The sequence below is a fragment of the Rattus rattus genome, chromosome 17 (genome assembly GCF_011064425.1).
Source record: "Rattus rattus isolate New Zealand chromosome 17, Rrattus_CSIRO_v1, whole genome shotgun sequence".
In the NCBI taxonomy this organism is placed as follows: Eukaryota; Metazoa; Chordata; class Mammalia; order Rodentia; family Muridae; genus Rattus; species Rattus rattus.
In genome coordinates, this window is record NC_046170.1 from 13,798,449 (window position 1) to 13,942,627 (window position 144,179).

At 46.4% G+C, this 144,179-nt stretch overlaps 1 protein-coding gene across 3 annotated transcripts; it reads right to left on the minus strand.

Annotated features, from left to right (window-relative positions):
• Positions 1-38,126: 38,126 nt before the first annotated feature.
• On the minus strand, positions 38,127-109,487 carry Abcc12 (ATP binding cassette subfamily C member 12). 3 transcript variants are annotated; one of them, XM_032887643.1, is made up of 30 exons: positions 109,467-109,487; positions 101,470-101,638; positions 99,773-99,928; positions 97,029-97,176; positions 96,512-96,748; positions 94,536-94,709; positions 93,963-94,110; positions 89,595-89,743; positions 87,020-87,127; positions 84,630-84,908; positions 80,161-80,232; positions 77,766-77,890; positions 75,342-75,414; positions 72,232-72,435; positions 68,856-68,990; positions 68,684-68,759; positions 68,520-68,588; positions 65,097-65,186; positions 63,472-63,575; positions 61,165-61,362; positions 60,261-60,487; positions 57,812-57,949; positions 50,562-50,748; positions 45,701-45,790; positions 43,320-43,509; positions 42,712-42,871; positions 41,474-41,552; positions 40,457-40,570; positions 38,939-39,103; positions 38,127-38,829 (listed from the first exon to the last, which is right to left on the minus strand). In XM_032887643.1, the coding sequence occupies exons 2-30, from the start codon at positions 101,586-101,588 to the stop codon at positions 38,743-38,745; spliced, it is 4,101 nt and encodes a 1,366-aa protein (XP_032743534.1). In that variant the 5' UTR covers positions 101,589-101,638; positions 109,467-109,487; the 3' UTR covers positions 38,127-38,742. The 3 variants fall into 3 exon arrangements, with proteins under 3 accessions (XP_032743534.1, XP_032743536.1, XP_032743535.1); XM_032887645.1 differs by lacking the exon at positions 96,512-96,748; XM_032887644.1 differs by lacking the exon at positions 109,467-109,487 and having other exon boundaries at positions 50,562-50,718; positions 68,520-68,596; positions 68,683-68,759; ... (1 more) ...; positions 97,025-97,176; positions 101,470-101,588.
• Positions 109,488-144,179: the final 34,692 nt, after the last annotated feature.

Genomic DNA, 144,179 nt, shown 5'->3' on the forward strand with positions numbered 1-144,179 from the left:
TAACATAGGCCAGTGCCTCACTCAGCCATCACCAGAGAAGCTTCCTCTTGCAGTACTTGGGAATCAACACAGAGGTCTACAAATGGACACCGTGCAGGGAGTGAGAGACTTGGAGTGGTGATTTCACCAAAGCCTTTGTCCTCAGTATACCAAGTACAGCTGACATGAGAGCCAAGACGAGAGCAAACACTGGCCTGACAGGACACTCGGGATGACACACTGCTACCTGAAGCCAGACCCTCCCAGGAACAAGGCAGAGGAAAGAACTAACAACAAACAAACCAGATCAAGAATTCATGAACGGGGACTTGAGCCAGGAAGGAGGGAGAGCAGCTGCACAGCTGACGTTCAGAGCAGCTTTATCTCCCTCAGTCACAGGATGTGCTTGGCTCTTCAAGAAACATCCCACCATCCCTCACCCACTCCTCTCAGCCACCATGCCGGCCTGGCAGGACCAGCCCCACTTCACAGAAGACAGTGAGTTTGGACATGGTGGGTGTTCGTTCACATGGGGGCATTTTCTATGAGATGCTGCCTCTGGCGTATTCAAAAGACAAAGACTACAGACAAACCAGGGAAGCTTAGACATCCGTCGGTACTGAGTGAGCACTATCATCTTAAGTTACCTGGAACCCAGTCTCCTCGAGTTGCCTCTTGCCTTCTCTACTGTGGCAGTCTTAAGGCGAAATAAATGCTCACTTTTGCTACAGAGAAGTCACCAGGGAACGCAGCAAAGGGTCTTTTATTTCTAGACTTTGAATGTTGACAAAAATGCTTTGGGCAAGGGTGCCAAAGGTTGGTAACCCTTCATTGTGGCAATAACAGAGGTGACAGCAGCACACTCGAGAAGCAGAACAGCTCCACCCTCTTCTATCTTGCTTATACACGTCCATCTGTATATAGGTCAAAGGTGACTTCTGCAGCACGCAGTGGGAGCCCTGACTGGTGCTGCCTCTTACCTGGGGCCACGCAGCTACAGGTAAACTGATCCTGATTCCCAAATCACAGGGAAAAGCCCTGGGCCTCCAGGTGGACTCGTGGCTGCTCTTGCTTATGCCTACTTGTCTCCCTAAAATTCCAGGTGCTAATATTAAGAGATAGACCTCTAGGAGATAATTAGGCTGGAAGAACCCCAAACTCACAAATGCAAAGCTGCATGGACGTCCATTCCCTCAACTATGCAAGGACAAAGCTTCTATCTGCCTAGTGCTATTGTCTTGAGTTTGATGGCCTCCAGAAGTGTGAGAAATACAGTCCCATTCTTTATAAATCACCCAGGTCATGGTGTTTTGTTAAAGCAATAGGACAAGGTTAAGATAATGATGAAGCAGAAGGGTTCCCATACCTAGGGGCCCATGGTCTAAAGTCTATTAAACTGTGGTTGCCTGGGGGAAAAAAGCGTAAAACTGCAAAGGGAGTTCCAGACAACCTCTCCAGGTTGCCCATGGTGCCATCTTTTACCATCAAACATCCAGTCACCAACCATGTGTTTGGCACCCTGTTTGTTGTCTGCAGCAAAGTGATGCTTAAAAGAGCTTGTCTGGGCATCAAGGCCTCAGCTGACCTCTGTGTGGGCACAGAGCAGCCATCCCTGGACCGCCCCTCTCCTGGCAGAGCGCTCCTGGGAGCAGGCCTGGCACATGCAGCCTCTTAAATCACACCTCCAGCTCACTGCTTCTCAGCTTGCCTTCCGCTGAGAGTCTGACTCTCCCTGGGGATGAAGCAGGGCCACCTCCCTGGGCCGTGGGTTTTCTTTTTCTCTCAGTTTCCTCACTTGTTATGAGAGAAAAGAAACAGTTGCCTGGTGTGGAAGTTGGCGTTAAAGGACTGACAGAAAACAAAGGGTTTGTTCTGCTTTATTCAATCTGTCCTTTTAAGAAGAATTTCCTTGCCAAACAGAGCTGAGAAAGACACAGTGGACAGGCTCACTGGGGGAGAGCCGAGCAGAGCCTGTGTCAGCTCTGGTTGCTGCTGGGATGAACAACTATGGATGATGCTGGAGGAGGGGAGCACCAGGAGTTGGGGGCAGTGCCTGTCCTTCCTTTCACAGCATCAGATAAACCTCGGAATCTGAGGACTCTTGCTAATGTATGTCAATGGCCTCAAGGCACACCGAAGACTTCTGGGAAATGAAAGAAACTCTCCCCGCCATGACATCAGCTAGTTAGTTCAGAGTCAACCTTACAGCACAGACTCCTGGACTGTTACTTTCAAAGCATAGATGCAAACTCCCCCTAAATTAGTAATTTGTGAGATTTCTTAAGACATAGACAGTCTTCTTAAGCACCTGCTCTAAAAAAAAGTTCAAGAAATACATCCTGCGTGAGTCAGCACCCAGAGCTCTGACAACTCCGGTTAGCAGAAGACTAGAGGAAGACAAGACAAAGGGTCACGGGAGTCATGGCCTTTTGATAACTGTCTGCACCCGGGGCAGCGTGGAGGAATGTGGCAAGGACACAGAGCTGCATCTTCACCCACGGAGAGTAGACACACCATAAATTGTTGTATCGATGAATTAATGATTGTGTAGAGATTAGGGGCTTACTTCCCATAGCGTACTGCTTCAAATGCTCAGGAATGGCTATGACGCTGCCAAGTCTAGGGCTGGCCTTAGAGGAAGCTCTGTGAGAACAAAGGACAGTGCCTCTCTGCAATTATTTTCTTTGAGACAAAGGTTTGCTGCATAGGCCAGGCTGCCCTGCCCTGAAACTTTCACAATCCCCCTGCCTCAGGCTCTTAGTGCTCAGATTTTAGACCTGTGCTATCACACACACACACACACACACACACACACACACACACACACACAATTTTGATCATATGGAAGTCTAAGTAAAGGCAGATTTCAATTCATCTGATGCTTTAATCCAGTTTGTTTTGCTATAATAAAATACCACAGGCTGGATAATTTAAAAAAGTAAACGAATATATTTCTTACAGTTCCAGATAGCATAAAATCCAAGATTGAGAGGCTATATCTGGTAAGGATCTTCTAGCTACACTGAAAAGCAGTTGGAGCCATCACGTGGGCGAGAGAACATACAAAGTCAAATCCAGCCTCAAGCTCTTTTATGATCGGCATCAATCCATTCATAAGGGTAAGGTGTCGCCCTGTGACCTAACACCCCTCACTGGGCCTGTCTTCCAATACTGCTATATTGGGGACTAAGTTTCCCACTTGTGCTTTGGGGATAAGACTTTTAAGTCACAGCATGAGACCTGAAAAGTTGTGTTGTCCCTGGGCTACCAGTGGTACTCCCAGCTCATGGCACCTTTTGGGCAGGGTGTTTCGTGTGAAAATCCTCAGGAGTTTGGGGCTAGTAGTCACTCCCATCTAAGGGTTCGGAGTGCTGAGCCTTCTACAGAAAAAAACGAACAAAAAAAAAAAACAAAATGAAGAAATCTCACAGGGCGTGATTTCCAGACATACGAATTCATCTCGATATTTACATAAATCCAGAGATTTCTGTTCTGGGAGCTGTGATCAAAGGAAGAGGAAGTCCATGTCTGGTTTTATGCCAGAAGAGAAGCATCCCTGGTGACTGTGATGCTACTGAAACCGTCTGTGTGTGTGTGTGTGTGTGTGTGTGTGTGTGTGTGTGTGTGTGTGCGCGTGCACACACACACACGCATCTCAAGACAAAGTTGCTCAGTTTGATGCATTTAAATCTGTCAGATGCTTTTTAAGCAGAAAATACATAACTCATGCAGAATTCACAACACTTAAAACCCCCGCCATGATTCTCAGCTGAATTCAGTCTTCCGTCTGCCCACCCATTCTCTATTGAGCCTGCTTCCTGGGTTTTCCACTTCCGCAGTCACCCTGGTTGAATTCCTGGAGAGCCCAAAGAAAACGCATTCTGGCCTCAACAGAGCCAGTTATAAAACTTAAGGGTCGTAACTTGTACCCCAAGTCAGTTCTGGCCACTCATCCTCCATAAGCCAATTAAAAGAGCCAAATTAATAATGAAAATCGGAAAAAGAAGATTTATTCAATGTGGACACATTGGGCATGGGATCAAAGAGATCAGCAAACCCCTCAAGTCTGTCTGCTGGGATCCTGAGGTTAAAGTTTAAACAGAGGTCAAGGATCTGCACATCTAAGCAGTCCTGTCAAGATTCGGCTCCACCCACCACCCCACCCCCGACCCATCCTTGTCTGGGCTTCGATCTCATTTCATAATGTGGTCTGGCAAGTTTGTAGAACTTCATGGAATCTCTTTCTGGGACACAAGTTCTTCCAATCGCTAGCACCTTTTCTTTCCCCTGGTGTGAGATTCCAGGGGAAATGCCCATTTTAGGGGAGGGACCGTTGTTTCAATGGTCAGACAGTCAAGTTGAAGACATAAGTGTCTTTTAGAATAGCTTAATTTCCAGGTTAGAAGCTAGCCACACTCTATCCTTTCCTAACCTGGACCACAGCCCCAAGATAGGATACATCCCTGCCTTCCCAGAGACCACTGTCAACAACTCTGGATAGGGAGGATGTCTCTGTTTGTTCACAGGAATGAGGGGAGAGGGTACAGTATTAGCTAAGCATCTCATAAATGCCAAATATGGGTCCAGCCCCTTGCGTGTTGGTCCTGATGCTCAAAGGGTAGACCATGAGAAGCTTCCATATGCTTGGACATCAGAGAAAGCCTTCCCTAGACTGCTTATCCCTCAACAATCTGTCTTGAAAACCGAGAGATGGGGAATGATGGACAATACACAAGACTCCAAGGCAGGGGGACCACAGGATAAATGCCAAAGGCTTTCTGTTTGCACAAGGACCTAGGGACTGTGGTTCCAAGTTATTTTTCTTCTTCTGTAGAGTTTTCTGCTCCCAGAGTCGAACCAAAGATAGTGTGGACAAAAGTCCTGCCTAGATTTTGCCTCACAAAAATTACAGACCCACTGAAGGACCCTGAAGGGCTAAATTGTAGGTGGGCCCAAAGTCTACACTGAAGTCTATGGCACAAGGACCCTATGGTTAGTGCTGCTCCTTAGGGGTCCTTTTTCAACCAGCAAAAGTGGTTTGGTTTTGTTTTATTTTGTTTTGTTTTGTTTTTGTGTGTTTGTTTTTAGTTCTTGTCAGATTGAAAAGGTCTAACTTGATAAGCACGGCTGTGTGCCCTTTGTGATCAATTGCTCATCCTAAGTAAACTCTGCCCAAGATATGACAAGAAGAACACTGTGGCCTCTCAATAACATGGGAAATCCAACTTCAGCAGGGACCCATTTTCCACTTCCATGGCTTTAAACCACAGGGAATAAAGAAAGTCTTGCCTCTTGCCCTTCAATCCACTGTTACCCGCTTCCAGTTCCTATTTCCTGGTACATTAGATAGCCACAACGTACGAGCTTTCCTTACTTTCCTAGCTATTCTTAACCGTGCTTTCAAAACCCCTCAACTCTTCCCCAGTCCCCCATCCAAATCTCCATCCCGCTTTACCAAAGAAAGCTTACAGAGTACTGCCGAACTAGCATAACACTTCCTGCACTCACTAGGTACTAAACGAATGCTCAGATCGGTTAAGCAAGTCCTTTAATCTTAATTTTAGCCCAGTGGAGAACTACAGAATCAGAAACATACTGATCACGCCTAGCCCCCCACTCTCCATTGCTCTCTCCCATGCTTGTTACCCAAAAGTCACCCCTAAGGCTCAGTTTCCCATCTGCATCCTTGGAAGAGTCATCTCGAAGGAAGAATCTGCCCGAGTCTTGGTTTGGAGATGAAGCACAGAGAACAGCTTGTGTCAGCCACACACAGTTGCCTGTCCCACTGAGGAAGATTTCGTGATGGAGCCGCTGTGGCAGGGCTCTGTGGAAGAAGGGAGCCACAGACTGCCAAAGGAGGTCAGGGGTCAAGTACATTACCCAAATCCTAAATCACAAAATTAGTCATGAAATCACCTCTGCTTTGTCTTTCTCTCTTCGCCTCTTTGTAAACAGCTCTGCTTTAGACTCTATACCCTGACCACAGCAGCCCCTAGTGGCAGCAAGCTGGAGCACACAGGACAGCAAAGGACCCCAGGAGGAAGACTGGGCAGGGTCTGGGGTTAGCAAACATACCGAATACTGCAATGCTCATACCAACATTGTGAAAAGGGACAGCCCTAGGATTCCCCAGGATGGGGATGCTGAGCAAGGGGCTAGTAAAAGGAACACTCTTGGCCTCCCAGCCATTGGTCTGGATGCAGGAAACGGCTGCCAGGCCCTGAGTAGAGAATCTAGAGGAACGAGCCATCAGAGAGAGGAGGGTGGACCACCTGGCTTTACCCAAAGGCTTTGGCCTCTGAATTGTCACATGCCCTCACAAATAGTTGCCAGCTGCCGAAATAAGACAGACGTGACAGCATCCTTGACCAAGCAGAGAAATTTTCTCTTCCCGGGGAATGACTTAAAAAACCAGAGAAATTTTCTATTCCCAGGGAATGACTTAAAAAACCTCAGACTCATCGACTGGGTGACAGCTGAAGGAACTTTTTTTCCCAGAGAAGTCATAACCGCAAAAGCTCTTCGGAAACAACATTCTAGCAGAGTTCCTGGGTATTGATCTCAGCATTGAATGGAACCTGACTCACCGGGAGCCTGTCATAGTCAGTGTTAGCTGTCAGCTTGACACAACCCTGGAGTCACCTGGGGAGAGGGAATCTTAGCTGAACACTCGACTGTGGGCATGTCTGTGGAACACTGTCTTGATTGATGATGTGGGAGAGCCCACTGTGGGTGGTACCATCCCTAGGCAGGTTTGAAAGAAAGCTGAAAGCAAGCCTGGGAACAAGCCACTAAGCACCATTCCTCCATGTTTTCTGCTCATTTACTCCCTGCAAGCTCCTGCCTTGAGCTCATGTCCTGGCTTCCCTCAGTAATGGACTTTTAAAATGAAGCCTAAGTCTAAACAAATGAACCCTTTCCTTTCTAAGCCATTTTGGCCAATGTCTTATCACAGTAACAAAAAGCAAATGAGGGTGGAGTCCACTTTGACAAATCCCCCTCCCCCAGGCCCCAGGTCTCCTCTGACACCCAGGGAGCAGTCAGAAGTACCAATCTTCCCAGGGCTGGGCAGGAAATGGACTTGGGAACACCTGTGTGAGCGGAGGCCATTCTCGGGACTCCTCACTAACCCATTGCCGTAACAAAATACCTGAGAATAGGAAAATTTATAAAGGAAGTACTTTTTTTTCTTACAGTTCTTGAGACTGTAAACTCAAGGTTGAAGGCCTGGGCGGGGGTGCAGGCTGTGAGGTGAGGCACTTTCTCACTGCTTGGGAATCTGCAGAGTCCTGGGGCAGCTGACAGCGGTTACTCAGTATCCGGGTTAGATTCATACTGCCGTGGTAAAGGTCGCGACCACACACAACTGGTGAGGGAAAGAGCTGCTTACAACGAAGGGAAGAGAGAAAGACAAAGCAGAGATTATGTCAGGACTAATTTTGTGATTTAGGATTTGGGTAACGAACTTGACCCCTGACCTCCTTGGGCAGTCTGTGGCTCCCTTCTTCCACAGGAGCCCTGTTGCAGTGGCTCCATCACAGAGTCTCCCTAATTCCTGTCACAGCTATTGGCTGTCGGATCTTTATTACAACCAATCAGCAGCAAGACAACCTGTGATCCATCTCTAGAGTGCCTTTAGGCAGGTGAGAAAGGATAAATATTTACAAAATAGGAAATCTGGTGGCGGACTATAGAAATGACAAGACTGAGAGTCTGCCAGCACTGAGCTCTCTGCTGGTTCAGAATTAACAAATGAAATTATTGAGCCATATCTTCATACAAAGTAAAAATAAATAAATAATAAATAAAAAAATTTTAAAAAAGGTCATCCTCAACTTCAACTTCACAAAGACATTTTCCTCTCCCAAGACACACGCTGAAGCACACTTCAGCGGTTTCTACCCCCTTGCTTTTCGGCGCACCACATCTCGGCTTTTGGGAAGTTCGGCAATGTTGCCTAGACATCCAGATCCAAAACCCTCTCCTCAGGCCTCAGGCTGTAGCTGCCACTTTCTGAGAAACGTGCCCTTCTAGAATCCCTGTGTTCATCCAGGAGTCCCTCGACAACTTCTATCGATGTTTCTCTCTAGTCTTTAGAGCAAACGAGTACCCACATCCCCTGCCTTCATTCATTCCAGAAGCACTAAGAGAATGCCTAGCATTCGCCAGGCCTAGGGGCGTGGCATTATGGCGTCCGCTAGCACGCGGACTGCTTATTGTGCCAGTTAAAAAATTAGACAGGAAAGCAGCAAGACAAAAACAAAGCTTATTGGTAAACATCTCAGACTTCTCAGACCAGAAGGGGCTCCAGACTGGGGCGAACACCAACTCTACAGTGACTGGTGTTTTTACTTCCGTTTAGGGTCTCCTATCTGGTGATTGCCCCTTCCTCCCTTTTTCGTTGGTCTAGTGTTCTGCACCCCTTCGGTAGCAGGGCTTAGCTCTCTGTTTCTGTACTTGTTGATTGGCTGGGGTAAGAGTGGGCACCCCAAACTCCTCTGCTCTTTGTGGTGTAACAGGTAAAGAGACACACCCCATGGGGAAAGAACTGATCTACATTTAGGAGAAATTGAAAATTACTGCTGGGGGAATAAAGCCATCAGAAAGTCCTCGAACTGGGGTTTCTATGTTCCTTTTCTACCACCCGAGGGGCTCTAAGCCGATAAATGAGAGCCCTACTCTGAGGAATTTAACTGCTGGCACAGAGATTGGCGGCCGTTCTCTGTAAAGACCCAGATAGTAAATACTGTAGTCTGTATCAACCATATGGTCACTAGGACTATGGCTCTGCCGCTGTAACTCAAATAAGCCCAAAGCAGCAGCGTTACACAAGTGGACAGGATGGCGCGCGCGCGCGCGCGCGTGTGTGTGTGTGTGTGTGTGTGTGTGTGTGTGTGTGTGTGTGTGTACACATATAGGAAATATAATGTGGGAGGGAAAGTCTGGCCTACTGGAAAGATATGTACTTTTTCTGCTGTGACTTCTAAGTGAATAAAGTGAAGCTTGAGGCCACCAGGGCCACAGTGTGGGGGGATGCGGCCACAGGGGGATGTAGCTTCCTGTCATCCATAACACATTTCGAGGAGCTAGACTCAGCTGTATGACCACATGAGAGGCCACCCACCCTCATCTTATGGCTCTGGTTATCCCAATTTATAAACTTTCTTTTTTTCTCTCTCTTTTCGTGATAGTGTCTCACTGCCCAGCACTGGCTGGCCAGGAGCTTGATGTGTAGACCAGGCTGGCTTCAAACTCACAGAGATCTGCTTGCCCTACTTCCTGAGTGCTAAGACTAAAGTTGTGCCTCACCCTACCCAGCTTCTTTCTGCCTTTTAAAAAGCAGTTGCCTTGGTGTTCAGTCATGTGTAACCAGAGTTCTGTCGGATACACAACTTCCAACACAAACAGACTGAACCCATTCTTGAACTCGTTTGCTTTTATACCCTGGCAATTTCATACCCCTCCCAAAGTTTCTGCTGCACCCCCATGCAGGTCATTCCCCTCTCTTTTTCCCTTTTTTACTTTACATTTTAAATTTTATCCCTTTCACAGTTTCCCCTCCAGAAACCCATTATCCCGTTCCCCCTGCTTCTATGAGGGTGTTCCCCCACCCACCCACCAACTTCCACCTACCTCCCTACCCTGACATTCCCCTACACTGGGGCATCAAACCTTGACAGGACCAAGGGCCTCTCCTCCCATCGATGCCCAGCAAGGCCATCCTCTGCTACATATCCAGCGGGAGCCATAGGTTCAGCCCTGTGTACTCTTAGGATGGTAGTTTAGTCCCTGGGAGCTCTGGGGTGTCTGGTTGATCAATATTGTTCTTATGGGGTTGCAAACTCTTCAGCTCCTTCAGTCCTTTCTCTAACTCCTCCATTGGGGACCCTGTTCTCAATTCAATAGTTGGCTGCAAACATCGACCTAGATATTTGTCAGGCTCTGGCAGAGCCTCTCAGGAGACAGCTATATCAGGCTCCTGTCAGCATTCACTTCTTGGCATCAGCAATATAGTCTGGATTTGGTGGCTGTATATGGGAATGATCCACCATGTGGGGCAGTCTCTGGATGGCCTTTCGTTCAGTCTCTGCTCCAGACTTTGTCTCCATATTTCTTCCTGTGAGTATTTTTGTTCTTCCTTTGCCTTACAGAAGCTTTGCAATTTTATGAGGTCCCATTTGTCGATTCTTGATCTTAGAGTATAAGCCACTGGTGCTCTGTTCAGGAAATTTTCCCTAGTGTCCATGTGTTCGAGGATCTTCCCCACTTTTTCTCCTATTAGTATGAATGTATCTGGTTTTATGTGGAGGTCCTTGATCCACTTGGACTTGAGCTTTGTACAGGGCAATAAGAGTGGATTGATTTGCATTCTTCTACATGCTGACCTCCAGTTGAACCAGCATCATTTGTTGAAAATGCTATCTTTTTTCCACTGGATGGTTTTAGCTCCTTTGTCAAAGATCAAATGACCATTTGTGTGTGGGTTCATTTCCGTGTCTTCAATTCTATCCAATTGATCTACCTGTCTGTCTCTGTACAAATACCATGCAGTTTTTATCACTATTGCCCTGTAATACTGCTTGAGGTCAGAGATGGTGATTCCCCTAGAAGTTCTTTTATTGTTGAGAATAGTTTTCACTATCTTGGAATTTTGGTATTCCAAATGAATTTGCAAATTGCTCTTTCTAATTCTGTGAAGAATTGACGTGGTATTTTGATGGAGATTGCATTGAATCTGTAGATTGCTTTTGGTAAAATGGCCATTTTTACTTTACTAATCCTTCCAATCCATGAGCATGGGAGATCTTTCCATCTTCTGAGATCTCCTTCAATTTCTTTCTTCAGAAACTTGAAGTTCTTGTCATACAGATCTTTCACTTGCTTGATTAGAGTCACACCAAGGTATTTTATATTATTTGTGGCTATTGTGAAGGGTGTCATTTCCCTAATTTCTTTCTCAGCCTGTTTATCCTTTAAGTAGAGGAAGGCTACTGATGTGTTTGAGTTAATTTTATACCCAGCCACGTTGCTGAAGTTGTTTATCAGGCTTAGTAGTTCTCTGGTGGAATTTTTGGGGTCACTTAAGTATACTATCACATCACCGGCAAATAGTGATATGTTGACTTCTTCTTTTCCAATTTGTATCCCTCTGAGTTCTTTTTGTTGTCTGATTGCTCTGGCTAGGACTTCAAGTACTATATTGAATAGGTAGGGAGAGAGTGGACAGCCTTGTCTAGTCCTTAATTTTAGTGGGATTGCTTCAAGTTTCTCTCCATTTAGATTGATGTTGGCTACTGATTTGCTGTTACATTGCTTTTACTATGTTTAGGTATGGGCCTTGAATTCCCGATCTTTCCAAAACTTTTATCATGAATTTTGTCAAATGCTTTCTCAGCATCTAATGAAATAATCATGTGGGTTTTTTCTTTGAGTTTGTTTATATAGTAGATTACATTGATGGATTTCCATATATTGAATATCTCTGCATCCCTGGGATGAAGCCTACTTGATATGATGAATGATTTTTTTTTTATGTGTTCTTGGATTCAGTTTGTGAGAATCTTATTGCATATTTTGGCATTGATATTCATAAGGTAAATTGGTCTGAAGTTCTCTTTCTGTGTTGGGTCTTTGTATGGTTTAGGTATAAGTGTAATTGTGGCTTCATAGAAGGAATTGGGTAGTGTTCCTTCTGTTTCTATTTTGTAGAATAGTTTGGACAGTATTGGTATTAGGTCTTCTATGAAGGTCTGATAGAATTCTCCCCTAAACCCATCTGATCCTAGGTTTCATTAGGTTGGGAGACTTTTAATGATTGCCTCTATTTCTGTAGGGGTTGTGGGACTGTTTTGATGGTTTATCTGATCCTGTTTTAACTTTGGTACCTGATATCTGTCTAGAAAATTGTCTATTTATTTCAGATTTTTCAGTTTTGTTGAGTATAAGCTTTTGCAATAGGATCTGATGAGTTTTTTAATTTCCCCAGTCTCTGTTGTTACGTCTCCTTTTTCATTTCTGAATTTGTTGATTTGGATACTGTCTCTGTGCCCTCTGATTAGTCTGGTTAAGGGTTTATCTAGTTGATTTTTCTCAAAGAACCAGCTCCTGGTTTTGTTGATTCTTTGTATAGTCTCCTTTGTTTCTACTTGGTTGATTTCAGCTCTAAGTTTGGTTATTTCCTGCTGTCTACTCCTCTTGGGTGTATTTACTTCCTTTTGTTCTAGAGCTTTCAAGTGTGATGTCAAGTTGCTAGTGTATGCTCTCTCCAGTTTATTTTTGGAGGCACTCAGAGCTATGAGTTTTCCTCTTAGTACTGCTTTCATTGTGTCCCATAAGTTTGGGTATGTTGTGCCTTCATTTTCATTAAATTCTAAGAAGTCTTTAATTTCTTTCTTTATTCCTTCCTTGACCAAGTTATCATTGAGTAGAGTGTTGTTCAACTTCCATGTATATGTGGGCTTCTGTCGTTTTTGTTGTTATTGAAGACCAGCCATAGTCTGTGGTGATATGATAGGATGCATGGGGTTATTTCTATCTTCTTGTATCTATTGAGGCCTATTTTGTGACTGATTATATTTTGGAGAAGGTACCATGAGGTGCTGAGAAGAAAGTATATTCTTCTGTTTTAGGATGAAATGTTCTATAGATATCTGTTAAATCCATTTGATTAACTTCTGTTAGTTTCTCTGTGTCTCTGTTTAGTTTCTGTTTCTATGATCTGTCCATTGCTGACATTTGGGTATTGAAGTTTCCCACTATTATTGTGTGAGGTGCAATGTGTGCTTTGAGCTTTAGTGAAGTTTCTTTTATGAATGTGGGTGCCCTTGCATTTGGAGCATAGATGTTCAGAATTGAGAGTTTATTTTGGTGGGTTTTTCCTTTGACAAATAGTGTCCTGCCCTTTTTTTTTTTTTTTTTTTTTTTTTTTTTTTTTTTTTTTTTTTTTTTTTTTTTAATTTTTGGTTGAAGTCAATTTTATTTGATATTAGAATGGCTACTCCAGCTTGCTTCTTGGAACCATTTGCTTGGAAATTTTCTTCCAGCCTTTCACTCTGAGGAAGTGTCTATCTTTGCACTGAGATGTATTTCCTGTATGCAGAAAAATGCTGGGTCCTGTTTACATATCCATTCTGTTAGTCTATGTCTTTTTATTGGGGAATTGAGTCCATTGATGTTGAGAGATATAAGGAACCAATGATTGTTGTTTCCTATTACTTTTGTTGTTAGAGTTGGAATTTTGCTTGTGTGGGTATCTTCTTTTGGGTTAGTTGAAAGAAGATTACTTTCTTGCTTTTTCTATGGTGTAGTTTCCCTCCTTGTGTTGGAGTTTTCCATCTATTTTCCTTTATAAGGCTGGATTTGTGGAAATGTATTGTGTATATTTGGTTTTGTCATGGGATATCTTGGTTTCCCCAACTATGTTAATTGAGAGTTTTGCTGGATACAGTAACATGGGCTGGCATTGTTCTCTTAGGGTCTGTATGACATCTGTCCAGGATCTTCTAGTTTTCATAGTCTGTTGAGAAGTCTGGTGTAAGTCTGATAGATCTGCCTTTGTATGTTACTTGACCTTATTCCCTTACTGCTTTTAATATTCTTTCTTTGTTTTCTGCATTTGGTGTTTTGCCTATTATGTGACGGGAGGAATTTCTTTTCTGGTCCAATCTATTTGGAGTTCTGTAGGCTTCTTATATGTGTATGGGCATCTCTTTCTTTAGGTTAGGGAAGTTTTCTTCTATAATTTTGTTGAATATATTTACTGGCCCTTTAGGTTGGGAAACTTTGCTCTCTTCTATACCTATTATCCTTAGGTTGGATCTTCTCATTGTGTCCTAAATTTCCTGGATGTTTTTGGGTTAGGATCTTTCTGTGTTTTCCACTTTCTTTAACTGTTTTGTCAATGTTTTATATGGTATCTTCTGTCTCTGAGATTCTCTCTTCTATCTCTTGTATTCTAGTGGTGATGCTTTCATCTATGACTCCTGATCTCTTTCCTAGGTTTTCTATCTCCAGGGTTGTCTCCCTCTGTGGTTTCTTTTATTGTTTCTATTTCCATTTTTAGATCCTCAATCATTTTGTTCATTTCCTTCACCTCTTTGGTTGTGTTTTCCTGAAATCCTTTAAGGGATTTTTGTGTTCCTTTTGAAGGGCTTCTACATGCTTACCTGTGTTGTCCTGTATTTCTTTAAGAGAGTTATTCATGTCCTTCTTAAAGTCCTCTAACATCATCATGAGACATGATTTTAAATCAGAATCTTGCTTTTCTTGTATGTTGCAGTATCCAGGACTTGCTGTGGTGGTAGAACTGGGTTCTGAAGATACCAGGTGGCCTTGGTTTCTGTTGCTTAGTTTCTTGCCCTTGCCTCTCAACATCTGCTTATCTCTGGTGTTAGCTGTTCTTGCTGTCTCTGACAATGGCTTGACCCTCCTGTAATTCTGCGTGTCAGCACTCCTGGGAGACCAGCTCTCTCCCAGTGGGATCTGGGTACTGAGAGCTGTGGCACAGGGTCAGTTCTGGTCACAGATGGAAACCAGAGGGTGATTCTACTATCTTTATTTATTTATTTTGGAACCTATCCCTGTGCTGGACCCTGTTTCCTATTGATACTAGTTGATTATTATTATTATTATTATTATTATTATTATTATTATTATTATTATTCATTAGTAAGTGAATATTTGTGTTTGTGTGTGTATGTGTGTAATATATGTGTATATGTATGTGATGTCTGATGTGTGCATGTGAGTGCCAATGTGCACATGCCCCAGTACATATGTTCAGAAGTCAGAGGACAACTTTCAGAAGTCAGTTCTTTCCTTCAGCCATGAGATCCAGGAATTGAACTCCTGAAATCAGACTTGCATGGTAAGTGCCTTGACCCCATGACCCATCTGTCTAGCTCTGCGTGCTTGTTTATTTGTTTGTTTTGTTGGTTGGTTGATTATTCCTCAACCAACAGAGTATTGCTCTGTGTTCCAGGCTAGCCTGGAACTCACTGGGGATAGGTTCAGACTAACAGTAATCCTCCTGCCTTTGGGTCCAGTGTAGGTATTATGGATGTAAGCCACCATCCTGGCTTGCTGTTACATATTTCAAGGTGTTTTGTAAGCATAACATATCTAAAGCACAAGTTATACCTAACTTTCCACTCACTAAACATGCTCTATGCTTTGTATACTATACAAAGCTAGGCCCTTAGTAATTGATCTGATGTGAGGCTCAGACAGTTACAACATTTCAAATATTCCCAGTATTTCTAATATATAGTGATGCTGGGAACCAGTGGTTTAGCACCTCATAGTCAGTCAGCAAACGGTTGATATTTGGTTCATGGACTTGTGTCTCAGTGCAGATACAATGTTCATAGTTAAATGTTCCACTTTGTTATCCTGAAAAGATACCTAACCTGGCAGACTGAACACATATTTGTGTGTTACTGCAGATGATAATGTTGACGATGACGATGATGATGGTGATAGAAACCTGAAGCATGCCTGGGAGCTGGCTGAGTCAGTGAAGTGATTGCTGTGCAAGCATGAGGACCTGAGTTCAATCCACAGTACTCACGTGAAAGCCAGGCACAGTAGTGGTCAAGAACTGGCTGACCAGCCTGGCTAACCAGCATGGCTGAATTAGTGAGCTCCAGGTTCAGTGACCAATGCTCTATCCAAATTAAAAGGAGAAGTAATTAAGGATCAAGGATTGAGCATGCCCAATGTCAACCTCTCATCTACACATACACATGCACAGCCTTGCACAGACATATGTATCTACACATACACACAGGAACACATACATATATACATGCACACAAAGCCTTAAACAATTTCTGTATTATTTCTCTGAAATCCATGTAAGACTTAGCCAGTAAGAAATCAGGTCAATTCCAGTTTCATCATTGCATTTCTTTCTTTTCTTTCCTAATGGGGACCTTTGCTGTTGTAGCCAGCCACTCCATATAGGTTCATTTGTAAGACAGCAGGCTTCCTGCTTCAATGGAGCAGACTCACTGGGAATAGCCCAGTTCCTCCTCATCCCCAAGGCCACCGTTTATAAAAAGCTTAGTTAATTCGTCATTCTGAAGAACCTTTAGACACAACTAAGTTCTTTTCTTAGGTTTGGCTCCAGGGACTGGGTAGGGACATAGATCTTTAGTTTGTGTCCTAAAATGTTCTTGGAAGAGAGTTTACATCAATGGTTGTTACCTGTTGCTTAAAGATATTTAATAATGAGTCCTGGCCTTCCCTCTTCTTGGAGCAATGAATCATGTTCCTTTGATGAGTGGGCTACTCTTAATCTTGTGTGGCATCTTGCAAATGCCCTCAGGAAACTCACCCAGTAGGAAGAGGCTTGGAGGCTTGGAGATGACATCTTTATCCAGGGAAGTGTCCCCATAGTTGCAGCCTAGCATTATATTCTGCCATTTATAGCAGATATGACTTAGGACTTACCTTAGAAGTCAAAGAAGAAATGCAAAATGTGAGGATTTTTTTTCTATCCCAATTTCTCTTAAAGACAGAAGAAAACAGAAAAGATCTGAGAAGATTCAAAGTAGAGGGGCTTGGTCAACTTTGGGAACCAAGAAGAGAACAGGACAGGAGTCAGAGCAACACCATAGTCGGGGCGCATGTTCGAACCCTGTATGAACATTGACCTGTTGATAAGTCTCTGGGCTTTGGTTCCTGTGAAAATTCTTGACTGTTCCATATCAAGAAAGAGGTTAATTGTAGGATCTGTGGTACTGAGTGTCCTCTGTGGCTCTTTGCGATAACATTGACACTAATTTGGGGAAATCGGTTTTCCTATTAAGAAAGAAAGGGAATTTTTGGGTGTCCATTTTATAGGGCAGATTGTCATGTTAAATGGGACATAATCAGAAAAGATAAAAACTCTTCCAGATCTTCCAAACTGAAGCAGTTTAATTATCTGGAACTAGTGATCCAAGTAATGCGAGAGCCAAGAAGCCCAGCAGAGGATGGTGAAGAGACAGAAATCGGCAGCATCAGGAAGTCACTGTCACCAAGGGATGGAAAAAGGATGGAAGTCATGCTACAGCATCCACATGTAGCCAGGTCCCAGGTGGGAGCTGAAACATGGCAGGACTCCTGACAAGGAAGGACCGGGGACAAAGGAGGGAAGGGCTTTCCAATAGAAGCAGAAACCACGGATGGGACATCTCCTAGAGACACCACAGATACAGAAATGGGAAGAAATCCACCAGAGTCTCCTTTTTTCTCATCCCACCCTAGGAACAAGGGAGGGAGGGAAGTGTGGCTTCCTGTGAGACTGTGTGAGCTACACAATGCAGCTGTGTCCCATGTATCCTGGAAAAGTGTGAGCAAACATTTGTTTACCCTAGACAGGGCACCAAAAGAAACATTTCTACTCAAGTCCATTATAGAAACCAGTGAGTTTATTGAGGTTCCTTATAGGAGTGTTAGTGAGAAATTACTTACAGAAAAGTGGATGCCTCAAAGGCAATTACATCACCCAGAAGACCACCACAGCATGGTTATAACTCACAAAAGATGAAGTTCTTGGAGTTTGCTACTGGGAAATCAGCCAGCTGAAGTATCCTGTTCCTACCAATTGGCAGTACTTACAGAACTTTGGAAAGGGTCTTTCTGGATATTATAACTTTCAGGACCTTCCTGAGTCTTGTCAGTTTCTTTTATTTCCTGGGCTTTGTCTGTTTCTTCTACTTCCTGAGTCTTGTGAGCTTCCCACCTTCCTCCAGGAGGGAACATTTCAATTGGAGGGAAACAGCTATACAATGGATGGATCTGAGAAAAAGCTAAGTATCTGACAGCTAGCTCTTATCCCCTTCCCTAGGTCATGTATTTCCTCTAGAGTCAAGCTTAGCATTGTCTCTTTCAAAGAATACATTGTCCCCTGCCTCATATATATTGTGGTAGTTTGACTAGGTATGGCCCTCATAGGCTCATGTGTTTGAATGCTTGACTCATAGCGAGTGACAGACATAGTACTGGAGAGGTAGATGATACTCTAATAAGGGACCTCAGTAAACTCTCTGGTTTACCATATTAGGCTTGAGTAGAAATGTTTCTTTGGTGTATTGTTTCTGCCCTGTCTGAGGTGAGCAAATGTTTGTTCACACTTTTCCAGGATACACAGGATATTAGGCGGCGTGGCCTTGTTGGAGGAAATGTGTCATTGTGGGGGTGGGCTTTGAGGTCCCCTACGCTCAGGCTACTCCCAGTGTGGTACACACTCTCCTTTTGCTGCCTGTGGGTCAAGATGTAGAACTCTCAGCTCCCTCTCCAGCACTATGTCTGTCTGCACGATGCCATGCTTCCTGCCACGATGATAATGGACTAAACCTCTGAAACTGTAAGCCAGCCCCAATTAAATGTTTTCCTTTATAAGTGTTGCCATGGTCCTGGTGTCTCTTCCCACCAAATAAGTCGTAACTAAGATGTATGCCCGCAGGGTCTGGAATGAAGGGCTAATGATCTGAAAACGACAGGTGAGCTGAGAAACTCTGGACAGAAAAATGTGTCTCTGATAACAGCTTCTGCAGGTTATTAGGACTGGGAAGCTGGAGATAAGAAAATCAACATAATCAACCTCCGATCAGTATTTACAGCTCTGAGGCTGCAGAAGAACAGACCTGCTGATGGAATCTTCCACCCCGAAGGTCCCTCTCTTCCCTGTACAACCCCAAGCTCCCTGTGTCTGGGTCAGAGTTTCCACTCCCACAGAGAGACTGCTGCCCTTCCTTGTTCCAATTAAAGGACAACCTGCTTATGGAAAACAAATTAATAAAGGAATTTAGAAGAAGGAAGGGTGCAGTGTCAAAAGACAGAGGGTAAACGGAGGCTCGAGGTCCTAGAGCTGCACCGGAATAACCACAGTCATCTTCTCCAAGGTGAATCATTAGGCAAAGCCCTGCTGGTTCTACAGAATCAGATTTGCTTTTGTTTTATTTTCCTGGCGAGCGAATTGTGGTTTATTTTTGCTTTCTTCACACTCTTAAAACGCCATTAGAAGATTAAAGAGACCAAATCTACATGTTCCCGGGGGTTAATTCATTTCTCTGACTTTCTGAACAATGAAAACTTTGTTACTAGAAAGACCCAAATCAGCATGGCCAGCCTAAGGAGCTGTGTTCAGAAAGGCCGACATTCTGAGTTAAGATACTGAAGAGCACTTGTCTCCTTAGCACCGGGAGGCATAAACAGGTTTAGGGGGAGGCCATTTCTCTTGGGATTTCCCATGTGGTGGCTGAGGAAAAAAATACTCTTTTTTTGTTTGTTTGTTTCTCACTAACTTTTCCCCCAACTCCTTTGGGTTACCTCTAGGAAAAATTCAGATGGTTTTATTAATTGAATTTGTCGATTGACAATTTCATACTTGTATATAACGCATTCTGATTATTCTTACTTCCCTTATCTCTTTTGCCCAGGCTTCAACTCTCCTCCCCACTATGGCTCCCTTCCCATATTTATGTAGCCTTGTTTGGTTTAACCAGGATTATATCTCAACAGTAGTGGGTATGGAACTATCAAATGGGAGCTTGGCGAGCTCACCAGTAGTCATACACCGGAAGATAAGACTTCTCCTTTCCCAGAATTTTATCAATGGCCAGTTATTCACCAGGAAGGGGTAAACCCTTGTGATCCCCTCCCCTCTCAGGGACTGGCTGTTCATAGGTCTAGTCTTATACAAGCCAGTACAACCAACTGCAGAGGCTATGAGTTCATGGTTGCATTGGTCAGAACACAGCAGTTTGCCCCCTTCTTCCTATCTTCCGTCTCTTACGCTCCGTTCTATTCACTCTTTTATTTTTTAACATTCTCTAAGCCTTGGAGGAACTGCTACAGATGTGCTGTTTTGGATTGAGCACCCACCCATTCCTTATTCTCAGCACCCTGAGCATCCAGGAGTCCCTGCATTTATCACTGCACTTTGTAAAAAGAAGCTTTCCTGATTAACAGTGAAATTAGCATTTAACTATGGATTTAAATACTGCATATTTAGCTAAACAACAGTAGGAAATTCTCTTCCAGGGCCAACCACCTTCCCAACTATTTGAGTAGGTTTACAGTACCAGATATGAACTCTTTCCTGCAGAGGATTCAAATCCAGTCAGAAAGTGGCTTGGTACCACTATAACAGTCACGCCACTGTTGCAGAAGTGGACACACCTTGCCTAGTAGGCGGGTATGGTGGTTAATAGGGTTCACAGCTGAGAAGGACATATGATACCCTTTCTTCCCCAGCTGCCTGCATATACCTTCTGACATTATGAAAGCTAGCCAGATTGAAAGAAACTTTCAGTTTCAGCTTGACTTCTCCATATTTTGGAGAAAAAAAAATGCTGTGTGCTTTATCAACCATAGGGTCATGCCATCTAGTTCTGGTGAGCTGTCAGGAAGAATAGCAAGAGGATTTATTGTTTGGAAGACCTTTGGAGCCTCCCTGACCAACAGCTCATGAAAAGATATTACCCATCTCCACCAGATTTTTTTTTCTTAATAATCCGTAGTTTCCGGGAACACCACTATCTAGCGAAGCAGAATCTCTACCCTCTAATCTAATTTATTATCTTTAACTTGTATTATTTTAATTGACCTTCAAAACAAGAGGTTGACATTTATAGGAGTTTAGTTAGAATGGCTTTATACAGAAGAAAATGTTCCTTCTACGACATCACACAGTATGGGATATTGACGTTGCTCTTGTTCTCTCCCAGTGACTTGATGACGAGACCCTACTGCTGATGACATCACACGCTGTGGTCAGAGAGCTTGCAAACATCACACTGATGCTGACTAGGAAGCTTCCTTCCTGTTATTCAGCTTTCATAGTACTGGAAGGTACTATGCAGGCTGATGGTGGAGACAAGTCAATTGTGAACTTTTTGACCTATAGTAACGGCCCATTCAATGAACAGAGCAGCATTTCCTTTATCCAATGAACACATACACAATGGGGGAGCTCAGTTCTGTGATTGGGCATACAGAGAACATTTAGTCTGTGAGTGCCCATAAGTCTTCCACCTTTTATCCAAAATCCAGTAGCTGTGCTCTCCAACGGAAATGAAGTCAGGGTAGCCGTTTCATCAGGGAGCCAAGAGACACCGTCATCACTGGAAATGCCAGGAAAGCAAAACCGAAATGCCATGGCTGAACCCACTTCCTGCTGTCTACATTTGGAAACAGAAGCAAACTGAAGACTTTTTAACCGTCTGAGACTCACCTTCCTGCTCACTCAGTGAATTCCTGATCCAGCAAGCATGCCTGACAAGCACACTAAAAGGTCCCCTAGCCCACCCATTATGTATTTCTCCAGTGTCCCTTAGCCCACCCATTACATACCTTTTCAGTGTCCTGCAGCTCATACATTACAGACCTCTCCACTGTCTCCCAACTCACCCATTACAGACTTCACTGTCCCCAGCCCACCCATTACAGACCTTTCCGCTGTTGTCAGTCCCTCCATTACATGTCACTTTACTGACCCTATCCCACCCATTATAGACCTCTTCACTGTCCCCAATTCACCCATTACAGAGATCTTGAAGTCCAAGGCTCAGGATACTTACCTGTCTTCACAGACATTACCCCGTCTCTCACATAGGCCAGCTTCATTTTAATCTCTCCTGTCTAAAAATCCCCAGTTCTTCTTAGAACATATTCAACAGCTTTAAGTTCTGATCTGAACCAGGTCTATCCAAGATTTGTCACTGTCTTTTGAAACCTCAAGGTCTGCTCACAGTGACAATCCTCCTCCAACAAGGCCACATCTCCTAATCCTTCTCAAACAGTCCCACCAACTGGGGAGCAGATATTCAAATCTTTGAGCCTGAGGAAGTCATTCTTCTTCAAAGCACCACACTGTGCATGCATTAACGTTCTTTTGAAAAAGAATGTCCTGTGAACGAATAGGTTTTGAAAATGCCGGGCTTATAGTGTTGGTGGCTGCAGTCAGTGTCCATCCATACCCTGGCTTGGTGTGATTCTCAGCAGCTAAATTTCCTTAGTAGAAGCAAGCCAGGCAGACAAGAAGCCATCACTCCCCAAGAACAGCTCCTCATCAGAAGGGCAGTGACTGATGTTGAATTCCCAAGCTTTCTCTAACTGCCCCTTCTGGTGAGGTGTCTGTGAAGCACATATTTCCTCAGCAGGACTGAGTTTCTGCTCTGTAAGAAACCCAGACTGTCTGTTTTCCTTTCCTGCTACAATCCTCTCACCTGTCAGGAGATGGAAATTTCTGTCCTAGGCAATGTTCTTGGGCAACTCAAATTATTCAGACTCGGTCTGTTTCCACTGTCAAACTCTCCAAGGAAGTCAGTCCTTTTCCAAATGCATTTAACTGGGGAAGGCTGTTCTCACAGTCCATCTTGAGGGACCAAGGTGAATAATGTTCTTTTGTTATTATGTCTTACAGGGCTACGGATTGAACTCAGGACCATGCTAGGAAAGTGAGATACCACTGAGATGCACCTCTGGTCATCTGTTTCCTGTGGCCAGGTCTTACTATGTATCCTGGTCTCCTCCTTCAACCTCCTCAGCTGCCATTACAGGTTTGTACACTGGGCCCAGTCAGGCAGCATGGTTTGATGCCTGTCACAGAATTCCTAAGAGGAAAGAAGCCAAGAATGGAATCAGGATGTGAAGGTGGAAAGATATTTGCTGGTAAACACTGGGCTGTCTAGAAGTATTTGGCTTCGGGACTTTCCTCTCAAAGGTTCTGCCTGCTGAGACAGAGATGGTGTGAGCAGTTAACAAGTTTATTTGCTGTTGTGGTTTCTTCTTTGAATTCTAGTCCTCATACTTCAGTCGCATTGTGGAAATTAGACTAAGGCCTTGTGAATTCACACTCCGCACATAACTTGAGCTGCTGGGACAGAATTAACCCTTCTGCTTTGAGTCTGCCACGAGGAAGTGGTACTAACCCCCTCACACCGTGATACTGACAGGAAAATATACTTTAGACCTGAGTGATTATGTTGGTAGAGTCAACATCTGAGAGGAACGGAAGGTGGCAAGGGATCTTTCCTCAAGCGCTCAGTTAGAGAAAGACTGATTCCAGGCCTGGGAAGTATTCAAGCGATGTAGCAATGCCTACAATATTTCAAAATAGGATGGTTTTTGTAGTGGGAAAATTTGAAATGTGCCCTGCTGTCAAATCACAGGTAATTAATGAAGGTGGTTGAGGATATGAGAAATCAGCCATGAAACGCTGGGCCAAACCCACATTTGGATTCTAGTCACCGGCAGCATACAGCACCCTCTGAATTCCAATACAGTCTGGGAGTCTTTGCCTCTAGAAGGACACAGAAAGTGTTTCTGGAACACTGCACTGAGTTGTCCCAGAAAACCTCTGTGGTAGTTCATAGCAGGTTCAGAGAATTCTGTCTGGACACTCCATATGCATGCTTGGGTCTCCCTTTGTGCCACATCATTTTATATGAGATGGGACATGATGCTTCTAAGGAGAACCCTCCAAACCTCTTCTAGTGTTCTCCCCAGTACTGAGCGTCTACGCTGGGATGGCCCCTGCCCCTCCAAGGGCTCTTTAAAGTCAAAGCCCGGAGAAAAGGGGAGGCAAGGGAAATAAAGGAAGTCAGAGGGAAGAACTTAGGATGCTGGGGGAATCATTTCCCCCAAGGTGCTTCAAGGGCTAAGAAAAATTAAAGAGAGAAAAGGGGAATGTGCTGGAGTGACCGAGGTCTATGTTGGTGCTCTTTGTGTTTGAAAAAAAAAAAAAAAAAATATATATATATATATATATATACACATACACACATGAAGGACAGGCAAGGTGGCCTTCAAATGACTTTTGATGCTGGGCTGGATTCTCTTAGCCTCCATCTCACCTTAGGGCTGGGTTTTGAGGCTCAGAGCTTTAAAAGCTGCATAGACAAAGGTACATCCAGCTCTCAGTCTGTAACTCTACTCACCCACACCCAGTGTGGCTACTAGCCAACACAAATGGGCTGGCAACCTCCAGCAACAACCTGTTTCAGATCATCTTTGTGCCTTCCTTGCTCCTTACTGGCAAGTCAATGCCAGTATTTTCTGGCTTCTGCCCTTTTCAGTGGTCTTCCCCTACCCTCTGCCGCAAGGGCTCATCTATTATCTGTTGATTCCTGGACACAGGACGAGTTTTAGGTCTCAGGCTGGGGAAGCATCAATAAGAACTGTGATATTTGGAACTGACCATCAAGGAGATGAAATGTATTAACAGAAATTCCAGAAAGTCAGAGAGACTTTTAGATAAATTAGAAAAGAGTTTTCTGGTCAAAAGCCAACACACTGGGGATCTGACACAGTCAAAAAGCCTGTGGGACCTCCATGTCCTTACCACATGAACTGCTGTTCCTCCTGTATGAGTCAGTCCCTTCCTGGCTCAGTTGAGTTCTTTCAAATGGGCTGGATCCCTGGGCACTGCCTGGTAGCCCTTCCTTGCCTATACGTTATTTCTAGAGACTGAAGCCACAGAACACAGAATTCTTTCGGTCTGAGATTAAAATCTTCCATTGCTTTGAGTTGATCTGCTTCCTTTCTTAGCTATCTTTTCAGATGTTTTTTTAGTACCTGTTCTTGGAAAGTGATGCTGCTGGGCTCTGGAAACACAGTGACAAGATCTGTTCTGAAAAGGCCCCGGTATAGCAGGGAAGACAGGGAAAACAGAGAAAATGCTATTAGGACAGGCACTCAGGAGCTACCAGAGGCAGAAATGAAGAGAGGGGAGGTTGGGAGGGGTGGGGCTAAGGTAGTTGTCAGTGCTTTTTAGAAGGTGTTAGTGCAGGAGAGAAGCCCAGAGAAGATGCATTGCAATCCTTAAGTCTTGAATGTTTCCCAAGCCTTCTTTACTTACTAAATTGCTCCCCCAAAGCTAACTCAAAGGACACTATCTCCATGGGGCGTCTTCATGACCCCTATGCACCCTCAGGCTTCTGGAATGAAGCTCTCTGGCCCTTCTATACAAACATCTCACAAATTATTAGTATGTTTCTATAAATCTGCCTCCCAGTTGATGGGGGAAACTTCTGGATCTTGATCATCTCAGGGACCTAGTGATCCACAATACCCAGAACTTAGTATTCCCCAGTACCTCTTGGTTTTAAGTAATCAAATCTTGAGACAGCTTCCTGGTGTCATGATTGCTTTTCAGGTGTCAGCTTGGATAGTGGCTGGCACTTGCGAGGTAATGTATGACTTAGACTTTTCAGGCTATGCTTCTGAGACCAAGTCTCAACCCAAGGAAGATAACTCTTGGGGGTGTTGGGATTTTACCTCTCAAAAATGTGTTTCCTATCTACTCCTCTTGTCAGTCAGCAATAGAAGGAAGAGGAAGAGAGAATTCTTAGTATGCCTACTCAAAAGCTCTGAAGGTTGGGGCTCCACCACTTAAGATGTCATCCCTGGCCAGAGTAGAAGAGTCATCCAGAAGGGTTCAGAATGGTTCTTCCTCATGACCATCCATGTTGAATTGTCATTTACTTTAGTCTTACAAAATTGCAAAGAATTTGCAACCCCACCCCCAGCAGCCAGGGGCTGGGGTGGTGAGGGAGAAGTAGATGGAGTGACCTGTGGAGTCTACAGGTAGGAATATCAGTTTGTCTCTCATCTGGAAGCAGGGGGGTGAACAGAAGCCACCAACTGTACTGTCTGGCCGGGGATCAACTCATTGCTTTGGCTTCAGTGAAGCTACAGGAAACTATGAGTGAGGGCTGGAGTATATAGGAAGCTTTTGTGATTCACTCATTTCTCCGTAGAAATGTAGGGCCACCTGAACAGTCCTGCTTTCTTTCCCCGGTGTAGTACTGTTGCCATCGGTAACACAGGCACCACAGTGCTTCCCGCTCCTGAGGGTATCTGACCCTGGGGACTCTGTTGCAGCGATGAGCGGTAAGCATGATTACGTGGTGCCTGCCACATTCACTTCCTGTCCACATTTTCTTTTGTTCCCAGCCTTCTCTCTGGTGCCAAGTCTTTGAATTTCTGCCACGTTCTGTGTTTCCATTTAATCAGCTAGCTCATTGCTGAGATTGCTGTCACCAAGGGCTTCAAATGAAGAGCTTTGGATGGATAATCATTCTCAGTGTCTTCCCACCTCTCCCCAGCACCTCTTCCCACCCACCTATTATCGGAAGCGTCTTCTTTCTGCCCCTAGCTTGGACTCATATTTTTTTTTGAAAGTCAATTTAGTTTGCTTTCTGCTTGGGCCTACAAATGCAATGAATTTCAATGCTTCTGCCTTTATTAATTCTATGCGTGCTACATCCTGACTCAGGAGATGCCTGTCCACCCACATGGTTCACTTTTCAGAAAGGAGAGAACAGTGCCTGTCTTCTCGATGCTTCTGCTGAATTCCTTTCTCACTATCCACAGCATGTTGAGCTTTACTTACATAGTTTCTCTCTCTAACCCCTTCTTACCCATTCACCTTGGCTATGGTCTCTATGATTCACTTGCTAACAATAGGGGTAGTACACTACAGCTGCCTGTCTGTCTGACTAATGGAATACACCACTCAAGTCTCTCACAGAGTCTCCCAATCTATAAAGGGCAGGGCAAGACAGTAGCCCTCTGTTCTCTGATATAGAAACCCTTATTGCTCCCTGGAGATATTGATCTCTGGATCATGTTCTTGCCTCTCTCTCCTTGGCTTTCTGTTCCTTAAAATGTTAAGAAAACTTAAAAATCCTTTTGACATTCAGTGCGAGCTGTGTGTTATTTTCTTTTGGTCATTATAACCAAAATACATGGTAAAACTGCTCAAAATGGGAAGGACTTACTTTGGGTCACGGTTTCAGGAGATTCAGTCCAGGCAGTGGCAGGGCAGAGACACCCACAGCATGGTAGGCCAGGGAGCAGGCGGGAGGGGGCAGTTCTAGACTAGCTTTCTCTTTCCCTCTTATTCCATGTTCGCCCACAGGACATGGGGTACTGCTTCTCACGTTTAGAGTGAGCCTTCCCTCCTAAGTTAATCCTCTCTAGAAATGCCCTGGGAGACACACACAGAGATTCTTCTAGATGATTCTGGAGCCAGAAAAGTTAATAATGAAAATTAATTATTACAAACTGGCCTCTATCAGACGTGACTGTCGCTACTATGTAGCTACTCAGTAACTATGAATTCAAGGAAAGTTATTTTCAGGTGGGAAGTTGGGAGTGAGTGGAGATGGAGTGGAGAGAGAGAGAGACAGAGACAGAGACAGAGACAGAGACAGAGAGAATATGAATGAATTCAGATAAATACTGGCCAAAAATGTAGACTAGAGGTATGAGAAGATTAAGTCTCCAGACCCCAAGCTGCTCAACCTCCTTATATACAGATGTCTCTCTTCTGTTAGATGCCGTCTGTCATGGAGTTAACAGATGTCGTGGTGGGGTATGAATAGCCACATGCTTTCAATTCCGAGCTTTTGTTGCTTCATAAGTGAATGCTGCCATGGAGAAGTTTGGCTATGGGCAACTTATTTTATTTTTATTATTTATATTGTAAAACGCTGAGTGAAGGCCAATAATCCCAATTCAAGAAACTGTTGTGGTATGGGAGGAGAGTAAAGAAGCAAAAGCACTGAAAATATTCCGTGGTATTTTTTAAGGATATGTGCTCCTGTGCCGACATTTCTCTGTCCAGCCTGTAATGAAATAAATAATTCATGAGAAATAGAAATGTATTGTTCATGGGTCCAGAGACTGGATATTGAAGATCAAGACAAACCAGGTCTACTGTCTGATATGGATTCTTCTTCAAAGATGGTGCTGTCAACAAGCTATCACGTGGCTGGAGGGCAAATAAGCTTTCATACAAGGGTAATTGTGTGAGTTACTTTTGTATTGTAGTGATAAAAAAAAAGTGCCTGATATACATACCACAAGGACAGCTTGATTTCAGCTCATTGTTTCAGTCACTTCAGTTCATCATGGCAAACTCTACTGTATGTGGCCCATGTAAGCATCACAGAGTGAAAGATACGAAGAAGCAGAGTCAGTCCCAGTGTCCCAGGAAATAGAGAGAATGAGACCAGGGACTAGCTACAATCTTCAAGAGCACACCCCTTCCCCCAGGTATGCCCTACCTCCTGAATTTCCTACCACCACCCAAAATAGTGCCACCTACTGAGACACAAGTGCTCTTTGTGTGAGCCTGTACATTTTATACACAGGGCACAATTACTCGTCCTATAGGTGAGGGAGGACAGGGATCTTGAACATGACTTCAGAGAGCAACACAGCACCCTCACCCACCAGCAAAGCCCACACATTCAGTGCACTGCTCTGAGAATCAGTGAGGGAATCTGAATAAGATTCTTAAAACAGTGTCTGATGATACGAAGACTTTGGGGACACGCCAATAGCCTAAGCAATGCCCCATTGACCCTATTAGTTGGCCTGGGCATCCAATGAGGGTCCTTTTCCCCATTCAGAGTACAAAATAGCATTCTCTGACACAGTAATGGGATTTGGTACATGTGATTGGGACCAGCAAGCTCTGGGGGGGTCATCCTGAGTTAGCATCCTGGGGCAGACCAACAGCAGCAAATCTGTAGTCTGGATCTTGAGTATGTTCAAGGGGCCAGTATATAAAAGGATTGGTTCTTAGAGTTACAGTGTTGAGAGTCCAGCAACTGTCAAAGATGGAGGTCTTTAGGCCATTAAGGAGGTGCCCTCGAAGGAGACTGTGGGTCTGTGATTTCTCTCTGTCTACCTTTTTTAGTCATTGTTTCCAAACCATTAAGTGAACAATTTTGCTCTGTCTTACATCCCCAGCCATGACCTTCTGTTGCTGTGCCAGAAGCCCAAACAGAGCCAACCAGTCATGAACTGGAAGCTCTAAGGTTTGAAGCCAAAGCAAATATGTTCTCTTTGTTAATCGATTGTCTCTGGCATTTTGCTCTATTGAAAAGCTAACACATTTGCCAATAAGAAAGGTACACAATAACACGTTCTGGCTTTCCCCACTCTGCTTTCTTCTGCCTTGGCCTCATCTTTCAACAGGCTGTGTCCCTGTGACATTAAAAGAGGCATCTAAAAACTTAAAAATTCTAAAAGAGACTAATTTATCCACTATCCAAAAGGGATAATTCATCTCCCCTACTTAGTGCCAGCTGAGGTCTGTTTTTGACAGATAGCACAGCATGGACCATATGTCCAGCCCAAACTTTTCATGATGTCACAGAGATATGACATTATAATTGACCTGATTTAGACCCCAGGCCCACTCTGGATGGTAGTATCAAGAACCCAACTTCAAGCCTGGGGACGGGCAGTGATCATCTCCAAGGTCCTAGAAACTTGGAAATGGTGGGTGTGAGTTGGAGCTCAGATTTCTTTGACACCCCTCCTCCCAGGACAGGTCAGAGTTCCCAGAAATGCCTTTGATATGTATATGCTCATAATTTATCAAGGAGGTATTCTCAGGGAAAATATTTGGAAGGATCAGGGCACTGAAGGACTAGAAAGAGGAAGATGAAAATTCTAGGGAAAAAAAAAAGGTTCAGTGAAGTATTCCAGGGCTAATTAGTCTGAGCCCACAGAGGACTCTGAAGTGGAAATCACGCTTCACAATTATCCTCAAACTCGGGAGCCAAACCGGTCTGCCGGAGGTGCCCTGCAGGAATAGGAGTATTTAGGACTACTGCCTCCCCTTGGCTTTGAGCAATTTATCAGGCCCCTGGGAAGAACTGAATGTTACCAACTGTAGGGAGCGGGAGTGCACTGAAGCACACTACACTGGAGGAGTGAAACAGGGTCACTCGCAGAATTTGCTGGAATCATAAAGTCCATGCCTTCTGCTCCATGCCCTGCTTCCCAGGCTCCAGTTCATCGGTCTAGACAGAGATATGTCGTCTGCCCAGAACGAGGACACTTGGCTCTACTATCCCTCCATCAGAGAAAGCTGAGGAATTTAATGAGGATTGTAGTGCCATTATGACCACTTCAAATAATCCGTTTGGTTGCCAAGCCAAATGCACTCTCAGTGTAGAGTGGCCTGGTGTTTCCTCACGGATCCTGCTATGCAGATGATCTTTGATTTAGTCATTGCAGAATCAAAGCAGGAAACCTTTTAAATGGCTGCACGGCCCAGAGGGGATTTGGCTCTCCCCTACCACAAACCTGTCAAGAATGTCTTGCTCCACAGGGGTGGCATGCACCATTAAGGACTGGCAGGTGCAATTCTGATGTCTCTCTCCATCAGGCTCCCAGGACTTCTCCAATGTCTCTTTCAACTGGGAACAGACTTTTCCAGCCCTTGTCACTTACAAGGATGCTACTCCTTTCCACAAGTCTACCTGTGTCTTCTGGCCTTCACTGCTCTCTCTGATTATCTATTTAGAGTGCTAGGGATCAAACACAGGACCTTGCGCACCCTAGGCAAGCACTCTGCCGCTAAGCTACTTCTCTAGTCTCATACCTCCTAAAAATGAAGGCAAGAGGCAGGATCAGAAAAGCAAATGATCAAGCAAAATACTACATGAGTGAATAAATAATGAATGCTTGAAATAAATGAATCAATGAGCTCCCCATCCAGCTTTAACCATCCGCTGCCAATTTGCTATATGTGCTTTGACACCTGAAAGTCATTTATTTAATATGATAGGTTGCCTAGGGAGAAGAATTGTTTTGTTTTGTTTTCTCCCTTCTAGAAAGCAGCCTGAGACAGAGACATTTGTGGAAACAACAGTAAACTGGAAGCTAGGCTCCTCCTTCTCCCTGTCAGTCTTTGAATGAATGTAGGACAATTTCCAGGTTAGAGAACCATCTCCCAACTAAGAAAACTGGGAAATGGGTACGGCGTACCATATCTTCAAAGGAAGAGAAGAATCATCCGACCCTCCAGGCAGTTGTTGTTTTGTGTTGGTTAGTTGTTGGTTTGTTTGGACTTTCTCTTTTGGTTTTCCTTTCTGAGACAAGGTATTATTATTTTACATCCCAGGATAGCCCCTAACTCATGGTCCCCCTTCCTCAGCTTCCTGAATGCTGGGATTACAGGCTGCACCAGCATGCGTGGTACTTATGAGCTGGTTTAAAATCTTAATCATAGGCCTCACAGGTGCTTTGCCCACAGCTAATAATTACAGTTTGTATTTGAATTGACACCACGAGAATGCTCGTTTAAGAATGCTGCTTGCAATTTCTTTTTAAAAAGAAATGCAAAGTCAATAGACCTGGGGCGTTAGTGGGGGACACTGTGTAATGCTGCTAGTCATCAGGGAAACACAAGTCAAATCATGGCTTCACTGACCTCTGGTCAGGGTAGCATGGGAAAGAAAGGAAATCCACATGCAGGCACAGCAAAGTGAACCTTAAAGGCACTATGCTAACTGAAAGAAGCCGGGTGTAAAAGGACAAACCTTGTATGATTCTGCTTGTGTGGGCAACTAGACTTCAAGTTCATAGGAACAAGAAGTACAGAACACCCAAGGAATGGTATCTCTGTTTTCTGCAGTTATAACTAAATGCCAGAAAAGGAGCAATTTATTCAGTTCATAATTTGGTCGGAAAGGGGGCATACCTACTAGAGATTTCCTGGTTGATGGAGACATTGAGGTAATCTTATCAAAGAGCAGAGCCTTCCTAGCCTGCCTCTTGAAATGAAAGCATGGGATTCAATTTCAACATGACACCAGCCGGGTACCAGCTTTCAAAGTACAGCCTGTAGGGGACATTTAATAGGGGTCAGGGCTTCGGTACAATGAAAGGCTTTGAACATGTCTGCACAACAAAATAAACTCAGCATTGCTGAGCTGCATGCCTAAAACAATTGAAGTTCTACATATTTCGCAAGAACAACTTATAGACTAAGAATCCGTGAGCATGCTTCTAGCCAGATGAAGCAGGCTGAAAGATCTAGATGTTCGTGGAGCAGAGGGTCATGACCAATCTGTCCAAGTCTTGTGTTAAGATGGCAGGAGCTGGTTTGGCTCGGCCCCTTCATGCTGTTCCCACCACAGCTCTTCATCAAGAGCCACGAGCATGCACACGGTGACATCATGCGGGGCAGCTCTGTGGAGAGCAGCATTTATTTGAAGATCTTAGTGTTCCATTTAGCCTCACCCAGAGGTGACCTTCCACACAGAGCCAAAAGAAAAGTGATTTCTTTGATCGTCCATCTGACCCAAAGCTGACCTCTTGCATTTTTCAATTCGTTTTAAATCATGCTGTACTGGCCCATGTGATTCCAACTCCTAGCAAAGAATAACTCAGTTTTACTGATGATCTTGAGCCAACTTCAGAACTGTGTTCACTTGGACAGGAGAAAAATCTGAGCTCGGTCTCTCTGACCAGGGGCAGTGGATGGGGGGTGCGGGGGGTGGGCAGAGCAGGGAATAGGTAGCCCAAAGATTTGGGGTGAGCTATGAATTGATGTTAAAATGATGCCCCTTTAGGCCACATCTAAGTTGGAAGAAGCCAGATTTAACTACAGAGGAGCGATGGCTCTCTTTTCCTCTGGCCATGCTCAGCAAAGCCCAAAGAAGGGATCTCCAGAGTCCCTGCATTGTTTATGATCCTTGGAGCTGCATGAAGTCTAACCTGAGATGGCCTGAAGTATATTATAATACAAGACTGGAGGTAGGGTGACTGTGTGATTGATGATCAGTATGTCAGTGTCATAAACAAGATCCTGTCCCATTGTTCTACAGTCAGAAACGTCAGACCATGCAGCAGTTTTGGAAACCCCATGGACACTGGATGAGAGAGAGCTAGCCTTCCATGGCCCTCCCCCCTCATGTCTTCTCATATGCTCAAGCCAGGAGTCAATGAACTCACTTCAGAAAAAGCCAATGAGGTAAATTTTTGGCTTTGAAGTCCTACATTTGGTACAGGACCATATTCCGCCATTAGAACGTGAAAGCTGTTGGAAAGATTGCATCTAAAAACAAGTCTGGATGCTTTCCAACGAATCTTTATTTCTTTAAAGTGTGACCGGCTGTGATTGGCCTGTGGCTGTCACTTTGCATCCCTGTTGTATTCCAACTCTCCTCAAACATGGGATACAACTGACTACAAACTACATCGGGAGTAATTTGTTACTGATTTATGATGACAGTGTAAGTGGCTTCCTCCATTCTTTGTTGGCATCCATTGAGGAGATTCCAGAGGTTTTAATTCATAACCCATAGGCGGATGAAGCATTGTATGTATCAGCATTCTAAAGCTGAAACACCAAGATAAATGAGAATAAGATGTCACAGAACTTATTTCTTAATGAGCATCCAAGTGCATGCCAGGAGACTGCAAAGAACTTGGCTCAACTTTGTTCAATTTTATACATCACACATTTGAAGAAACCATGGATTGTGGGGTGGGGGGGACGATGAGCCCTCTGTCTAAATTCTGCTCATGTTCTAGAAATTGTCCTCATTTCTCCTAAGCTGAAAGCCAACCCCTTTTTCTTCAGCTCAGAGAATGGTATTGCACAGGTACAGTACACAGCAGAACCAAGACCCAAACCTAGGCTGAGGTAGGTTGTGGATACCATTTGGAATTTTTGCTGCTGCTCCAAAGAAGAGCACTGGTTGTACAACCTCCTGCAGGAGCAAAGTGAGCTTCCGTGACCCACGGTCCTGCAGGTGGAGCATGTGCCATACATTGGAGTGGCTCAGGAGTGGCCACGTGACTTAGGTTGCCCATGAGATATGGGCTAAAGTGCCACATCTTGTTCCTGATTACCACACCTACCTGTCCTCTGCCATAAAACTGACGATATTCCAGGCAGGGTCTGCTCTGTCAGCCTGACTATGAACAGTGAAGAAGATAAAGGACAAATATCTCTGACCTTTGGTACACATGTCACATGAACAAGAAATAAGCCATCAGGATATGGGGTCATTAGCAGCATAACCAAGACTGACCAATACGTGGGCTTTTCACCTCTGGACACTGGTTTTTGTCATCAGAAGGTCTCAAGTTGCTAGTAGATGGAATTTAACAGAACAGATGCCACAGGGTGGGTAAGTAATGTTCCCGATAGGCTCATGGTTTGAACAGTTGATCCTCTTGGATGGTCAAAGTATTTTGGAAGGTTCTAGGACCTCAGAAAGCAAGGGACAAAGCCACAGGAAGTAGGTCTCTAGGACTGGTCTTTGGGGATATATTATTCCTGGCTATTCACTTCCTTTCCTCTCTTGCTCTCTGCTCCCTAGCCTGCTGTGAGGTGACCTAAGATGTTTCACTGTGCCTTCCACACAATGATAGACTTTGACCTAAAATAAGCCTTTCAAACTCAAACTATTTCTGCCATGTATTTTGAAACAGTGATAAGAAAAGTAATTAATAAAACAGGTTTTAGGATCAGCCTGCTTGGTATTTAAATTCTAAAAGTGGGATAATCTTGGTGACTGTATCAGTTCCTCAGTTTCCCCATCAGTATTATAATACTAGTACTGCTTATGTTGTAATAGCAAAATATAATAGACTAGATAATTTATAAACAACAGAAATTGATTGCTAATTGTTCTGGAACTGAGTAGTAGTACCAGATGGGGCTTTCTACATCACGGTTGTTGACTCTAACATGTCTTCCATGGTTAAAATGGTGAGCCAACTCTGTCAAACCTTTCTTGTATAAATACCTAGTCCCACACATGAGGTCTCTGCCCTGATAAGCTAATCGCCCTATAAGTCAAGGCTCTTAATACCATTGTACTTCTGATTAGGTTTCAAGGGGCATTAATTTCAGACCATGGCAGGTGGATATCTCTCAAAGACATGGTAAGGATTCAACAAAGCACACCAACTTTGAAGACCACGGTCTAGTCAGCATAGTCTGACTTTGGATGACATTTCATGGAGAGTAAGTCATGAAGGTCAAGGGCTGTCCTGGAGACCATCCCCTGACCCTGTGTGATCCTGACAATTGTCACTGTCTCAGAGCAGGCCAGGAGAATGGACAAAGGGGTTTAGGAGCAAAGCCCCTGGAATCAGATTGGCCAGGGTTCAATTGCTACCTCCGTCCTCTCCTTCCTGTGTGCCTGGAGCTAAACTCCTCTCCTCAGGAAGCCTCATCTTGCATTTCAGGGGTGAGACGAGGATTAGGTGAAATGATTCATAAAAAACTGCTTGTCATGGTGTCTGGCACACTGCAGAGGCTCGGCAAACATCAGGATCAATATCAGTATTCTCTCCTGCTAGCACAACAGGAAGAGCATGGGCAGACAGGAGCCACAGGGCATGAGTCATTGCTTCCAATGACTAAAGGAGCCACTGCCCTGGACCTTGAAAAAAGTCTTCCTTGAAGTCATGGGCACATTGTCAGACTGACCTGGAGAGGAAAGTTGAGCATCCTTCATCCATATAACATGTCAGTTATGACTGGCATGGGTTCCCATGGCCACCAGGGACAGCCCAGTCAGACTGTTGTGTCAAAGAAGTTGCTGGGTATCCATCAAGAAGCTATGCAACTTGTCCAAAGTTCTGTGGCTATAAATTTGATGATCGGAGTGTCCCTTCGCAGGAGGGCCACAGTTGTCATAAAGTTGTCCATGAAAGGAATCACCTCACTGTGTCTTTTTCAGTCACATCCTCTTGAGGGTGTCCCATCTGCTGATAGCAGGATTCAATGGAAATGCCTGCCACGGGCTTTACCACACTTGACTAAGACCTTCACCTGGCTCCAACTGCACTGGGTTTCCCTCTGGTCTAGCCTGCGGCCTGTCCAGACATCAGACACAGAATGGCTGGGTGGAGGTAAACCACCAGCTTTTTGCCACAGTGGTTGTTGGATTGGGTATGACTTACTCTTCTCATTGTTGTGATCAAAATACCCAGAAGTAACTTAAGAAGACATATGGTATGTTAAGAGTGGGGAACACATGGAAACAGAAAGCAGAGTTAGAGATGCCAGAAAGCAGAGAGATAGTGAACTACAGCTCACAGCATGTTTCCTTTGTGTTTAGTTCTGGATCCCAACCTGTTAGTTGGTGCCCCTCCATTTAGGGTCTTTCTGTCTCAATTAACTCAATCTAGAAACTCCCTCACTGCCCAGAGGTTTGCCTCCTAGATGGTCCAGATACTGTCAAGCTGATGATATTCACCATCACAAATCTATCCTGTCAACTGATATTCCTTGATATCTGGCCCCAATAGGCTCACCATCATTTCATTATGCAGAGTGCATTCATTTCAACGTCAAACATCCCCATGACTTGTGACAATTACAACACTGCTTAAAAGTTCAAAGTCAATCTCTTCAGAGATTTAGGACCATCTCTTAACTCTGAACAGAACTCTTAACTATGAACCATACAATGGTTGTACTGATTAGTCTTTATTGTCAGTTCAACATGACTTAAAGTCACCTGGAAAGGGGGAACCTTAGTTATGGAATTTCCTTGGTCAGACTGGCGAGAGGTGGTGTCTGTGAGGACTCATAGTGATGATGAATGTGGGATGCTCCAACCCACTGTGGACAACACCTTCCCTAATGATATTGGCTGACTCTAGAAGAAAGCTACAGAAAGCAAGACAGAGAACATGTCAATGAGCAGTGTTCCTTCTTGGGTTTCCTCCCTGACTTCTATGATGGAAAACCCATACCAAGTGAAAACATTGCCAAGTTCTGCTGTCAGCTCAAGATGTAGCCTGGCCCTGTTGGGCCACAGTTGCTGTGGCTTCTGGGTGCCGATCCTAGAGAAACATTTCCCTAGGCAGCTGTTTTTGAGCAGGAAACCCCTTCAACATCATTTTCCATTCATGGGCTCTCCTTTCAAATGAATTTGGTTTCCACATCTGCCTGTCTGTCTGCCGTTTTTTTCTTTTCTGTTTTTTAGTGTCTCCATGCAGAGCACATATTTCTCTTTACTAGTTTTCCTTAATAATCACAGCTGCTCTCAGCTGCCTTGTCCCAAGTTTGAGCTCACTCCTTTAGCCTTTGGTAACCTGCATATTTTTCATGTATTTCTGCTCCATTTTTGTTGCTCTTTCTCACTGTAGACGTGGATAAGGGCATGAATAGTAACCATGTCACAGCCTAAATGCTGCCCTTTCTTAAAATTCCTTCCTTTAAACAAATTAGTCCATTACTTTCTGATCCAGCCTCACCTGAGTTCTCAGGGAACACATCAAATGCAGGGATATGATTTGTCTTTGCCTCTAGCCTAGTTCTCTCAACTTCCAATGCTGGGTCTCTACTGTGCTCCTTTCTTTGGCAGTCTGGTCGTCCACATTCCCACTGGGATGGCCCATCAAACTCTGCTTATTGCAGTCTAGGCTCGCTCTAGCCCCAGATTCCAAACTCTTCCATATCCCTCCCACAAACCAGTTCCGAAAACCTTCAAATGACATGGTCAGGCCTATTGCTGAAGCAGTACCACTTCTAGGTTCTATTCTCTTATTAGAACCTTTTCTCATTGCTGTCAACAGAGTACTTGACAAAGCAACTTAAAGAATCAAGAATTTACGTTTGGCTTATAGTTTAAGGGGATGCCATTCATCGTGGTGGGGAAAGCACAACAGCAAGATCAGGAGGCAGCTGGTCACACGGTGCCTTCAGTCAGGGAGTAGACACAGATGAAAACTGGTACTCAACTACCTCTCTCCTTTTTATTCAGCCCAGTATCCTTAGTACCTACCTAATGTAGTCTCCCTCACAAGCACCCCCAAGGTTTATTAGCTCCAAAATCCTGTCAAATTGACAACCATTAAAAACCATAACAGACTGATGGAAATTCCTAGATTAATCTTCTACCATGCAGGTAAACTAGGAAGGCAGACATAGCAGGCCTGCCATGTTTCTTAAATGTTCCTAAGTGCTAGATGCAGGGTAGTGTGTGGCCAAGGCTCGGAAAGAGCTTTGTTGACCACACTACTGCATGCCATACCTGAGGTGTGGTCTGGGACTGGAAAGAAGTAGAGGGAACCTCATGAAAACGTCACAAGAACCTGTCGTCCTCGCCAGAAATATAAAGAGGGCCTTCAACCCAAGGAGTAGCAAATGCCACTCTGAGCTAGCAGTAATCACCCTGGGGCTACCAGGTAGGTCTTTCCTCTGATCCTCATAGAAGACCTTGAGACTGGTGAACAACTGCATAAATTCATTACTGAGCCAAGGGAGATGGCAGTGGGAGGTTTGTGAGAAAGCATCGTTCAAAGAGAGACAACGTCAGTAAAATAATTGCAAGGCAAAATTTCAGGGTCATTTGGTTTCTCGTTGCATTTTAATGACTGATAAAGAAGATATTAAAATGTCATTTATTCAGAAACCCCAGTGTTTTGCTTTCTGCTTATTTTAACAGATCAACTGTAACATACAATATGATTTCTTTGGAAAAAAAAAATCTCATGCCAAACACTATCACCAGTCTTCCGTGCTATAGATCTGTGCGGTTACTGCTTGCTACATAGTTAGCTAAGAGTGGAATGAAATTAAACAGAAAGAAAACCCTTCTCTCTTGTCTGGTAACAAAATCGAGGAGCGCTGTCACCTCCAGCCTTGGGCATTTTCCATCTCATTCCCTTTTACTGCTTTTGGACAGAAAGTTAGAATGTTCCCATTGTCGAGCATTATGTAGTATTGGTGAGGACTATGAGGACCCTTGGGGTTTTCAGAAGTGAGAGGCAGCTTCCAACCCCCCATCTTTGTCTGGACTCTTCACTATCCAGAACTAACCCTGAGTCTGCCAAGGGAGGTGACCAGAAGAGCAAGGGACACATCTCAGCCCCAGCTCACCCTGTGCTCCATGGGTGGGAGGGGCTGTGGCCAGGGCTGCTTGACTCCACCTTCAGGCTTCTCCTCTCACACATCCATCGCCTCCTCTCAAACCAACAACGGGACCTTTACAGTCCAACTTCTGCAGCTAGTAACATCGCAAATGCAGAGTCAGGCTTCTCAGCAAGGACTTCAGGCTTGTCAAACTCAATCACCTGAAAATCAGAGAAGAACTGAAGTTTTCAGGGAAAGAAAATGTACACACCACATAGCCCCAACTGGGGAAGCCTTTGAGGAGGGGATGCCAACCAGAACTTCCTGCACCTTCCCATTTTCCATGACCAGGACAAGGTCACAGTTGAGGACAGTGTTTAGGCGATGAGCGATGGTCAGCACTGTGCAGCTTTTGAAGGCCTCTTTTATGGTGCTCTGAACAAGGGTGTCTGTCTTGGAATCCATGGAGGCAGTAGCTTCATCAAGGAGAATGATCTGTTAAGAAAGAAGCACTGTAAAAGCCAAAGCTGTGTAAAGAGGAAAATGTATAGCCTTGGAGCCAAGAACCTGGGAACCCTGCAATCCAACTGAGGGCTGCACCCCTTCTGCCTGCAAGCCGCCAGTATTCCCCACCCAGAGACCTTTCCTACTATCACATTTGCAGCTGTCTTTGACTCTATTGCTTGCTTCTTGTAAAGAAGACATGTGGGAATATGCTAGACACTAGACTCGCCAGATCCAAGACAATTCTCCTATCTCAAGATCTTTAATGTCCAAATACAAGTTTGGGGTACATGATAAGGATACCATTTTGGAGCTGAGAGGAGCATCATTCTGCTTGACAAAGTGCTGCTTGGATTTTATAGTTTGAAGGTTTAACCTCAACCCCTAGCTAGACTTAATCTGGTCAACTTACCTAATTTCCTCACATGTGAAGGGTTCACATCTTACACAAAAGCCACAGAACTACTTCATAGTGAGTAGTGTTACCACTGGCCTTAAATGGTTTCTCTTTCCTTCTGTGGACACCTCTTAAAACCCACACAGTGCATTCACCACTATAAATGCTCGGCTAATAGGTTTTCTTTCTTTATCTCAATTGTTATGTGTATATGTATGTGTCTTTGTGTGGCTACATTCATACATACATATAAATGCAGACAAAGTCCAGAAGAGAGTATCAGAGACCCTGGAGCTGGACTTACAGGCTGTTGTGAGCCACATGATGTAAATAAATACTGGGAATCGAACCAAGGTCCTCTGGAAGGGCAGCAAAATTCTTAGCCACTGAGCCCTGGCTCTAGCTCCCAGGAAATAGGATTTGTTAGAGAGAGAGAGAGAGAGAGAGAGAGAGAGAGAGAGAGAGAGAGAGAGAGAGAGAGAGAGCGCCTGGCATTTTTCCCCCTCAGGATCTGTAAGTAAGGCTGGTTAAGTCACTTGGGAAAGTATATATAAAAAAATTTCAAATCTTATATGCTAGCATTCTGGTGGCTTTCTTGGGTGTTCTAGGTACTGTGCCTGAGGATTCAGAATTATTCAGGGACAAAGGGAAAAAGTTGAGAGCATATTTTTCAAACTCAAGCCTCCTAGGAGTGGAGAGAATACGTAATCGAGAGACCTCCCAAGGCGAAGCCCGGATAAGGAAGGCGCTGCTCCAGAAAATGGCTGTTATTTTTCAATTTTTACCCCTCACAAGTTTGTCTTAAGAGAAAGTGATCGGTTTTTAAATTACTGCAGTGCTCTGTCTTTGCTGAAAGACAAACTTGTGTCTTTCTGCCTCCTGGATTGAGCAGCACTGCAGGGAATATCCAAAATTTGACCAATCCATTTTCCAAGCTGTTTCCTTACTTTTGAATTACGGAGAAGTGCCCGGGCCATACAAAGCAGCTGGCGTTCTCCTACTGAGAAGTTTTCCCCGTTTTCTGTGACTTCTGCCTGTAATTTCTCTGGGAGTTTCATTATCTATAAAACACAGAAAATGACACATTTATCCTGGTGATCTATAAAATCGTCCTACATCATCTTATTGATTGCCCCCCTCCTCTTGCATTCATCAGCTTGCTTTATTTTACAATGGGAAACAAAGTACAAAATGGCAATCATTTCAATACTGCAAACAAGCAGCAGGGAGGGCAAGGGAGATGTTAATAATGTAAAGCCACCATGACTCACCATAAAGGACAAATCACCCATATACTTCTAGGGAACATTTAAGCAAATGGAAATGGCCTGCAGGGTGACAACTCTTCATGAATAAAGCACAAAGGGGATGGGGGAGTTTTCCAGCAGGCCAAGACAAAGTCTATCTATCCATAACAGCAGACCAAAGTGGCTCTGGGAGATGTTTGCCCAGCACGTTGGGGCTACTGATCTCAGTGCTTAACTGGACAAAGTCTTCCGTCCTAGAACTCAAGCCAGCCACACTTGCAATCCCAGAACAAGCTGCACCCAATCCATCATTCTTTAGCTCATCTGTTCTGATAAAGCCAGTGAGGCCACAGACCAAATCATCAGGCCAGCCATCACTTTGGACCCGGGCAGACCTGGGTTCAAGTCTCCATCCTGCTACTCACTGGTGTGGACACATTGCTTCTTCAAGCCTTAATTTCTGTCATCTCAAAAATGAAGGAAGAAAGCACTAGCCGCCGAGGGCTGGGCTGAGGACCAAGGAAGATGACTCATGGAGAGCTGCAGACTGGATCAGCCAGGGAGCCAACAAATAGTACTGTAGCTGGTTTTGATAATCAGGAACAAGGAAGGACTGAACTTGGCTGAAGTATGTCACCCCCGGCAAATAAACCTGGCTAGGTGCTGGCCCCGGGGACAGGAGTCTGGGACTCGTGCTGGACAGCCCCAGAGACCTACTGTGTCTCTCATGAATGTTCTCTCCAAAACATGCCAGAGCATCTCGTCGGTGTGACTCCCCAAGGGATCCAAGTTGTACCTGCAGTGAATCAAAGGAAAGCAAGCTGGATCCTCAAGGATAACACAATGGAGAGAAGACAATGAGAGTACGGGAAGCAGACAGGAAATCTGGAAGCCCATAGTGGCTCTCTGATGCCGTAAAAGGTAAGGACACACTCTCTTCCCCATAGCATGTTGGCAGACAAGAAGAGGTGGGACGGAAAGAGCCTGTTCAGAGAGCCAGGCCCCAAGACCAAGGACCCACAACTCTGTGGGGGAGCAAAGACCTTGGCGACAAGACAGGCGGGAATGAGAAACCCTACCAGGAGGCAGAGCAAACACAACCATGCCATGGTCGACTGCATCAGTGTAGAGCAAAGCAGCTCTTGGCAAAGAAAGGACAAAAGAAAGAAACTTGGCCCAGCATCCCTTTAGCATCAGCATCGGGAAGCCCAGATTCCAGGCCCCGCTGAGGGATGGATTGCGTGTTTTGCGATGCATCACTCATGTGATCAGCTTTGAGTGGGTAGTCTCCCTACTTCATCCAGTGCCCAGCAAGAGGACTTTCCCATTTCCCTGGACCAGCTCAGATACTCAGACCCCCCTGTGCTTAGACACCACACCTTGAGCCTGTGTAAGTCACAACCTTCATCTTCTTATACTTGATCAGCTTCCATTCTGTGGGAATGGATTAATGCACTTGCCAAAAGCCTGCTGCACACACAGGCCAGGGAACAACTTAGTCAGTCTACTGTGCACCCTGGGGTGCTTTTGAGAGTGGTCATTGCTAAGCCTGGTGTAACGCTGGAACACAGGCATAAGATAGGGCTGTTGGGGCCAACTGTGCTACCCGCTCACTCTGTGTATAATAAAATCATGAATGATAGTATTACTAACATTATTAAAACAATTAATATCACTACTCATTATATGTTGGTGCTAATAATGTAATGATGTAATGATGATGTTATATTAATAATGATATAATGTTTTAATAATAGAGCTTCTGAAGTACCAGCCAAGGCTCAGGACACTGTTCCCCAGTTCCTTCCAAAGCTTTACTGAAAACCAGACACCAGCAGCCCAGTTCCCTGAGCTAAGACTGCCAAGAACAGCCATGGCCTAGCAATTTCTCAACTGCTGGTTGGCTCAGTGTCACCGTCTCCAAGCAGGAATGCACGATGGTTGAAAACAGCTACCTTACTGTACCTACAAACAGGACAGGATCCTGGGGGATCATGGTCAGCTTGGTTCGGAGTTCTTCCAGACCCACAGTGCAGATATCCACCTCGTCAATGAAGATGGTGCCAGAGGCTGGTTCCACCAGACGAAACAGGGCCATGCCCAGTGATGATTTACCTGGGGACAGCAAGAGCAGGGAGGATGAACCCAACACCAGCTTTTGCCTCTGTCATGTCCAAGCATTTAATTAAGGGGATTTTTTTGATGCAACGAAACTGGCTCCGTGTAGATGACTCTGCAAAGCATACATTGTTCACGCTGGGGGAACCAGGCTGCCCTAACGCCATTAACCTGTCGGTTCCAGCAGAGGCCTTTAGCGCACAATTCATCTTCTGGGCCCCATTTCTCCAGAATTATTCTCATTTAATTAATCCAAAAACTACTGTGTGTTTGCGTCCAACTCTCCACACCCGGTCAGCCTGAAACCCTAATTTACAGTAAAGAGATTTGAGGGAAGATAAAAATCCAGCATTCATGCACGTTGCTCTGATGTGGCTTCACAGGCACGTGGGGAGCAAATTCAAACAAACAACCCCAAGGAAACAAATGCAGAGTGTGTCCTCACCAGAGCCCGTTCTTCCCACAATCCCAACTGTCTGCCCGCTTTGGATGTTCAGGTTCAACCCATCGAGAACGAGAGGGGTGTTGTCTCTGTATCTCATCCGATAGTCCTTGAAAGTTATCTCCCCACGGCTCGGCCAGTCTTTGGGACAGGTCCCCACTTTGAAGGATTGAGTGTGTTCAGGGACACAGGTCTGAAAAAGCAGAATTAGAGCCATTGACCAACTTGATTGCCACTGGTTTCCCCTGACTTAACTCACTAAGTCCAGACCTATCAGTAACGGAGCCTGTGGTGGTCAATGAGACCCACTACCCTGTAAGCAACATGACTTCTGCTCAGTGTGGCGCTGAACACTTGTAATTATAACATTCGGGACATGACTTCTGCTTGGCATGCTGCTGAACACTCGTAACTGTAACATTCAGGACATTGGTGCAGGAGGATTGAGTTACAGGACAACGTGGGGTACCTGAGATATTCCTCACAAAAAAAAAGCAGGTCCCATTTCAATGGAAGCACATTAGGTAATACGAGAGAGTATTGTGGGCTGGGAGTGGTGGTTCACACCTTCAATCCCAGCAATTGGGAGGCAGAGATGATAGGGTCCCTGTGAGTTCAAGGTCAGCCAAGGTCTACAAAGTGAGCTCTAGGACAGCCAGAGCTACACAGAGAAACCCTGTCTCAAAAATCAAAACCAAAGCGGCAACAAGAACAAGAGTATCGTAACAAAGCACAGAAAGCGATTTCCATAGCAGGTAGCAGCAAGCAGAATGAAATTATTTAAGGGTTGAAGCAGGCATCTCTAAGGGGATGATACTAGAACTGAGGCCTGGAAGGCAGGAAGAATGACAGTGTAATTACAAGAATTTCTGTCCAGAACCTTCAGACAGGGGAAACAGGGAGTTGCAAAGCCCTGGCAGCCACAACCACCTTAAACAACTCCGGGAATAAAAAGAAAAGTCATGTAGACCTGGAGCCCAATAAAGGATGGATAATGTAGGGGGGAAAGCAAGAGACAGCTTGCCCTGGGCCTTATGGGCCTGGGCTAGTTTATCAGCACAATGACCATGAAGCTGTAGGGCAAATCCAGGGTGAACCTCGAGATGTGCAGAATTCAGTCTAATTTCGGTGTCTACAAAAGTCATCATGGTGCTAAGAACAGGAAGACAACCAAGAATGCAGAATGCCAAGTCCAAAGATCTTTAGACATCAGCAGAAAAAAATGAATTTCCTTCTCTTTGTAAGCATCCCTGAAACCCCACAATCTAATGAATACAAAGCAGGCTCTGTTAGGAGACCAGCCCTTCATCTCATGCTATGACGGCTCTCTCAGAAACGAGGAGTCCCCCATGCTCCATCAGGGCACCTGGCCAGCCCAAGTCTCTCGTCACTAAGTAACCTCCATTAGCTGAGAAAAGATTTGCCTTCTTAGGGGGTATTTTAACCCCTAGAAGATTTGGAATTATACACACACACATATACATACATATATATATATTTTTTTTTTAAAGAAACCACGTCTGCATGAGCCATGTATTTAAGTTTAAGGAATCTGCTTGTTTTATGCTCTAAGTGTTTGTAGTATTTGTGAATTTGTGCTTGAGATTTAATTTAAAATATATGCTTCAATAATTAGTTCAAATGTGATTTTAATTCAAACACTTTCCTGCTCATATAGGAAACAGTCATGGGGATTGCAAGTCCCTCTACATTCACAGAGAGACTTACACACACACGGCGAAGGTTTGTGCATTAAGCAGATCGTGGAGGCATTTTGAGAGGGGAACGGAGGTGCAGAACTCTAAATGTTTTAGGGAGCTGCATTAAGCTTGTGAGCAGGACCAACCACTGCCCAAAGGCCCCCAAAAGTGAATGCTGTGTTTAAATAGACTTCTTTTCTTAAAACTATATTCCTACACTGCACCAGAAAGCGCTCACGAGAGAGGTGAAGCGACCTTCTTCCGCTATTTTTAACTTTAACCAAATATTAATTTTTAGAAACCAGAGTGAGCTGCCAAATTTGGGCTTGGATTGTGGATACAGGTTTTAAGTTGGTGGGTGACAGATCAGAGTCCAGTTACTAAAAGGATCCCATCGCAAACTGGAAACAGAGGAAAGGAGCAAAATAGGGGGCTGGAGAGATAGCTCAGTGGTTAGGAGCATGCGCTGTTCTCCTAGAGGATCAGAGTTTGATTCCCAGCACACACACACACTCACAGACACCTCCAACTCCAGCTCCCAACATGTCTGCCCTCCACGGCCATGTATACACACACACACACACACACACACACACACACACACGCACGCACGCACAGAATTTAGGTCAATCTTTAGAGAAATATCAAAACATGCCGGTCTCCCAGTGTTCCCTCATTCCTTACCGAAATGTACTCCCTCATTAGCTCTGCAGAGGTGAACTTGGCTTGGGTCTCTGTTCCTGTTCGCACACACACTTGAAGCAGTCCACTGAGCTGTTGGGAAGAAACAGGTAGCTAGCTTCTGAGAGGGGGTGTCCCTTTCCCTCCCTTGGCCCCTGCTGTCTTCCACTTCAAATTACTGGGCTGAGCTCAGGCAACTTGCAAAAGAGGCTGGCACTCCCAGCCAGGCACACAGAAGGCCACGTTTCCTGTTGGGATGTTTTGGGTTTAAACACTTCCTTTGTATTTAAAAACAAATGGTATTTACATTTTCTCTCTCACTCCAGATGGTGAGAATCATCCCACCACCTTGATCGCTCCTGTGAGCCAGTCCCAACTGCCTAGAGAGGAGATGCCTACTGAGAGCCCAATTGCCAGGCCTTGGCTCCTTGCTGCCGCCTGGTGGGGCCCTGAACCCTGCTCCTGCACCTTAACTCACCAAATCAGGGACAGAAAGGCCACTGAAAACCTCCAGCAGAAGCCAGAGGACCATTGCAATACACCTGCTCTGGATGTAAAAAAAATTTGGGTACAGACCCAGGGAAACAGTTTGCCAAGGGAACCCCTCTTTAGGCCACAATCCCCTAGAATCTAACTCCAATATCTGAGTGCAAGTCATAAATGGGGCAGATGGCAGTATGCCTTCTCCCCCACTGCAAAGGATATGTCTCTTGAACCCAAGAATGTTAGCCCATTTGGATATGTAAGGGGGCACCTCCAGGACCTTGGAGAGCTCCTTTGCAGCCGTGATTAAGCACCCTGCGTACCTGGTTGGGTCCTACCAGAGACCTAATGAAAGACGGAGGGAAAGATCCCTAAAATAAGGGGGAAAGAAGACTGAAGCAGAAGTTAAGCCAGTGCTGCTCCAACCTCTAGAAATGCCCCCAACCTTTGAAAGCTGACCAAAACGTGATCGTTCCCTGGAGCCCTAAGGAGAAAAGCAACCTTGACAAACAAACACAGGGTAGGTAGGCTCTCGGCCTCCAACACCGTGAGAGAATACGTCCCTCTTGTTGTAAGCCACCAAGCTCATGGGGTTTGTTGCAGTACAGGAGCAGGTAGGAGAAAGGGGGAAGAGAAGGCTGTGGAGGTGTGCTCGTGAAAGTCTGGCATTGTAAAACCACTGAGACCGGTCACCATGCCAGGGTGAGGAGACTGGGATCTTCACAGTTGTCCCTTGGTATCTTGGGAAATGGGATCTGGGACGCCAGGCACCACCACCATCCTCCTCCCGATACCCAAATCTACATTTGCTTGAGACTTGAGTGTGAGGTGGCATCAGTGCTCACACAGAACCTAAGAAAGTCCTGGCAAGCAGCTGGGAGCAGTGCGGCCAGAACAGGGCTGGGAGGAATAAGGTGGGGGCGGGTCCTCCAGAACCTTGGACAGCTCTCAGTGGCCTCTTGCCACCTTCCCTGCTTAGTTAGCACTGGCCTGTGTCTTCCTATTTCTTTTGGAGCAATAGGCCTCAACGTGGATGATTTTGCCCCCATCCCCTCCCTAGGAACAAGATCTTCTTTGAGCTGTGTGCTTGAACCTAAGGCCTGGTGGGCAGAAAGCACCCAGATGGCAAAAAACACAGCCCCTGCCTGCCTCATGACTTCTGGTCAGAACGAGAATGTTCAGTGCTTCCGAGAAGGGCGCAGGTACATTCGGCTAAAGATGAGAAGGTCAGTTCCTAAGTGTCTAGCAGCCCACGTAGGTCTAGAACTCTCACCTTGGCTTAAATGCAGACCAGGTAAGCGCGGGCTCACCACTGCACTGAGATGTGCTGCTGATGGTGCACACCAATTTCTCATCCCTCTAGAGGGGGTTCCTCTGTCCTCACGGGAAGCTTTGCCACTTTGTTTCTGTGCTCTCTGGACGGAACTCATGTCAAAAGGGCCCACAGCCAGCCTGGGAGCAAGGGTTAACATACCTCAGGGCATGCAAATTCTCCTCCAGGCCTGCAGGGGTGTTTGGCAGCCCTCTCCTAGAAAGCTGAGAGGATTGCCCAAAAGTACATCCTTAGTTGAGGCAAGCCGATTTTAGACCAACTAAGGCAAACCTTTCATCTGCTTGATGTTTAAGAGACAACAACGAAGACATCCACTACCAATGGTGGAAACTGGTTACCCAAGGAACATTCGTTTTTTCCACCTCAGAGCACTGACAATGTCTGTCAGGTGCAAAGGAAGCTCCGGCTCCCCAAACCCCAGTCCAATTTTGCAGAAATGATCTCAACCTGGATGACAGGAGGTTTTCTGCTGGTTAGATAAAAGCCAGCGCTTCTCAGGAAATTGTGAAGCTCTTTGAATGTCTACCAAGAGGAGCCATTCCCCCTACCTCTAGCGAAGAGACCCATGGCGGTAGCTATTAGCATGCCAAAGCCCATGCTGGCATCCAGGCTCCCTCAGAATCATATGACCTGTTGCACATGTCAGAGTCAGCCCTAGCCTTCCAGTCCCTCTCACACCCTTCCCTCCCGTAAACTTCCTCTAGCTCATGTCTGTCATACCTGCAATAAAAACCTTCCCCTTAACCATACCGTGGGATGGTCATGTTGGTAGTTTATGCACTCTCTATAGCTTCACCCAAACACGCTGTTAAAATGATGCCACAGGTGTTTTCAACAAGGAGACCTTCCACATCCAGGACATGGGGGCGATCCCAAGTCATAAAAGCCACATATTTCTACCAGAGAGCATCAATGAGAGCCTTTGCTAAAATGGTAGCAAAAGCCCCCCTCCCCCGTCGTGAGAAAGGGGCCACAAAGGAGGCCGGTGGTCCACAAACAACTGCTTCTATGGACCCATCAATGCCTTTCCTCATCTTCCTTCCAATCTCAAATATACACGGTTCTCCTAAGTGCATGCACAGAGGATGTGTGCATGTATACACATCCTTCTGTAAAGAAATTGAGGAATATACACAGGGCTCTAAGAACATTACTCTAGGGGAAAACAAAGCCAAAACACTTCAGTCCTAATGTTTAGTGCCTATAGCCCCATTCCTGCTTTGGGAAAGGGAAGCGAGTGTATTAAAATAAAAATTAAAAAAGAAATTCTCACGTCCAGTACCTGCAGAGTTAGAGAATATTCCAGAAAGGGAGCCATGAAGCCACACCATGAAAAGCCAAACCATTCTCCTATCCTTAAATACAAATGAGCTGAGAGGTAAACCAGCCAAGGGCAGGAAAGAGCAAGAACCGGATAAACAAGAGGAAAAACTAACCCTGGAGAAAATAGCGAAATAAAGAAGACAAAAGGGTTTCGGTTTTGGTTGTGGTTTTGGGTTGGTTTTTTTTTTTTAAGAGGGGGTGAGTGCTGATAATCTGATATTTAGTGTCAATATGCCTAGGAAAACAAGAACAAACTTCAGCCATTTAAAAATCAGTCCTTAAGGAATGAGAGAGAGCATGTGAAAACTCAATACACAAGTACTCGGTTGCCACACTGAAAATTCAAGAGAACGCTGAATCGCAAAGCAGAAGAAACGTGTTCAAATGAGGAAACAAAAGGCTCAGCCTTTGAGAGTGCTGGCTGCTCTTCCAGAGGACCTGGGTTTGATCCCCAGAACCCACATGCTGGTCACAGCCACCTGTGAACTCTAATTCTGGAGCTCTACTGCCCTCTGCTGGCCGTTGCGGTACTGCACTGCATGAGGTCCACAACCATACATGCAAGCAAATACATGTGACATAAATATGAGTAAGGGAGGAAGAGCATTTTCTAAGTTGAGAAAAGATTTGACTTTCCTCAGAAAGGACCCAGAGTCTGGCACTGTGGGACATGGAGGAGCACGGTGGAACATGACTGTGATCCCAGCATGGGGAACCGGAAGCAGGAAGCACTCAAGCTTGGGACTCATAGCAAGACCTTTGCCACAAAAATAAAGTAAGTAAATAAATAAACCAGGGCTAGAGAGATGGCTCAGAGCTCAAGCACACTGGCTACTCTTCCAGAGGTCCTGAGTTCAAGTCCCAGCAACCACCGGGTGACTCATAACTATCTATAATGAGATCTGGTGCCCTCCTCTGGTGTGCAGGCATACATGCGAGCAGAACATTGTATACATAACAAATAAACGAACAAATAAATCTTTTTTAAAGATATAAATATATCCGATATATATACCCAATGGAGAAAGTTCCCAGACAGGACACTGGGAAGCACATTCCCATGGACACGATTCAGGAACCAACCTTAGCCTAAATAGTGGCCCACACACTCATTTTTCTCATCTGCAAAGTGAGACTTGCAGAAAACATCACGGTGTCATTGAGAACAGTGAAGGAAGTCATTTATCATCCCTGAAGGACACAGGAATGATGTGTCCTCACCAAGTGCATTATTATTATTAAAACCCAAGCGGCCGCGAGCTGCTAAGAAGCTGTACTTGCCTCTCCTAGTCCCACTATGAAGCAGATGTGTGGATTGGGGGTGAGGTGGACTGGGCCCAGCTCCACACCTTGTCCCAAATCAATCATTCCACTCCCAACAAATCAGTAAGTAGGTCTTGGATGCCCAAATCAATACATTAAGAATAAAGTACGGGCTTCTGTTGGGTAGTCAAGGGAAGAAACACGACCTGATATTTCTTACCCCTTCCTATGGATCTCAGAGACCATTTGTCACCCACTGCCCAATGATGTGGAAGGCATCACAGAAGGAGACAAAAACCAAGAGTCAAGATCCAGCTGTGCCTGAGGCCCACCCGACTGCCCCAAATGTCAACGACGTCATGCATAGTCAAAGCTCTGTTCTCCTTAACCCTTTTGCTGAGTCCATCTAAAAATTCCTCCTAATGCACCGTAGGCCAAGCTCAGCCACGCACCAGCGGTTACCTGGATGATGTAAGACAGGGACAAGCCTTTGGATGAAGCACTGATTGAAGAAAAGCTCAAGGTCACCAGCAAGGCCACGACAAAGGTGACGATGTTCATGAGGATGTCCATTCTGAGAGCAAACCACCTGAGTGCACAGTTAAAGTACAGGAGGTGGCTGGAGTTTTCATCATTGAGCGCCTTAAACCTGCAGTGGAAAAATCACAGGAAGTAAGAGCTCGGGTTTCTGCAGCTGTCGACGGGAGATTGGAGCTCGGAACAGAACCAAGACAAGGTGTTTTTGAACTCCTTCCCACAAGGTGACTGTCGCAAAAAAAATGAGCATATATACCCAGCCCCCGCTGCTGCTACAGGAGTCTTTGATTTGCACACATTCGGAGAAATTTCACGTGTCAGTCGACAAGGGTGCTAAGTGGGCCTTCTATATCTCTCCCAGAACCCACAGCTAAGAACAAAAACTGCAGAAAACCTCACATTATAGCTTCGCAGGCCTTGAGGAATCTATAAATGACTCCTCTAATCTTAAAGACAGGGGTAGCCAATGGTGCCCGTAGATTAGCAAGGGAGGGCTTTGGCCTACCCCGCCCCCATCTCCTCTCTCCAAGATCGAAATCATCATTTGAGCCTGGCAGAGTGATCCCAGCACTTGGGAGGGTAAAGCAGAAGGATCAGAAGCCCAAGGCTAGCCTGGACTACATGGCAAGATCCCGTTCCAAAACCAACCAACCAGCCAGCCAAATCATTGCTTTAAAAGGGATGGGGGGGGGGGCGTGGATCTCTTCAAAGACAGGAAACTGATATCTTGTATCCCTGTTGCTTGTCCACTGGCTCTAGAGCTTTGCATGGGACAGAATGACAGAAAAATGGCATAGCCAGTGGATCCAAGACAAGACCCAACCCCGGTCTTCCCATTCGTTCCCCAGACACAAGCCGGGTGCATCCTGATTGTCCCTTCAGTTTAGCTGAATGTATAGAGCGAATGTGGCATTCAAGCTGGCTCTATGACAGGGTGCAAAGAGGCTACCACAGCCATGGGATGTAGTGGGATGCTGCCCGGCAGAGTGCTCCAGGAAGTTCAGAAAATACACTTCAAACAGCAGTGCCAGGCAGAACTGGCACCCGGCTGTGCGTTGGGCCTGCGGGCCTTCACTGTGACGTACTACTACATCTGTATAGGAAGCTGGATAAACAGGGAGAATGGCTTGGGTATGCTCCTTCCTGATGCTTTCCCTAGTTGCCCCTGTGGGAGTTTCAGAGAACCGGCCTCAAAGAAAAGATGTTTAAAAGCAAAAACAGAATACCTCCCCACTACAAACAAGTTCATTCCCATCACTCGCTAGTACGCATGCGCTCACTCATGGCATGCCCACAGCGCAGCCTGCCTGCGGTGCGGAATCTCCAGGCAGAAAATATCAGAGACTGAAATTTTAGGTGCACTATGAGAGACATCTCATTCCTTGGCCCACTAAAAGGCCCTTGACCCAGTGGAAAGGGCCTTGTAGGGACAAATGGTGGGAATTGGGGGAAGAAAAGGAACGCGTTTTGGGGTGTAAATCCCTAAGAAGGCACGCGGCTCCCATACACCACCACACCGATTTTGTTTCCATTCTAATTACTGTTTGTGTTTTGTTTTGTTGTTTTGTTTTGTTTGCACCAGGGCTTTGTCAGAATGCTTTCCCAAATAGCACAATCTTTCTCCTAACATGGTGGAAAGTACCATACACTTCAGAAGCCAGAGCTCTCTCAAAGGCAAGTGTTCAGGAAGGGAGAGCTTGTCAGTCACGGTGAGGCTAAGACGGCTATGGGAGGCTCTTCTTGGAGGAGAAACTCTGGGGAAACAAGTGTCCGTCTGTTTGGTTTGTCAAAGGGCAAAGAGTCGAATGGCTCTGTGGACATTCTTCATGATCAGAAGTGTCTGTGTGGTGCAGGACTCTAGACAGAGACCATCAAGAAACAAACAAACCGGCGGTGGTAGCGCAGGCCTTTCATCCCAGCACTCGGCAGGCAGTGGTGAATAAATCTGTGACTTTGAGGCCAGTTTGTTCTACAAGAGTGAGCTCCAGGACAGCCAACACTACACAGAAAATCCTGTCTCAAAAAAAGAAGAGGAGGAGGAGGAGAAAGAAGGGGGGGAGGAGGTGGGAAGAGGAGGAGGGGAAGGGGAGGGGGAGGGGAGGAAGGAAGGAGGGAAGGAAGGAGGGAAGGAAGGAAAGGAAAAAAACTTAAAGGAAAAGAAAGAAAAGAAAAAGAACCAAACAAAGGAAAAACAGGACTAACTGCTGGCTAAAGCCAAGCTGCAGAGTCCTCAGTAGGGGTCTTTGCCTGAGGGGACCTCAGTGTCTCAGTAGAGATGAAAATGTTGTGTACATCATTAACTCCCCCTCCACCACCCTCACCTCTTCTTCACTTCCTCCTCCTCTCCCTTATCCTCTTTTCTTGGGAGACAGGGTATTGTTATGTAGCCCAGGTTAGCCTCAAAACTCACAATCTCCCTGCCTCAACCTCCTAAGTATTGAGATTACAGGACAGCGCCACCTGGCCCAGAATATCTTATCTTTCCAAGAAAGGAAAGAGTAGGGAAAAGCAGACGCCAGATAGAGATACCAAAGAGTTTTCAGATTCCACTGTCACTCGCCCATTGACACAGAGGGACTGCAGTCCCCAGCGTCCTGTGCAGTTAGGTAAATCTGTGTGACTAAAACCCTGCCCTTGGTCTTTCGGAAAGCTTGTATCTCCTTGCTGGGTTAGCAATAGTTTCCACAGGGCCCGGCCTATCACTCTCCCTTCCCAAGGCCTTTGAGAAGGAAAAGCAAAGTAGCTGTAAGTCTACATGTGAAGAAACTCTGTCCTGTGTCATGGACCCTCGTTAAACCGTGACTTGAGGGAGAATATACATGTATTATGTTAAGACCAAACTCCTCCACATTCTAGCCGTACATTAGCTCCCAAGACCGGAAAACTGCCGTCAGGATTATCACAACAAGGGTCCCTGTCCTGGTTGGTTGTTCGTTCTTTTGCTTTTTTGTTTGGGTTATTTGTTTGTTTTGGTTTTGGTTCATTTTGTTCTTCGCCAACCTGACACAAACTAGAGTCATCTGGGAAGAGGAACCTGCGTTGGCAAAATGCCTCTCCGTCAGATGGACAACGTGAACCACACGCAGCAATCAACACCGACCGTCACAGCTTCACTTTATAGTTGCCGTGTCCTCGTCTTATTCATATGTGGCTCCTGCTTTGTCTTCTTTGACGAATTTTCACTCGAAGCCTTCTTCAACAGATACAAGGGGGACTACACCACCCTCTTTCCTACTTCTATTAACTTAGTAGACTGGCTCCTGTCCCTCGAACTTCAGCACAGGATGACCTCAACAGTGAGCTATGTTTCTTGGTGACAACAGGTAGCTAAGTCCAATTTTCTCAGGAATGGGTGGTGGTGGTGGTGGTGGTGGTGGTGGTGGTGGTGGTGGTGGTGGTGGTGGTGGTAGTGGAGGTGGTGGTGGTGATGGAGGTGGTGGTGGTGGCGGTGGTGGTGGTGGTGGTGGTGGTGGTGGGGGTGGTGGAGGTGGTGGTGGTGGTGGTGGTGGTGGTGGTGGTGGTGGTGGTGGTGGTGGTGGTGGTGGTGGTGATTTTGCTTCTCATTGTTTTGAGACAGGGTCTCAAGTAGCCAAGGCTAACCAAAGGTGACCTTGAACTTCTGATCCTCCTTCCTCTGCCTCCCAAGTATTAGGACAGCACCTGTGCAATTAGTCAGTCTGAACATTTTAATTGATGAGTTGAGGCCACTCATTGACGATTATAATATTAAGAGATGTTTACCAATTCCTGTGATTTTTTGAGGCAGCTTTTTTCTACTTGTTTGGATTTTTTTTTTAATCTTTTTCTCCTCTACTAACCAGTACTGGGATTTGTCCATCTATGTTTTCAAGATTCTTTTTTTGGGGGGGGGTAAGGCGAGACAGGGTTTCTCACTCTGTAGACCAGGCTGGCCTCAAATTCAGAGACCTGACTGCTTCTGCCTCTCGAGTGCTTTTATTTTGGTTCACTCCTGTTCCGTTTCTAGTTTGTTTTCTTGACGAATTTCTCTTCCTCATTGGTAACCTTTTCACCTGAATTGCTGGTTTTCTCATGCAGTTTCTTTCTCTCTTTTTCCCCTCTAACTGTCCTCTCCATGTCCCAGCGTGACTTCATCCGCTTGTTTGTGTCCTCTGTTGAGTAGCTCACTACTGTTATTAGGGAACTCTGGAAAGTTTCACGCTGGCCTTTTAGCTGCTCTCCTATCTACAGAGTCATCAGTGGAAGAATCCCGACCTGTGGCGTCACAGTGCCAGGCATTATCATCTGAGCTCCTGTTTCTGGGGTGACATTTGCATACCTACTGGTTTGTTTATCTCTTCTGATCTTATTTGTGGATCTTCATATCAAACAAGTGATTCTTTTTTAATTTCTTTTTAGGTTAGCAAACACTGTGGCATCTGTGGGGACAGTGTGGGTCCTCACCATTCATCTCCCTCTCACATTGGCTCCCCTGAGCCCATCCCCCTACAGCAGGAAACCGTTGAGGGCTGGGACCCCAGTGACAACTTCAGGGAAGTCTTTTCCCCTGCAACCCCTAGGAAGCCCTGTGACCAGAGCTGTCATAGTAGTTTGCATCTCGTGGGTCACCCATACTTCTCTTTGTACTTCCCAGAGATCCTGTCACTACTTCATGGGTGTCTGGTGTCCCTCTCGACTTTTCCTGCTGTAAGGAACCGTTGGTTCTTGTTCTGACCCTTCTTTTCCACAGGGTTGCAGAACAGTGGCAACTTCTAGTTCAGAAGTTACGACTTGCACATTTTCTTTGGTATGTTCCAAGTCCGAGGCTACATGACTCCACGAGTATAGTCTTCACAAACCTAGTCTTCTGAAGCTGGCCAACCCACACATAAAAATCGATGCATAAATGCAGCCTTTAAAAATTAGCTTTATGAGCTCGAGGAGGTGGGTGTGTATGACTGCAAATTACATACTGGCCGAGGCTTGCATTCAAGACTCTATCTCAACTAATCAGATCTATGTATAGGAGCAATTTGTATACCCATGGATCAGTGTGCCTCTCGTTAGGCAAGCTTCTCATAGCTGTGGATGGCAATTAGCACTGAGACCCTCAACTGGCCAGCATACGGCAGCACCATGGGGTGCTCAGCCCCATGTGGGACACACTTATCATACAAGACTTGGGGATCTTCATGGAAGAGAGCATAGAAAGATTTTAAGGCCAGAAGTGATAGGCAGCCTCAAGGAAAGTGTTTTCTGGACTTGACAGGGCAGGTACATGTGTGAACTCATGGCGGTCGTGGCAGCATGCAGAAGACCTGCCCACGCTCAAGCTAGACAGAATCCCAGCATGGAGAAGAGGGAAGGTGGGCATGAAACCCCCTGCTAGCTGACAAGACATTGGCATTCAGTAGCTCCTGGGAGAGAAAGAGTTTTATACGTGAGGTGACCTCGGTGGGATGGCTACAATCAGGACCTACTTCTAAGACGAGTTGAACAACATAAGCTGAACTTAATGGGATTTTAAAAGGGGCAGGGGAGAAAACTCAAAGCTGTGTGTAGGAGGGCTATGGGAGAAATGGGAGATGGGAGGCTGAACAAAAATATATCGCATGGGATCCTCAAAGAACTAATGAAATATTTTAAAAGGTGTCTATTGTAGAAGAACGTTCAATGCTATGAAAGCGATATTCAAAATAACTTTCGAAAAGAAAACCTTGCGGGTTGAAAGAATAAAAGCATGGGAAGAAACGTGAGTATCCTGTCTGAAATGCTTGGGACCAGACTTGTTTCTAACCTGGGGCTTTTTAAATTTAATTAATTAATTAACTCACATCTTTTATATGTACGGGCGTTTTGCCTGATTTTATGTCTGCCACTACATGCATGTATAAGGTCTGTGGAGGCCATAGGAGGGCGTCAGGTCCTCTAGAACTGCAGCTGCAGAAGGTTGCGAGTTACCATGTGCTGGGAATCAGAATCAGAACTGGGTCCCCTTGGAAGAGCAGCCACTGTTCTTAAAGCCATCTCTCCGGTCGGAGCTGGGTTCTTTTCCACTTCTGAAATGTTTGTGTCTGCAGAATGAGCTAGTTTGGAAGCGAACAACTCTATGCCCAGAACTGCTCCTTCTGTGCCTCACCCGGGGTAGCCTGCAGGTTCTTCTCCTGCTTTAGTGTATCTCGCAGCACTGGGGTTCAAAGCTGGGTAAGCAATGCTCGAATGCTGAGTTGTGTCCCTAGATCTTTTTTGAACTCTCCGAGACCCCAAGTCTCACTAAGGTCTCACCATGACGGATAGATAGAGACTGGCTTTGATCTCACTCTCCTGCCTCAGCCCCCTCAGTAGCTGGGACCGCAGACTTGTGCCGCTGCGCACCAGCATCTGCAGATCATTTTCTTTTTTTTTTTTTTTTTTTTTTCTTTTTTTCCGGAGCTGGGGACCAAACCCAGGGCCTTGCGCTTGCTAGGCAAGCGCTCTACCACTGAGCTAAATCCCCAACCCCTGCAGATCATTTTCATGCACGGTTTCACTGTACCTGTGTCTTGGCTACAGTCTGTCACATGAGGTCAAGTGTGAGATTTGTCACGAGGTCAGATGTTGAGATTTCTCCCTTCACAGTATGGCAACCAGTGTTCTGAAGATTTGGGGGTTTGGGAGCTTTTTGGATTTGCGATTCTCAATTTATGACTATGTATATTTCGTGTATAATATGTACACGAAAACATGAGCAAGACTGACTGGGATTTGAGGCCTACAAGTGATTTTTGTATATGTTCTGCTTTTCGATATTTTCCCAAATTGAACCCATTTAGCAAGAAATAAAACAAAGTCATACAGAGTTAAAGGTGTAGCTCAGAGGTGAAGCGCTCGCCTAACACTGCACAAGGCCCTGGGCTCATCTCCAGGATGACGCATGCGTGTCTTCTCTCTCTCCTCCTCTCCTCTCCCTTTCCTTGTCCCTCCCCCTGTCTCTTCCCCCCACCCTCTCTCTGTGACTGTCTGTCTGTCTGTCTGTCTGTCTCTCTTTCTCTCTCTCTCTCTCTCACACACACACACACATATTCAGGGCCCCGAATGCTAGAAATGAAGCCCCTGATCCTGTCAGCCCTTTACCTGTCCCCAACGTTCCCCCACCTCAGTTGCAAAGCAGCCCGGGACCTCCCATCAGGGCTGGGCCTCGGGGTGGGGAGACCCGGGAGCAGGGGCCATCAACTCACTTGCTGATGCAATCGTCCTTTTTGTCGTAGGCATGGATGACACCCAGACCCTGCATGGAGGAGGTGATGTGAGAGAACCAAGGGGACCGGCTGATGTTCTCCACCTGCTTGAGCTCCTGCACCCCTCGATGGAAAATGCTGTGGGGGAGGGGCGAATGAAAGGGTCCAAGAGGGTCACAAGGTGTAGTCCTGGAGAACTCTCCCTCAGCACCTCAGCACAGGCAGTCCAGCCACACCTGCCACGTGGCAGTTAAGTCAGAGTTAAGGTGATAACTGGAAGAGAGGACCCTGCCATTCCTCTCCAGAATGTCCTGTCTGGCTGCGTGAGGGACGGTCTACTGAGAAGTTTGAGCACACCATTACTTCATTTGCCTTCAGACCCGAGTGCTTCCTGTAGCAAGAATGACCTGCATTGCAGTAGATGGTTCTAAACTTTGAAGACCCAAAGATTTTGCACAGTGCAGCCCCTGAACGCAAGTCAACCAGTTTTTGGTGACTGCGATGGTTTGTATAGGCTTGCCCCAGGTCGAAGCACTATTAGGAGGTGTAGCCTTGTTGGAGTAGGTGTGTCACTGTGGACGTGGGCTTAAGACCCTCATCCTAGCTGCCTGGAAGTCAGTCTTCTGTTTGCCTTTGGAACAAGATGTAGAACTCTCAGCTCCTCGTGCACCGTATCTGCCTAGATGCTGCCAAGCATAATGAACTGAACCTCTGAGTCTGTGAGGCAGCCCCAATTAGTGTTGCTCTTAAAAGAGTTGCCTTGGTCATGGTATCTGTTCACAGCAGTAAAACCCTTACTAAGACAGTAACCAATCAGAGAAAGAGGGGTCTGACCTGGTTGCCCTCCAAAGTTAATTTTGTACAAACATCACGGTAATCTCAGGAACTGAGTTCAAAACTGGACTCTCTTGCCTTGCACCTTACATGGAAGCCCCAAGTGTCCTGATGATAGATGACCTATGCCCTCGAGCATGCACATTTGCTGGCCATCCTCCAAAGAGGGACCCTAACCTAATTATCCATGTGCTTACAATGAATTCACTGAGCTCTGACCTCTGAGCTTTCCTCATTCTGCGGTCTCTCCTGTCTTCACAGCAAAGGATCAAGTATGATATCGGGTGGATTTCTTTTAAGCTTTTACTAAGCCAATCAATAGCAATAGAGGAGACAGCAACCAAAGTAGTCAAACAACAGTGTGACAGGAATGGATAGAGGCACTGAGGGGTCCACCAGAAGCTCTGACACCCATGACAGGCTTTGTATTTGTGATGGACTCTCAGAAAACAGTTTTGACTGCCTGTCACAATAAACCCCTGAGTGTGGAAGTGTGTGCTTCCTTCAGTGATACCAAGGGTGCAACGGTGAGAGCTGGCTCTGCTGGATCCCAAGACACTAGTCTGAAGAATTCCCGTGATCACACCTGCTCTGTTCAGGTACTCCAGCCACAGTACACCCCTCAAGCACTTGCCATTACCACTGCCTCAGACTTGGTGCATGAGTCTAAGCTGTGACTGTTCAACTGCTTCTCTTCTCAGACCACCTTCTTCGGCACACCGGTCCGCCATCTTGGGTCGTCCTTGGTTGTACCAACCTCCCTGACACCCAAAGGTCTCCCCCTTGAAAACCCTAATGGCACTGCCTTGTAAATGCCCCTCAAATCCCCTTCCCTGTCCTATGGCCACTCACGCCTGTCCCTCATCAGCCCCTTCCCAAACTCCAAATCTCTCCAATTTGCTTTAAGTGGTGAGGACCTAATGCCCCTCCTCCTACCTGCTCCTCTGACACAGGCACTGTGCACATTTTAATGCCTGAGAACTTTAGGGGAGAAGGGACAGATTTGCAGCATCTCAGGGTACTCCAACTAAGCTTCCTGGCAAAGCTGGGGTTCTGGCACAAACCTTTCAGACTTAGCAGCTCTTCGCTCCCTCTCGGTACTCCCCATAGTGCCTGATGAGAAATCCCACTGCTGCCCCTCACCCCCACTTGCAGCTTCCTCCTGATGAGTGTGTACACGTTCAGGAACTGTCCCCAGTCCCTTCCACACATCTCTGTACACATCAATCTTTAGCTCCAGCGAGAGCTGTTTCTCAAAACTCAAAGTGGCTGGAGACAGGCACCCTCAGAGCCCAATGGTTAGGAATGAATCAGCAGACAGATGGCGAGCCTGCCTACTAGTTTCCTGAACCTCCTAATAACTTACCCACCTCCTGGCATTGCCCTGGGGCCAAAAAGCCAGACGGATGCCAGGTACTTACCATGGCACCTGGTGTGTAATAAGTGCCAAGAATCTAGGCTTTTCCCATCAGAGAAGGAAGCAGGTATTCCTCCCAGCTGATGCATATGCATATATATATATACATATATATATCCTCTCCCACCCCCACTCAGTGTGTGTGTTGTGAGGGTACTGGCTGGGTATTTCCCATTTTCAGGTTGTGTATAGCCCTACCGTAAAAGGATGAAGAAGAGAATAGCCAGGCCAGCCAGCACCACGAGGACAACAGGAAACGAGGCAGCCATAATCACCAGAATAAACACCACCATAGAAAACTGCTGCAAAAAATTCTCGGCGTGAAATGGCAGCCTCACATCTAGCTCATCCATATCTTTAGAAAAGCGGTTCATTAGCCGGCCTGTGGGAGTCGTGTCAAAGAAGCTCATTGGGCTGCTGACGATCTAAGGGTAGAAGCAGAGTGAGCTGAGTCGGTGCGTGCTCGGTGAACTTCTGGGGAGGTCAAGAAGGTGAGAGCGGTGGGAGCTAGACCTGTTTTCCCAAAGCACAGGACAGGGGGCCAGGGACCTCCAGAAAGTGAGGGTGGTGCTCCCTCTTCCTAGACCACCACCGCCATGAGAGACCCTGCCTACGTATGGACTTTCCTCTGCAGATCTCAGGTGCCTCCTGGGAGAGGGAAGCCTGGTACTCTCAGAGGAAGGAAGGGTTTTTGAGCCCCAAGCAAACAAAATGCCAAGTCTACTTGTCTGTCTACTCCATACAGTGTGGAGCATACCTGCGTGCCCTGGTAGAACCCTGGCAACCCACCACTGTTGCCTGCCGCAGCTACAGAAAACGGCAGTCCATTCCCAGCCTGTCAGTAGCTGGGGCTCTTAGGAGCGACACAAACATCTTCTCCCCATCCTCCTGGCCTGAGAGTCTGTAATGGACCGCTATTGCTCTCTGAAACTGGCTTCCCTCTGCAGTACTCAAATGAGTGGAAGACACCTTCAAAACAAGATGGCAGACTCCAGGAGAGCGGTCCTGTCCCCAAAGTCCGCCACAGTGTTGGGCACATTACACGGCCTGCGTGGCCTGTGGACTGAGCAGTCCGGGGGCCTGCAGCCCTCTGTGCCCCTACCTTGTTAAACACTCTGTTGTGCAGGGAGGAGGACGCCATCAGGGTCGTGTTGGTGAAGGTGAAGCCTTTGATGATGCCAAACGTCAGCACAGACACCATGCTTGCTATGTAAACCAACTGGTACATGTGGTGTTTGGTGTCCTGCAGGGTCTGGTTAACGTTGCAGGCTGTCTCATTGCTCTGGGGTGCACAGATGACCTGCAAGGCAACAACAACAGCCAAGAAGTATCAAGAATGGTATGCAATTGTGAGAAGTGGGGGCTATGTCAGATGTTCCTTCTGAAGAGAAGAAACTAAAGAGAGGCGCGCGGCTGTTAAAAATGAATCAGGTAGGACTGGAAAGATGGCTCGGTGGGCAAAGTATTTGCCAACGCGCATGAGGACCTGAGTTCAGATTCCCTAACTGGCATCTAAAAACGAGCATGGTGGCACAGGTAACCCCGGTATCAGGACTTGGGGGAAGATGGGTAGCCACCCTCGACAGAACAATGAGCTCTAGAAACCCTACCTTAAAAATTTAGGTAGAGAGGAGAAAGGGAAGATACACAAAGTCAGCCTTCACACACTCATACATGGACAAGTGCCTACATACATGCATAGGGACAAACACGTTTTACAAAGAATGAAATTTAAATTCACATTAGCAATGAGTCATGTAGGTAAAACCAAATCAGGTCCCTCAGGGGCTGCCTGGGCTTTGCCTGACTCTACCACAGAGGAGCCCCTGACGGTGGAGAAAATGCAAGTGTAGGCAGCTGTCCCGGAAGCTACTTGTGCCTTAAGAGACCCGCAGTGCTGCCAGGCCAAGAAGACCCAGAAGCAAAGGGGACCTCTGGATTCCAAGAAGCCGACCTGGCTCCTCCTCAGGCAACCCAGACAGGGCAGAGAGTCAGAGACCATTCTCCCACCTGTCAAGCTACCCAGCAGCAGCCACCACCATCTAGTGAGATTCAGAGATCTCTCTGTAAGGTGGTCCAGCTCCTCAATCCTCTCCCCTGGTCTGCCTCCAAAGATGAGCTGTGGGGGTGCTGCTGCCTTGCCCTGGAGTCCCTGGCAAGAAAGAGGGAATCTAGCAAGTCTAAGGGGGGCTCTCAGAGGATACAACAAACTATGGCTTCATCCCTCCCAGTGAGGGGACACAGCATCAGCAGCGTTTCTGGAGAGAGGCCATCTTTCTCCTGTTGTCAAGAAATTGACAGTTTCCTTTTTCTCTGGGCTGTGTGCTAAAAAAGTCAAGGATGCCTTTGGGGAGCAAACAAGCATGTTTCTTCTAAATGGCATCCTGCTGATTACAGTAATGGGGGAAATGTAAACCAGAGGTCGCTGATGGATGAGCGCCTGCAGAGGCAAAAGCGGCCCTGGGGGGGATGCAGCGTGGGGGGAGGTTAGTTGATGAAAGGCTCTGCTTTGCAGAGCGGCCTTTGCGGTGCTGTCCGTGGTACCCACAGCACCCGGGGTCAGGAACCGTCACAGGGGCTCGCCCCTGCTGCTGCATTGTCAGTGGCCTGTTGAGGAAGCCCGGAGTCTAAGGGACGGCTGAGGAGTGGACAAAACCTTTGTGGGCAGACTTGGAAGAATACACATATTTGAAAAACAGATCTTGATTTATTTGCACAGAGCAGGCATCTTAAAGCTCTGTGATGTGGGAACAGCCTTGGGAAGCTGTGTATCAAACAGCCTCTCCCCTCCCCCCACACACCGTGTCTTACTTTGATGTCATAGCAACACTGTTATCGCAGTGTAATCTTGGAAGATGAGCAAACACCTCAACCCCCACATCCCGCATCCCCTGGAGCTCCAGGGCAAGCTTTGAAAGCAATGGCCAACAACTGGAGAAGATTCCAGCAAGCAGGAAGGAAAGGAGTGAATTGGTCCTGCCCAGGAAGGGCCCGGCCAAGATAGAAACCTAAGAGAAATGGAAGGCCCCCCTGGCAGCCTCGAAGCACTTTCAAAGGCTGCCTCTGTTTTAGGTCCCCTTGCTACAGCAAGTTGGGAGAGTGCCTCTGTCCTTCCTCAGAGGAAAGGTCAAACTGATACTACCCTACCCGGGACACACTACCACACACATTGGAACCATCATGGTTTTCATAACCCCTTTTTAATCTGAAGATGGATGTGTAAACTTTCAGGTGCTTTGCTTACTTAAAAAGATCTCAAGAATTTGAATTATATGGCCCAGAAACGAGCCTCCGTGTCCCCAAAAGGGGGAAGGTGACAAAGGGTGCCACTGGGTGTCACTCCCTATTTTGAAATCTCTGTTCAGCTTTGTCCCAAGACTCAGACTCAGGGGTGTCCAGGGAAACTCACCTGGGAGCCACTGTCCAACCAGAGCCCCAGCCACCAGGTGCTGAAGGCAGAGCTGCCCATCATCAGGAAGAAGAGACACAAAACCAGGAAGGAGACCAGGTACCCTGCCGGAGAAAGAGGGTTGCCGACGTAAGAGCCAGTGGCCAATTCACCTACCCTGAGCCCCGTCCTTGGGATTCGAGATAGAAAAAGATCATGGTCACATGCTGGTAAGGACTGAGGTATGTGTTACTGTGCTCATCCAATGTTCCATTTATAGAAGCAATTCAGTATTTGCTAAAAGCAAGTCAAGACTCCAGTGTGGCAAGACAAGTCTGTTATTCCACATCTGAGGATGCTTGGTCAGGTAAGTCACAAGTTAGAAGCCAGTCCGGGCTACACATAAACTCCATCTCTAAATAAATACCTAGATCCCTAGTCTTGCTGGAAGAGACTTGTACAAGCAGATAGTCTCTTGTGCAATGAGTCAGACCATGTATGCGTGTGTGTGTGTGTGTGTAAGCCTATGTGTGAGTGTGTTTGACTATGTGAGTGTGCGTGTGTGTGTCTGCATTTGCATGTGTAGATGAGTGTGTGTATGTGCATGAGTGTGTGTGTGCATGCGAGTAACTGTATGTGTGAGTATGTGTATGTGTATGCATGCATAGGAGTGTATTGGAGTGCTGGAAATGTGCATGTGTGAGTGTGTATATATGCATTCATGTGTATAAGTGTGTGCATGCATGGGAGTGTGTGCATTTGTATGTGTGTGTTTTCATTTGTGTGTGTGGATGTGTGTATGCATGTATGTAAGTGTGTGTGTGCATTTGTGTGTGGATGTGAGTATGTGTGTATGCATGCATATAAGTGTGTGTGTGTGTATATGCATTCATGTGTCTAAGTGTGTGCATGCATGGGAGTGTGTGTGCATTTGTATGTGTGTGTTTGCATTTGTGTGTGGATGTGTGTATGCATGTATGTAAGTGTGTGTGTGTACATTTGTGTGTGGATGTGAGTATGTGTGTATGCATGCATATAAGTGTGTGTGTGTGTATATGCATTCATGTAAGTGTGTGCATGCATGGGAGTGTGTGTGCATTTGTGTGTGGATGTGTGTATGCATGTATGTAAGTGTGTGTGTGTGCATGTGTGTGTGGATGTGTGTGTGTGTGTATGCGTGCATATAAGTGTGTGTGTGTATATGCATTCATGTGTCTAAGTGTGTGCATGCATGGGGTGTGTGCATTTGTATGTGTGTGTTTGCATTTGTGTGTGGATGTGTGTATGCATGCATGTGTGTATGCATTTGTGTGTGGATGTAAGTATGTGTGTATGCATGCATGTAAGTGTGTGTGTGTGTGTGTGTGTGTGTGTGTAAGAACCACCAATGGCTTCTGGCTGCTGCCCACTCAGCTCCAATAAAACAGAAGCTGGCAGTTTTAATGGAGATAAAAAATGACTCCATTTAAAGGGCTGTATTATCAGACTTTAGGCTTTAGGGAGAAGTGAAAGCACTGATAAGCAGCCCTAGCATAGGCATAAAAAGAGTAATTGGTGACGGAATCATAAAAACACGAACCCAACAGTTTAAAAACAGATTTGTAAAATGCAAATTAAATCAAGAAACCTGATGTTTTATACCAAACCTCCAGAAGCTTTAATATACGTGTGATATGTTTTCCAGGTCACGATTCCTTCTTGGGGGGATTCAATCTGGATGAGCTGGTGCACGGGAGCTGCGGAGACAAGCACATGACCATGAGCCTTATGGCCAGTGGGGGGCAGGAGGGATGGGGGGGATACAGCGAGGCCAGCGTGTCTCCTTCACGCCCTCCCCTCCACTGCTAAGGTCCTGTCCTATTTTCCACATGCCTTCAATTTTCTAATACACCTTGCTCATTTTATATTATCTGATCCTCCTTACAGCCAGCCCTGTGGGGCGCGTGACTTGGAGCCTTTTGAGGACTGTACGGTTCACTAAATGCTTAGCCCTGGGAGTCCAGGGTTGTGCTGGCCCCCAGAACTGAATGTCAAGCAGAAGACAAAATGGGTTTGCAGTATTGTCCATATCCACTGAGAGCTCCTGAGTTTGGTTGGGCTGTGTGCACTGCTGTGATGAGACAAGTGGATGGGGGGACTTTGTCCGAGGTCTCTTTTCTGCCTCCCAGATGCCTGTGAACAAAGACCCATCATGCTCTGCCTGAGAGCCTGCAAATGTCTTTGGGAGGTTCCACTCTCTTCTCAGGCTGCAAATGAGGGAAAGGTGGCATATGAGAGCAACCCAGAGCACAAATGCTAACAGTCCTTTCAGCCAACCCACTGGCAGCCTTTGGGCTTTTCCTGGGCTTGAGAAAATACTTCAGCAGTGGGTGTCAAGGAGGGCTGCCCAGCCTTCAGTGTATGCCCTGCCCTTTCAGCACCATGCTAGTCACTTCTTGGCCTTGCGGCTAACCTTGGGAGACAAGAGTCTGTCACCAGTGATGTTTCACAGTCTATTTCCTTGTCCAGAAAAGGGTAGGTGGTGAGTAACATGAGGAACAGTGGTCTTCCCTGCCCACCTCCACCAACCCAGACAGAATGTCAGATGTTGAACAGCCAGGAGCTCTCCTCCAACAAAGAATGCAAGAGGTGGGCTGGAGAGATGGCTCAGTGGTTAAGAGCACTGACTGCTCTTCCAGAGGTCCTGAGTTCAATTCCCAGCAACCACATGGTGGCTCACAACCATCTGTGATGAGATCTGGTGCCGTCTTCTGGTGTGTCTGAAGACAGCTACAGTGTACTCACATAAAACAAATAAATCGAAGGAGGAGGAGGAGAAGGATAAGAAGGAGAAGGAGAAGAGAAGGAGGAGGAGGAGGAAGGCGGCAAGAGGTATCTTGGTGATTCCTTTTAGCCCAGGAAGACTTGCAGGCCATAAAAATAGGTTATCTTTCCAAATGTGCTTATGTCACAAGCAGCATTAGCAGTGACAGATTCCAGTGACTCAAGACTTTCTCTTTCATATTTTGACGTTCTGAAATCCAGCTGTGCCTTCCACTTGATATGTAAAAAGATGAGAGCTTCAAAGACGAACAGTGACTTCAGTGTGGGGCTGTGTACACCTGATTTTTGATCACTCATTTTCTTGCTTTGCTTAAGAAACAGCATATGCTGTGGTCATCCAGGCAAACTTCAGACTCGTGATCTCCTTGCCTCTGCCTCCCTTGTTCGGGGATTACAAGCCTGTGCCACCACACCTAGCTGAAAGTGTGTGTGTGTGTGTGTGTGTGTGTGTGTGTGTGTGTGTGTGTGTGTGTGAGTTCATGCATGTGCGTGTGTTTCTTTCTACATATTAGTGAGGGTCAGAACTCTTGCAGGAAGCCACCCCACTGTGATCCCTGTCCCTAAACAGGCTGCAGTCCTGAGTTTGTACCCAGGGGACAAGGGGAGAATAGCAACCCTCTAAGGAAAAGGGGGTAGCCTCGACAGCTGGCCTTGGTCAATCTCACTCTCATCTTTCCTTCCCTGTTTGTCCCCGGAATGTTCTCATAACCTCACCTTCAAGCTCTCCACTCTCTCCCATTTTCTCATCACATTAGCACACCCAGGAAACTCCTATGTGTCCCTGAATGACCAGTGCAAAGACCACCCCTTCTGTGGTGCCTTCCACAGCCTATCTGTCACTCCTACATCAACTCCCCTTTCTCTCTCCCCAGTCGGCACAGCTACTCATTTGCCGGTGACCTATACCAGGCTATACCTTAAAACCTGGGGACAGGGGTTGGGGATTTAGCTCAGTGGTAGAGCGCTTGCCTAGGAAGCGCAAGGCCTTGGGTTCGGTCCCCAGCTCCGAGAAAAAAAAAAACCTGGGGACAGAACGTCTCTTCCCTCACAGCCTGTTTCAGGACATGGCACTCAACACTCAATGCAATGTTTACAACTTAATTATCGAATGGATGTATAACCTGATCCAGCCTCAATCTCTCTGCGGCTTTGTTACCTGTGAAGAGTGGAGGCTCTCGGGCTTTCTCTTGCTGCTACATCATTTCCACATGCTGCTTTGACCTCTCGGGAAGGAGGAGGGCAGAGTGGCACGTGGAAATGACATAGACCTGACGTCCCAAAGTCATTATGTTTCAGGCACTTTGCGGGCCATTTCAAGGACTATTTCTCATTTAATCTTTGCAAGGCTCTCTCTGATGTTAATTCTATCATTTTCCCTCCTTTGTAGATAAAGAAACTAAGGTTATGAGCCTAGCCTTTAACGGCTGAGCCATCTCTCCAGCCCAAGAAACTAAGGTTAAACATGCCCAGTTTTATGACCTGAACAGCGATGATACCAACGGACCTCCTGTCATGGAAGGGGAAAGCTCATGAGGTCTCAACCCTACACAAAGAACCACAGGCAACTAAGGACTGCTGAGAGCAGGAGAAAATGTCTTCCCAGGAGAAAGCACACCAATGGGTTATTCAACAACAAATGGCCAGCCCTGAAAACATGCATACAAGCAACATTATATGGATTGAGCAGGTTGTATTTTTATATTTAGGAATACACACACAACAACATCAAGTAAAGCAAAAGAGGTCATGAATTTGAAAGGGTAAGTGTGGGGGTGCAGGGGAGTTTTTAGGGAAGGAGACAGAAGTGAGAATGATATGATTGTAGTATAATATTAATTAATTAATAGAGGAGACAATTTCTTGCTCATGGTGGCCCCAAAACAAAGAAAGAATGAATGTATGAATGAATGAATGCACTAATGGGCATGTTCTCTTTCCCTCCTTTTATTCCATATGGGTCCCAACTTAGAAGAGGGTGCTGCCTTCATTTAGTGTAGGTTTGCCTTGTTGGCTACTGTCTCTGGAAATGTCCTCAGAAAGAACCCAGTAGAGGGTTTTAATCCTCAAGTGGTTTCACAACCTGATCGAGTTGACAGTTGCCGTTACCCTGGGTGAACTCACACTACACCATATCACTGTCCTCAGTTCCCAAGGCAATAACCACTGTGCTTCCGCTCCTCTATGCAGATAGTGGATGCCTAGCAAGTACTCTAGGGTACGCAGCCAAGGGGAAAGGCGGTAAATACCTTTTATGTCCACAAATTCTTCTGTCTCAGGTTCTTTTCCTTCATCTTTCTCATCTCCTGAAGTCAAGACTAGGATGAGAAATTGTATAGTAAATAAATGAAAAGGTCTGTGTCCACTCAGGATCCAGGGGCAGTGAGAGAGAGGGGCTGTCATCTGACTGTACCAGCGTCTTCATCCCTTTGAGCTTGGCTCTCCTTCAGGGTCTCCACCATGGCTACATTGTAAATGTGCTCTGGATCCTGGAGGGAAAAAAATGAAATGGCTTCTGAAAGTGAGACGACAGACCTCCCAAGCAGGAAGCCATGACGGGGGGCTCTTAATCCCACTCAGTTTACCTTGAATTGCAGTCCCCTGAGGTTGTGGATCAGCTTTGCATAGCGGCCTCTCTCTTCCATCAACTCCTTGTGGGTGCCCTTTTCACAGATCTCTCCATCTTCTAACAGAATGACCTCATCACAAGACTCCAGGAACTGCAGAGACAGCACATCCACCCGCGGTGGCACAGCCTCGGTAAGAAAGACCTCACACCCAACTTCCATTTACCAAACAGAAGTGTACCTGCTGTTTTAGGCACACTGAATTACCAGGGTTTTCAAACCTGGCACCACTAGCATTAGGAGGTAAATAATTCCTTGTCTTCAGGGGCTGCCCTTGCGTTGTAAGCTATTTCACAGTCTCTCTGGTCTCTACCTTTCCTTAGCTGTCCTGAGTAGAAGTGTCTACAAGCATTGTCAAATGCCCTAGGGTTGGGGGCAGGGGGCAGTCGAGAGCCACTGAGCTAGTCCCCAGTCTCTTCAGTGCAGAAGCTGGACTCTGGCTGCCACAACCAGGCAATCAAAACTTCCTTTGCTGCTTCTCTTTGAATAAGCTACCCTACTAAGAAATCTGATTGACTGTGGCAGAGGCCAAGGTTTGGGAAACATATGATCTCAGTCCTGTCAGAAGCCCATGGAATAGAAACCAAGCCACAGGCCATACCCCCGTCAGCTTTAACATCACAGCAACTATGTGAGCAAAATTAATGCCCCGTTGTACCCAAAACACTTCCCATTCTCTGACTCTGAGACCCTCTGCATCAACCCTGGGATTAAAGAGTTCTGCTGAGAGGGACTCGCTTTTATTTTGGAAGAAGAAAGAACACTCCTCGATTGATCCGCCCAGAGAAAGGGTAGATAGTCCCCTCCTAGTGGCAGGCAAGATGCGACAAGGACTGGGAACAATTCCACCTAAAGAAGTAAGCGAACACAGCAGGGCCAGACTCCCTGATTTGCACTTCTCTGTTCAAGGCCAAATCCCACTTGGCTAAACTTGATTGGGATCCTGAAAGCACGGGGGCTACCACGATGGTTGCACACCTGATGGGGTGGTTGGTGTCCAAATGCTTCAACCAGCACAGTTCCAGTAGCTTGGATAGTTCTAGCCTGTGTCTCCCCTATCCATGGCTTGGACCCTTCCCCAGGCAGCCCGAGCAGGAACCTAGCTCCCGGTGCCCAGAGGAACCACGCCTTCTGCTTCTGACAGAACCTTTCCCTCAAAGACAGACTCAGCTCCATGCATCATCCTCTGGTGTTTCACAGCCTGATCTCACATCTTATCTCCCAACCTCCAGCAACTCGCAGCTCAGGAAAGCTGGCTGCTTGGTTAAGCCGTTGACTCTTTTCACACGAGAAGAGGAAGCACGCAGGGCCCACTACAATCTACAGGCTTTTCTACCTGTGTGTGGGTCCACCACCCAGGATTGGAAGGGCCCAGCAAAGGTCCCTTTGGCCAGCAAGCAAGCCCTCAGCTCACTCGGGTGACACCAGGTAGCTCTGTGTAGCAAACGCTTAGGAAGCTGAGCCCTGAGTGGATCCCAGCAGCTGGTCAGACTGCTGGCCTCGCTTTGTTTCCTCAAGTAAACAGAGGAATGGCTGTCCTGACCATCTACTCCAAAGCATCTGAGGTCAGAGCAGCTAGGAAATGTTCTGGAAAGCCCCAGGGCTGCAGGTTTGAGGCTAAGCCCTCCCCTCCCCCACAAAGAACAGATGAAGAGTGTATCAAGATTATGCTGCCACCTGGTGGCCATCTTCATCTCCCAACAAGCAAAAAGTGGGCTAAAATGACCTTGGGAAGGTGTGACTGCTGGAGACCCTGGGAAAGCACCCGCTTGCCTAAGATCACCACCGGCTACTGAGTATCCAAGACGGGCCAGGCGTGTGCTATGGTTATCACCTACGAGCGACACTGGAGTGACAGTTTTGTCTCACACCTATCAGGACCAAGGCGTCATCCTCCAGCACCCAGGACTCCTCAGGAAGATGGTTCCCCCGGGGCAGGCTGATGCCACAGACTGAATAGTCACAGGCCAGGCTGTGGCAAGTTAATCACACTTGAAAATTTAGCTAAGCCAGAGACCATTTCTAGGCAAAACGTGGGATTCCAGACTGAATCCAACCAGCCTTCTCCTCTACCTTGGTGCTGGCCTGCAGAGGACCTAGGAGTTCTTGTCCACCTAACCTGACTCTATTTTCTAGAGTCGTGGCACACTTGCTAAAGAGACTGGATACCCTCAGGTACAAAACTTGAATGCTGAAAGTTTATTGTGTGGAGGATCGTGGGAGCTGGGTTTCCTGGGTCTTTGAGAAGGCCCTCTCCTCAGGGTGGTCCTCCTGGCCTCAGCCAGAGGGAACCAGCATGCTGGCTGCAAAGGCCTAAAGCTATGGCAACCTTACTTCTGCTTCAACCTTCACCAGCCCAACTTCCCCTTCACTGGAAGGCAATGAGATCCTCCACCTGCACCCACATCAGGTCTGCTGAACAAAAAGACAGGGCCTTCTGCACCAGTGCCCCAACGGGTCACCTCCCAATGTCTGTGAGATGTTTACTACTTTGAGGTATACACACACACACACACACACACACACACACACACACATATGCACATGCACACACACACACACACACACACACACGTATACACTTGTATGCAGAGTATCTCCAGGACTTGTCATAAGGAGATTAGAGAGAGACTGCATGAGAGGGAAACCCTGGATTATCTTAGGTAGAGAAGAAGCCTTTGATCCCACAAAGCCTTTAGAACCTGTCTGTGGGACAGTTGCAACAAGGTCTGTGACCGTGCAGCCAAATCCTCAAGTTCACTTAACATAAGCCCTGTCCCTTTCTTCAGCAAGATCCATCCTCCTAGGCCAGAGGGAGACTACCATTGGAATGGGAACAGGTTCTAAGAAGGCAGAAGAGATCTGAAGTCTTAGCATTGCCCACTGGTCCTGACCTGCAGAGCCTTTCCTGGGCTAGAGGAAGACTGGGGAGCCTGGCCCCTCATCACAGGAGCCATGATTTTTCTGGGTGAGGAAAGAGCCCCTGACCTCAGGCCCATCGAGTCCCTCTTGGAGAATGGGTAGAGCCTGATTTATCCCTGTCTGGATCCCCATTCATTTTCTTGGCGCCAATATCACAGATCTCAGAGCCAACTGATCCTAGAGAATCTACCCAGTGGTGGAGGAAAGGTCGTATCCCCATAGACCCTAAAGACTAGGCCAGTGGAAGTCATACACAGAGAGAAGCAGGTAGCGATACCAGGAAGCTGGGGTGTCCCCTACCTTCCCTGCCTTCTCCATTCCCTGTCCAGGTAAAGCCACTTTCGGGTGGGAATGGCTTATTTAGGCAGAATAGGAATCTAGTGCTGTACTCCTCCCAAGGCCTACCAGTCACCTGCAGCTGGTGGGTAACCAGCACCACAGTCTTCCCCTTGAGTGTCTTCTTAATGCATTCTTCAAAGACGTGCTTCCCCACGTGGGCATCCACCGCCGAGAGCGGGTCATCCAGCAGGTAGAGCTGACGGTTGGCGTACACAGCCCGGGCCAGGCTGATCCTCTGCCTCTGTCCCCCGGAGAGGTTCACACCCCGCTCCCCAATCTGTAGATGGGGATAATGGCACTGCCCATCATTTAAGTCTGCTTGGCACCCCATGGTCTTTGTATACCAGGTCTCCTTCAGGTCCTGAGGAGAGAACACACAGGCTCCTCCAGCCCTCCCACTGGACAATGCCAACTGGAAGAATTCCATCTCCCTCACTTCACGGAAGCACAGTGCCAACTGGGAACAGCTCTTCCTGACTCTGAGTAAGGGGTGCCCATCACAAGACTCCTGTCTTCCCAGAGCGCTGTCCACTATATTGATTAATAACACAAGAGAGGGGTGGTGGGTTTTTTTGTTTGTTTGTTTGTTTGTTTTTGTGTTTTTTGTTTGGTTGGTTTTTGGAGTAGGGAACTTTGGAAGAATGAATAGTGAACAGGGAAAAGGAGGGAAAATGCCTGGGGATGGACCAGGGACCCCTCTGCTCACTTCTTTGTGTGCAAATATGTACACCATGAAAACACCATCAATGCCTTGCACCTTACAGCAAGATGGGAATCCCATCCTCCTGAGTACAGAGTGGATCCCACTGTATTCAGATGACCAGCTACTGAGCTCAGTGCCAAGTGCTGGATGCTGGATGCTGGGAGCTGGGAGCTGGGAGCTGGGAGCTGGGAGCTGGGAGCTGGGAGCTGGGGGCTGGGGACTGGGAGCTGGGAGCTGGATGCTGGATGCTGGGAGCTGGGAGCTGGGAGCTGGGAGCTGGGGGCTGGGAGCTGGGAGCTGGGAACTGGGGGCTGGGGGCTGGGAGCTGGGGGCTGGGAGCTGGGAGCTGGGAGCTGGGAGCTGGGAGCTGGGAGCTGGGAGCTGGGAGCTGGGAGGTGGGAGCTGGGAGCTGGGGGGGGACTGGGAGCTGGGAGCTGGGAGCTGGGAGCTGGGGGCTGGGAGCTGGGGGCTGGGAGCTGGGAGCTGGGAGCTGGGAGCTGGGAGCTGGGGGCTGGAAGCTGGGGGCTGGGAGCTGGAGGCTGGGAGCTGGGAGCTGGGAGCTGGGAGCTGGGAGCTGGGAGCTGGGGGCTGGGAGCTGGGAGCTGGGAGCTGGGAGCTGGGAGCTGGGAGCTGGGGGCTGGAGGCTGGGGGCTGGGAGCTGAGAGCTGCTGGGAGCTGGGAGCTGGGAGCTGGGAGCTGGGAGCTGGGAGCTGGGGGCTGGGGGCTGGGAGCTGGGGGCTGGGGCTGGGGGCTGGGGCTGGGGCTGGGGGCTGGGAGCTGGGGCTGGGGGCTGGGGAGCTGGGGCTGGGAGCTGGGGCTGGGGCTGGGGGCTGGGGCTGGGGGCTGGGGGCTGGGAGCTGGGAGCTGGGAGCTGGGAGCTGGGGGCTGGGAGCTGGGAGCTGGGAGCTGGGAGCTGGGAGCTGGGAGCTGGGAGCTGGGAGCTGGGGGCTGGGAGCTGGGAGCTGGGAGCTGGGAGCTGGGAGCTGGGGGCTGGGAGCTGGGAGCTGGGGAGCTGGGAGCTGGGAGCTGGGAGGGAGCTGGGAGCTAGGCAAGAAATGTAGGATGAAGTCATCATGCAGCAAGGCAGGTCCAGGATAAGACGAAGCCTATCATTGGACGAGAAGGAAGGGTAGGTGGGGGGGGCTAGGAAGGAGAGAGGAGGGGGAGAAGCGAGGGAATCACGATGGTGACAGAGAAGGATGACCCAGATCCAGGTGGTCTTGAATTGCCAAGGTGGCTGGGATGGATTTCTGTAGGCAAATTTACCTTATCTAGGCGGGCGGTTTATATCCTTATCAATTGGTCATAATTGTGTGGATGTATTGTGGATTGAGAATTTAACATATAAACCTGATTGTCAGGTTACAGTTTGTTGAGTCTCAATTTTGCCAGGTATTTGGGAGTTTATACTTTAACTACCAGGGGGCAGTTGCTGGGACTGTGGGCCGAATCCATGGCAGGGAGCTGTGCTAGGCCAGCCGCTGCTGGACTTCTAGAACCATGATTTTACTGGGTAGCTGGAACCAGAGTTCACAGCTAGCAGAGAGCCGCAGGGAGAGATACTAATCTGAGATAGATTAGCGCTAGTTCCAGTGGTCCATTGGAGCAGGAACTAGAGACTGCCAGGGTACATGCAACGCACTCCACCACTTTTTTATTTTTATTGCAACAAGAAAAGTGACGTGTGAACCAGGACTCACATTTGAGCATCAGGCACTGGACACACAAAACCAGCACTCGACATATTCTCCAAGTGCAAACCAAGAAGCATTAATGGCAGCACTTGGTGGCAAACCACTGCTGACTGTGGACCTCCAAAGTCTTCCTACATTAGCTCCTGAAAGTCTAGGAGGTGGCTGGACACTTAAGCGCGTTGGCAGAGTGTACAGATAGAACCTGAGAGGGAGAAGCCAGAGCCACACACATGTGCTTTCGGCAAGGCCAGCAGCTCCTGACAGGCAGAGTGAGAGGCTAGAAGAAGAGCTAGATGTCGCGGTAGGGAGAGCTTGTCCGAGAGGTATGGTGTGCTAGGGAGAGAGGAGAGGGTGGCACAGGGGCTCTGGGTCACCTAAGTCAGCAAGTTCAACCCAGAACCAAGCCAGCAGTTTGGACAAGCAGCCTAGGGGCTGGGTCTGAAGGTGACTTGGCATTCCTGGGCTGCACAGAGGCAGAGAGCAAGAAGAAGCCCTGAGACTCCCAACTAAGGGAAATACCCTGGACCGCTGTTTGAGGATAGAGCTGGGCCTTAGGTTAGGGAGCAGCCGCTCAGGAACTCTGCTTGAGATGGTGAAAGGGCTGGAAGTGGTCTGTGGAAGCGACCATGAGGAGTCAAACACAAGTAAGCTTGGGTTCACCTCCGCTTGATGGACCCCAAAGACTCCATGATAGGCAGAAACTAGAGTCTGGCAGCGTTTCTGCCTTTGCGATGTGTGGCTGTGGATCCAGAGTCAGCTGGGGAAGTGGGACTCAGCTCTGCTTACCTCAGTCAGGTCTCCGTAAGGGAGGCTGTTCAAATCCTTCTGGAGCCCACAGACATGAACCGTGTGTTGGTACCTGTGGGCATAGAGGTCAGAATGGTAAGACCAGCACAGAGCACGGATGCCTGGGCTGCTCCCAAAGGAACCACCATCATCATCCGCACAAGGCAGGGATCTTGCTGCTGCTATGCTCAGGGATGGGGCCAGTTGCCTTATCCCAAAGACCATGTCTTCTTTACCCCTGGGGTGTCTCCTCAACTTAGGGTTGGTCTCTCTCCTTACAGCGTTCATGTCATGCAACGGGAATGACACCAGTAAAATCCTGGGGGTGTCAATTGCTATCATTGGTCTTTGTGTCAGAAGGGAATCAAGATGTGGGCTAAAGTTGTTGAAATTGGCACCCGGGGTGTGTGTGGGTGGGGGCACAGGGCTGAATCAAGGCCAGGAGTGGAAGAGAGGGTGCATGTGATGGAGCAATGTACTGTCACATGATTACTAATGTCAACAAATGTCAACCCTGACCTCTGCGGAGCCCCTTCTGCTCCGTAAGCTACTCTGCCCACCCATCATCTCTACCATGTTGGAGAGAGTAAGAATGAAGCACAAAGGACGTCACTCCTGGGGAAAGAGGAAAAGTGGGAAATGGACCCTAGTTCTGGAGCGTCCAGGGACGTTTTGCTCCTTGGTATCACCCAGGCTCGAGCCTTGGGAGCTTAGACTTATGAGGACTTAGCTAGCTCTGCCCAGACAAGCTGCTTGGGCCGATTCCTTGTTTTACCAGGCTCAGCCCCTGGGAGAAGTCCACCTCTCGGGGCTTCTGGCACCGAGCAGTCTAGCTGGGATGTGAGGCCCCGTGTGAGAGAGAAGCTGCCATTCTGCTGCTTCCACTCTCTCTGTGTCTCAACCCTAGACATATCCACAGTGAGCAGACCTGTCCCCAAGGCAGCACGATGGCCCACAGCCTGAGATTCTGGCCACTGCTCTGAATAGCTGGTTTTCCTAGTGCCGCTCTCATTTCAACTCCATCCAAGCAGCTCCTGGACCCCACACTGAGTGGGAGACCTTTGTCCACTTGACAAGCTGTGTGTCTCTACCAAGGACAGTTAGTAACTGTGACACTCTGATAACAGCCTTTGCCATATTCCCACAGCCACAAACTCTTCTACCAGGTCCTCCTTGCTCAGATGGACTGAAACTCTCTGGAACCAGGAGCCAAAATAAATCTTTCCTCTACTAAGTTGCTTCTACCCGGCAATCTGTCATACGACAATGCTAAAGTAACTTGTATGACAACACCGGGAGCAGTAACTGTGTTCCTTATGGTGCCCTGCAGAAGGCAAGCACTTGGTATTGGCTATCTTCCACCTCCTTGTTGGTAAATTAAGTAACTGTCCTTACAGCCTGCTTCTGTGGGGGGAAAGACATTCCAGGTAGGAATGGTGTAGGAGTAGGCAAAAAGGGACTGTGGCCATGAGATGCTGATCACATGTGAGCCTTCTGCTGTGGATATCACAGCCAGGGAAAGAGGAGCAAAGGCCACAGACTTCTTGCTGGGAATATGCTTGCTGGTCAATGCCAGCCCATAGAATTCAGAGCCTGTGGGCTCAGGTAATAAGAGAAGTCCAAACTGCAACCGGATTCCTAAGTCTGACTCCTTACATCAGTCCTATGGTGTATGAGAAATGTTTGTCTGACCCCGCTGTCAGGTAGCCCCAGTGTTAACAAGAGATGCTGGAGCACAGGGCACAGGTCCAAGACTCGAGCCGTGTGGGCAGTTACCTCACCCTTTTGAGCTTCAGTCTTCCCATCAGTAAAATGGGATATAACACCTGGGTCTCCCTAAAGGTTTGGTAGTGGAACTTACCTCAGACAAGCCTAAGAAACCAGTTTTCCAGAGCTTAAAGATAATGACCTAACACCTATCAAAGATTTATTAACCAGAAGCTTGATTTTTATCTTATTAGATCATTTGAGGACACTAGCAAAGACATACCCAGATAGTGCCCGTGTGGACTAACCGTGTCAGGACTGCCTGATTGCCTGCCTTCTGCTCGCAATCTCAAGCAAAGTTTTAGTTATGCAGCCTAAATCAAACTTGCAAGGCTCCTTTTTTCACCAGTGAGGCAACATACGCCCTGTTACAGAGAACCTCAGAGCATATGGTACTCTGCCCTGGGAAGGAAGTGACAACCACTCCCTCTTCTCACCAGACCATGTGGTCACAGGTCTGTAGACCCAGCCTCTCCTGAACTTCTGTGTCAGAAAAAGAAATTCCAGTTCCTGGGCAGACCCCGCGGATGTTTCGTCAAAACTCATTTAGAGAAACCTTTCCACTCAGTCACCATTCTTAGTGGCCTTTCTTAAGAGTCTGAGGCAGGTGGGCCAACAACCACAGTGCCAGCCAGATACATCCCGGGTTAGTAATACCTTTGGTGGTTGTACTTCTCTCCAAACAGGATGTTCTCCCTCACGTTTCCGTGGAAGATCCAAGCTTGCTGAGAAACATAAGCCAAAGGTCCACTGACGGCCACGACCCCTTTCTGTAACTGCATCTGGAGCAATGATAACCAGAGAACCCTTAGAATGTATGCTCTAGCGTTGCTCCCAAATGCCCTCTCACTGTACAAGCACTAGTCACACAAATATAAGGGGGTGGGTGGGTGACAGATGTCTCATACACACCCTGTAAGCCCAAGTGTGCTAATGAGGGTCTCTTGGTGGGACACTTTCGAGGGCGAGGCAGGAAATTTAGGGAGCCGGTAGTCATGAGTCCTGCTGCCAACTGGACGGTACAAGCTATACTTAGCTCACTCCTGGGCCAACTACAGCAAGATACTTTAAGAATGGATGAGTAATGTGAGGCCCCCTTCCACTAGGTATGCCAAATGGGTCCATCTCTCCTTAGCCAGGTTCCTAGGAGCAAAGCACAGCCTACCCCCTGGGTAGGGCCCCCAGAATGCACCACTTAAGGAACCTGGCTCAGCCACATGGTTGTAAACATGCAAGAATTCAGGCTTCAGGGGGCCAGAACTCCTCTTTTTTTTTTCTTCACAAAGAGTGGGAAATCCACTTCCATGTGGAACTTTGGGACTTTGGTAGCATCGAGCAACCCATTTAGGAATCATGTGAGGCCCAGTCTGTGACACTGAGTATCCACAGGCACATCAGCTGACCCCATGAAGTGGGTTTCTGGTAGACAGTGGGAAACAGTATCGGTGATATCGGGATGGAATGCTATCAGGAGAGGGCGTCCGTAGGGCTGACGATCATGGGGTAGTGGCAGTGTGGCGGAGTAGGGAAAGTGTCACACGATGCAGTGCTATTTGACAATGAAGGGGCCTTGAGTTACACTTGGAAAGGAGAGGGCACTAGCAAGAGCAGCTCTAGGAATAGCAGGTGCCTTCCAGGGACGGTGCTGAGCAGTAGACACTGTGATTGGTTCTGAGGGCTCAGCTGTAACTGGCACGTACACTCCCTTTTCTAACTGATCTTGGCCATTTTGTAGATGAATAAAACAAGGTCCAGTGGGACTCGGTTTCTTTGTCCAAGGGAAAATGGCAAACAAGTGACTGAGACAAAGTGTTGAGTCCTCCCAATCTAGTACCCACTGGCTTAGCCCCCAGGCCCCTCCCCAGGTCTGATTCCCTCGCTGCTTCATGGAAGATGGGTTCTATTTTCTCTGAGATGTTTCCGAGGAATAAATCAGAGGGTAGAGGTTAAAGGGAGGCAAGGTTCCTTCCATCACATATCAGCACACTGAGATATGAGGAACTAGTCGGGGACAAATGAGCTTCCCAACGCCAGGAGGTTTGAGCGTGGGCCAGGTCATCTCTTACTTCGTTGAGAGACCTGTACTGATAGGTAGAGAGTGGGGCTGGTTTCCAATGTGTCACTGACGCTAGGGCCCTCACGGAAACACACATACACAGCCTACCCAAACCAGACCTAGGCTCTCCTTCCTCACCTCTAGGAAGGAGATAAGCAGTCACTCTTCCTGAAGTGAGTCAAGGGATGCCTAAGACGTTGATCACATTGGTCCCTACAAGACTCACACCCCCATTCTAGTGAGGTCTGCTGAGCCTCGTTTCTCCATTCCTTTAGAGGTTGTCCAAATTCTTTCAACCCCAGCCAATCAATTGTCCCTTTAGGAACAATGGTAGGCCAAGGGGGGAGATGGTTCCCCAACCTCCTCAAAACCTGTCTTATTCATTTAGGGTGAAGCTTGCAAGACACGGCAACATGGAGACCACCTGTAAATCACCTTACCACATAGGGTCTCACAGCTAGATTTGGCAGAGACAGGACAAGACTTAGGAACCTCCCCCTTCCTATAAAGTGTTTGGAGCAGCTGGGGTCACGCTACAAGGCCCTTGGTCAGGTATTTGGGGTTTTGGCAACAAACAATCAAAAATTCATCAAAAGTCACCATGAGTCCCAGCTCCTTCGTTCTCCACCAAGCTGCTTCGCTGGATTTTGTAAACCAGGACAGCCATGGGAGAAGCCACAGATGTAACAATTCCTCACCTATTTAGACTAACATGGAGCTGGGGGCAAGGAAGCAATCACGCCTGTCCTCAGGAGGTAAACCTGAAGGGGTGTGAAAAGGCTTGACTTCCTGTCAAGCCAGGCATGGAGCTGCCAAATGCATCAACCCAAGGGACTCTGATAAGCATCCTTGTCAGCATCCTTGACATTGACCCTGGGCCGCAAAGCCTGACCACTGTCCTATAGGCTGCTTCGGCCCCACAAAGTCTACAGCAAGGAAACCTTTCCACAGCCCTGCCAATGTAGTCTCTCTCTCCAGCTCTCACCATACACTCACCTGCCCTAGGAGAGCAGAAATGAGGGAACTCTTCCCACTTCCAACATTCCCGCATATCCCCAAGACCTTTCCCTGTCAGAGAAGCAGAGACAAGACAGTTACTCGCCCGTATTGTTGTAGAGGTGGGGGTGGATGGGGTGGCTTGGGCTCTACGGTGACCAGGCCAGGCAGGACAAGAAGCTACTATTTTTACATCTACAAGGCAGTAGGTAGCTGCAGCCTCAGGCCCCAAGCCTCGTGTGCACAGCTTGCAAGGATGCAGAAATGTGCATCTTAATTAAGCGTCTTCCCTCCTGCAACCAACAGACTACCCAGAGGGCTTTTGGAAACCTGGAAATCCTGCTCACACATCGATGTGACACTAATAGCAGATAAAGGAGGATATGATGGGGGTGAGGAGTGGGGTGGGGTGGGGACATCCTTCAAATAAGAGAGAACCGGGTGATTTCAGAAGTCTTTTTTTTTTTTTTATAAAAATCTTTCATCATAACAACTCAATTTAGAACACCAAGTCATTCCGCCATCTCCATGGGATGACTTCAGAGCTGAACTTGTGTCAACTCAGCCATCAAGTTGTCACCGAGTACTTGTGATGCTCTAGGTACTGTTCTGAGCACCAGCAGTCACCTCACCCTGACTCCAGGGTCACGGAGGAGGCACATTAGGTCCCCGTGCCATCCTAGCCACTCAGAGGATGAATGCAACGGGGGACCCAGACTTGGTCCCCCATAGAGCTCGTGTTTTAGTTGGAGATGGACAAAAGGGGAGCAGCTGAAGTGGGCAATTTGTCAACTGTGTATTAGGAAGTGACTGGAAATGGAAGCACAGGAGAAACGTGCTCAGCAGGTGGATGCGTCTGCTTGTGCTGGCCTGGAAATATGCTCTGAGTGAGAATTTGGGGGAAGGCATCTTGTTTGGGAAGTGCAGGTAGCACCAGGAGCAAAGAGGAAGGACACCATAAAGACAATGCCTGTTCTGCTAAATCAGCCCACATGGAAGGCAAATGAAGCTCCAGGCTTCTAGGAAGCTCAGGCACCTTCAGGAAAAGTGAGCTCAGATCCATGTGGCACCCCAACACCCCTTTACTACCTGCAGGCTACTGTCAAAGTCCTAGCACTCTGAGATGGAAGACGGATGACCACATTTAAAGGTCCCAGGACCGTGGGCCCAGGGACAGCACCTGTCACAAGTGGCATTGAATAAAGGAGTTGAAAGAGGTAAGGCAGGGGTCGCACAGGTCCCTGGGGTAACCGGTAGCATGAATGCTACTGTGTTTGGACAGAGGCTGCATATGGGGAATCCAGAGCATTTTCAAGTAGCCATGATGTGACCCTGGAGAAGCTCACCCAGTAGCACTTCAGAATGATGAGTTGTGGGATGCTTGGTACGGGCCAGCTTCATAGATGCTCCCTGCAGGCCTCCCTTGAATCCTAGCCATTCCTTCGGGCCAGGCAAGAGCCTCCTAGGCTCATGCTTTTTAGAATAAATCGCAGGAGTCTTCATCTTCTGGGCAGTTCATTGTTCATTTGCACATTCACTAAACATTATTAGGAACTTGGCGTCAGGCATAGGCTCTGGGCTAGTAACATCCCTGCCCCCATCTGGTCCTGGAGGACAGCGTCTCGTGGAACCATGGAGCTAAATTTGGAGGAACTTGGATGGCCTGAATTTAGAGCTTTTCAGGGCGACACGTAAGCTAGCCATGATTGTTAAAAGAGAAAAGAGGGTGATGGTTGCTGACGGCATTGAAGCTTACCACAAGCTAAGTGTTTTGTACGCAGCCCCTCTGCTCTCACAACCACCGTGTGAAGTGGACGCTATTAGAAAAGTCCGTGCAGCTGCCAAAGAGGCCGTCTCTTCAAGAGCTCAGGCAGCGCCGGAAGGAAAGTAGCTGGTAAGTGGCTCGGGTCTGGAAAGGAGCTACTTCACAAAATGCTGCCTGCGCCTTCGTTGCACAAATCCAGGCGTTAACATTCACTGAAGACAGCAAAGCAAGCGGAGGGCTAAAAAGCAGTTTCCTTACCTACCAGTTTCCCGAGCCTGCCCGAAGAAATTAGGGCGCAGGCTCAGAGGTGGGGGAGACTGACAAGAAAGCAGTGGTTTTACCGAGCAGAATACAACTGAGACTTGAGATCAGCGGCCCTCAGCTCATCAAACGTTAGCTACCGTTTTCAGGGGGTACGCGGCAGATGGTCTCCTTAGCTGCAAGAGAGGCCGGCCTTGCTTATGAGCTTTGACCACTGTGATGATGGAGCCTCTCCTTCTGCAGTGTTAGCATGGGAAAAAGCAGGCAGCAAGGTGGGAGATTACGTTACTCGGCACAAGATTGACGCTGAGCCTGCCACAGCAATATCAGCAGCACCTTAGGAGTGCCCACCAGGTTCCCGGGGAAACAGGATGTAGACAGGGGGAGCACGAAGAGGCCAAGGGCTAAAGTCACAGCTTTGTTTAATGGTTCTACAGCCCTCCCTCTAGAGGGAAGGAAGGACCAAGGTGTCTGGCTGACTGGCAGAGCATGCCCTCCCCTCCACCCCTCCAATACATTCACACTCACACTCACACACACACTCACACTCTCTCTCACACACACACTCACACTCACTTACTTTGCTAGACTGGTTTTTTTTAAAAAAAATCACATTGTGTTGTACAAAAGCAGTATTTCATGGTGAGTAGGTCGAGAGGAGAGGGAGCAGGGTACAGAGGAGAGGCGGGGACAGGAAACTGGTGAGTTCCCGAACAGCCTGGACTTGACGGTGAGACGCCGTCTTCAAACAAAAGCATATGGCAGAGTTGGATGCCGTAAGGGTGCAGTCCACTTGCTGGCTATGTGACCTAGCCCTTGTTATTTAGCTACCTCGTGCCTCAGTTTCCTCAGTCACAAAATGGGGTAGTGGGTGGAATAACTTAAAAAAAGTTAATCGTGGGGTTGGGGATTTAGCTCAGTGGTAGAGCGCTTGCCTAGCAAGCGCAAGGCCCTGGGTTCGGTCCCCAGCTCCGAAAAAAAAGAAAAGAAAAAAAAAAGTTAATCGTGTGCTGGGTAGATTGTCTCTCTTAACATTATAATGGGAAATTAGAAACACCCTTAAATCTAGTCAGTTGGAGTCACACAAATTGGACCATCTATTTAAGACCGTGACTGGTAAGGGCTCAGGGGTTTTCAGGGTCCCCCTGACCTCTGAGCCTGTGTGCCCTAATTTCTTCGGACAGGCTCAGGAAACTGGTAGGTGAGGAGCCTGCTTTTTAGCCCTCCTGTTCTGCTCTCTCCTGTCTTCAGTGAACGGCAATGCCTGGATTTGTGCAACAAAGGTGCAGGCAGCATTCGTGAAGTAGCGTTCCAGACCCGAGCCACTTACAGAATGCACTAAATACTTTGGATTCTGCCTCCAGCATCTTTGGGAAACAAAATTCTAACTAGAACAGTAGGTGGTGTAGTGACCCGCATCTATAATCCAGCACAGGCAGGCTGAGGCAGGAGGACGATTAGTTCAAGACCAGCCTAAGTTACACAGTAATACTTCTCATCAACAACAAAATGAAACGGAACTACAGTGGCTCTAGAGGCATAGAAAATCAGTACCAACGGAAACCATCTTCTCTTAAACTTGAGAGGACGCCGACACACTTACGCACACTATTATAAAGTTGGACAGGGAAGACAGAAGACCTGGTTGGAGACATCCCAGCATCACCTCCAGCTCAAACTGCATTTTGTGGGGCTTGAGAAAAGCCATTGACACATAGCACAAGGAGGCAGGGTGGGGCCTTCAAAACATACACCTACTGTTGCAATTTGGTTGCTGAATTCCCCTCAAGGGGGCATTAGTTCCTATGATAGCACTGTTACCAAGTAGTGTTGACTTTTAGGAGCAGATACCCTATAGGGAGGGGAGTTTGGGTCATTGCAGCCATGCCTTAGAAGGAAACTATGGAACTTCCATTTTTTTAATTCTGTTTCCTGTCACACGATGTGATTTGTTTGCTACCCACCCCAAGCCTTTGCTAGAGGCCCACAGCCTGATCTTGAACTGTATCCAAAACTCAGTCAAAATAATCCCTTCTCTCCCTCTCCCCCTCCTCTCCATTCCTTCTCCCTCTCCTCTCCTCCCTCTCCCTCCCTCCCTCTCTCCTCTCTCTCCCCTCCACATACCATACTCTGGCTTTTCCCTCAATCACTCTTCCCTCATCTTTTGTCGATATGGAGTCTCTCCTTGAACCTGGTCTGTCTACACTGATCTCTGAGTCCCAAGGATCCCTGTCTCTGCCTGCCTAGTGCTGGGATCACGGGTGTGCACCGCAGTACCTGGCTTTCTGTGTAGGTGCTGGGGCTCTAAACTCAAGTCCTCAGGTTTGCATGACAAGCTCCTCATTAATGAGCCATCTCCCCAGGCTCCCAGACTTTGGCCCTTCATAGATTAATTGCTTCAGATATTTCATTATCACAACCCAAAGCTGACCTATACACTCACCTTTCTCACCACAAAGCTGATGTTGTGTAGTACTGACTTGGGGCTGCCACTTTGCCGCTCTGGGCTGGCAACTCCCTGATCTGAGAGACTTTGCTCACTGTATAGCTCTGCCCTCTGTTTCTTGAAAACGTGCCTTCTCTGATCTTGTGTCTTCGATGGGCCTCTTTTCCTGTTGATTTCTTGTTCCCATGTCAGGGTGGCATTTGCTAAAAGCAAGATAGTATCTGGGTCTTCTGGTTGGGTGATGTAGGATGGGGGACTTTTAGCTACAAGAATTTTCTAAGATTAAAGAGACAACAGTAAGTGGGTAGATGTCATCCATTTGTAAGAATCCTCCAAAAAATATCCTCTAACGACCCCCAAATTAGAATCTTGGCATTTCTACCTAAGACAATCAGGACTGACCAGAAGTTACTCCCCCAGGAGCGCTGCAGCACAAATAGTCCATGGATTCAAACTATCCGGAACTGGTATCTTTGAACCCTCAGGCCTGGGTGGGTCAACCCCATTGGAGAATGCAGAACCAGCTACGGTTCATCCTTGTCTGTAAGACAGTGAGCCTCTGCCCACAGGGGATGGCCTTCACTACATGACAGATTCGTATGAAAACGAGGTCCATTTGTCCTCTCCCTCACTCGGCTCAACAAAACACTTGCAAGTTAACTAAATGGTACATGTCAGACCTCAGGGGGTACATAGTAGAGATGCACACATAAACAAGAGTGGCTCCTGGCCTTGAAAAGCTTGTCTGTGAGAAGGGGGCATGCACAGAATCGTGCAGTATGACAAGGACACAGCCTGGTAGTGACCAGAGACGAGGCCTACTCTTCCCCTTTCTTGAAGTCTGTGTGTTTGGTACCTGAGCTGAGTCTGTACAGGTAAAAAGGGAGAGGAGAGAGCAGGAAAATGAGAGTCGAGACCACAGCGGGGCAGACAGGGGAACAGAGCACCGTCTAGTAGTTTGCACAGCATGAAACAAGCCATCCAGGATTGCTGAAACTCAGAGCTCAAGGTAGAAACGGGATGGGAAACAACGATGGAGAAACTGCGGGGCCAGGGATAAGGGCTCAGGCACAGTCCTGGGAGAGACAGGGGTTTGCAGTGCTGGTGAGGGGTGTGTTGGTGGGCAGGCCAATACTTTAACAGCTCTTGAGGAACTGAGTGTGAGATCGGTCAGAGGACAACAGGTTTGGGAAAAGAGGACTGGCCTATATAAATCATGCTGAGTTTAGAAGATGAGTGATAGAGACCTCCGTGAGGGTGAAGGCACAGTGTGGAGGTTGGGAGTCAAGAGAGAACACCCTTCCCAGAATCCAAAACGCCTACACTTGTTTTCCAGTACAGGGATATACAGAGAGAATGAGGGACTGTTGATCTGCATGCCCGTAAGAGCCAACCGTGTGCCTTCCAGTCCTGGCTTACAGGACTGCCCCTCCCTATTGAGAGGACAGTGGCTGGAGTCTTCACAGGGCTCAGAAACAAGAAAACAGGCACAGGAGCCCAGGATAGCCAAGCTGCCATTCTGTGGTCAAGAATGTCCTCCTTTTCCTGTTGGAACCTCAAACCCATCAAATGCCATGCTAGCAACTCCCATGCACGGAGCTTACGAGGGCCCCTGGTTCTGTACCAGAATGAGAGCTCCTAAGATGAATACTCTGTCTCTCTGTCTCTTTCTGTCTGTCTGTCTGCCTGTCTCTCTGTGTGTCTCTCTATCTCTCTGTCTGTCTCTCTCTGTCTGTCTGTCTCTCTGTGTGTCTCTCTGTCTCTCTCTCTCTCTCTGTTCACCCCTCCCCACCACCACTCCTGTCCTCTCCTGTCCTCTCCTGTCCTCTCCTGTCCTGTCCTCTCCTGTCCTCTCCTGTCCTCTCCTCTCCTCTCCTCTCCTGTCCTCCTCTCCTGTCCTGTCCTCTCCTCTCCTCTCCTCTCCTCTCCTCTCCTGTCCTCTCCTCTCCTGTCCTCTCTCTTTCTCTTCTCTCCTCTCCTCTCCTCTTCTCATTTCTTACATGTCTCCGATGGTCTTTGGTGAACAGAGTGGCTCAATGACAACCCTGAGGTGGTGCGTGTCCCTACACTCATCGAGGGACAAACCGAGGGCGGAGTCAGTGCAGAGTCAGTTGCACTGCTGGAGAGAATGAGTCTCCCACCTTGGACGGGTTGTGGGAGGTTAGGCGCACACCCTCTGTCAATAAAGACTCTCGTCATGTCCCCCCGCCAGAGCATCTCCTGCAAAACCTTGGCCATTCATTCTCTCCTCTGCCCACTGACCCTTCCATTCACGTCCACACAGCTACAGGCTCGACCCGGGCCCCCAGTAGATCTGAACACCATCCCATCACCCCACGCACCCCAAAAGTGAGATCTCTGCCCTACTCACCCAGCATTACTTATACCTTCATTCTCCTTAGAGAGACACTGGCTTCGGCCACTGCTTTGACCGAGAAAGGCAAGATTGCAATTGAAAACTTCATTACATTAAACATGGCAATCACACTAAATGCCTGAAGGAGGAAACAGAGAGACTGCAAGTTGCTTTAGCTCCAAGCTGCTCTATCCATGGGGGTGGGGAGGGGAGGGTGTCACGCTTACTAACAGAAGAAACAGTGGCACAGTTGGGACTCACAGAGGAATGTTTTTTTCATTTCACGGCTCAGAAACCATGGGCTGGCACACTGGGAGCAGTGGCTTTTTAATCTATTTTGTTTTGGGAATTTTCACAAAAAAAAAAAAAAAGTACCTATTTGCCATCCAGACTATCCCCCAACTGAACAGCTTCATACATATCCTTATTCACACCAAGTGTCCTTATTCAAACCAAGACTGCTCACTCAAAGCCCTGTCCAGGTTTGCCTAACTCACTTTCGTCTAGGCCAGTCAGAGTTATCTGTCCCTCTGGGGCCACAGCATCTTTCTCCAGAGCACACAGATCCAGAGTCGCTGACTGTCGGGGTTTCCCCATTGAGCATTATCCCGTATCCTTGGATATTGGAGATCCTCAGTGAAGACAAACCTTCTTCTTTCAGCTGGTGCCCTAGGGGGCAGGGCTTCATCTCTCAAACACCATCTTCTCACATGTCTGACTTTCATCTAGCAGCTTCTGTTTACCCCACTTAAGAAATTAATAACACAGCTTCCTCCGGCAGATCCCAGGTGACCTTGACTGCTGCTGAGCAGGCCCTGTAGGCCCGTCCCAGGTTTGAGCAAATTCTACATTGCTAAGAGAATAGCAGCAAAGGCTTCTATCACATCTGCTCCTAACCCTCGAAATCCAAAAGTACCACCTTGGCACAAATAACAACAGCAGCAACAACAGCAACAAAAAGTAGATCTCAATGGACAGTACACAGGCTACCTGACTGACCTGGAAGCCAATCTCAGGATGCCATGACCTTAGCAGAGGAAGGGAAGCAAACGGATTCTGAATCAGGAGATTTAGTCTGGATCTTGGCTTTCTTCTAAATTATCATGTCAGAAAAATTAACATCATTTGGTTTTTCCTTTCTTTGATGTAATAGAACTAGAGGCTGTGTGCGTGTGTGTGTGTGTGTGTGCGTGTGTGTGTGTGTGTGTGTGTGTGTGTGTGTGCGCGTGCGCGCGCGTGCGCGCGCGTGCGTGCATGTATATATGTTTGGGGACCATCAAAAGCAGTCACAATAATTGAGCAGCGCTCTGCTCGGGCAGGACACTATTGCCACTCATTCTGGCTTTGGGCTCCTGACCAAGTCCAAAAAGCCTTACAGTGAGAGTGAAATGGACCCAAAGAGCCTGAACTGACATCGCCCCTCTCACGAACAAAAATAACGTGGGTGTTGATGGGATTGACAGAGGATGGCCAAGCAGAAGCTCCTGCTTCTCCTCATGATCCCCGACCCCACCCTGACATCCTCGCTTGAGGTTGCTATGTTTCCTCTAGGAAGTTAGTTATACTTGATCCCTTGCCCTACCCCCACCCCCCACCCACCCCCATGCTTTTGCTGACTCTCCTCCAGCTACTTGTCCTGCAGACACTTGGTTTACTACCTTAGCTGTGTTTTCTTCAATTAAAGTCAAGACCCGTTTCCCCTTTAGCTCAACGTTCTTTTATCTTTTAATGTTCTGTTCTCTTGTCAAAAGCTCTCGTGCTTCACATCCATCCCCCTTCCCCTCAGAGGCTTCAGCCCATACCCACGTGATGTGGGTGGAAGCAGGTCATATAGAGCATGTAAGGGCTCCCCAGGCCCCCCCCTCACCCCATCCCCACAATTCATTCCCAGGGCAAAACTACTCACTCACCCCCTCCTCCCAGCTACACTGACAGGAGCTACAACCAGGCTGCTTGTGTGCAAAGGAAGCAAAGCCTGGGATGACCAAAGGCTGTTGACAGGTCACAGTTGGGGAGTAGGAAAGTGAAGAATTCAACAGATTAGGCCCAGCTCTCAAGCTTGGAAGAACACTGACTCTGGCCATAGCCTGAAAATCCCTTTGCTTTCTCCCTACCAGAGAACAATCTAGAGCTCCCCTGTTTGTAGCACATACCACAGGAGGGGAAAACAGCCAAGCAGCCAAGTGCGCTCTAGGTCTCCTTTACACCCCATTCCCAAACCGGTGGTCCCACCCCCTACCAATTCACCAATTGTGCTCAACTCTTAACAGCCACCTCTGCCCTGCATGGACAGAGTCAGAATAGTGGGCAGATCCTCCTGAGCTCAGCCCAAGCACTCACAGGTAAACGGAATCAGAGTCTGGTCACCACTCAGCAGTGCAACACTTACCTAGAATGGGCAAGGTCAGGGACTCAACCCCTAGCATGGAGCAGCTAAATTTAAGTCCAATTAATTAATCCAATGAAATATCCTGGCCTCATTTGGTATATTGCAACTGGGGGTTCTGATGCCAGCCAGGCGCAAGAGAGATGATGGAAAGGGGCTTCTCACCAGGGGCTCACCAAGGATAGGGTGCAAAAGTGGCCTGGTTAGAGGTAACTCTTACCACAGGGGCAGTGAGCGTGCGTTTCAGGAAAATGTGGCAGGTGAAAGTAGACACAATGGCTATGGTAGACACTATGGGAGCCAGGGCTGAGTTCCCACTTTGGACGTATCCAGCCTTTTCCAGTAATTTTTTCTCTCTCTTTCTTATGTCTGCAAAAGAGAAGGCAATCAGGGAGTGATTTTATGTTGCAGGCCAAACCCTAGCCTTAAGAACTGCTCCCAGGCTGGGGAAAAGGCTCAGCAGGTAAAATGTTTGCCATACAATTGCAAGGACAAGAATTTGGGCTCCCAGAGTCCACATAAAAGCTGGGTAGGAAGGGTCATTGACTATAATCTTGGCACTCAGAAGGCAGAGAAGGGAATATCTGGGGCAAAACGATTAGCTGGACAAGTCAGAATCAGCAAGTCCCAGGTTCAGTGAAAGACCTGGCCTCAATGGACTTGTTAAAGAGTGAGCAATGAAGGTGCCACCAAATGTCACCTTCAGGCCTCCACACGCCTGCACCCATACATACACAAGCATGTATACATACTGCATACTGCACATGCACACTTGCTCAAAGAGAAAGAAAAATGTTCTGGCTTGAATGAGAATGACCCCCCCCCATTGTCTCACATGTTTGAATGCTTTGTCCTAGTTAATGGAACTGTTTGAGAAGGATGAGGAGGTGTGGCCTTGTTAGAATGGATGTGGCCTTCCTGGGGAAGGTATGTCACTGGGAGTTGGCTTTGAGGTTTCAAAAACCCGTGCCAGACCCAAACTAGCTCATCCCTCTCCTTGCTGCCTACAGATCAGGATATAAACTCTCAGCTACTGCTCAAGTGCCATACCTGCCTGCCTACCACCATACCTCCTGCCATGCCGATCATGGAAAAAAAATCCTTTGAAACTGTAAGAAGCAACTCCCCAATTAAATATTTCTCCTCAGAGTCCTTGGTCATGATGTTTGGTTGTAGCAATAGAATAGTTAACGATATGAATGAAAATATATGAATTGTTTCTGCCCGATTCTTCTCCAAATGAAGGTGAAATGAAACATTGGAACTCCAGGACATGAACCTAACAGAACCAGGATCTCAGCGCTCCTAGCCGATGGTTTGCAAGGTCCCTGTCAGCCCTGATACTCCATTGATTGAGTCACAAATCAGATGGGACAGGAGTCTGACAAGGACTCTACAAGACAGGGATGGGCACAGTGAGACTGGAACAAGAGTGTGGAGAGTAACAGGATGGAAAGGCCCATCCGGGCCCAGGGAGCCTCATGTGAGTGGACCTTCAACTGCCCAGACTCTGTGGTTGAGCTGTTATGTGCTCGCTCCCTAAGTTTAGGTGCAGGGAAGGAATCGTAAGCTTCTCGAAGCCACAGCCATGTATAGTAGCCTGGAGACATTCAAAGCGTGGCCCTTGCCAGGTGTTCCAGGAACAGACACAAAACTTCAAGAGAATGCTACGTCTTCACAAGTATTCCTGATGTTTATAGTAACCAGCCTAGTTCTAGCCTCCATGGGCACTGTAACAGCACAGCTTTCTTACCTCACTGGATCCCACATTCTTCTAGCCACTGTGACAAGGAGAAGACAGTATGGTGCCTTCTGAACAGAACAGGACCTCAGCAGGAGATAGTGTTTTCCTTTCAAGTATTGAATCCAGGGCTCTACTGTCCACCTGCCTTTTTCCTAAAGAATGCACAGTGTCCACACCTTTGCACCTACTGGGGGGTTCCCCTTAAGCCCTCACTCCCAACCTTCTCTCGGGCACTTTGTGGTACTCTCCCAGTTTACCTGACATAATGGCCAATCATATGTTCAGTCATTTGGGAGGTTAGTTTGGTGTCTACTATGACAGGTGCTGTGCCAGTAAACAGAGTCCCATCCTTCTCCGAGTGAGGAAGATAGGCAATGAGGAAAAACGGAAATAAATGCCTGCAATCTCACCAACTTGGGAGGTGAGGGCAAAAGGATCTTGGCTTGGAGGCAAGCATGGGCTTCACAGTTAGCTCCAGGCTAACCTGAAATACTGTTGCAAAAGAAAAACAGCAACAATGATAATAAAAACTGAGTGAGATGGGGTTGGGGATTTAGCTCAGTGGTAGAGCGCTTGCCTAGGAAGCGCAAGGCCCTGGGTTCGGTCCCCAGCTCCGAAAAAAAAGAACAAAAAAAAAAAAACTGAGTGAGATGATTTCAAATTGTGATGGGATCTGATGCCCTCTTCTGGTGTGTCTGAAGACAGAGCACTGAGATACATAAAATACTCAAATTGTGTCTGGTCATCAGAAAGAAATAACCAGAGCTAAGGGGTAAGGGGACACTGGTAGGGTATGACCAGGTTTGAAACACTGGTCCAGGTAGCCTCCAGAAGTCAGGAATGGAGAGGGGACCCAAGATCAAAACAAAGTCAAAATGAATGTCTAGCAGAAGGCCAGGCAGTAAAGGGGTTTGAAGCAAGGAGGAGCATGGGATGCTGCTCTAGAAACAAACAGGGGTCCTCATGACTGGAGTAAAGGGAGCAAAAGTTATTAGAAAACAAAGTCATCAGAGGTGAGAGCTACTGAGCCAAATGAAGGACTTCACTAGAGAGACCTAAATCTAAACGATCTAAGTGGGCAGAGACCACTGATGAATTTCTAGCGGGGTAGAGGCATTGGCTGCTTCTACTTTTGTGTAGTCTCTGAGAGGAGACTGGCTTGGACCAGGGTGGCAGTGGAATGGAGAGAAGCAGATTGGTTCTGGATTAGTCTGGAGCCCTGCCATACTCCCTAGCCTTTCCGGTGGAAACCCTTTCCTAGCTACTGTGTAGCAGCTCCCCTGGTCTGCAAGTCGTAGGAATTGGATCTAGAGCCACTAAAACCAAAACTGACGTGAACTACCCTGAGTTGGGCTAAGTTGAACTAAGTCCAGGGGAATCAGAATAGAGTGAAATTAAATTATATCAAGTTCAGAGTATGAAGGAATTATTTTTATATTCTTAAAGAAGTCCTATTGAATTGCTGATGTCCCAGATAGGAGCTCTCTCATCGGTGAAGGATGACACGAGTTCTCTTATGTTTTAGGAGCAAGGTTTAGTTGTTTGACATGAGCTTTGCTTTGGTTTTGTTTTGTTTTGTTTTGTTGTTCTGTTTTGCAGTTGAGGGACACAATGTCTCACTATACAGCCCAAGCTGCCACAGACTTTGAAATCCTCCTGCCTCATATCCTGGGAGCTGGAGGTACAGACAGCACATGAGCTGAAGCATGTTCTCTAGAACCGGTCTCTGAAACACAAGCACAGCTTCACCCCGAATTTGTGTTGATGCACAAGTATGGAGGTGTGACTCTGGTCCTTGAGTGACAACTACCTAATCTACATCAGCAAGTCTGTAAATGTATCTGCAACTAGGATTTGCATTTAGAGTTAATATGACCTCAAAACAAAATAAAAACAAAAAAAATCACCACCACCATCAAGAGAACAATCTACAAATGCATCCTCATGTCAGCTCAAGAAATATTCTGTCTGTGGGTCATGTAAGTACAATAAAGCCACTGGGAACAAGAAGGAGATAGATCTGGGAGTGTGATCTGTATGTGAGTGTGTATGTGAGTGTGTATGTGTGTACATGTGAATGCATAAATGTGAGTATATATGTATGTGTATGTATGTATGTGTGCATGTAGAGGAGATAGATCTGGGAGGGCTGTGTGTGTATGTGTGTATGTGTGTACATGTGAATGCTTACATGTGAATGTATATGTATGTGTATGTATGTATGTATGTGTGCATGTATGTGTATATGTGTGCATGTGAGTGTGTACATGTAAGTGTGGGTATGTATGCGTGGGTATGTGAGTGAATGTGTGTGTGTTTATACGTGAGTGTATATGTGTGAGTGTATGTGTGTGTATATGTGAATGTGTGAGAGTGTATGTGAGTGTATATATGAATGTGTGTGTATGTGTTTGTGAGTGTGTATATGAATGTGTGTATGTGTATGTGTGTGTATATGTGTGTGTGTATGTATGTGAGTGTGTATGTGTGCATATATGACTGTAGACATCTAAGTCAAAGAAACAGCCTGACACAGCTCCTTTACTGTTCCAATATGTTCGTGGATTATTTTTGTAAGGGTAACTAGCCAGCACCAGGCTCCCTGTGCCCCAGAAAAGGCAAAACCATATGCCACTCACCCTTGGGTTCATTAGAACAGATGCCTGGGTTTATTACAAAACTGCTACAATCCTTGGAAAAATTCTTTGACCTACAGAGCACCTTAGGGGGCCCCCTCAGCACCCGCCCTCACTGCAATGCCCGGCCCCTGCAGAATTTGAAGAACCCCTTAAAAGAGTGCGCTCCGTCTATGTAAGTGCTTTGCAAAGCAGCTGCTCATCTTACCGTGAATGGTGTTCATAAAAGATTTCTCCCAGGCGTACATTTTAATCAGTTTGATGCAGGTCAGAAACTCATTCATTGTCTGAACCCGCTTGTCTGTCACTGAAATTGCTGATCTTCGGAAAGCTGAGTTGAGTTTGGCCATAAACATCTGAAATCGAGGTACAAACAACTGTGTTCAGGGAGAACTGCTGAATTGCACTTGGCCTAAAAATCCAGGGATCGGAACACAAGTGCCAAACAAAGTTCTAAGGGGACTTGGCGGAGATCTTCGGTCCTTCCTCTGCATTATGGCAGCTGACTTGGCCTGGAGGAAACCACTGGGAATCTGATATAATGGCATGCCAAGATGCAGGGAAGGAAAGTAGGAACTTTGGCGACTGCATAAGCCTCCCCCCTCCCCCAGAGCACTCAAATTCAAGTTCTTAGAGAACGAAGAGGGCCAACTGAAGTCAGAACACCTGTGTTTATAGAGAGGGGTACGGGCTTCCGGTGTGTTCCCTCCGTACAACTCAGTGAAGGCATGTATGCCGGTTACAAATGTCAAGTGTTTTGCGTTGCACATCCCAAACTTACCTGGATCGGGATGAATATGAGATACACGCATATCCCGACAAGAGCGGTGGACCCCAGAATGAAAAAGGCATACACGGCACAAACGACCATTAGGATCGGGATGGTGGCTGGCAAGGGACAAAACAAGGCAGCCTCAAACAAGGAATAACTATCACTCGATAGTACATTGAGTACCTAGAAAGAAAGCACATAGGTTCAGGCTTGGGACCCTTCACGAAGCTCTGATTGGCAGGAGGCGGGATCAATGTGAAGAGTTGTGTGGTCTCTCTCTGACATGACTTTGGAGGGCTAGTTTCATAGAATTGAGGATCCCAGAGATGAGAGCTGCAAAGGGTTACTGGGGGGTTTTGGGTAGCATGCTGAAATGCTGTTTGTGTCTTTATTAACACAGTCCAGTTTTACTCAAGGCAGCAACAGACACAACTAAAAGACTACTCTTCTGATGGGCGTGGTGACACAGGCGTGTGACCCCAGCACCTGGAAGGTGGCGACAGGAGGAATTTGAGTTCCAGGCCAGCTTGGGCTCCACAGTGAGACTCTTGTCTCCAAATCATCAAAGAAGGAAATGGAGAGATGAAGAAGAAGGATGTGGGGAGGAGGAAAAGGAGGAGGGGAGGAGGAGGAGGAAAAAAGGAGGAGGGAGGAGGAGGAGGAGGAGGAGGAGGAGGAGGAGGAGGAGGGAGGAGGAGGAGGGAGGAGGAGGAGGAGGAGGAGAGGGGAGGAGGAGGAGGAGGAGGAGGAGGAGGAAGTGGAGGAGGAGGAGAGCTCTCTTTCCATTTTGTGCAAAGACTGTGGCCATTTGGCTATGGGATTGAAAGAAACATGTAAGCCAAAGCATGGAACGAGATCTGGGGAGAATGTCTAAGGAGAGCTGAGCTCAACCCTAGGGAGGCACATTATTTTTGGTTTTTTCTCCTTCCTGCTGACTTTCTGAAAAAGGTTAGAGTGATTGGATCTCTTAAAATTGTCCTGAATCGTTAGGGGAGGTATGTGGTAAGGAGGAAATGTTGAAGGAAGAGAAGACTCTCAAAGCCTCCCTTCTCCCAAGCCCTGAATTACCATCTTCCAAACCCCTTTTAGATAAAATGAGATAAAATTCTTCTTTGCTATTTTTTTTAAAAGAGTCTTGTGTATCCCAGGCTGACCTCAGATTTGTTAGTGTAGCCACGGATGACCGTGAATTTCATCCTCCTGCCTCTAGACCCTAAGTGCTGGAATACACAGGCAGGAACCATCACACCTGGTTCGTGTGGTACTGGGGACAAAACCAAGGGTTTCGTGTTAGGTGGGTACTCTGCTAGCTGACCTCTATCCCCAGCTCTTGTTTCCTTCCATGCAGGGTCTACTCATAATTGGCATAAGATGGTTTGAACGGCGTTGAAGGAGCCACTGGGAAACAGAAGCAACTCTTTTCACGGAGGTTATCTTGAATAAGTGGCAAAGATCTTATTACCAAAGATTAGAGGCTTAAGACAGTGTCAATTCTGAGGTAGAAGGCACATGATTGCATTCTATTGGAATCTTACACAACTGGATTTTTTTTTTTCCAGAAGGGAACAAATTCTCACTACATAGCCTAGGCTAGCCTCAATTGTTCCATTGTTTCTTCCTCTGTCCTCTGAGTACAGGGATTAGAGGCTCACACTACACTCATCTTTACCCATCAGTTTTACCAAATACCTATAGTGTGCTCTATACAGTCCTATTGCCCTCACCCGCAATCAAAGGGGTTGAATGACACCACCCTCTATCCCTGTGCCAGCATTTCAAACTCCGCAGCTCAGATGTGAGCCCTCTTCTGTCTCACTTCCTCTTGTGTTGTCTTGCATCTCCATTACCTCACTTAACATGGAATTTGCAGAATATGAACGGCGGAAAAGGAGGCGGGGCCGGTACTCCATCCCGGAAGCACCGCCCGCACGCTCTCAGAAACAGGGCCCACTTTTCAAATGTAAGCTCCTCCCAGCCCAGCTTACCTCGCCTGCAGAGATGTGGGTTAATGTCTTGAAGGACAGCAGGTTTTTGAAAATTAGCGTGGACAGGGCCACCTTCAGTCGAATCGCTGTGCGGTAATTTATGGCCCAGGCAAGGGCCCAAAAGAGGACTTTGGTAAACTCGGTGGCAAAAAGGGCCAGACACAAGCAGATGCTGATCCCGATGTGTCCGGAGGAGATGTTGGTAACGTGCTGGAGGATTTGGTGAATGAGAACTGTCTGTAAAACAGTACAGTGGAGAGAAGGGAGTGCCGCTGGGCGGCGCTCACCCAGGAGGCCCCAGATGACAGCAGGCTGACTTTACAGGCAGACATTCTCATTAATTTCAGCGCTGGTAGCTGTGCTTGACAAGAATTGGCTTTGTGGAAATTCACCCCCAAGGAACACAGAGATAAAGACAATGAACTAAAGCCACTGACTCATAGAGGAAAGTGACTAACGACATACTTTACCCAGCTGGGGACCTAGGATACTATTCGGAAGAGCCAACCCCACTCACCGGCCCTAAGGCTGCCATGATGATGCAGAGAATGTTGGCTACAACATCCATTAGAACACGGGTCCTCTGGAATTTCCAAACCACACGGCCCAAAGAGGCCCGCTCCGGCCCTACCCTATCTATTTCTTCATCCCAAAGGATTTGGAGTCTGCAATGAAAGAAAAAGGGGAGGGGGAAAGGGACAGAGAGTCCATATCACCAATCAGCTGGAACTGCTTTGACGGACGAACCTTGTGAAGGTGCATGGCACAGCCCTCCACCCAGTAATTGATGACTTTGGGGAAAGTAGCGTTTCTCTTTCTTCTTCCTCCAGACAAGTAAATAGTGTGTAGACTGGTGGATGGGCTGGGGGCGGGGGTGATGTTCAGTCAGAGGTGTTGATAATATCTGCACTAGGTGCCTCCCAAGTCCTTGCCTCCCCAGCCTCTGTCTACAATACCCATAGTCATAAGAAGACCAGGAGCCATGTGGGGCCATCGTGATGACAAGATTTGCATATCTGAAAGATTACTTGGTGGCCGTGAGCATGGTTGGCTGTGGGTATTCAAGTCAAAAGCAAAGGATCAGACAGGACACGAAGGGCATCAGGCCAGAGGTACAGTGCTGGCAAGGTAAAAGGAGATTCAAGGACAGGGGGCCAGGAGGTGACAACAGGACCTGATGGTGGATTAGATGTGGGAAGGAAAGAGAATGAGAACCAATTCTAGAGCCCTGGTTCCCAGTTTTAGCAACTGTGAGGATGGGGTTAACAGAGACTTTAGGAAGGAGGAAGAGTATCATGAGGCTTGGGCTGAGGGTCAAGAGGGTAACAGTAAGCTCTTGCCTACTATATGTAGCTATGAATTCAACACACAAGCAAAGAAAAATGAAAAGCCTACACCCATGTAAACCCAGATGAGACACCCTGCACTCTAGATACTGAAACGTGTGAGGCATCCAAGTGCTACTGTTACTGCTGAGCTTGTGGAATTCAGATCCTGGAGGAGAGGTCTGGGGCTGAGCTGGGGGGGGTGGGTCATTGGTCAGCATTGATTTGGTACTTAATCTCCTGGCCTGAGGGAAATCAGACGAGAACAAAGGGTAGCATCAGAGAGAAGATAGTCTAAATTGATGTTGGGAAGGAAACAATTTTTTTTTAAAAAAAAAATCCTGATGAATATCACTAACCAGAAAGCTAAGATTAAAATCTAGCACCCCACAGACTCTGATCTGGCCCCTCAAAGCTCCCTGGAAACCTTCTCAAGAGTGTAGGTAAATTAGCAATAGCCGACGTTTCTTCAGAGCAGGGAGAAGGGGTAGGTCAATTCTTCCCCGGAATTAACAGCAAGACCACAACTTGCACTCAACCTCTTGAGTATATATTCCAGCATGTGCCATACCTTGGGCCATGTGGTCAAAGTTAGGGCAACCTCCAGGAAAAAGAAAGATGGCAGCTTTGAGGACCTTCCCTTGGTTAAGACATTAGAGGTCCTCAGGAGCCATTTCAGTGCAACGATTAGAAAGAACAAAGCTTGGGACCGTTGAGATGCTTGCCATTAAGAGCAACCCTGTGACAGCTCACAACCATTTGTAACTCCACTTCCAGGGGACCTGACACCCTCTTCTGACCTCCTTTGGCAGCAAGTGCATGCATTGTGTTCATACACACGTAGGCAAAACACTCATGTACGTTAAAAGTAATGAATGAATGAGATTGATGTCTTTGTGCAGATATGAACAAGTCTACACAATTTCAACTGGAAAAAGCAAGTGTGTTCAATTTTTTTAAAATATTTGTCTGTTTGTTATTTGTCTGATGCATATGGGTGTTCTGTTTGTATGTACAGCTACACACCAGAAGAGGGAATCAGATCCTATACAGCTCTATAGACAGTTGTGAGCTGCCGAGTGGGTTTTGGGAACTGAACTCAGGACCTCTGGAAGAGCAGCCAGTGTTCTTATCTACTGATCCATCTCTCCAGCCCCATGTTCTATGTTTTGACTTCAACATAAAAAGCATAGCCTGGACTTGAGGAGGCAGAAGCAGGTGAATCTCTCCAAGTTCTTAGGCCAGCCTAGTCTACATAGTGAGTCCTAGACCAGCCATGACTACACAGCAAGGGCCTGTCTCATGAAGGAGAGAGAGAAGAGAGGGGGGGGGCAGGGGGAGGGGAAGGGAAAGGAGAGAAAGGGAAAAGAAAAAAGAAAAGGAGACATCTTTCTGCACACAATGACACAATGGTTGCAGGGATTAGGAAAGATCAGGCAGAATTGCCAATGTGTTAATGATTCCTGCCTCTGGTAAAGGGACAGAAACAGTAGGGAATAGTTCCACTGCTTAAACATTACTAAATCACATCAATTAGTTGGAAGTAATGGTACACTTTGACAAGTTAAAATTGGCGAATATGGGTAGTTTGCAGTACGGACATACAATGGTGATACTTAAAAAACAAAAAACCAGAAATGATTTCCTAGAGTTTCATGCAGCAACCCAGGAGGGGCCCAAACAGCACCGAGTAAAGCGTGTCCCCAACTACTTATCCTACAGCCAGCCCGGCATCACATTATAGTCCTCTACATCAGCACATTCCCCAGAGACTGGGGCAAGAAATGCAGGCAGTCCGGTCCACATCTCATTGAGCAGCCACCACCAAGGGTCAGCAGCTCGCATGGGTGTCAGTTTCCACAGGGGTGTCAGAAGCAGGTGGAGAGACTCTGGGAACCCCTTGCTCCCAATGCCACTCCCTTGGTGACCCTGGTACCTCTTGGCATTGACATCCGATGAGTCGTAAGGAGATAGTGGGGGCAGGGTGTCCACGGTCAGCGTGTGCTTGTAACTTCGAATCATCACAGGGGTGAGCCAGGAAAATGTGGCAAAGGACAGCAGCCCCGCATCATCCACAGGATTGGGTGCCAACCTAGAGCAAATTACACTCTCAGGTTCTTGGATGTTGGGCTCCCTGCCCTCATACCCTGGCTCTAATTTGCAATCACAGCTACATATGGAACCTGAGACTTGCAATCATTAGCCCTTGGGTAGTTCTTGGTCGAGCTTACCCCAGCTCAGGAGAGCAGATGGTGAATGGTGAATGTTCAGGAGATAACGCAGGTCAGCTGTTAAACACAGCCGATACTGAGTAACACACATTTAACTATGTTGTCCTAAATCAAAGGCGATCATACCCAAAGCTTAGCGCTTCCTAATTATTATTAGATTATAACCTAATTATTTTTGGTTATAGTCCTTAATATTTTTATTGGACTATATTTCAAAAAAAATGTGTTGAATGGATTTGCACGTCATCCTACATGGGGTTCACGCTGACTGTCCCGATTTTTAACAGACATTCTGTTGAAGTGTGCATTTACCTCACTGTCCCTGTCCTCTCGGGAGCGCCCCTCATTTATTTACCATCTTTGCGGTGGAAATACCCAGGGGTGGGGAGCTGCTGTACATCTCTCCTTCACATTTAGTGCTCATGTCGATGGCAAGGATATGGTACTTAACGCCATAAAACTTGAAAAATATATGGAGTGAATATGGTCAAACTGGAGTGTGTGAGTGTGTGCAAGCTGTGTGAGTCCCTGTGTGTGTGTGTGTGTGTGTGTGTGTGTGTGTGTGTGTGTGTGTGTGTTTGACTGTGTGTGTGAGAATGTATGTATGTGAGTGTATGTGCATGTGTGAGTGTGTGTATGTGAAAGAGAGAGAGAGAAACAGGGGCAGAGAGAGAGACACACACACACACACAAACAGGGACTGAGAAACTGTTGAAAATAGATAAAATTTAAGGCATACTGTAAGTCCAAGAGATACCACTTGGCCTTCTGTTACTCAGCAAAGGCAGTGTTGCCTGGTGTTGTGGCTAATGTATAGGAAATAATAAATACACTGAATTGTTGAGCATGTGTGCTTGGAAGTCGCAGAACCCTCAGAAGCACATGCACCTTGCACAGCAGATACCTGAGCAAACTGGTCAAGACCACCTGAGATACCCAGACCACCTCAGCCCAGGTTGCTTTATGTTACTGGGTACCAGTGAAATTGTAAGCTGTGGGGTTGGGAGGAGGTCATTGCGTTCTTTCAGCTGTTAAATGGTGAGGCACCTGGTTGAAAAAATAAAGGCTGACTGCTGAACTGCAAACATTTTAACCTCTCTCCAGTTGCCTCCCAGTCAGCTGAAGAGGGTACCAGAACTTTCAGAGTGGTTGTAAAGAATAGAGAAGCTGGACTAAATTAAGTCGTTAATAAAAAGTTTATAAATGCTGTGAGCAGTCTAAGCACAAGAAAGGCTCCCATCACACGAGCTGGTATCTCACAGGAAGAAGCAAGAACTCGGTGATTCATAAACAAGCAGACAGATGATAGAAGGACAGACATACGGAGCGGCCCGTGGCAAGCAGAGCGCGGACCATCCGTGGGGGCCCTGCCCAGCGCACCTCATTTCTCCTCCTGGCTCACCTTGCATAGGGTCGCATTGGGATCATGGTTTTCAGGCTGGGATCATATCTCTCGGCAAAGGATCTCCGACGGCCTCTGCGATCCAGGTCTGAGATAAGGTACGGGTCTTCGCCCACCATCTTGATGGTGTTCTGGAGCCCTGGACTCCTGGCTTTGAGACACGTTCACTCTGCAATCAAAGATAAGGACGGCCCACTGAGAAATGAGGACATTGGGGGTGGAGCCGAAAGCCATTGTTTCGGCCTCTTTGCTTGTTTTGAGTCCTCAGGCCCGGTTTTACCATTGCTCTCAAGATATAAGAAGGACGGCGGTATCTGACCACACCTCCTACCTCCTACCTCCACTCCAGTTGAATAATCACATCTCATTTCCTTCCTCTTCCTATGTAGAGTTGTCTGGGAGTCATAAATCCTCCTGGAAGACATCTTTGAGGGTCAACCCACGGGCAAGGCTGGTTCTCAGCCCAGCAAGACAGACCCAGGAAAAATGGGTTCACTTTCTGGGTTTGGGTGAGTTCAGTTACACAGATATCTTTATTCATCTAGCTCCTTCCAAGAGTTTATACATGCATGTAACCTCCACCTGGATACCCACGGGGTGCACAAAGAACTTCCACAAGGCCACAGGACCAGCCATGTCAGGACAAGTTCATGTTCCCATTGATTCTGTGGCCAATGCCCCCAGTAAAAACTGGTAACCCAGATGGGGAGAACATAGTCTGCCTGGCCTGCAGATCAGCTGCCCCCATTTGTGGGGATCTCTGCAGCAGGCTCTTCAGATCCTAACGTCCACCCCTTTTCTGAGCCCTAGCTCTGTGCTAGCCCTGAGTTCCCACGACATTCCTCTCCCCAGACACAAGAAATAAATGCCTCTTTACTGCTAAGCTATGTTGAATTGGCTTCCATCTGCCTTAAATAGAGGCTGCACCCATATTGTTACTTATACACAGGGCTCAGATTTCAGTGATTTCTCTCTGGAAGGTCTTGTGGTTAAAAAGCAATTCTGATCAAAGGTGTTAGTGGCCAGTAAATGACTGGTGAACCATAGCCCAAGCTGGAGGTGTCCCTCCGATGGACCCACACAAATGCCTCACTATTATGAAGAGAAAACTGAGCCCAGGAAAAGGTCAAATGACCTCCTTACTCTGAGAGTGAGCTGTACAGTCCCATCTGTGACAACCCAGACTTAAAGAAACTGAAGTTCGCTTTTCCCAAGCTTCTGGTAACCTTGGGAAATTTTATTTGTCCTATATTACAAGAGGCATGCCTCTAGAACAATCTCTCTCTCTCTCTCTCTCCCTCCCTCCCTCCCTCCCTCCCTCCCTCTCTCCCTCTCTCTGTCTCTCTCTCAAAAATCTGAAAACAAAAACCCTTCTCTATCGAAACCTGGAAAATCTTTCCAAGTAGAAACTGACACATGAAGCCAGATGGGAGAGGCACACGTTTCATGTGCAGTAGATCTGCTCACAATCTCTCCACTCAGTAAATGAATATTAATGACCGGAATACCACAGACACAACTCCGGAATCCTAATTCAATCGGGAGACAGAAATTTCCAAAATGTCTAAACCTTTTGCTAATATGGGCCCTGCCCTCTCTCGAATGCCAGCCAGGCTACATGTATTAACGTCTCCTGAGCAAAGTGCCAATCCCTCCGCACTGCGCCGGGCCTCGGTGCGCACACCTGAAGCAATCTGGCCCCTCCTTCCCTTGGCCAATTCCTGCTCAGACTAGGGTTCCAATCCCAACTCTCCTTTGCTGAGGACTTTTCCTGTTTAGCTAAACAGACTGTGGGCTTCATGTCTGTCTCATTAGCGTCAACGCCTAGCCCCTCCCTGTACCTCTGTGGTGCATGTGTGTCACTTGGGATTGATAGTGACAAGTATCTGAGAAGTCTAAAACAGAAATGCTCTCCTCGAAGAAAGAAGACATGAACACACAATAGCAAGGTTACACTGCAAATCAGGGCACAGCGTATGCTCTGGAAAATGACACTAAAGTAAGGATGGTGGTGAAGCTAAGAAAACACAGACATGGAGGGAGGGGAGAGGGAGGGAGGGAGAGGAAAGGGAGGGAGGAAGACACTAGACATTATATAAATAGTCTATCACACTCGTACCTAAAAAGCAGGCAATGAGGAATGGGGAAATTAAAAAACAAAACAAAACATAAGAGAAAAATAGAAGATAAAAGGCGGGCCAATAGATTTAAACCAGATCATTATCACAAATTATATTGGCTATACGGGAACCAACCCTTTCAGTTTTTAAAAACAGAGATTGTCTGACAGGAAATAAGATATGCTGTCTGCAAGAGACATGCTTTAAATATGAAGGTATAACTACTCCTGGGGGGGGTGAGTGCCTGTAATCTTTGGCTATTTAGAAGGCTGGGGCAGAAGGATCATAGATTCAAGTCCCCCCTAACTTAGCACAACCCTGTCTCAAAGTGAGAGTAATGACCACCAGCATAGGAGACACAGCTTGGTGTTAGGGCTCCTGCCTAGCATGCCCTAGAGTCAACCCAGAGCACCACTGGGTAAATAGATATTTACACAAAGCAGCTAGAAAACTCCAATGAGACAGAAAAGGAAAACTCCAACAAGACATAAATATACGGACATGCGTTAACGATCTTCAGAAAGGGAAGTGGTTCTTAAAGCAAAGGTAAAACGTCAAAGGCTTGCCTATGGACATTACCCTGAAATCACAAACTTGTTGATCAGAAGGCACCGTTTGTTAAAAGTTTAAAAAAAGAGAAGCAATGAGCTGATGTAGATACAGCTCTTTAACTATGAAACATAAGTATAAACCATTTATTAAAGATTTCACAGGCCAGTAATGGATTAATACTTCAGTTAGGAAGGCAAATAGAAGATGTAGGGAGGCAGTGGACAGAGGAGCTCACTGAACATGGGAGCCGGGTGCAGTGGCACATGGAGTCCCCACGCTGAGAGGACAAGTCAGGACTGCGTTTGAGGTCAGTCATGTTACATACTAAGAGCCTGTCTCAAAACAACAACACACTCTTTTTAAAACACACAGGAAAATATGCCTGGCCCCTAAGTTGCAGAAATGTTTAAAACTACAACGATAGCTATTTCTGACTCTTCAAGTAGGCAATGTCGCCATACATACTGCCTGAAGATTGCAGGTCTCAGCACAGGTAAGGAGCACAGCCACTCTTAAGCCCTGCTGGTTAGAATGTAAACTGTGCCAATGGTTTATAAATCAAGTCGGTATTATCTTATTAGTCAAGTTCAAGATTATCTTAGCAGCACAGCCAGCGATCAGGCATCTGTGGCAGATGACACCGACTCCCTGCTGACACAGTTGAACATGGAGTAGCCTAAATTTTGCAATCTGCTTCACTATCGCCTCCTGACTCTGCCCTTCTTCTCTCATGCTTCTTGGTGACAGTACTGAAATGCAATACACAACACACACAAGCAGACAACCCTCAGAGAGTGAAATCTCATGGAAAAAAAAAAAAGAAAGAAAAGCAACTTTGATGGCCTCTCCAAGAATGTTTGTATAGCAGCTCTTTGCCAATTTCAACGCTACGGATAGGAAAACAGCTTAACAAACTGTACATGGTGGACGCGGTGTATTACCACTTAAAACTAAAGACAAATGAAGTAGGCTAGCACACATGATAAAAATGAGAGAGGGGGTAGGGAGAGGGAGAGGTAGAAAGGGAAAGAGAGAGGGAGGGGGAGGGGGAGAGAGAAGGAGGGAGGAAGGAAGGAAGAAAGAGAGAGAGAGAGAGAGAGAGAGAGAGAGAGAATATGAGAATCTGAGAAAGCAGGTTAGCAAACTGAACAGTGCTAAAGGCTTGAGGCTTTCTCCTACTCTGTAGACAGAAAGTTGTCAATGTGACAGTGTCAGGGCCCTGGAGTGAAAGACCACAGGACGCTTCCCACTAGGCTTCCCTTGTGCCTATGAGAAATCCCTCACAGCCGTCTCTACCTGAAGCTCCATCTCTGAGTCCTCTCCTAAATTTTCTGCATTCACGGCAACCTCACACTCTGGTCTTCTCAACCAAATGCCATCCAGCTATAACCACAGAGTGAAGAAGACCCCAGGGCCTGGTACTCCCTCTGCTCTGTCTTCCAGCCACGCCCCTGTGATAGTCATATCGGGTTGCCGACCAGCCACTTCCACAGCCTCTCTGGCTTCTTCCCCCATGTCCACTCCCTGCTCTGTGATCCTTCCTGATTAGAGGGAGGAGAGCTTATCAGGTAAAGAAGAAAAAAATAATAACCAAGAGTTCTGAAAGCAAGCACCCATCATTTCAAGATAGAGAATCCCAGAATCTAGGAACTGCGAGAACCAAGAAGAGACAGGCACAGCAAAGAGCCTCTTACATAGAATCCCTTTCCCCTGTCCCACCCCCTGGCCAAGGTGACATAGCCGCCACTCAAGACAGCTCTCAGGTCGTGTTTATGTAGGAAGTGCATAACCTGATCTAAAGGGAAGGCTGGACACACCCACGGGAGCTCTCTGCAAAACTAGCCGGAGCTCTTGAGGACCTCGGCATCATGGAAGATAAAGTGAGGAAATGTTCCTGCTCAGAGGAAACCGACGATGGAGCAGCACCGTGTGGCATGCTGAACAAGAAAAAACACATTGAATGGGACAGCCGGAGACGTTTGACAGGACTGCGAACTGCGGACTGGGCGGCAACATTAGGTTAAAGTCAAACACCTCGCCTTTGATTGCTGGATGACTGGAGATACTTATCATTTTGATGATTCTGGTTATGTAAGAATCCATATTTTTGAAAAATTAGTATTCAGAGGGGATGCAGCAGATTATGCGAGACTTTCAAATGAGTCGATAATGTTGGTAAAAAGCCAAGCACGGGACGCCACCTGCAATTTGGCACGGGCACAGGCGGGGGGTCCAGAGGTCGAGACAGCACTAGTAAATAATGCATGCAGAGAATATTAAAGTCATCCTGGTAGCTTGCTCTGTCTGAGTACAGCTGAAATTTCTTATCATTATTCCTGTCATCTTTCTGTGACTTTGAAATCATTTTAAAATGAGGAGTTAAATGCTTTAAGAAGTAATCCTAGAAAAAAAAAAAAAGAAAAAAAAAAAGGTTGGGGATTTAACTCAGTGGTAGAGCGCTTGCTTAGCAAGCGCAAGGCCCTGATTCGGTCCCCAGCTCCAAAAAAAAAAAAAAAAAAAAAAAAAAAGAAGTAATCCTAGAGGGAACACGTTGTTTCCCTTCTGTGAAACCGGTTGCCGTTGCCCTGTGAACCCCGGCTGGGGTCTTAGGGATCGGACAGACCACACGATGCCTCTGCTGTTTGAAGGCAATCGTTGTGTTTTGTTTTTCTCTTGTTTCCCCTTGTTTTCGGCTTACGCCCAACCTCTATTCCTCTCTGATCCAAGCTCGACTTTTGTCTCTTCCATCTTGACCAGAGCCTTCCTGCCTTACAGAGGACTTCCGGTTTAGAGGACTTCCGGTTTCTCGTTCGCCTTCTAAGTGGTGGAGGCTCCTGTCAGCAGCTAGTCTAAGAGGTCAAACATCCCACAATGCCCAGCACCAGGCCATACGTAGGAGACTGGTGCTGGGAAGTTGTTTCCTTGAACACTCCCCGGGCCTGCCGAGTTATGGTTTCCTAAGACATCCTGGAAGCTCTGCAGCTGGAATGATATTTTACTAAAATTGGCAGCCGGGGGTGAGGGGGAGTGAGAGTCTTCAAATCAGGAAGTGTGCTTTGGCTAACGTCTCTCTCCCGTCTGGCGTGCCATCCTTTGGCAGGAGCAAGAAGCTGCCTAGAGTGAGGAATCTGCTTGCCAGCAGTCACAGAGAAGCAGGAGCGGCTCTGATAGAACGGGCGTGGGGTGTGTGTGTGAAGGGGGGTGTGTGAAGGAAGCTCGATAAGTTAGGGACCCTGCGGCCATCGTTCCTGAGGACCGGCAAGAGATTGTGAACCGGTCTCTGGGCCCCTTGCTGCATTCGGGTTAGGGATCCTAACCTAACTTCAAGATGCTGGGCAGGCAGAAGCAGAGAGTGTTCTACCTAGAGCAAAGAGCACAAGCGTAGACAATTTAGAAGTCCATTTTATATGATCTGCATAGTTGATTATTTTTTTCAGTTGTAAAAAACATGTATTAAGAGTAGCACTTAAAAAGAAAAAAACGGACTTCCTGCTTTGCCAAAAATCCCAACAGCTCTCATAGCTATAATCAGACCCTGCAAGAAGCAGGCACAGTGCTCTGCTGCGCCACAGCCTGCAGCTCTGCCTCAGGCCCCAGGCTCTGAGGTTCTGGGTTGCTTAACCTTTATGGTCACAAGAGCACTGCTGCTCCCCTCGTACTGGCTTTGTCTGCCTCTGTCCTTGACTCTGTTCAAAGTGGGAGGAGAAAAGACGTCTAGAGGGCAGCTTTATAGGAAACATCTTCTACGCCCACTCCTGTGCTCTCTCACACTCCTTCTTGCCTCTCTAACTCAGACCTCTTACAAGGGCACATTCCAGATTTGAATTCTGGTGTTGCTTAACGTCTACAATGGCCACCTGCCTTGGTACTCCATCAATCCTTTGTGGGGGCAGCTTTTACCTGAAAACCCTCCCAGGATAAAAGCCACTGTCCTCATCTCTCCCCATAAATTCTCTTGTCTCCCTCCCTGTCTTCCTCCTTTCTTCCCTCTTCTGCCCCTTTCCTCCCTCTCTCCCTCCATGCCTCTCCCTGCCAAGCCCCATCTCGTTTTCTGGTGCTAGGGATTGAATCCAAGACTTTACGCATGCTACTGAACTACACCCCAGACCAATAAGTCCATTATTAGTGTAAACTGTCTGATGTCTCATATCCCACCTCCGAACTGCCTTCAAGACCTGAGCTACCTCCATTCAGAGGAGACCCTTTAGGTGACTTTCCTCAGGTCTGCCCCTGCTTCTTATTAGTCAGTCATATTGGCTGTCCCCAGCACCCTATGGCTAGCCAGCCCACAATGCTAATCTTGAGTGATGAGGAGTTGGCATCAGAATTGGGGGCTGGTGGAAGGAGGGCCAAGTGAAGGCCGGGCCACAGATAAGCAGCACAGAGGCCAAGGGAGGTCTATTCAAGTCTTCTCAACCCTAAAATGGTAGCTCACCAAAGAAGGTCACCCACTAACATAGAGATGGTCCTACCACGACTGAGCAAAGAAAAGAGCTCCCATGGTAAACCTGTGAGAACCACACAGTCGTGCCACGTGAATTCAAGGTCTCCCTTCAAAAAAGGCTGATCTTTCGGTTAAATTGTGAACAGTGCTCTGTGAGCGTGCACATGTGCCTCTGTGTGGTGGTCTGAATAGGTTTGGCTGCCACAGACTCATGTGTTTGAATGCTCGGTCCATAAGGAGTGGGTGTGGCCTTGTTGGAGGAAGTGTGTCACTGTGGAGGCGGTCTTTGAGGTCCCAGTGTGGCACTCAGTCTCTTTCTGTTGCCTACAGGTCCAGATGTGAAACTCCCAGCTCCTTCTCGAGCACCATGTCTGTCTGCATGCTGTCATATTCCTTGCCATGGCAATGATGAACTAAACCTCTCAAACAGTAAGCAGCCCCAACTAAACATTTTCCTTTATAAAAGCCGTCGTGGTCATGGTGTCCCTTCATAGCAATGAAACCTGAACTAAGATTGTGTGTATGCACATCTGAAAGACTAATTTATTCAGTGTAGGTTTCCGTGTGTCACAGATGTTCAAATCCTGTCTCGTTTCTTTTTTTTTTTCTCTTACATTCCACAAGGCTCCAAAACTAGGGCTGTCCCAGGCCCCTTTCATCTCTGGAAACCCCAAGCCATGGCTTCTTCCTACAAGGGCAGACAAGGTCATACATGTGCGGCGCAGTCTTACCTAAAGATGGGTGACAAAGGCCCCTCACGACTAAACAGAGGCCATGAGTTACAACAGAGATGAGCTTTATCTGCACAGGGGAAAGCAAGTTCCTACGATGAAAGAGAGAGGAAGAGTGACCAGAAGCCACGGCCCCTTGGCCCTTCTTACCTAGCTTCCTCCTCTGTGGACCTCAGGTTTCCTTTCCCTTGTCCCACCTGCTGGGAGCCCTCCTCTCCAACTGCCCCATTCAACTGCCACTCCCACCACACCTGAGGAGGGAACTCTGAGAGAGCCAACATTCCCTCAGGCCCACATTAAAGGGCACTGCCCCATCCCAGGACTGATCTGTAAGACACCAGGCGCCTGCAGTGAGTGTTGGAGCTCATAAGGCTAGGCTGGCCTAGCCTTGCCTCCAGCTTGTCCCAGCATACCACTGCCTATGAGGAGATGAATCTTCCTCCAACCCCCATCCCATTGCTTGATGAAACGGAAGAGCAGAGGTCTCCCACAGTAGCTCCAGCACAGGTCAACCCAGCTGAGGTCAATGCCTACATCTCTGTACTGTCACTCTAGACCCTGTACATTTCTGGCCCCGTGTTCCCACTGAGAAGACAACTGTATGGGCTGAGAGAGAGGGAGTAGGAAACCAAACTACAAAACAGAAAATCTCATTCGTTCATTTGTTCATTCATTCATTTAACAGAAATTAAGGGACAAATTGAGTTCTCCCCTTGCCTTGCAGTAAACAAATGCTCAGTCCAAGACTATAACTAACAGCTCGCTCTTGTGCATAGGACTCTATAGTGAGCACTACATACCTAGAGGTAATGGGTTTAGTGGATTCTTTGGTGGCTTTTGTACCTTGCCCAGAGCAGGCAACCAGTCACAACATTATAGATGGATACAGGGTGGTCTTGAATGGGTTCAGAAGGACAAGAGTCCCCACCTTAGAAACAGCACACCTTGATTAACCTTCGAGTGCTATCAGACATCTCCTAAGACGTCTACCAAGCATGACTGGCCTCTAGGGACACACAGCAACAGCTGTGTGTGAATTGTTATATCTTATTATTTTTTGTGGTTACTCTCTTACTGTGCCTAACTCCTACATTTAAATCTTTCATGTGAAGATAGAGGGGAAAGTGTCAAATAACAGAGGGCCCAGGGCCAGGTGTTGTCTCAGGCTTCCATTGGGGGTTCTTGGAGCATATTCTGCAGAGACCACAGGGCCCCAGATCTCTAAGACCTGTCAGGGCTCTGCTTTGCTTATCCCTGCCAATCCCTCCCTCTGCTGGCTGCTTCTGGTGTCTACATTTCCTGCAGAAATTTGGTTGGATTTCTCTGCCGCCAGTAAACCTGATGTTTTCCTCCGTACCCTGAAGGGAGATGGAAATGTGGCCACCAGACAATTGGGTGTGAAATGGACACTTCAAGAGGAGCAGGCTGGCTGTGGGAAGGTTCTCTTTACAGGTGCCTGGAGTACCTCGCTTCGTGCCCTCCCTCCCTTCTCTGTGAATGCAAATTGCTGCTAATAATATCGCTTGACATTTATAAAGCCCTTTGCTTGATCTTCAATACAGCCTCAGGATGCCTCCTGAGCCCAGCCAGACTGCTTTTCAGAGTCTTCCAAACAGACCCAGATATGGCAAGCTTACCAAAGGAGGATGCCCAATTTACCTTTATCTTCACGGATGGATTTCTACTAAGACAGTATCTTTGGTGCTACACCCATTGGATCTTGAGGTCAGATTCTGAAGCAGAGCGGTACAGAGGGGGTGTAGATCTCTGCCTGAAGGAGCAGACAGGATGAGCTCCCACCTCACTGAGCATCTGAGCTCATCCAAGATCAGGGAGCAGAGACTCGGAGGGTGGAGCATGCCTGGGAGAATGAAATAGAGGAGAATGCATTGCAGAACAAGAAGAACAGTCAGGCATCCTGGCTGTAGCCTGGCATGGTGGTACACCCCTATCTCAGCAAGAAGGACTGAACCAGTCAGGAAGATCATTAGTTTGAGGCCAGCCTGGGATACAAAGCAAGATCTTAGGATGGAAGAAAAGAGGAAGGAAAAAGGGGGCAGGCAGAGAGGCAGAGAGGCTGGGACACAGGGAGGCAGGGAGGCAGGGAGCCAGAGAGGCAGAGAGGGAGGAAGGCAGAGAGGCAGGGAAAAAAGGAGAAAGTGGGAGTAGAAGGAAGGAAAGATGGAAGGAAGGAAGCCCTGCTATATTTTCTCATCCTTTTAAAAATTCTAACTGTATACAACTAAACTAAAGATCATAAGCCCAAAGATGTCTGAAATAAAAGGATTTGTCAACTGCTAGATGCACTATCTAGGAAAGGGCCAGGTCCTGGGCTGGTGTCTGAAAGTTCCCAGCAGCAAGATAAGCATCCGCTGGAAAATGGCCTCCGTGGAACATAGTTGGGAGCTTAACAGCTATAGCCAGGAGGGGGGCATGACACAGAACGGGAAGTTTGGAAGCAGGACATGGGTCGTTAGAGTTACCAGCCCCCCATGTTTGAGGTTTGCCTGTCCCTCTGGTCTTTTCCTCTTCTGTCTTAGATCCAAATTGCAGACAAGTCTGTTGAAAGCCGCTGGTGGAGTTCTAAGTGTGACACCTCTTCTGCCAGAGTGAGGATTCCTCTATCAGAATTAGATGAATATTATTATCAATCTTTTCCCATGCCGTGGGCCTCTTCAATACTCCAGTGTATTTTCAAAGTAGGTTTGTTTTGTTTTTGTACTGTCCAAGACACGATATATAGAATTACAGATAACTAACTATACTAAAACAGAGCTATGATAAAAAAAAAAAACAAGGCTGGATATTATGAGATATAATCTACTGTGTTGTGCTCTGAGCAACACAATTGAGGAGGTCCAATGACCACTAAGGGTCTAAAGCATCGATACAAGGGAGGTTTGTGAAAACTGGGACAACCAAATGAGGTTGGGGAATGTTCATCGGTGATGCCGTCCTTGTGAGGGTCACGAATATGATGTATTTGGTCACCTCCATTATGATAAAGGAAAAATGCTAAATTCCCATTAGTATAATTCTTTCTGTTCTAGCCTGCAGGCACATGGACGACAGGTCGGCTTCCAGATTGGCAATCTGTGAGGTTGCTTCCAACACCGACCAACATGGCTGGAGTCCACAAAATTATCTAGATGAGACAAGGGGATAGAATGGGGGGATGGAATGGGGATATTTATGGAATGTGTTAGGATTTCTTTTTTTTTTTTTGACAAGCCCTGGCTGTGAGATCCGCCTGCCTCTGCCTCCCACGTGCTGTGATTGAAAGCTTTTGCCTCAAACCTCTGTAAGGTAAAGGACACTGTGGTTAGGACAAAACAACAACCAACAGATTGGGTAAAGATCTTTACCAATCCTACAACAGATAGAGGACTTATATCCAAAATATACAAAGAACTCAAGAAGTTAGACCGCAGGGAGACAAATAACCCTATTAAAAAATGGGGTTCAGAGCTAAACAAAGAATTCATAGCTGAGGAATGCTGAATGGCTGAGAAACACCTAAAGAAATGTTCAACATCTTTAGTCATAAGGGAAATGCAAATCAAAACAACCCTGAGATTTCACCTCACACCAGTGAGAATGGCTAAGATCACAAACTCAGGTGATAGCAAATGCTGGCGAGGATGTGGAGAAAGAGGAACACTCCTCCATTGTTGGTGGGATTGAAGACTGGTACAATCATTCTGGAAATCAGTCTGGAGGTTCCTCAGAAAATTGGACATTGAACTACCTGAGGACCCAGCTATACCTCTCTTGGGCATATATCCAAAAGATGCCCCAACATATAAAAAAGACATGTGCTCCACTATGTTCATAGCAGCCTTATTTATAATAGCCAGAAGCTGGAAAGAACCCAGATGCCCTTCAACAGAGGAATGGATACAGAAAATGTGGTACATCTACACAATGGAATATTACTCAGCTATCAAAACAATGACTTCATGAAATTCATAGGCAAATGGAGGAACTGGAAAAATATCATCCTGAGTGAGGTAACCCAATCACAGAAAAACACGATGGTATGCACTCATTGACAAGTGGCTATTAGCCCAAATGCTTGAATTACCCTAGATGCACAGAACACATGAAACTCAAGATGGATGATCAAAATGTGAATGCTTCACTCCTTCTTTAAAAGGAGAACAAGAATACCCTTGGCAGGGAATAGGGAGGCAAAGTTTAGAAGAGAGGCAGAAGGAACACCCATTCAGAGCCTGCCCCACATGTGGCCCATACATATACAGTTAGCAAACTACATAAGATGGATAAAGCAAAGAAGTGCAGGCCAACAGTAACCAGATGTAGATGTCTCCTGAGAGACACAACCAGAATACAGCAAATACAGAGGCGAATGCCAGCAGCAAACCACTGAACTGAGAACGGGACCCCCGTTGAAGGAATCAGAGAATGAACTGGAAGAGCTTGAAGGGGCTCGAGACCCCATATGTACAACAATGCCAAGCAACCAGAGCTTCCAGGGACTAAGCCACTACCTAAAGACTATACATGGACTGACCCTGGACTCTAACCTCATAGGTAGCAATGAATAGCCTAGTAAGAGCACCAGTGGAAGGGGAAGCCCTTGGTCCTGCTAAGACTGAACCCCCAGTGAATGTGATTGTTGGGGAGAGGGCGGTAATGGGGGGAGGATGGGGAGGAGAACACCTATATAGAAGGGGAGGGGAAGGGGTTAGGGGGATGTTGGCCTGGAAACCGGGAAACGGAATAACATTTGAAATGTAAATAAGAAATACTCAAGGTAATAAAGAAAAAAAGGAAAGAAAAAAAGAAAGAAAGAAAGCTTTTGCCTCTAGACCCAGCCCTGAGTTCAAAGAGTTGGCACCAGAGTATCACATGGGTGAAAACTACTTTCTTTTGAGACTTACCTGTTTGACATAGTGCCCCGTACATATAACCCCAGCCACATGAAAGTTAGAATTGGAGGACTGCAAGTTCAAGACCAGCTTGGACCACACAGTGAGTTTGAAACCAGCCTGGGCTGCAGAGTGACTGTGCCCTACTTTAAAGAATTCGCTCTGAGTAATTTAGCTGCTGCTGACTTTGAAGACAAGCCCAGAAACGGAGAGAGCTGGAAGAGAAGGGGGCTGGGGATGTAGGCGGAGCCCTGTGGATTGGTGGCAGTACCCTCTTTCTGGCCCTGTGACTCAGGGGTCTGGGTTTTCAGTACTGGATTCTGTACTGCAGTTCTGAGTCTACTGAGCCTTCCTGCATTACTGGGAAGAACCTGCCATCTGCTGGCCAACTTGAGGAAAACAAGACAGCTTCCTGATGGCTAGGCAGGGAAGCATGAGTAGGAATCCTGAAGGGTAATGGCTGTTTGGGGAGGGCATTCTGTTGTAACAGAGGCCATTGCCACAGAACAGGTCTGGGAGGGACAGATATTTTCTATTGACAACTCTGGGCTGGCAGAAGTCAGATGGTATGGCCCTTCAGTTGCTCTTTGGGATCCAGAAAGTAATGAAAGGAGATAAAAGGTTGAAGGGGAAAAAAACAAAATAACAGGGAGAATAGGCATTCACAGCCAGAAGATACCCAAGGAGAAACAGGTGTCACTGGAGATGCCTCCGGGCAGGAGAGGATAAGAACATTCCCCTGTCTTTGGTGTAGATGTTGTTTGGTTCCGAAATCGCATCGCCCTGGGGCAAAGCTGTTCCTTCTGCACAGAACGTTCTTCCGACCCCATCCTTATCTACATAAATATTTGTTTGCTGCTGCTCTAGGGAAACTGCAGCAAGTCTGCTGGGCAAGCAAGCTCTACGGAACCTCAGCTCGGCTCTTTGCCGACACCTCCTGGCACTGCTCTGGAACTGCCTTCTGACTTGCTTACTGTTTGTCCAAAACTCCCAGGCAGGGCACCATTTAACCCCAGTTCTATCCCAGTGTGAACATCTCTGGGGGACTATTAGCTTACTTGATGAGTTTTGCTTGTGGAATTTTGAGGAACTTGGTGATCATAATTTGAAAACAAATAAAAGACGCTTTGACACGTTTGCCCTAGAGATCTGCCTAGAGGCTGAAAATCACTTCTTTTTCTATTCCAGTATCAATCAACACCCCTGAGGGCCCTGTTGGCATCCATAGTCACTCAGCCTGCTCATAGCAGAGGCCTCTCGATCCTAGAGACGGAACCAACCCCTCCATCCAGTCCGTGTGACTTGGAGCTGATCCTGTCCTCCCACACAGGAGTTAAGATTTGAGTTGGCCTGGCAAATCCAACTTCTAATAGCTTAACATGCTCGGTTCAGAGATGAGCATATGACTGAGCTAACCCAATGAGAAAATACCCTACCTTGAAACCTTGACTGGGAATTTCTGAACTTAGTAGGCCATGAGCCTGGAGCTTGTGGTCACTGCAATGCCACCAGGAAGTGGCCGGTGGCCGGAAGTAAAGCCAAAGGAAAGACAGTGTCTACAAAATCAATGTCCTTTCTACACTAGATCCAACCCAGAACGTCTCCTGAGTTTCCCCATTACTATGGTCATAGCTACTGGGAAGACTTTTATAAAGAACATTTTCCAGACAGTAGCTATCACAGTGTCTGGATCTGGTAGCACTTCAGAAAAGTCCATTTAAATAGGCAGAATGAGGAAAGATGGGAGTTGGGGGTCAATTAACATTTTGCCTCTAAGAATGTCCCACCAGCCAGAGGGGTCAACCCCAAGGAGAGCTTGCCTGTGCAATTCTCAATTTTCTGAGTCCTCACCAGAAAAGCCCATAATCTCCTCTTCCTCCTACCTTCACATCCTGACCAATCCCTCCATGGCCATTGTCAATCACATTGAATCCAGAGAGGAGAAGAGGGCTGGCTCTCTACTCCCAGAAGTATCCAAAGCTCTGAGCAGCCTTCTTAAGACCTAGATCAGCAGCCATCAAGGCTCACCACTGTGGGATGATATCACACAGGTGAGGCAGGTACAAGATAGAAGGAGGCGTCATTGGACAAGGAGGAAGGATGGGCGGGAGAAAAGTTTGAGGGAAGAGGAGGACTAGAATGGAAGGAGACTGGAGACTGAAGGAGACTGGCAGGGAAGTTGCCGTGGAGAGATCATGGAGGCCAATGTAAAGATTCCACTCTGTGTATTTACAGGCTGTTATGAATGTTCTTAAGGGGTGGATGTGTACAGGGCTTTGAATGCTTAGGTGGGCAATTATTTCTTATCTATTGGATCAGAGGTTATTGGGTTATGTGTTCTTTCCTGTGATGATTTGACTTTGGGAGAGTGTGCGGTGGCTAGAGACACTGGGCCACCACGGAGTTGGGATGTGTGTTTCTGGCACGATACCTACCAGATATCTTGGGGGCACTGCGGTGCCAGCCCACAATATACTTTTACAACAATACACCATTTGTTAGCAGTGGATGAATAAATCACTTGTAGATGGTGCCACTGAGGATAAAAAGTGTGTCACCTTTGGGTGTCAGCTGATATTCCAGGAATGTGACATCCTCCTGCTGGGACCAATTGAGTGAACAACTTGTACCTTCCATGTGTAAAGGAGCCACAAAGACACACATCTTGTTCTTAAAGAAAAAAAAATCAACTTCTGCTCAGGCCCTGTGGATCTGCTGGCTTCCAGCCAGTGGATATTTAACCAACTACAGCCAAACCTACATACCGCCATGCTGCTGGCTGTGAGGTCAGAGGGACATCATACAATGAGTAGCCTTTCACCCCATACTCGTGTAAAATGCACAATTGTGGGAACCGGTGGACCCAGAAGACTGCTAATCTATTAGGAAGCTCTAAAGGCCCAGGGCTGGAGAGATGGCTCAGCAGTAAAGAGCAGAGGCTACTCTTGGCTGGCAATCTTAGTTTGATTCACAGCACCCACATGGTGGCTCATAACCATCTGTAATTCCAGTTCCAGGGACTCCAACACCATCTTCTGCTCTTAGTGAACATCAGGCATGCACAGGTTCATAGACATACCAGCAAGCTAAATGCCCATATACAGAAAATAAAAATAAATAAATATAAAACAAACATCAAAAAATAAACAGATAGAATCCAGAACACTGATGATATAGATAGCAAAAAGAATGAAGCTTCAATGTTTGTAGCATGGAGTCTTGGGGCAACCTCTCTCTGTCTCTCTGTCTCTCCTCCCCCCCCTCTCTCTCTCCTCCTTCTCTTCCTTCTCATGCGGTGGGCCTTCTTAGATGCACTTCACAAGTGTAATGATTATTCTCCACTGTCAACTTGTCTGGATTTAGATTTACCTAGGAGAAACCATCAAAGCACAGCTGTGTGAGAGAAGGGTCTTCCTCAAAGGGGATTAACTGAACTCACCTAAATGTGGGTGACACATCCCATAGAGGAGCACCCAGACAAAATAAAAGGTGGGGACGAGGAAGCCAACACAGTGCTGGCCTTCTCCTTTTGCGTTTACTGTCTACATAACGTGAGCTGTTCTGCTCCATTGTGGTGGACTGACACCTCTGAGGCTACAATCGAAAACAAATCCTTCCTCCCTTAGTTTGTCTCTGTACAATATGAGAGTTGTCTGGATGCTCACTTTAGGGATAAGAAGGCTAGGAGGGTGTCACAGGGAATGGGAATAAGATGAACAGGCAGTGGATATTGAAAAGAACAATCTAAGCTATATCAAAGTTGTAAAATATGAATATATATCTATATATAGATATAGATAGATATAGATATATTCATATTTTACAACATCTATATCAACATCTATATCTATAGATATATCTATAGATATATATATTATAACCCATTTCTAGGCGAGAAACAAAAAATATCCTAAGCCCTTTATAATGTTTGGCGAGCTAAGAATGTCCTCATGTGGTCAGGGTCTAGGGCCCTAGGTGACTTCAAGATGGGAGCACTCATTGGAAAATCAAGTTGAGATTAGAGGGTTGGGGCTTCCAGCTGCACCCTGCAGCCTCCTGGGAGGGGAGACCAACTTGAGTCTGGGCTGATCATCAGTAGCTAAGAAGAGAGTCAACTATGCTACACAATAAAGCTTCTACAGAAATCCAAAAGGCTGGAACTCTCAGGGAAAGATGGATCTGGAGCAACATCTCAGAGAAGGTTTGGGAAGCCTACATTGCATCTCACTCGCCTGCCCCGGGCATGCTCACTATGAAGTGGTACATACAGGTATATTTACCTGAGGTCCCTAGGGAAATTAATGACACCCAATGAGGATTTTAAAGTAGCCTAGATTTACAATGGGTTGGTCAGAATGCAGGAAATAGGTGACATCTGGGCTGAGATCCCTGTTTGGCCTGGGTCCTACACTGGTATGACTGCCACTCTCTCCAAGCAGGTGACCTCTGAACTGAACCTGGTGAGAGAAGGCCCAGCTGACATCTTCAGGAGTGTCTGCAGCTCAGCTGGTTCCTGGTGGGTGTCCCAGTGAGGGTTCCATTGCTGTGACAAAACACCATGACCAAAGCAGCTTGGTGAGGAAAGAGTTTGTTTGGCTTATACTTTATACTCCTACGACACAATCCATCATCAAAGGAAATCAAGACAAAAACTCAGGGCAGGCCCCTGGAGGCCAGAGCTGATGCAGAGACCATGGACGGGTGCTGCTTCCTGGCTTGCTGCCCATGGCTTGCCCAGCCTCCTTTCTTGTAGGATCCAGGACCACCATCCCAGGAGTGATATGAGTTCCTGTGGGTTTTATGGCCAGCAGGGAAGCAGTCCCAGTGAGGTAAGAATAAGACCCGGTTCAGCTTGACTTAGTTAGCTATCACTGGTTCAGGCTTCAGGAATCTGACACCAGATGACTAATTTCAGCCATATTTAAGCACAGCACAATTTTGGGGAGAGAAAGTCTTCTGATAACAGTGAACTCAATCCCGTTACTATAACAGAGATCAAGACATGTTTACACTGTGATTCTTTACAAAAAGTAAATCTGGCTTCTTTCACAAAGATGGCTACTGTCAACTCAGAGATAGTGCCCAAGATTTAGGGTCTAGGGAGAAAGAATGAAGTGAACATAATGCCTGTGGCTGTCAGGAAGTCACCTCGGCTGTTGTAAAGCACAAGTGACATCTCTCATAAGGATGGGTTTATGACCTAGAAGCAATGCTCAGGATTTAGGTGGAAAGGTTCTGGGATAGATAAAACATAAATTCTGGGGGATATATGTGAAGCCTGGCTCTTCAGACAGCAAAGATCATCAGGTTGTAAACCACACTCTGTCCCAGCATTCCGGAAGAACAGACGACATCTTCTTTCCTGACTTCTCCAATGCTTATCTGTGTGCACAAGAACTTTTGGCCCTCTACATGGCACCACCCACAGTAAGCTGGGCCCGCCCACATCAATCATCAATTCAAAACATTTATCACGGGCATGTTCACATGTCAATCTGGAGGGAGCATTTTCTCAAAATCCCTTCTTCCCAAATGACTCTCACTTGGGTCAAGTTGATATAAAACTAATCAACACATGGAGAGACCTCAGGACACAAAATGACAACTTCCATGTTCTATTGAGTGCTGGAGAGTGGGGAGAACATAGTTTGGTTTATGCCATGTCATAATAGAAGCCAGATCAGGCCTCCTACGGGGAAGAAACATCTCTGAGCAGGAGCCTGAACAAATGTGAGAACTGGACCTCTGACCCTCGCTGCAGGGTTGTGCCTCCACCCCATGGTGTACAGCTTTCTGTGATCTCTGTTTCTGGGACCATGTGTCACACAGCCCCAGACGATGTCCAGACCCTAGCTCATCTCTCCAGAGTCCTAAAAGACTTTAGGGCAGCTAACCCTAAACCCTGGTGTTGTTTATGTGTGTGTTCGTGTGTACAAATGTGTGAGAGCCGGTATTTGTGGGAGATAGAGATGACGAATGTGGACTGCTATAAACCAACCTGTCTTCCTAGTAGTGATGTGTAAGTTTCCTGAGCCTGCAAGAAGGGCATGATACAGGCTGCTGTCCACGGAACGCTTGGTCTCAGTGAACCCCTATTCTAGATGTTCTATATGTCCCAACCCTGATTTCTGGGTGAATCCCTCACAGTCTTGGATTTCAGAACTTCAATTACCACCCTCGTTCAGTCGAGATCTCCAGCACAGACTGGTTGCAAACTTACTCCAAGTCACAGACCTGGCAACAGTGTACGTTACAGACAACACATTCTTCACCGAATCGCTGAATCTCGTGCAGAATGCTAAGCATCATTAACTACACCAGGCTAAACCCTGGCTGGGCAGTTCCTGGGGAAACTTCAGGAGCTAGCTGTCCTTCTGTGGATCTGTGGCATTCGTTCTAGTAGGCTTGAGATCACGAACCTACACAAGCTTTCTCTGTCCCCACAGTGTAAGAGTGATTTCATGGGTATGAAGGACTCCATCTCTCTTGTCCAGCCCCTGAGCTTTGTCCTCCTGGGCAGTGTCTCACCTGTACCCAGGCTGAGCAGACACTAAGTTAAGTGCTTCTGATAAACCTAGGTATTGTCTCTATTGGCTCTGAGTGTTAGTACAGAGTATGCAACTATGTAGATGAATTCTGCATGTGCAGGAGGTGTGCATTCCAAGATGTGACCTATGCAGACATAGTTCACTGCAGGGGGCTCCTGGGGAGCAAGGAAACTACTTTGGCATACCTCAATAATTTCTCCATGCTGAGGAGAAGCCAAATAGAGGAAAGGCCACGAATCAGAGGTTAATGAGTAAACCTGAGAGGAGGCTGCCCTGCATGGTGATCTGCTGACAGCCAGCCCTCCTGTGGGACTCAGTGGACACTGACCTTTGACTGGCCACTTTAATCTATGCCACCTCTCACCTACCTTGCTCGAGGACAGGGAAAAGTTCAAGCCCCAGGCACAGAGCTCACTAATTCATCTCCTAAAGACCCATAGCTAAAACTTCACTCCCCAACCTAAGCCTGGACTCTGACTGTGATTCTCGAGTGTGAGGCAGGTAAATGCCAGGATTTGTGTGTGAGTAACACGGAAGGAAGGGATCCCTTGAAGTGAGAGCATAAAAATCTGAATCTGCCATCTTGCTCCCATGGGGTTGGAGGGATGCTGAGCCAGCTTGGGAGTCTCTAAGGTAGTGAGGATGAAGTAATAGTAATGGACAAATAAGGAAGACAGTAGGTCAGCATGTCTGAGGACCCTAGCTGAGCCAGAGGTCAGCCCTCACTGCTAGTGCCTTCTCAAGTTTCATCATTTCTGCAACAAAAATGTTCTGCCCCTCCCCCAGCCTCTTGTTATAGACACTTTTAAGCTCACATGGGTTAAAACGCTGATTTAAGGAACATCTGATGGCCCTCTATTTAATTTAGCAGTTGCTAGCATGTTTGCTGTTTTCAAATTCTCCTCTAAGCTTATATGAAGGAGTCTTTTCCTGACACTCCTACCTGGAAGAGACCTACTAATCTCGCTTTCACATGCCACCCCTCACAATTTCCCAAAGCACAGATGACAGGGGCTCACTGTGTAGCCCAAGCTAATCCTGAATGCATTAATCTCCTGCCTCTGCCTCCCACGTTCTGGCATTACGATCACGCAGCCACCATGCCTGGCTCCCAAATATTGGTTAACATTGTGCTTCCTATATTTGGATTAAGGTATTCTATAATTAATACTAAAAGGAAGTCTTTATCTTTCCCCTAAATTATAAAAATAAGTCTGATGTGTCAATTACATATTTTTCCTAAAGAAAATGCAAATAAACTTTTGTTTGCTGAAACAGAAAGTGTTGGTCTACATCCCAAACAAAACCACCTCACTTATAGCTCAAGTGGGCACAGGCCATAGGCATCATGGTGCTTTTAAAGCAAACTGCCACACTCTGAATTCCCCCACAGCCTCTCCAGATTCCATCAGACCCTTCTATGGTGATGAATCATCTCCACTTTGAGGCTTTTCCATATTTAACATGACACACTTGGCCACAGCATGGCTTCTAGGTCAAGTCACTTGTCTGGCCTTCATGTCTGTGACTGCACATGAGTCTTTACATATCCCATTCCTTCTGTTTGACATGTGTCTTTCCATAATTCATGCTCACTCACCAGGACTTCTACCAGGTGTCCTATCCCTCATGGCCACTACCAGCTCCAACCTCTCTCTGTCTCTCATGCTGCTTTATGCCTCGGGCCAAGGACTGCATTTACTTGCTTACTTATCCATCTATCTCTCTATCTCTCTATCTCTCTATCTCTCTATCTATCTATCTATCTATCTATCTGTCTGTCTATGTATCTATCTATCTCTCTATATATATGTATCTATGTACATATATATGTGTGTGTGTATATCTATGTACCCATGTATCTGTCTGTCTATCTATCTATCTATCTCTCTATATATGTATCTATGTACATATATATGTGCATGTGTATATCTATGTACCCATGTATCTGTCTGTCTATCTATCTATCTATGCATCTATCTATCTATGTATATATGTATTTATGTACCTATCTATGTATCTGTGTATGTATATATCTATGTATGTGTGTGTATCTATGTATGTATGTATGTATGTTTGTATGTATCTGCCTATCTATGTATGTATGTATGTGTGTATCTATGTATGTATGTTTGTATGTATCTATGTATGTATATACATATGTATGTATGTCTCTATGTATGTATGTATGTATGTATGTATGTATCTATCTATCTATGTATCTATCTATCTATCTATCTATCTATCTTTGAGGCAGCCCTGGCTGGCTGGTCTGGAACTTAATATGTAGACCAGGATGGCTTCAACTCTGTCTGCTTCCTGAGTGTCTGGATTAAAGGCCAATACCTGGCCTGACTGTGTCTGCTAATGGGTAGGGGCTGAGGACATGGCAGGACCTCTGTAGAAAGAATAAATAAATCTCCTCTGTCTGTACCACCCTGGTTACTCTCCTATGCCAACAGAACAGAAGCTCAGACTCCATTTAGCTGAGATTCACTGGCTCCCATGCCCAAATCCTTTTATTTCTTTAAGAAAAAGAAAATCTAATTTCATTTTATCAATAACCATTATATGTATGTGTGTGTGTGTGTGTGTGTGTGTGTGTGTGTGTACAAATGATTTATTTTTATTTTATGTGCACTAGTGTTTTACCTGCATGAATGTCTCTGTGAGGGTGTAAGAAGCCCTGGAGTTACAGACATGTGTGAGCTACCATGTAGGTTCTGGAAACTGAACCCATTAACTAGAACTCTGAGCAGACAGTGCTCTTAACTACTGAGCCATCTCTCCAGACCCCAGCAGAAATTCTTAAATATGCATATATAACAGTATATGCACATACCACAGCATTTTTAATCAACGGTTTCCATTTTTACTGTGTATATTCTTAAACAGAGTTTATCATAAAAACAGACTTTACAATAGGTTATGATTTTGTTCACTACCAATAGTATAATTTTTTTCTTTTTTTTTCTTTAACTTTATAATGGTTAATACAGGTGTATAGCTTGAAGAAAACCTTTAATGATTTTGCAAAAGAGATTCATTTAACTTTTGGGGAGCCTTCGTGATATGATCTTGTCACTGAGCATTTGCTGACTCAGTACATAGCCCAGGTTGGCCATGAACTCTTGGTAATCCTCCTGCCTTAGCTTCCTGAGTGCTGCAATTACTAGTGTGCACCACTGAGCTTGCCTAATGAATGAGATTTTAAACTTGGTCCTTGGCATCCACTTAAGTATTAGTCAAACATCCCGTTCTGTTCTCCCCAATCTCTCAGTTGCTTTCTCTTACCTGTTGGTCCCTCTGCACAGACCCCAGTTGCTTCTCCTCTCTATTAATTTCCCTGTAAGATTCTTTCTTTTGTCTTTTCCCTGTAAGATGCTGAGACAGTATTTCACTGTGTAACCTTGGCTAGAACTCACTCTGTTGATCAAGCTAGCCTTGAACTCACTGAAATTCACCTGCCTCTGCCTCCTAAGGGCTGGCATTAAAAGCATGTCCACCATGGTCTGTGCCTTTCTTTTTTTAAAGATAATTGATTCACTGATTTTTTTTTTATCTTTTCCAAGGTTACTCCCAGTTGCACATTAGGATTTAATAATCTTTAAAATTGTTTAAAAGTATTGGTTTTTTAAAAGTAAGAGGGTTGCATTTTATCAAGAAACACGGACTATGGGCACAACGTAGACAGTATATTTTTTAAGTAAAGTTGCTTTTAGGCTGGCCATCTAACTCAGTGTTAGACCACTTAGCACACAAGGCTGTAACCTTGACCACCAGCACAGCCAAGAAGGGGAGGAATCGTGCAGGCAGAGGTAAGTGCTTTGAAGGGGCATGTCAGGGGCCATGATGGAAATGTGCACATTATTTTAAGAGGAATGGCAAATGATCATTTTTGTTAGGACACTGGTCACCAAACTCACATGACACCTACGCTTGCTATTCTAGAAAAAGACAAATGCCAGCTAGCATGAAAGTGTTCGGCACAGACAGGGCTAGTCCATAGTCCTGGACTAGAAGATCCTGATCTACCACATGGCCACCACCACTAAGTAGCCAGCCTCTACAAACGGAACACTTCTTGGGCAGCCAGATGCTGTGGGGACAGACCCACAGTGCTCTTTGCACACTTCCTGTTCACAGTTGCATTCATAAAAGGCAGATAGACAGACACAGAAGGATGCCAAGACGCAGGAGCCTTCATTCAGATAAGTTTTCTTCAGCAGTTTATTAGGAACCAGGTTCTATGACAGCCAGGTCTCCCGGAGATGGAATAGCCAGCTCACAGAGGCCCAACCCTAAGATCTCAGCAGTAAGGAGGAAGAGGTGTGGTGTGGGCAGATCCTGAGGTAGAGGGCAACCTGAGGTACATCATGAGATCACCTCAAATCACTAAGGGTTGAGGACGTAGGTTAATGACAAACTGCACTACAGTCTTTAACACTAGTTAGTAATGGTTAAACCTACAACACACACTCTTACCCCAAAAAGGTCAAATCGCAATTTAAAACAAATGCCTTACTAATTTTTAAAGAGTCTGTGTTGAGTGCCATTTGTACAACACAGCTCATTTAAATTATTTTCACTTTGACTGTACACGAATTAGTCAGAGTGGGAAATAAGTCCATTAGGTTTTCCTTAATGGCAGAACAGTTTTCCATGCAAGGAGAAGCAATGCCACATACTTGGAGGTTTGTGGGTTTCGTTGTTGTTTTTAAATCCATATTTGAAAACATTTAGTTCAAGCCACAGAATTTTTCTCAGTAGACAACCCAGTGTAGTGTAACTAGCTGATTTCACTTAAAAAGGCAGTATTCTCTTCTAACCTTACTGGATTTGGGCAGAGAAAAGAAGTCTTAAGAAGAAGAACATGATCTAATAATTGAGATAGGAGCACAAGAGATAAATGTGAGTACAATCTCCTCATTGTCAATCAACAGGGACTCGCTCAGCTCGCCATGTCGACCACCAGGCAATATAAGGTTGGTTTGCTGAATTGTATCTGAGTGGCCCATGGGAAAATGTTGGAAACCTGATGAGACAGAGTCCAGTTGAACTATAAACTTGGCAACAGACCCAACCTGACACTGGGCAAAGACTTCCCACTCCTCCTGCCTCTGAAGAGGTGCAAGATAAAGTCCAAAGGCTGCAGAAGAGTAGGTGAAACCATGCAGAGGCTCTGGAGTCCTCTCTTCCAGCCTGTCAGTACTGCAGGAACCAATGCTGACTCGTCTTTTGCTAATCCCTTGTTCCCTCAAAGTCTCCAAGTCCTCCCTAATAAAATATGAGCAATAGCATTTCCTAGAGTTAGAAGGATTCTACAACTCTGAAAGCACACTTAACCTCTAAGAGCTCTACAATTTTAAAAGGTCAGGAATAGGGTATGCATACCACATGTGATGTGATGCACATGAAAAGGACTCGGAGCAGTGCACACCCTGGCGAGCATTCTATCAGTATCAGCTCTCAGTATTTCCTACAGATAGGACAAGTCAGGCAGGGTTGCCAAAGACCAGCAGTTTCAACACCACTGCAATGTCACAGATCCTGGGTCTGAGCGGTCTGAGCTGAATTTACCTGTGACTTCCCCTTCTTGAGGTCACATCAGTGTGACCTCTAATAGCTGACAGCCAGGGGTTTATTGAAAGATCAGTGAATATGTCACCCTAGAAGAGCTCCGACCTAAGCATCTAGTTTGGTGTCCTTTTCTACTGAAGTTAGAGGATGGGGAGAGGCTTGATCATTTGCTCAAGGTCACTCAAATAGAAAATGTCACTACCATAACCTAGATGGGTCTTTCTAGGCTCCCCTGCCCCTGTTACATTCCTTGTCTTCACAGAGAGCTTTTCTTAAAGCCCGTGGCACCAGCTGACTGGCCACCCTCACTCCTGCAAGTATTTCTCAATCCATTGTGCAAGTGCTTGAATAAACAAAAACACCCTTCCCAGGCTTGTGTGGAAAGCCTAGTTGCCTGAAGCTGGGCTCTTGGAAGTGACTGGACCTTGTCTTCTTTGATCTAATGGGTAGATTACTACCTTGATGGAGTCAAAACTTGAGTAGATCATTGAGGGGTGGGAAAGAAAGTACGTGGTAGAGTCCTCAAAGGCTCTACCTCACCCTCTGCCCTTCATGCGTTCTCACTATCACTGCTTCCTGTCTGCTATGACATGGACCGTTCTGCCCCACTGTGTCCTTCCTGCTACAAGAATCTGAAACCTATGAACTGTGACCCAAAACAAACAACACCTCCCTAAAGTTTTGGGGTCAGATGCTCTGTCACAGTGGTAAAAAGTCTGGCCAGTAGAAAACAGTAACAGAGAGAACTTAGTAGTATCTATTAAGGCCAATATTAAAGGAGAGCAGAGAGAGGGGGTTTTGGCTTAATACAGAAGTACAGACAGGTTATTATGTTCAGAAACGTCTTCATGTAGCTCTCTTCGGAAGTGTCCAGGTCCTGTTGACCAAACAGAGCTTCCCTTTAAATAGGGGAATACATGGGAGGTGAGGAACAGATTAAAGTCTACCTTGCCTTCCGCTGCCTCCAAATGCATTTAGTTCAATTAGGATCATAGTTTTGTTTCTAGGATCTTTCATAAAATACTTGAACTACAACAATTGGAAATTTCACAATCACTAGAAGAAATTAAAAGGCAAACAAGCCGCTCTCTCAGGGGTTCCCAACACTCCTGGGACTTGGAGGCATAGAAACATACATCGTGTCATTTCTGTGTGTGAACTTGGCATACTGAGGATTGGCCCAGACAGTGAGGAGGGGGTAGGGGAAGGCCAGCTGCCTCTGAAGACTAAACTGGCAAGATGAGTTGTTAGTTGGTTAAATTTTGTCTTTTTTTTTCCCCTTTCCTGTTCTTGGAATTAATCTGATTTTTCAGAGATTTATTTTTTGCTTGTGATTATTTAAAACTATGAAGGCAATTTAAACATCGAAGACTAAAGAAAGGAAAATATTTCAAATACAAAGAAAGTAACTTAAACTTTTTCCCCCAAAACCAAGATACAAGGGCCATGAATTTGGGCACTGGCTATTTTAGCATCTTAGTGTGGCAATTGGGGCTTCCTATAGGACAGACCCTATAGAATGAGCATAGGTTAACAGGGAACTTGTAGTTCTCTTCCCACTGGACAGGCTGAGAACTCAGTGACTGCTCAGCCTGTGACGCTGAATGCCTCGGTAGTCACAATCCGGTGTTGAAGGCCTAAAAGATTCCTGGAGAACCATCGATTTTTCAGTCCATATTAAAAGGCTGGAAACACTAGGTCCTGATGTCAGCAGAGGATGGCATAACAGGGACAGCGGCAGCAGCGGCAGCAGCAGCAGCAGCATAGATGAGTTTCCAAACAGAATAAAGGAACTCACTAAGGAGACCCAAAGGTAAGCAATGTTTAAAGAACAAAAAAACGTTTTCCTCTGATCTTACAGCTGGGCCACCACTGGAAGGCACGGTAACACTTAGGGTAGGTCCTTTCACTTTAATTAACCTAATCAAGAAAATGCCTCACAGGCATGCATAGTCTTTTAACTAACTCCAGATCCAGAGAAGCTGACAACCAAGACTCATGTCATATAGCATGAGGTCAACTGCAGCCACCAGGCACAGATGCCAACCCTAGGCCTCGGAGAGCATTTCCTGTCCTGCTTCTGGCTTGTCTGAGAGGTGATGGAAGTCTTTGCTTCCTCCTCCCAAGACTGAACTTTACAGCAACATAATTTGCATTCAGACTGTGAGGAACAAGGGGTCCCCCATTTCTTGCTGGGTACCCTTATCAGTGTACTGTGGTACCATGATAGCTAATTCTCTAGTACTGTTATGTAAAACACCATGATCAAGGCAAGTTATAGAAGAACAAGTTTAGTTGGGCGTAGAGTTCCAGGGGCATGGAACTTGAGCTAGAAGCTGAGAGCTTACATCTTGAACCAAAAGCAGGAGATGGAGAGAACTAGGTTCTTCATGAGGCTTTGAACCTCAAAATCTGCCCCTGCTCATACTTCCTCCAGCAAGTTCACATGTCCTAGACCTCCCCAAACAGCACCACCATGTGTTCAAATGCCTGCGACTATGTCTTCCATGTTCCCATGAGCTTTGTGCCATATCCAATAGTAAACAAATACCATAGCTCATCAACACTGTCCTCTATTTGACTGTAATAAGCCCACAATAGCCCAAGACCGGTTCTGCATTGTTCAGTCACCACCATGAGCTTAATGACCATCAAATCTGCCCCTGGTAATAGGTGATGACGATAGTTCTGAGAGAAGGTGCGCTGTCCTGGACAGCTCTATGCTATGACCATATCAAGCACATGGATTCTAATGTAATACACCCGAGACTTCAGCCTTCTCAGTTGTCAAACGCAGGTGCTCACAACCCACTCTAATGGCACTTAGGGCAATTATAAGCAGCTGCACGTGGCAGTGCTCAGCCAGGAGACCGTGTTGAGGAACGCTGAACAGTTAGACTCACACTCCCAGCAGCAGGAGAGCTCAGAAAAGCTGTCCTCATTCTTACTTGCCCAGTAGCCCGATGTACCATCAGCAACTGCAGTCTTCTGGAAAAGGCTGAACTACAGACCCAGAAAAGCTCCTGTTGATTGACAAGAACCCGAGAGAATGGAATGAGAGGAAAAGGTCAAACCCAGCATTTTTAGGGCAGCAGAATGAGTTTCTGTAATGCTGTAATGGTGGGTACATTAGCCAAAATCTAATGGAACCCTGGACTGTAACACTAGACTGATATTGGTTCAATGATTTTTTTACACATGTTTATATTACTTCAAGATGTTGAGAATAAAAGAAAGTAAAGGATGAAGGTGGGGCAGGGCATACAGAAATTATCTTACTTTCAATTAATTTGTTTATAAAACAAAACCTGTTCCCCAAATAAAATGTATTGATTTTAAAAATAGAAGCTATGGGAGGATGGAAGACAGCCTGGGCTCAGCATCCATGCCTGTACCACATCCTCAAACTTGTGCAAGGTGGTAGACACCCTTTTCATGGCCTCGGTGAAGGTCCCTGGGGAGCAGGTCTATGCAGATTATTGACATGGGACTGAAGCTCTGTACCAGCCTGAAAAGGGTACAAAGCATTGCCCAATATGCTACTTGGGTTTGCCGTCATCCTGGTCTCTTAGTTGCCATGGATGTTTTTTAAAATAGCAGAGGGGCAGACCACATGCATACAGAAAAATGTGGTTGGGGAGCATCTTTCTCCCTAAGGTCATACAAGATGGCGGGTTTGGTAGAAGATGAAGAGGATGCTGAGCCAGCTAACCAAGTGTGAGGGCTGTCTTCCCTTGCTTACTCTCTCCACTGCCCCATTGTGGATTAGGCTCCCACTGTGCATACCGTGGGCCTCCCTAGCTTGCTTGTGATACAAACAGTGCAGAAATTCAAGTCCCTGTGGCCCTTGCCAGTGTGGTTCCAGGTTAGAGCCTACCGAGGAGCGGAGCTCACAGGGAGTCTGAAAGGTGGAGGGTCATGGAGAAGCTCTTACTCCCTCATGGCAACTGGAATGTATGAAATGTAGTTCTGTCACCTGGTGTTCGTTTGTCCATGTGTCACTTCAGCTCATTCTCACCACTGATCACTGATGACCACATTCCATCTCCTCTATCCCTCCCAGTAGGAATGAAAGCCTCTAACTGGTGACACTAAGTCCCTGGAAGTTCTAAATACCTAATGTGACTTCCACTGTTGAAGGGGGTGTAAGGTCTTGTTCCCCAACTGGCTCTTGATTTGTTCAGAAAGAAAGCCAGGGGACAATTGCTGGGCAGAAGGTCCAGGCGGGACTTCCAAGTCCCAAGAGGAAAAGACAGATGGAAGGAAAGAGAGAGGGCTTTTCTGCCATGCCTTAGAGGAAGAATATAACAACCATATGAGGTCTCATGGGAAGCTAGGGCCTATGGCCACCACTACAGGTGGTAGCAATTAAAACTACACACAGCACACTGTCCTGTCCATTTAATATTCAACCTCAAAGTTAACTTAGTGAGATTAGTGGCTCAGAATGTTGTGTTTCTCGGGTCCCGGGCCAGGGTCCTTAGCCTGTCTAGATACAGTGTCCTCACAGACAAGAAGAAAATAGTACTACCTCCTCTACAATGTGATCAGGACAGAAAACTGCCTGACACAGCGCAGCACACCGAGGCTCTAGCTCTTTACCAGGGCACACATGTTAAATGAAGTTTCAATAAAGAGGCTTAACCCAAGCTAGAGGGGAATTTCTAGATCTCCAAATTAAATTTCTAAATCGCTAAATCTCTGTGCGCCTAGAGTGCACAGGTTCCCAGGTTTCCGTGGACAGAGACCTCCGGGTCATCTCAAGAGGACTGTGATGGGATGGTGATCTGTTCCGCAAAGCTGGAGGCCAGGGCCAGGAGGGAAGACAGGCGTGCCTCAGTCCCAGTAGCTCTCGGATCTGGCACTGCCTTATGGGGCTCAAGGAGTAAGAAATCGCTCCTCAAAAAGCCCCAGAGATGCAGCCTGCAGCACCATCTGTGCCCACCAATGTCTCAGGCACTGGAAGGTGATGAGAATTAATGATCTCACCATGGGAAGGAACATTACGATGGACATGCAGCCTGAGAGGGGGGTGAAGGGATGCATGGGTACCTCAGGAAAGACGAAGGCAGCTACTGAAAGAGATGCTTACCCTACTACACCAGGCTGTAGATCATCAGGTAAACCCACCCCGTCCATCTTGAAAGACTAGGAAGACTGGGCAAAGTCAAAGAGTCCTGACTTCACGTCTCAGCTCAGGGTCTGGGTCCCGGCTGTGTGACCTCAGATAAGTTAGCAAATGTCATCGTCACTCTCCCTCCTTGTCTATAATGTGGTGACAGTCCTACCAGGCTCACACCAGGCTAGAGACACTATGAGATAAAATTGATGGTTCACTTTTAGAAAGAGAGATCAGCCACCCTCTCCGTGAGGAGTGCTATGCATTATTATGTGCTGTACTGACTTGGAAACTGAGTCACAGTGATTACAAACGGTGGGTACTTTGTGTCATCTAGAACACACATAAGAATCGTACTTGATTAAGGATATTATCACACTGTGAACACAACTCAAATGTTACCCTCTAAACTCTGCAATTGATTCTGCTCTTGTTACTGCATCAGCTGCTGATACATGTAAGGACCCAACCCCTAATTTTCCTCCCAATTAATTTCCACATGAAAATAAATATAGCCCCTTACTCATTATTTTGTTTTACATTCATGCCTGTATGCATGTGTGTATATGCATGCGTGTGTGTGTGTGTGTGTGTGTGTGTGTGTGTATACAAATGTGGGCCTATAATGGTAAACATGTGGGAGTCGACTTTCAGAGTTTTACTTTTTTCTTCCACCATGTGGGAACAAACTCAGGTCCTGAACTAGGCATCAAGTGTATGCAATCTTACTAGGCCAACAATTATTTTTTTTAATCCCAGAAATTCATATCTCTGACTTTGAAGAGACCTCTCTCAGCCCAGATGGGTTTTACCTGGGGACTAAGGTACTGGGGGTCTATGGTAATCAAAGGTTAAAAGAAAGTGGTCACTCTCAAATTCTCATCTTTTGTCAATGAGGAGTTAAGATGCAGATAGAGGAGGAGTGACAAGAGCAACCTTAGCCTTCTGAGAAAGTGAGTAAAATTTCTGAGAATGAGGGGGGTCCAATGAGAGGGGAAAAACCACAATGTTTCTTGACTGGAGCTATTTAAAAGTTTGTGGTAGAAACTAAACAAAGACTGGGGCAATTACTATTGAAATGTCTTAGTCTTTGGGGCATATCATGAGCTAAGCCAATGGAGGGGCACAATCTATGTGTGTTCCTCTGGCCCAGCTGAGGAGATGACCATACACTGCATTCACTGTTTGCCCATTTAGAGAGGTGGTCATACATTAAAGCCCTGTCTGTCCAGCTCTGACCTGTCCTCTGGGCTGCTGCCCCTGCTCACTGGCAAGACTCTGACCTTTGCTAGTCTTCAACCTTGCTGTAGTTGCCAGTCTCCTTGGCTGATCTCTGGTTGGGACTAATTAAAAAATGCTCTTTGTTCCCAGGGTTCTAGAACCAGCTAATAGCTGTGCTGTTAACCCTTTGCCCATACTGCCCAACTCCTGACTGCCAATGTGGCTTCTATAACGTCTCAAAAAGAAACAACCCCAGATTAGAGGAACTCCAGTTGAAAGAACATTGACAAATGTGAGAGAAGATGGCTACTTTAGTGCCACGGCAAATCATAAGACACACAGCTTAACTTGTGAGGAATTTTGTGCAAGTTTTCAAAGGTCCACGCTTAGGACATGAAAAGCAAGAACATGCCACCTAATTTAGTCCGTCTTGAGGATCATACCATGAGGATAAAATAGCAGAGGAGCGAAGGAGTCTGTCTCAACAACGAAAAGGCCAAAGATAGATTCTATCATAAAAACTAGTTAAGTGCTGGTGTATTTAATGGCAAAAGGAAAAAAATCAAATGGGTTGGTGATGAAGCTATGGATGGATTGTGTAACAGATGCAATGTGCCCGGGAAATGGAGGTTATTTTAATAGCTCACTTTATTTTCTAGATGATAACCGGGCAAGGTGAGGAAACTGGACTAGGCACTGAAAGAAACATTGGAGTAGAATGACTAATTTTAAATTTTAAAATGTATGCTGTGATAACTGATGCCAGCACTGATGCTACAAATAGGAATGGCTCAACTTGCCTCTGATAAGAGGCATTGATGGAGAAATATACCAGTGTCGGTGGTGGGTTTCCTCTCATGGAATGGGTCTCAAGCTGGGCCAATCATTGGATGGCCACTCCCACAATTTCTGTGACACCTTTACCCCAGCACATCCTATAGACAGAAAATTTGTAGGTCAAAGGTTTTGGGGGCTGGGGATTTAGCTCAGTGGTAGAGCGCTTACCTAGGAAGCGCAAGGCCCTGGGTTCGGTCCCCAGCTCCGAAAAAAAAGAACCCCAAAAAAAAAAGGTTTTGTAACTGGATTGGTGTCCCAGTTCTTCCACTGGAAGTCTTGCCTGGTTAGAGGAAATGGCCAGGATCTGTATCCATTTTGAGGAGTCTTAGCTAGGGTGACCATCATAGATTCCTGGGAGTTTGCACTACACTAAGCTTCTAGCTTGTCCCTGAGATCACCCCCCTCAATTCAATTCTAGTTGTCTCTCCTAGTACTCTCTATCCCCATTCTCCCTCAACCTGAGCCTTCCTGTTCTTACACCCCCACACACCACTCACCTACCATAATGTCTATTTTATTTTCCCTCCCCAGGGAGATACATGCATACTCCCCTTGAACCCTCCTTGTTACTTAGCTTCTCTGGATCTGTATGTAGATTGTAGTACGGTTCTCTTTTACAGCTAATTTCCACTTATAAGTGAGTACATACCATGCTTCTCTTTCTGGGTCTGGGTTACATCATCAATAGAACAAAACAGCCACCTACAGAATAGAAAACAGATTTTCACCAACCCCACATCTGACAGAGGACTGGGTTCCAAAATATATAAAGACCTAAAGAAATTAAACATCAACAAAACAAATAATTTAATTTTTAAAATGGGGGACAGAATTCTCAACAGAGGAATCTCAAATGGCCAAGGAACATCCTGAAGAAATGTTCAACACCCTTAGCCATCATGCAAATGAAAATCAAAATGACTCTGAGATTCCATCTTATGCCTAAGATCAAAACCTCAAGTGACAGCTCCTGCTGTTGAGAATATAGAGTAAGGGGAATACCCCTCCACTGCTAGGACTTGTGGGTATCCTACTATGGGAGTGAGAGTTGGCCATGACTCTTTTGCCTGCTTTCAGGACCCTTTATCTCTTACCAGGTTTCCTTATCTAGCCTTAATATGAAGGTATGTGCCTAGTCTTACTGCACCATGATATGTCGTGTTCGTCATCTCTGGAAGACCTGCCCTTTTCTGAAGAAAGACTTGGGAGATCTGAGGGATAGGAGACCTTTGTGGGGGGCACCAGAAGAAGGGGAGGGGAGAGGAAACTAGAGTTGAGATGTAATATATGAGGGAAGAATTTTACAAAGCAAATTACCAAAAGACAAACAAAATAAATCAATACACACACACACACACACACACATATATATATAAATAATATATATAATATATATATACTTCAAACATACACAAAAGGAGCTTATTCACACCTGGAGATTTATAATTATGCTGTACAACTATGAATACATCCCAGACACATGCCACAGAGAAATATTAGGTGGTGGGGAATGGAATAATTTTAGAGAGAATAAATGTTATAAAACATAAATGTTTGATATGCTTGGTGGATATATGGCTTTTCATGAATTATCTTCTAAGCATTTTAAAATCCTATTATTTTGTCTCCTACAAAGCAAAAATAATGAAGAAAGAAAATACAATTCTTGAAACTAATGCCATCGGAAACTGGCTGGGGAGAGCCCACATTAAAGCAGCTGTTTTCCTACACAATTCTCCACAAGAAAAGAGTCAGAGGTGACTCTTAAGCTGAGACTGTGAGGCATGAAAATTTGCCTTCCAGGGATTGTTTTCTTTCTTTGCAACTTAAAAAGCAGGGGTGCACCTATAAACTTCCAAAGGTAAAGGAGACCTTAAAATTTGTTTTTTAATTAGCCACAACACATTATACAAATCTATGATAGCAAAGGAAATCTGGGTTGATGTGACATTCTCTACAGGCTATGATTTAAGTGTGGTTTCCCCCAAAACATTCATGTGCTAGGGCTTGGTCCCCCAATATGATGGTACTGAAAGGTGGTTGGAATTTGTGAAGTTGGACTTATAAGAGGTAGTCATATTCTAGGCTACTGTCTTTATAATGGATTAATCTCTCTTAGTTACTTTTCCATTGCTGTGAAAAGACATCATGACCAAGGCAACTTTAGTAGAAAGAGTTTACTGGGGCTTCAGTTCCAAACCATCATGGTGGGAAGCATGGCAGGAGGCAGGCAGCCATGTTGCTGAAACAGTGGTTAAGTGGTTATATCCTTATTCCACAAGTAGGGAGGGAGGGAGGGGAGAGAGAGAGAGAGAGAGAGAGAGAGAGAGAGAGAGAGAGAGAGAGAGAGAGGCAGAGACAGAGAGACAGAGAGAACTGGAAATGGTGGTGGGTTTTGAAATCTCAAATTCCATGCCTAGTGACAAACCTCCTCCACCAAGGCCATACCTCCTAATCCTTCTCAAACAGTTCTACCAACTTGTACTAAGAATCTAAACATATAAGCCTACGGAGGCCATTCTTCAAACCACCACAGTGTCTTCCTATGGAAACTAGATTAATTCCCTCCAGTCCAGACAATCTTCTCCCAAAAGTAAGCCAGCAGTTGCAAGGTTGATCTTGCAGGTCCAAATCTTCAGACAGGCACTAAAAAGTAGCATGTCAAAAGGACAAGAGTGGGCAGGTGTGGTTAACATATGGGCAGATGTAGCAGACAGGATTTCCTTAGTACCGACCAAACTATGCCCACAGTCTGGGACACCTGCTAATCTAACTCCACGAGGTTTACAAGATGTGTTTTGGTCTGGAGAGATGGCTTAGAGGTTTCTTAACTGTGCTTCTAGAGGTTGACTGTGCTTCTAGAGGTCCTGAGTTCAATTCCCAGCAACCACATGGTGGCTCACAACCATCTGTCATGAGATCTGGTGCCCTCTTCTGGCCTGCAGGCATACATGAAGGCAGAATACTATAATAAATAAATAGATTTTTAAAGAAATTATGTTTTAATTTTGCTTAGTAAAAAAAGAAGGAACTTATTATTAATTAATTAAAAATTGACAGTTCTCAAGATGGTTCAGCAGATAAAGGAGTTTGCCACTTAAGGCAAGTTACCTGAGTTTGATCCTCAGAAACCACAGAAAGGTGGAAGAAGAGAACCAATTCCACAAAGTTGTCTTCTGGCTTCTACAGCACTGCTTAAGTCTCATTCTGACTCAATCTGTTAATTGCACCTTTCGACAACTGAATCGCCAACTTTGGCCAAAGCATCATCTAAGACATTTGTGCTGTGTACATCCTTCAACAGATGGAGCTGCAATTGCTTGAGGCTTCGTAGAGACCATAATGGTAAGGTCAATTCACAGGGCACATGAAGGGTTAGAAGCCCAGGGCAGAAACCTAGTTATTGTACAGCATACACATATAAGGTGTCCTAGTGGGGCAGGCAGTTCCTAGATAACCCATCCCACAGACAGGCAATGGTGATGCAGAAGCCAGAGTCTAAGTTTTAAACTACCATGAGCTTCTAAGACCTCTGTGGAGAAGAGTCTAAAGATGAGACAAGACCCACATCTGTAAGTCCAACACTCAGAAGGCAGAAACAGAGTTGTGAGCTCAAGGGCAGCCTGGGCTACAGAGACCCTGTCTCAAAGGTAGAGAAGAAGTGAGAGACTCTCTTCTTCCTCCTGTGAATCAAGGTCACTTCCATGTGATCTTGGACATGCTGCTTGCAAACATCATTGTCTCCATTTACTCACTAATCCAACAAATGCATATGCAATGCTGACTGTGCTCCTAGAGTAACACATAGCTAAAGTTTGACAGTATTCAAAATATTCTGTATATGTTCACTCATTCAAACCTCACAGCAGCCAGAGAAGGGCAGTAGCTTACTGCCATTTTATGGATGAAACCTGTTCTTCCCATTGAAGGAAAAGCTTTACACATGAGAATCAAGCTCTCTGTTCCTAGTGATTTATAATGCCTTTTCTAAAAGAAGGATAATAAGAAGATCCTCCTAGGGTCACATGAAGCTCTCCAAAATACCATGTTCACATTGCTGGAGTCTCAGTTTGTACCTAATATAGGAAGTGCTTGGTAGACTGAACTGGTTTGTGACTCAACTAAGTGAGGTGGAAACTTGAGTTCTTTGGAAAGTCAGTTGGATGGTTTCTTGTTTAGGCAAACATGTGAAGGAAACTTTAGCTGAAGTGAGCACAGGTGAAAGGTTAAGGCAGAGTCATGAAGGAACATTCTGGCTGAAGCAGACATAGGAGAAAGGATATTCTACTAAAGCAAACACGTTAAAGGACACATGATGAAGGATTCTTCGCTAATGACATGCATGTATTGGTCCACCTTTCATTGCATATCGGAGCTCCATTTGCTGGGACTCTGTAGAGAGAAATCTACCAAAAGACTTCTGGCGGTGTGCTGTGGTTTTCAAGAACTGGGGATGATTGGCAGAGTGACATCAGCTGAGAAAGACATACATTCTGAGGCGAGATACATGGAGGACACCTGATGTTTTGAGAGTGTATAAAAAGGACTCAATGGACAGTGACAGAGACCAAGCTAGGCTTGCTGGTAGAGCTAGCTGTGAAATGCTTGTTGGTCTCTGGTCTTTGCTGATCTTGGCTTCTCTGAGAGAGGCATACCTGAGAACTGACGTCCCTCTGGGTCCCTCCTGGTGACTCGAACCAAGGCTGAAGCCTGGCTGTCTCTGCTAGGTAGTGCCCCCATTGCTGATTCATGTTTGCTGTCCCAACTCTAAACAAACTGGACAGCTGGTGTATCTGTGAGGTGTTTGCGAGTGGATCGAGCTGCTGCTGCTACCCTGTGAACTGAACTGCTGATTTCCAGACAACGCAGACAGGAGTTGCTCCAAAGAACCTTTCTAAACAGGTCCACTTCCCTTGTATTTTCCCCCCACTACCTCTGTTGGTTGGTGGGATAAAGGGAGGTTAAAGCATTTAAGAACCATCATTAAAAATAGACTTTGAAAAAATTCAAGTTACAACTAAGTAAGGTTGAGAGAGTAATAATGTAGAAAGAATATCTTGTGTGTTGGATGGATGTATCACCTGTCAATTAAAATGATGCTTGGTAAGAGATAGAGGTGGGACATCTGGGAAGCAAAAAGGACTCTGTGATAGAGCAAGGTGATTTGCCAGGAAGATGTGACAAGACAGACACATGATACCTGAGCAAAGATAACTAGCAACACGGCAGAATGTAGGCTAAAATCAATGGGATATTTTAAGTTATATCTAGTTAGAGAAGAGCCTGGCTATATGGTCAAGGTATTTGTTAATATATTTTGAGACTGAATCTTACTTCTGGGAGCATGGAGAAGGAAGAAAGAAACAGGGCCTGACTTCTACATAATACTACTTGATCTTTTGAGAGGGAACGTATGTGGATTAAAGGTAGCTGTAAGAGAAACAATCAGAAAAATGTCACAATGGGACTATGCCCTGGCTATGTCCTCACTGGCAGAGAAAGTGCTGGTCAGAAGGACACCTAGCATGACCTCCTTTCTGCTCTAAAAAGCCTCTCCAGCTCTGGTGGAGCAAAGTTCTCTCTACAGCACAAACACAGACTTCTCTTCCCGAAGGAGAGCCTAGTGAACCAATGGCTTCTGGGAAAGATTTAACTGCTCAGAGAAGGAAGAGTGGTATCCCTCCAGCTTCTCGGGAGGCAGCCTGAACATTCAACCCAGAATCCCATCTGACCTGCAGTGCTTTTCTCCACCTCTGTTGTGTCCCCAAGGCCTGATTTGGGAACAGCAGTGGAGCAACTGGAGGTTCTTAAAGGAGCAGGTAGCCCAGACTTCAGGCCACTGAAGACCATCCCAAGTATGAAAGGGAACATCATGGAATTCCATGCTAGGATATTTAGACTTGATCTTGTGAAGTAATAAACAATAGAGGCCTTTTTTCATTTCTTTCCTCCTTTCATTACTTTTAAACAGGCCATCCTCAACCTTCACATTGTGCGACCCCTATACGACCATCAAAAAACAGGGATACTTACATTATGGTTCATAACAGTAGCAAAATTACAGTTACGAGATAGCAATGGAAATAATTTCATGGTTTGGGGTTACCACAACATGAGGAATTGTATTACCACAGCATTGGGAAGGTTGAGAACCATTGTTTTGTTTTATTTTTTTTAATTTTATTTATTCTGTTTTTACAGTCCAGATTTTATCCCCCTCCTAGTCCACCCTCTGACTGTTCCACATCCCATGCCTCCTCCCCTACCCCTTATTTCCATGAAGATGTTCCCATCCCCCCACCCCAAGAACCACTGTTTAAACTAATGCTTACCATTTACAAACCAGTGAGCAGAAACAAAGATACACCAAAAGATTTCTCTCTCATCCTTGACTCTTAGCTACTTTCCTAGGAAGCAGCCATCAGCATGGTATCTTGTCTATTCAGAGACAATTTATCCATATATAAATGTGTATTATACAGTATATAAGTATATGTTTTTAATTATTTGTTAGGCTTAAGAATATTTTTGTTTGTTCATTATTATTGTTTTGAATTTGAACTGGGGTCTTGCTACATAGTGCAGAGTAGTCTGCAACTTAGTATAAGCCCAGGCTGGTCTTGAACTGCAATCTCCTCATCTCTGTCTCGTGAGTCTGGGGATTACAGGTATGCACCATATATGGTTGGTTTATATTACTTTAATAGCACCTTAGAATTCCACCGTTAAGGTGACACCACAGGTTACTTAACAGGTACTCCGGCAATGCACACTGGCGTGTGTTTAGCCTTTTGTCCTATAAGCAGCACAATATGAATTTTCTTGGGTGTTGTTCTTTTCACTCTCGGGTAGAAACATCTACACCTTAAATATCTACCAGTAGATTTGCTGAGCCAAAAAGCTTAGTATACTTTCATTTTTTGAACATTTTTTTTCTTTTTCCTTTTTTCTTTTTTCCAGAGCTGGGGACCGAACCCAGGGCTTTGCGCTTGCTAGGCAAGCGCTCTATCACTGAGCTAAATCCCCAGCCCCTATACTTTCATTTTTTAAATATATTTTAAAACTCCTCTATGAAATTTCTGAGTCTCCACAAAGCAGTGGCAAAATGGGACCTGTGTTCTGGAGACAGTGGGCAAGGTGGACCTGAGTGAGGTAGCAGGGACAGGGACCTCAGGCATTAGTGAGAACCATTCAAACAAAGTCACAGACTACCAGTGTCAACAGAGACTGGAAAAGAGGAATACGAGATAGATGATAGACAGGTTTATCCAGGGCTGGGCAAATTTAAGGTAGAAGTATTAGGAAGGAGCACTAGCCTTACTGGGGTATAAGTTGGGGTGATACTATTAACCTGGAAGTGGCGTAGGGGAAGAGAAGTGAGAAGCTGGGGGAGGGCCAGCAGGTACTGGTGAGCTAGTACTGTACATGATTTTGTGGTGTCCACAGGACAACAGATGCCAGTGTAGGCACCTGTATTGTAGGCCTTTCGATGTCAATGGAGGCAGCTTGTAAATCAAACAGTACTCAAAGAACCTGTGATCACTAGAACTGGAAGCCCACGGCAGCATTCCAGACATAATCTACAGGCTTCTCTCAAGACTTCCAAGGGCTGGGGAGCAGGCCAGCCCTAGGGGAATAGAGATAGGAGCTGGGAGTGGTGGGGACCTGGGCATGAAGAGACCTGTAGTCTCTTGGCTGCATCTTTCATTATTCCATTCGCCTCCCTTCAACTCAGGGCCAGGATAACCCAAGCTTCTAACTCAAAAATGCAGACAAAGAGATAAGGAGATGGTTGGGCAATGCTTGAGGGCCCAAGTTTGGATTCCAGCACCCATGTAAAATGCTGGTAATCCCAGGACCGTGTCAGTGAAGAATGAGAGATCATTGGAGCTTGCTGGCCACTAGCCTAGCAAAATCTATGGTAAGCCCCAGGGTCAGAAAGTATTTCTCAAAGGAGTAAGTCAGACAGCAACAGAGGAAGTCATCCAATTTCTTCTTCTTCTTCCCTCCATGTGCTCATGTATAGGTGCAAGTATCTGCATACATGTATACATCACACACACACACACACACACACACACACACACACACACACACAAACACCAGAAATAACCATATCGGAGAGTGTATATATAAATTTTCAAAATTGCCTTTGATGTTATGTGTTTCAGTATGAAGAAAACTTAACTATAGATAGGTAGGCTGGTAGAGAGGTAGACAGACAGACAGGCAGACAGATATTGAATAAAAAAACATGTCAAATTTAAGATATTGAGTGTGGAGTGGGTAGGAATCACTGTGACCTTTTTATTCTACTCTTTGACTTCTCTAGATTTTTTTTTTTTTTTTTTTTTTTTTTTTTGAGCTGAGGACCAAACTCAGGGCCTTGAGCTTGCTAGGCAAGCGCTCTACCACTGAGCTAAATCCCCAACCCCAACTCTTTGACTTCTCATACTACAGCTGTGCATTCTGGATAAGGGCAGTCATCTTTGCCAAAGTGTGACTTTGGATGGGATGAGGGAGAGCAGCACCAACAGCTACATGAGCCTTCTGGGATGCCAGAGGCAGAACAAAGACAAACCAGCGCTAGCGTTCTACAGGCCAACTGACATGCAAGATGAAGCCACCAGGGTAAACTGAAGAACCAACTAGGAATGAAAGCTGCACTTTGTTCGGGGTATCAATATTGATTCCATTGGGTAACAGCCCAATTACCACATGTAGGGACTCAGCTTTGAAAAAGTGGGGAAACAAAAGGGAGTTTGGTGATAGATAAATTCCTAAAAGACATGTTGGAGAAAAGGGAGACTCAAAATCATAAGAAGGATTCTCAGTGAGAATAACTGAGCAATCATACTGGGAGAGTAATTAGTAATAAGCTCCCATCAGTAAAGAATGAGCGAATAAATGTGTGTATGCTAAGAGATGAGTTATGCTCTGAGGATCTGGAAAGCAAGGCTGTATTCAGTTAGAAGGGGTTTGATGCAGTGGAGAGGAAGAGCTGACCTCTTCCTCCTCTTCCTCCTCTTCCTCCTCTCCCTCCTCTTCCTCTTCCTCCTCTTCCTCTTCCTCCTCTTCTTCCTCTCTCTCCTCCTTCTCTTCCTATACCTCCTCTTCCTCCTCTTGTTCCTCCATCTCCTTCTCCTTCCTTCACACTTCTTCACAGTACCTTTCCTAAACAGCCGAGTCACATGATTATTTATGAGTTTACTTTGCGACTGGTTTTCTCTTCCATGTCTGCTTGATCAGTTCACAGCTGTTCCCTTGTGGTCTCCCACAGTGCTCAGCACCCTAGGTTCTACATGGTTCTTGCTAATGAACTAGTTAATGAATAGATGAATCAGCATATATAATGACTATCTCCATGATGTGCCATAGGCGGCTGCGGAATGGTTGTAGAGGTGAAATGACTATGTGGAGACATAGATCTGAAATCTGGGGCAGGTCTAGCATATGAGTATTGAGGATTTGTGGCCCTTCAGGGATGTTAACCTCTGGTTATGGGACAATGTCACTCTTTGGGATTAAACCTACTAAAAGCAGATCAGTAACTGAAGAAGTGACTCCTCGAACACTAGGCTTCTCTCTTTCTCTCTCTCTCTCTCACTCTAGTTTAGAATCAACAGGTTACAACAACCAGCTAATTTGTAAGCTCTCCTAAGTTATAAATCTGCCATTTGTGGAATCCAGTGGATCTGCCATCTGATCAGGGGGCCTCCCCTACCTACATTGTGTCCTCCATCAACTCTCCTGTCCAAAAGACCCATCTTTTCTCCTACTTCCCCTCTTACTCTCTCTGACCTGGGAGTTCTGCCTACTCACCCAGTGATTGGCTCCTTGAAATCTTTATTCATTAAGGGAAGGTTCTGCCTTATTTCACCTTTTCTGTCCAATTAAAAAAAAACTTTTTTCTCAAATATAAACTCAGTTTAACTATTATCATTCTGTAATTTATAAGGTGTAAAATATAACTAACACCCAGCACCCAGTCTATCATTTTTGTCAATTAAATAGAATATTCTATTATCTATCCTAACTTTAAAAGGCTTATAAATCCATATCTGTTATGTTTTAGCTTGTATACTATCTGAAAACTATCTCCCCAAATATATTCTCTCAATACTAAATATGAGACTATAACTAGTCTTCAATCCTGTCAGAAATCCAAGAACAACCAATATTATCTGAAAATATAGGAAGCCTTACACAGCTTCCAGAACTGAGACAAATTGTAGAGATAGTTGCTTACCTATATAGCCCCAGTATGTCCGGAAGTTGGAGCACCAGTCTTCAGCCTTCTGGTCCAGGATCATCTGACAGACCTTAGTGAAACAGGAATCATTAAGGACTGGCTTATTCTGTCTCAGCAGAACTAAGCTGTCCTAACCTGTAATTTGTGTCCTCTCAAAAACCCTACAGGTCTGTAGAAGAAATAGGCAATTTCTGTCCAGTGGCTACCTAGCCACAATGTACAACCTCAGCTCGAGGTAGAGATGCTCAATTTCTTTTTTGAATCCACAAATGGGGAGCTGTTGGGAGCAGATATGTCTTAACAACAAGTGATTAAATAACATTAAATATCACATTCTGTGGACTTCTGACTATTTGAAAACTATCTGTCTATGTAAAGTAATTTGGACTGTCGTCTGTTAACTACTCTCAGCTG

Coding starts and splice junctions, on each gene's coding strand:
- Abcc12 (XM_032887643.1), bottom strand. CDS start 101,588: ATGGTGGGCGAAGACCCGTACCTTATCTCAGACCTGGATCGCAGAGGC. Junction 94,111..94,535: donor TCATATTCATCCCGATCCAG/GTAAGTTTGGGA, acceptor CCTCGATTTCAG/ATGTTTATGGCCAAACTCAA. Junction 43,510..45,700: donor TAATGAGGGAGTACATTTCG/GTAAGGAATGAG, acceptor CTGCTTTTTCAG/ACCTGTGTCCCTGAACACAC.